General features: G+C 58.8%; 7 protein-coding genes across 21 annotated transcripts; 2 read left to right on the plus strand and 5 right to left on the minus strand.

Moving 5' to 3' along the window:
- The first annotated feature begins 3,706 nt into the window (after nt 1-3,706).
- On the plus strand, nt 3,707-16,579 carry WDR87 (WD repeat domain 87). Its single transcript, XM_053267670.1, has 8 exons — nt 3,707-3,878; nt 4,153-4,425; nt 4,587-6,571; nt 7,119-7,932; nt 9,583-9,794; nt 10,454-10,770; nt 11,646-15,493; nt 15,843-16,579. Exons 1-8 carry the CDS (start codon nt 3,798-3,800, stop codon nt 15,912-15,914), a joined length of 7,602 nt encoding a protein of 2,533 aa, XP_053123645.1. The 5' UTR covers nt 3,707-3,797; the 3' UTR covers nt 15,915-16,579.
- A 9,739-nt stretch (nt 16,580-26,318) lies between these two features.
- On the plus strand, nt 26,319-38,749 carry MAP3K10 (mitogen-activated protein kinase kinase kinase 10). Of its 3 annotated transcripts, none has more exons than XM_053267009.1 (11): nt 26,319-26,963; nt 27,488-28,476; nt 28,852-29,035; nt 29,404-29,552; nt 31,235-31,410; nt 31,808-32,048; nt 32,643-32,765; nt 34,048-34,186; nt 35,630-35,742; nt 37,032-37,592; nt 38,019-38,749. In XM_053267009.1, exons 2-11 carry the CDS (start codon nt 27,726-27,728, stop codon nt 38,378-38,380), a joined length of 2,799 nt encoding a protein of 932 aa, XP_053122984.1. In that variant the 5' UTR covers nt 26,319-26,963; nt 27,488-27,725; the 3' UTR covers nt 38,381-38,749. The 3 variants fall into 3 exon arrangements, with proteins under 3 accessions (XP_053122984.1, XP_053122986.1, XP_053122985.1); XM_053267011.1 differs by having other exon boundaries at nt 37,323-37,592; XM_053267010.1 differs by having other exon boundaries at nt 26,319-26,945.
- Nucleotides 38,750-41,210: 2,461 nt separating this feature from the next.
- On the minus strand, nt 41,211-46,419 carry TTC9B (tetratricopeptide repeat domain 9B). The gene is made up of 3 exons (XM_053267022.1): nt 45,694-46,419; nt 43,967-44,149; nt 41,211-41,614 (listed from the first exon to the last, which is right to left on the minus strand). The coding sequence occupies exons 1-3, from the start codon at nt 46,184-46,186 to the stop codon at nt 41,532-41,534; spliced, it is 759 nt and encodes a 252-aa protein (XP_053122997.1). The 5' UTR covers nt 46,187-46,419; the 3' UTR covers nt 41,211-41,531.
- A 1,915-nt stretch (nt 46,420-48,334) lies between these two features.
- Nucleotides 48,335-62,150, minus strand: CCNP (cyclin P). 5 transcript variants are annotated; one of them, XM_053267019.1, is made up of 9 exons: nt 61,957-62,150; nt 61,289-61,360; nt 55,291-55,384; nt 54,598-54,704; nt 51,682-51,780; nt 50,075-50,230; nt 49,726-49,884; nt 49,360-49,520; nt 48,335-48,710 (listed from the first exon to the last, which is right to left on the minus strand). In XM_053267019.1, the coding sequence occupies exons 1-9, from the start codon at nt 62,008-62,010 to the stop codon at nt 48,530-48,532; spliced, it is 1,083 nt and encodes a 360-aa protein (XP_053122994.1). In that variant the 5' UTR covers nt 62,011-62,150; the 3' UTR covers nt 48,335-48,529. The 5 variants fall into 5 exon arrangements, with proteins under 5 accessions (XP_053122994.1, XP_053122995.1, XP_053122993.1 ...); XM_053267020.1 differs by having other exon boundaries at nt 49,816-49,884; nt 55,291-55,387; XM_053267018.1 differs by having other exon boundaries at nt 51,682-51,777; nt 55,291-55,387; nt 61,957-62,146.
- Nucleotides 62,151-64,614: 2,464 nt separating this feature from the next.
- AKT2 (AKT serine/threonine kinase 2) lies at nt 64,615-84,386 on the minus strand. 4 transcript variants are annotated; one of them, XM_053267015.1, is made up of 15 exons: nt 84,204-84,382; nt 81,429-81,570; nt 77,333-77,454; nt 75,411-75,539; nt 74,800-74,911; nt 74,295-74,448; nt 73,779-73,910; nt 73,176-73,241; nt 72,771-72,839; nt 72,382-72,504; nt 71,681-71,809; nt 70,831-71,045; nt 68,591-68,678; nt 68,305-68,407; nt 64,615-68,135 (listed from the first exon to the last, which is right to left on the minus strand). In XM_053267015.1, the coding sequence occupies exons 3-15, from the start codon at nt 77,376-77,378 to the stop codon at nt 68,056-68,058; spliced, it is 1,446 nt and encodes a 481-aa protein (XP_053122990.1). In that variant the 5' UTR covers nt 77,379-77,454; nt 81,429-81,570; nt 84,204-84,382; the 3' UTR covers nt 64,615-68,055. The 4 variants fall into 4 exon arrangements, with proteins under 4 accessions (XP_053122990.1, XP_053122991.1, XP_053122989.1 ...); XM_053267016.1 differs by lacking the exon at nt 81,429-81,570 and having other exon boundaries at nt 70,831-70,946; nt 84,204-84,386; XM_053267014.1 differs by lacking the exon at nt 81,429-81,570 and having other exon boundaries at nt 84,132-84,382.
- Nucleotides 84,387-86,601: 2,215 nt separating this feature from the next.
- On the minus strand, nt 86,602-99,398 carry C7H19orf47 (chromosome 7 C19orf47 homolog). 4 transcript variants are annotated; one of them, XM_053268652.1, is made up of 9 exons: nt 99,290-99,398; nt 98,103-98,409; nt 96,425-96,512; nt 94,317-94,431; nt 93,588-93,669; nt 92,693-92,827; nt 90,768-90,914; nt 90,051-90,127; nt 86,602-89,095 (listed from the first exon to the last, which is right to left on the minus strand). In XM_053268652.1, the coding sequence occupies exons 2-9, from the start codon at nt 98,119-98,121 to the stop codon at nt 88,601-88,603; spliced, it is 1,158 nt and encodes a 385-aa protein (XP_053124627.1). In that variant the 5' UTR covers nt 98,122-98,409; nt 99,290-99,398; the 3' UTR covers nt 86,602-88,600. The 4 variants fall into 4 exon arrangements, with proteins under 4 accessions (XP_053124627.1, XP_053124628.1, XP_053124629.1 ...); XM_053268653.1 differs by having other exon boundaries at nt 99,185-99,293; XM_053268654.1 differs by lacking the exon at nt 99,290-99,398 and adding an exon at nt 99,263-99,285.
- A 1,856-nt stretch (nt 99,399-101,254) lies between these two features.
- On the minus strand, nt 101,255-114,830 carry PLD3 (phospholipase D family member 3). 3 transcript variants are annotated; one of them, XM_053268740.1, is made up of 12 exons: nt 114,636-114,830; nt 110,812-110,887; nt 110,073-110,138; nt 109,074-109,225; nt 108,254-108,437; nt 106,398-106,518; nt 106,056-106,183; nt 105,533-105,733; nt 104,767-104,906; nt 103,569-103,734; nt 102,953-103,052; nt 101,255-102,377 (listed from the first exon to the last, which is right to left on the minus strand). In XM_053268740.1, exons 2-12 carry the CDS (start codon nt 110,836-110,838, stop codon nt 102,178-102,180), a joined length of 1,485 nt encoding a protein of 494 aa, XP_053124715.1. In that variant the 5' UTR covers nt 110,839-110,887; nt 114,636-114,830; the 3' UTR covers nt 101,255-102,177. The 3 variants fall into 3 exon arrangements, with proteins under 3 accessions (XP_053124715.1, XP_053124716.1, XP_053124714.1); XM_053268741.1 differs by lacking the exon at nt 114,636-114,830 and adding an exon at nt 114,506-114,612; XM_053268739.1 differs by lacking the exon at nt 114,636-114,830 and adding an exon at nt 113,897-114,450.
- Between the last annotated feature and the right edge of the window lie 449 nt (nt 114,831-115,279).

Genomic DNA, 115,279 nt, shown 5'->3' on the forward strand with positions numbered 1-115,279 from the left:
AAAGTTCTCTGCATGATAATGGGATTAAAATGGAAACTACCTCAATGTCTAGAGAAGGGATGTGCCTAAAACGCACACAAGGCTATTTTCAAAACTGATGGACACAGTTTTCACACTGAAGAACACAGGGCACAGCCCACCGGTGGGAAGTTCTCCTGCGTGTGCCCCGTTGAAATGAAGAGGGAAGTGTGGAAGTGCATGGTGGTGGTGCTTGTGCAGGAGCACTTCCCAGTGGTGGGGGGTGCCTGGAAGGTGCTACAGGGCTCTTAGCTGCCCACAAACTCTCCCAAGAGAGATCAGTTTGCAGGAGCTTCCCTGGAACACCCCTGCCTCCCTTCTTAAGGTCCTTCTTAAGATACGGTGACCAGAACTGTACCCAGTACTCTGAATTTGGCCACACCATAGTTTTGTATAAGGGCATTATAATATTAGCTGTTTTATTTTTCACCCGCTTCCTAATGATTCCTAGCATGGAACTGGCCTTTTTCACAGCTGCTGCGCGTGGAGTTGACACTTTCAATGAGCTGTCCACCACCACCCCAAGATCTGGTCAGTCACTGACAGCTCAGACCCCATCCTATGTGAAGTTGGGTTTTTTTGGGCGGGGGGTGTCCCAACATGTATCACTTTACACTTGCTTACATTGAACTGCATTTGCCATTTTGTCACCCACTCACCCAGTTTGGAGATATCCTTTTGTAGCTTCTCACAATCTGCTTTATTTTTGACTATCCTAAATAGTTTAATGTCACCTGCAAATCTGGCCACTTCGCTACTTACATCAACTTCTAGATCATTTATGAACAAGTTAAAGAGCACTGGTCCCAGTACAGATCCTTGGGGGATCCCACTTCTTACTTACTAAACCTGCAAAGAATTTTGATGTGGTGCTTGTTCCTAAATTTAGACGAGCTCTCACTTTAGCACGATTAAATGTTCTTCCCACAACAGTATTGGAAGGCAGATTAAGGGAGTTCCGCTATCTTTACGACTTTGCCCATGTGGTAAAAGAGTTATAGACTCCACCTTGCATGTTATCCTTCATTGTGATTTTTACAGTGAACCCTGTTTAAGACGTATATCTCCCATGTTAGATCATTTGCCTGACCGGTCTGATGAATTTTATTTAAATTAGCCTTTAACTAATGTGGATAAATGATATTATCTCTGTCATGACCAGATTCTGATATATTATTTGTAAAATGCATATTGTTTTATTGTAAGTGTTTGCTGGTCAATGACCGAATAAAGTGATCTCTCTCTGATTTCATGAGCAACCGGTCTTGCCCATCTTGGCTCAGAGGGAGGCTTCTGGTGTTGGTATGCAAACATCTGGACACCAAGTCTCTTACTTGGCATTGGCCTGTCCTGTCTCCCCTACCGTCCATCTGTTCAACTCCTGGTTCTGCTCTGTCCCCTTCTGGTTTATCTGGAATGTTTGCACCCTTGCACTTTAGGGGATTTTGCATGCCAAACCAGAGACCACCCAGTTCCTGCTGGCAATCCCTCAAGCGTCATTTTAAAAGCTGCTCTGTGACCTTTTTGATCTAAGCACCAGCAGTCTAGTTCCATCTTGGTTCAAGTGGAGCCCGTCCCTTTTGTACAGGCTTTGTTTGCCTCAAAGTGTTTGCCTAAAAACATCTAAGCCCCTCCTCCTGGCAGCACCGTCTCATCCACATATGGAGACCCCTCATTTCCCCGTCTCGCTTGCCCTGTGCATGGAACAGGCAGCCCTTCAGAAAATGCTGCCCTAGGGGTCCTGGGCAATATGCTATCTAGCAGCCTAAACTGGGCTCCCAGAACCTCCCAACTGTATCTGTAGGATGACTTTGAATCCAGAGGACAATCAATCCCAACGGATTCCTGCATTTGTGGCCATGCCTCTTTGCCCATTGGCTAGCAGGCAATGACATCACATTTTTTTCTTCCCTTGGGATTCCGAGGATCTAAACAGGTAATCCCGGCTTCCCTTGTGGCCTAGTGGCCACCCTCACCCAAGTGGATCCTCCGGGCCATGAACAGCCCCAGAATGGTGGCTCAGCCGGGCCATGGACAGCCCCAGCCCCCTTGGGGCATTGCCCCCCAGGCCAGCTGAGGGACCTGCCCTGCACCCCGAGTGACCAGGCAACACCCTTGAGTTTCTACAGCAGAGGCAGGCAGCTCCCACTGTGCCCACAAGCCTTGTTGCTAGGCTGGTTCCAAACCAGGAGATGTCTACTAGCCAGCCTCACAGCAGTCAAAGGAGGAGGCATGACAGAGTTCACACAGCCCCACAAAGGAAGGGATATTTGGGGGCAATCAGACAAGTCTACCCTGCTAGGAGGGTCTGCTCTGCTCCAGCACGGGAGTATCCAAAATCTGTCCCCACAGCTGTGGGTCTCACTTCTCCTGGCGACTCACCCAAGGTGCAGTCATCCAAGCCGTTTCCAGATGCACCTGAGAGGCCATCCACGCCCTGGCAGAATGCGTGCGCTTGAAGAGTCCTGCTCTGAGTGGTCCTCAGTCACCTTCAGAGACTGGGTGGGCTGCAACCAGGTGTCAGGGGTTCTTTTTGGTTCCCATGCATGAGGTCCCAGCTTCAACCCCTGATTACACCTCCAGCTACATCTCCAGGGTGCTTTCCAGATGGCACGCTATCACCACAGGGTCACAAGGGGTCCCTTCGGTGTGCTTCCGTATTGCCTGTCTTTTGACATTGTAGCCCCTGCGTTGTAAGGAAGGTGGCTATTTCCTATTTCCAACACCTTCTTTCTGATTTTATTGCTGTGTCACAGCCCTATAACGTCACATCTGCATTGCGAAGAAGAAGAAAGCAAGCTGTCTTTGCCCATTGGAGGAGGTTTGCCTCCTCACCATGGACCTCTACTTGCCTCCTCACCATGGACCTCTACTGTGGTTTGAACTCGGTGCCACCAAACGTTGCAGTTACACCGCTTTTTGCTGTGTAAGGCTCGCAATCTGGAAAGCGCCCTGGTAGGATTATGGGAAAGGCCACAGCTGCTCTCTATTCAAAAAGTCCCAGGTTCTGTTCATCTCCAGGTGGGGCAGGAAAAGACCCCCTGCTTGACTCCCTGGAGAGCTGCTGCCACTCAGAGTAGGAACCCCTGAGCCAGATCATGGAGCGCTGGTCTGACTTGGCAGCTCCTTACAGCTTGTGCCTTCCTTGGCAGCAGCTTCTCATGGCCAGGGTTAAGCTGTGGTTAGATCATTTTGTTTTGATTGCACATTTTAGAGTTAGTGTATTTATAAAGTGGTTAAAAAAAAAAAGACTGCCACTGTTGTTTTTAAAAAGTGGCTAGTCATGACCTGCACGAACTCCTCAGGTTGGGGCCAGCTAAGGATATAAGCAGCCAGCCCAGAGGGCCGGGGTCCTCCCCGATCTGGGAGGCTGGTGAGGTCTGGCGTACCCAAGGGACTAGCCTGCCCGGAGCTTCCCCAGGGAGCAGGCTTGACGGCCAGTTCTCTGCAAGGGTTTACTGCGAGTAAATGAAGCTGCCCCCCAGCAATGATGCAAACCGTGGATTTCTTTACTCAGGCTACACTTGTGATAAAAAAACCCCAAATTGTGTGTGAAGTGCTCCCCGAGAGCTCGCCGGGACTTTGGGGTAAATCTGGCCGCTATGTGAGCGCACCCCCTCCATCCTGGAGGACTACAAGCCAGGTGTGAAAAGTGTCCTGCCAACTGAGTCTGTCTCTTCAGATCCTCCTTGGCCAGGCGGGCGACCGTGCAGCAGCATCTCTCCTTGATCTGGACTCTGCTTTTGAGAGCGGCGGGGAAACAGACTGGCTCTGCCGCCATGCTGAAGGGCCCAGTTCGCATCGTCCCTCAGTGGAAAGAGCTCAAATGTCAAGTGAAGAAGAAGCTGAAAGAACAAACGGTAGGGGAGTGAGAATGTTCTCTCTGGGACTGGGCAGTCTGTGTGTGTTTGTGTGTGTGTGTGTGTGTGTGTGTGTGTGTGTGTGCGCGTGCACATGCACGCACACCAACACACATGTGCAAAGTAACTGCCTTTGAATCCTTCTGCAGTATGTTCTTCCTCCCTTCCCCTGCCTGTCTGGACATCCGTCTTCCTCCCTCTCTCCCTCTAACATGAGGGAGGGCCTGGCCTCTCAAAGCCTTGGCTCTGCCTCACCTGCACCCCCCCCCCACAGGGCTCACTGGAGGCAAGTGAAGGGAGCCACCTCTTGCTGAGTGACAGGCCCAGCATCATCTTCCGGTCGAGCTGCTTCCCCGGCCTCATGCCGCTCATCTGCTTCTACTCAACGGACAAGTTGGACTATTTTGCATCCTTCACCTGGAGGAGTCCCGTGGGGCACACCAGCAAGGTCAGCGGCTGCCCCACCCTCCTGCCCTTGCTCACAAATGCATGCATCTCTTTCCTTCCCCATGGCCTGCCTCCCCCTGACCCTTCCCCACCCGCTAGAGTAGAGCCAACTCCTTTACAGCGGAGGCAAGATCTCAGGCCTGCTGGGCTCCCACCTCCCTTACTCCCTCCAAGCAACAAGAGCCCGCTTTCCTCCCAAGGAATCCCGCAGCCCTGATGCGAGACCTCCCTCTGCTAAAATCCCCCTCCCTGTCCCTGCAGAGCTTGGGACAGAATACTAGCCTGGCAAAACTCTCTGGTTCCACCTTGGAGAGGCTCCAAGGAGTTCTTTTTCCCTTGCAGGTTCGTCTCTGGATATACAGCCAGGAGGAGGAGGCCCTGGTCTCCGAGATGGACTATGCCATGGAGGAAAACCCCAGGGTGCTCACTGTGGTCCACGTCCCCCTCCGGCACCTCTTTGTGGCCTACTGCGATGACATCTACCTGCGGTTCTTCGGCGACCACCACCAGGACCTCCGGCTTCTCTCGGCCATGAGGTCCCCCCATTCGATCACCAGCATGTGCTACAACCCTGAGACAGACGAGCTGGTGACGGGGGCCATCGGAATCGTGGCCTTCTGGTCCTTCGACACGCAGGAGGTCCCCTTCCTGGTCATCACACAAGAGGCGCACATTGCGAGTGGCGAGTTTGTGCACTCTCTCAGCGTGGAACGAGAGCGTGGCGCACTGGTGGCCTTGTGCGAAAACATCATCCGAGTGTTTGACTACCACACCAAGGTGGAGATCCGCACCTTCCAGGTGATCCAAGGCGTGTCCCTCACCTGCTGCTCCGCCAACTGGCTCCAGAGCTTCCTTTATACCGGAGACCTGGCTGGAGATGTCAAAGTGTGGGACTTCGAGACGGGGAGCCAGATCAACCAGTTCAAGGCCCACCTGAGCGCCATCAGCAGCATGGTCAGCCGGGCCTCAGTGCACACCCTCATGACTGCGTCGCTGGACGAGCTGCTGAAGGAGTGGAACTTGACCACCTGTGAGCTCCTCCGGCGGGTGGACATCGGAGAGCCCCTCTTCCAGCTGCTCTTCATCAATGAACAGACCTTCTTCCTCCGGACCCAGCACACAATCTCCATCCGCACCATCAACAACTTCTACCAGCTCTTCAACAGGGCCAAATCCATCCTGAAGAGGCTGCTGCGGGTGCAGTGTGGCCCAGACAAGGCCCGCATCCTGGCGGCGACTGAAGACGGGGTAATCCGCTTCTTGTCTCCCGTCACGGGGGAGATGCTCTTTGTCACCTGGCCCTTCCAGCTGTTGGAAAAGGCCCTTGACTACGTCTACGACCCAGACCGGGAGGAGCTGTTGCTGACCATGGGCACCAACGACATCTACGTGCTGGACACCACCAAGAACCCCTGCCCAGCCAAGTACGTCTTGCACACCACCGACAACCAGGAGGACAAGGTCCTGTGCTTGGCCTACAGCCGCCTGGATGTGGGTGGGCGCACCGTCAGCTTCATCTTCAGCGGCTACAAGAGTGGGAAGGTGCGCTCTGTCACCCAGCACCTCTACCGGATGGGGGGCCGCAAGCTGCACGACGGCAAAGTGGTGGCGCTCAGCAGCCTCTCCGCTGCGGGGAACCTGGCGTACCACTCCCGGGAGTCCTCCTACATTTGTTCCTACGGCTCCGATGAATATATCATCCTCTCCGATGTGATCGTAAAGAAGAGAAACCTCTTGGAGGTGCAGCCGTTGGTGGTCATTCCCAGCACCAACTGCCGGATCAATCACCTTCTGCTCATCCCCGGCTACATCTGCGTCCTGACGGAGCAGAACCGGGTCCGGCTCTGGCGCCAGGCAACCCTGATCCCTGGCAAGAAGAACCCCTTCTGGAAGGAGTCCGGGGCCCTGCACTCTGCCTCCATCACCTCCTTCGACTACTGCCACACCCTCAACATGCTGGTGACTGGGGGTGCCGACGGCTCCGTCCGCCTCTGGGACATCCTGGGGCAGATGCTGGTGGAATTTGACACCAGCCTCAAGTTCAGCCGGGTCTGCTTCGCCAACCAGCGCGGGGATCTGATCGTGGGCTGCAGCATGAACCTCTACTTCGTCCCGTGCGTCACCTACCTGCCCAGCAAGCAGCTCAGCCTGCTGGCAGCCAGGCACGTGGAGGACGACCTGGTGGAGCGCCCACTGCCCTTCCTGCCCCACTTCCTGCTCTCCTTTGATATCGTGTTTGTGCCCAAGTAAGTGTGGGGTGGGCGTGGGGGTGGGGTGCCTGGGTGCCACTGTAGTCCAGCAACGTCTGTGGGCCCACGTGTGAGAACCCCTGAGATTGGGGGCAGGTGGGGGGAGGAGCAGGCAATCCTGAGGCTGACCTAGAGGCAGGAGAACCAGGCTGAGCCCTGTGGGGAGGGGAGGAGAACCAGCGAGCGCTTGCCCACCATTCCAGAGGCCTCCCTGCAGAGCTCCTTTCTCTAACCAAAATGCCCTCCTCCCTGGCACCACTCAAGGTTTCTTTAACAGGAGTGGCCATTTCGGCTTCCTTCCAATCCGCTCCGTGCCACTGACATGGGCTGCTGCAGCTGCCCCCTCACATGGGGGTGAGTGATGCCTGGCTGTGTGGTGCTCAGCGGCCAGCGGAGGCCCACGGGACCTTTGCTGCCGCTGACTGGAAGGTCAATGCTGCTCCCCCCCCCGAAACAGCCTGGGTGTGGATGAGCCAGGGGGGGGCTTCTGGGGCGTGGCTGCCGCTCCGCCTCCCCTCGCTGGACCCCTTTCTGCTCCTGCCAGGTACCGTCAGGTGGGCAAGCAGGCCAAGAAGTTTGAGCACCTGGAGCCCATCACCAACCACAAGGAGGTCGTGGTCGAGCAGGGCGTGGCCCAAGTGCTGGAGTTCTCCGGCAAGCCAGCAAGCTGTCTTCCTGACCCCGACTTCTACAGGCCTGGCGCAGCCATCAAGGAGAAGCACCCGATGTTTGCCGTGGGCTATGAGCTCATCAAGCAGCCCGACTTCAAGCCCGAGAGCATGCTGGCCTCCGTGGACGCCCTGCCACCCCTCCCTCAGCGGGACTTCCTGCAGGGGGGCGAGGGCGCCCCCTTCTTCCACAGGGTCCTCTTTCAGGGGGGGCACCCGTGGCCCATTGCCCCCGATGGCTATGTCCCCAATTCCGTGATCCGAGCCCGGCTGTTCCCGAAGGGGACGCCTCTGGCCCTCCAGTGCTCCGTGGAGACCACCAGGCAGGCCCTGCCCCGGCGGAAGGTGATCAGGATCCAGCTGCCAGATTGGGAGACGCCGGAGGGGGGGGAGAAATTCTGGCGGAAGCGGGGCCAGAAGTCCAAGCGCAGTTCGTCCGTCTACGAGGGCCACCACCGGCGGGACCTGCTGGCGGAGATCGTGACCAAGCCCTGGCTGCGGCACAAGCCCAGCGACTCCAGCCTGCCCTCCGTCATGAAGGCCATCCTGGAGCTGATGGACGACGTCCCCTACTCCACCTACTTGCTATGCACGGCCGCCCTCGTCCAGCTCTCGGAGGCCTACCCGCTGCCACAGGCTGTCCAGGAACTGGCCTTTGACCGGCTCATGAAGGACGTGGATCACAAGGAGGTCAGGAAGGTGCTGGGGGGGGGGTCAGGGTGAGGCGCCCTCGCACCTTGGTGGCTCCAGGTCTCTCCCCCCACCCCGTGAAGGCCTGCCCCTTCCCTTGCCCCATTTCCTTCCTGCACAACGGCAGCTCCTCCCGAGGAGATGTGTGTGGGGCCAGGCGATGAGCAGGATGCCCATGGGCCTGGCTGGGGCAAGAAGAGAGCCCAGGGTGGGGGCGGGAAGAGGAACCGAAATCACACACCCCAGACCCAAAGGGCCGGGATACAACAGCACCCATCTAAGATAGAGCAGAATACAAAAACCACAATTACAATAGGTAAATCATTTGTAAATAGACACCTAATGGCGCAGTGAGGAAATGCTTGACTAACAAGCAGAAGGTTGCCGGTTCGAATCCCCGCTGGGACTATATCAGGCAGCAGCGATCTAGGAAGGTGCTGAAAGGCCTCATCTCACACTGCGCAGGAGGAGGCAATGATGGTCAACCCCTCCCGTCTTCTACCAAAGACAACTGCAGGGCTCTGTGGGCGCCAGGAGTGGAAATCGACTTGATGGCAGACTTTACTTTAAATGCTAACCATAGATTAATGGGTGAGACGAAAAATACACATCGTATCCAGTGGTGGATTCATGGAGAGGCAGAGGAGGCATTTGCCTAGGGCGGCCAAATTGGAAGAGCAGACATTTTGCCCCTCAAATTCTGCCGCCCCTCTCAGTGGGCAGCGGTAGCTGCTACAAGGGTGGAGTGGGCGAGGAGAAAGTCCCCCCTTATACTTTTTTTTTTTAAAGGCAAACCTTTTTTGTTTAAGGTAAAAGGGCACCAAAAGCCATTTTGCCTATGGGCGGCAAAAAGCTTAATCCCTAACCGCTCCTGATCGTATCCTATACTGGTCCGAGGGACAGTATAAACCTGACCTGTAATGCGTGACACCCAGCATCCGGAGGAACCGCTCCACAGCTTCATGGGGAAGACAGGAAAGGGAGACGTTTGCTTCCAACGTGCCCCTTGGAATTCTCCTTGGGAAACTTCCATCTTCCCATCTTTGCCACCAATGCCCACAGGGCCCATCGGGGGACTGGGAGGGTCTCCATATGTGGATGAGGACGGGCTGCTATGACAGAGTATTCTCCCAAACCTACCGTCACATACCAGAAAAGGAGCCCAGTGTGAGAGCTGGGTTCTCTACTCACTGGGATACATCTCTGGAGGGTCCCTGTGGTCCTGTGGGTGACTCGGGCAGCTGGGTTCTGGGGCCCAGGTGGAGGGTGGCTGGCTGCCCAGCTACGTGAGGCAGAAGTGGGCCTATGGTCCAGTTCCAGCCGGAGCTGCGTCTACAAACTGCAGCCGGCAATCAGAGGGGCTCGAAGCAGGAGGGCAGCAGAAGGCTCCCCACAGAACTGCTTGTCCAGCACCTCTTAATCTGCAAAATGCTGCATATGCTTCATTTGCTCTGTGCCGGCAAGAACTCCCTTAGGTGGACAGTTGTTTTAATGTCTTGCAGAGGGGAAACTGAGGCCAGGGCGGGGGGGACTTGCCCAGCCATCGGGCACAACAAGCGTGCCTGGCCAGGTCTGATGCTCCAGCCACCGACTTCACCTGCCAATGAACTTTGGCTCAGCCTCACTGCTTCTTCTTCTTCCTCCCCACAGGTGAGGATGAGGCTGGCTGCTTGGGAGGCCCTGGGGAAGATGGACTTGCTGTCTGAAAAAGAGGTGGTCCCGCTGGCCCGAGCCCTGCTGGATGAGAACAAGAGAGTGCGTGACCTCGCTCGCTCCCTGCTGGACTCAGTGGCTGGCATCACGGACAAGTTCGTCCTCAAGAAGGAGATGCAGCGGTTGGCGGAATCCAGCCTGGAAGACCTGTAGGCACCTCCCTGGGCGCGGGGCGGGGGTGGGTGGGTGGAGCCTTCAGGGGCGCAGGCTGCTGCGGGGCTGCAAAGGCCTCTCCAGCCAGGACCAGCTAGCCGCCTCCTGCAAAGCCCCCCACCCCAGTGGGCACAGACCTCTTGCCTGTGGGCTGCTCCCCAGAGGCATGATCTGGTGGGCCACTGTGTGAAACAGGATGCTGGACTAGGTGGGCCTCCTGAAGGGGCCTCATCCGGCTGGGCTCTTCTTAGGTCCTGATGTTCTTATGTCCCAAGCCCAGATTCACCACCACCCCCCGGGGCTGCTCCTTTCCCAGCACTGGCTTGTGTTGGGTCCAGACTTGGGACTCAGGGTAGATGGAGGGGCTTACGGGGGGGGCTACTTGCACCCCAACAGCACCACACTCTCTGAGACACCTCACCTCCCGGGTGACCCGCTGTGGAGGGCCCTGCGTGGGTCCGTCCCTCAGCCTGTCACGATAGCCCCAGTCCACACCACTTCTGCTGTCCAGCAGCCCATCACTTGGGAGGAGAAGGAGGAGGAGGAGGAGGGCAGCAGCCCCAGCGAGCAGGCCTCCCCGTTGGGAAGGGGGGCTTTAGGGCGGGCGGGAGGGGCCTGGCCCGTCTCCAGGGCTCCTCTTTGTCGTCCCCCCCAGGACTGAACTGAGCCGTGGCCCGGAAAGCGCTTTCCCTCGCAGGGTGCGAGCTGCCGGCATCATAGCGGAGACGCCGGATGAAGCGATGTATGCCCTGACGGAGGGGACGGAGTGGCTGATGGACCTGGTGGAGAACCAGCTGACAGCCAACCTGGTCCTGATGCCCGGCCTGCCAGTCAGCCGGCACGGCCAGCCCTTCCCTACCCGGCGCAGGCTGTGGCCCGCAGGACCCTTCGCCGACTACACCGAAGAGGTGGCCCCAGCGCCCCGCAAGCAGAGGCTCCTGAGCAAGCAAGAGGCCGCCCCCGGGAGCCGAGGTACCTCCCGCTGCTCCGCTGGGCCTGGGGTGGGGCCAGCCGCTCCCGGGAGCCCCCCTTTGACAACCGGCCCCAGGTCCCGGGCGGGCGCTTCCCTTCTTGGCCTGCGCTTCGCTCCCGCAGTGGCCGGCTGAGTCCAGATTCCTCGGCCATCCGCCCTGCCTCTTGCTCGGCTTCCACTTCTCCTCCACATGGCAGCTTGGTGGAGAATCTGACTCCCCGCCGCAGCAGGGGTCTTGGGGGCCTGCAGGAGCTGAGCCCTCCTCAGAGAAGGGGCCGGGCTCCACTGGGGGCAGGGCGGGCTGCCTGCTCAGTCCTGGGAATTTCCCCAGGGAAAGCGTTGGCCCCCCCAGCAGGAATTCTTGGGGGGCCTTGGAACTCATCTCTTGCTGGGAATGGGCGTCTGGAGGGGGGGAGGCAGCCCCCCCCTGCATTGAGCCAGTCTTGCCAGCCTGCTTGCTGTTTTCATTTCCATTTGCAGGCTTGGTAGGCATGCGTTTTGCTCCCCCCCCGCCCCCCGCAGCACTAGAAGTCCCGCAGATGGGCGCCCCTGATGATGATGATGATGATGATGATGATGATGCAGGGGACCGTTCACTTCTCCAGCAGCAGGCTGGTCTTCCTGCCCCCCCCCCCCCGGAGTAACAGCAAAATGCTTATGGTCTCCCTGCCACCCCCTCTGTGGAAGTGCCGGGAAGTTTAGGGGGTGCAGTGACTCCCTTCTCCCCCACGGCTTGGCCCCCTTTTGTGGAGGGGGGGGCTGGAGCGGAGGAGGCTGCCTCAGCCCTTGGGCCAGTCCGCACTGGGTGCCCACGGCCCGGGGCCTCCCCGCCCCCAGCCCGCTAACCTCGCCTCCTCTCCCCGGTCCATGGCAGGTGCTGCTGCTGGGCCTGCCAAGCGGCTGCCTCGGATCGTGCCGGCGCGAGGGAAGGGCGTGGTGGAGGCCCTGCCCAGCGGGGAGCTGGCGCCGGAGAGCCCCCCCCTCCCCAGCAACACCAGCAGCATCAGCATCGGCTCCATGTGGCGGGACGTGCGGCAGGCCAAGAAGCTGCTGCGGGAGAAGGAGAAGCAGAGGGAGAAGCCCCCGCCCCAGGCGGCCCGGCCCCTCCCTCGCCCGGAGGCCCCGCAGGCCCACAAGCCGCCCAAGCCGCCCAAGCCGCGCAAGCCGGTCCTCTTGCAGCGGCGCGACACCCGCACCCAGCTGTACACCGAGATGCTGAAGCGGAAGGCGCCGGCCGCCCCCGCGCTGGCCCAGAAGCCCAGCAGCCGGGAGCAGCAGCCGGCCCCCAGCAGGGCTGGCCCTCCGCTGCAGCTGCCCCCGGTGAGCCCCAAGGGCAGCCTCATCGACCCCAAGGAGCAGCACCCCGCCGACCGCCCCCGGTGGCGCAGCGACCTCCTCAAGCTGCTGACCCTCCGCATCGCTCCGCCGCCGGTCGAGGGCCGCCTGGTGGCGGCGGACTTGCTGGCCTCGGCCCGCCTGGCCCTGGGCGGCCGGGCCCTGTCCTGGGAGGCCTTCAGCGCCCTCAGCCAGGCGCTGCTCGCTCCGCGGGAGCAACTCCTCCTCAGCCCGGAGGCAGCGGGCTGGAAGAAGCGGATGGAGCCGCTGGTCAGGCCTTCTCTGGCGGACCTGTGGGCCGAGGAGAGCAGGGAGAGGGTGCTGGCGGTGAGGACCAGAGAAGCCCCCGGCCCAGCCGAGAGCCAGTCGGAGATGAGCAGCCTGGAGGACCTGCAGTGGGAGATGAGGGGGGAGGAGGAGGAGGAGGAGGAGGAGGAGGGGAGGGAGGCCGCCCCGGCCGAGGAGGCAGCGGAGGCCGCCGTGCAGAAGAAGAAATCCATCGGGAAGAAGCGGTGGAAGATGCTGAAGAAGCTGGAGAAGGTGGCGGCTGCCTCAGCCCGGGAGGGAAAGGAGCAGGGGCCCGAGCAGGAGGCGTTGCCCCCCACCAAAGAGGAGGAGGCATTCCTGGCCAAGATCAGGGGCCAGGTGCCTTCCGAGGAGAAAGAGCTCCTGGCTTTCCTGAGAGAACAGCAGGCAGCAGCCAAAGCCAAAGCCAAGGCCGAGGAGGAGGAGGAAGAGCCCTTGGAGCAGGGCAGGAGGGTCAGCAAGAGGAAGGAGCAAGGGGTCGCCTGGCGGAGGGCGTGGGAGGCCAGCAGCACGAAGTCCATGGCAGGGGCCATGCGGGGAGTGGTGGAGCTGGCCCGGAGGCGAGCCGAGGAGCTGTCCGCCCTGAGAAGAGAAGCCCTCCTCGAGCCGGAAGAGGCGGCCCTGGCTGAGAAGAGAGAGGGTGAGCCGGCCCAGGAGGAGAAGGAGGAGGAGGAGGAGGAGGAGAGGGTGCTGGCCCAGGAGAGGGAGAAGGTGCTGGCCCAGGAGAGGGAGAGGGCGCTGGCCCAGACCTCCCAGAGGCTGGTGGCCAAGGTGCTGAAGAGGGCCACGGCTGAGGCCAGGAAGATGGCCCAGGCCGATGCGGAAGAGCTGGCCCTGGCCGTGGTGCTGCAGAGAGCCCTGGAGGAAGCTCAAGCCCTGGCCCTGGCCGAGGCCCGAGAGGCGGCCCTGGCCGAGCTGAAGGAGAATGCCCTGGCCGAAGTCAGGGCCCAGGTGCTGGAAGAAGCACACAAGAAAGCCCTGGCCGAGGCGCAGGAGAAGCTTCTGGCCACCGAGCGGAAGGCCACCATGGGCCAAGTGAGGGAGGAGGCGCTGGCCGAGGCCCGGGCACTAGCCCTGGCCGAGGGGAAAGAGGGGCTGCTGGCTCTGGCCCGCATCCGGGAGCTGGCGGAGAGGCGGGCCATGGAGCTGGCGGAGGCCAGAGCTGTGGAGCTGGCCGTGGCGCAGGAGGCCCACGTGGACCAGGGCAGAGTCCTGCAGCTTGCCTCAGCGGAGATGCAGGAGGCCGAAGTGAGAGCGCTGGGCCTGGCGGAGGCCCGAGCAGCGGAACTGGCGGAGGCCAGAATATGGGAGCTGGCCAAGCCCAAAATCAAGATGCTCATGAAGCAAAGGGCCAAGGAGCTGGCCAAGGAGAAAGTCAGGGAGCTGCTGCTGGAGAAGGAGGAGAGGGGAAGCAGCACCAGGCCCGTCTCAGAGGGAGAAGAGCCCAGGCTGCGGGGGGAGGCCGGTTTGTGGGAGGAGGCCAGCCTGAGGGGGGAGGCTGGCCTGTGGGAAGAGGCTGGCCTGTGGGAAGAGGCTGGCTTGTGGGAAGAGGCCGGCGTGGGGGAGGAGGCCGGCGTGGAGGGGGAGGCTGGCCTGTGGGAGGAGGCCGGCCTGCGGGAGGATTTAGAAGAGCAGGGCATTTGGTTTTTATCTGAGGAGGAAAGGGAGGCATTAGTTGCCATATTGTCAGAGGAGCATGCCCTGGGTGCAGGGGAGGAGTTTGGCGAGCTGGACCTGATCGAGCGTGCTCAGTGGCTTCTGGACATCCTGACTAAGCCAGCAATGCTGGAGGCCAAAGATCCCATGTCATATCAGAAGCTCTTCCAAGCGGTGTCCCTCCTCCAGATCCCCTCCAAAGTCAGTGCTGAGGAACTGGTGGAAATTTTGCTACAGAAAGCTGAGGAGCTCTTGGAGGAAGCCAAGGAGAAGAAAGAGTTCCTAGCCAAACAGCCGGCGTCTCTTCTGAAGACGCTGAAGGAAGCCGTTGAGGCCTGTCAGCCCTGGAACGCCGACCCCAAGGAGTTTGTGGCCAAGGTGTTGCCCCTGCTGAAGGTGGCCGGGACCCTGCTGCGGGCGAAGGCCTTGAAGGAGCACCTGAGGAGGAAGGTCGAGCGGAAGCCCTGGTGGAAGGGCATCGAGAAGGAGTGGGCGGAGGAGGGAGTCAAGGGCATGAGCAGGAGGGCCTGGCTGGACCTGAAGCTCAAGCAGGCCTTCGGGAACTGGGTGTCCAGAAAGGCCCAGGTGGAGAAGGACCGGCTGAGCCTGCAGCGCAGGGAGAAGCAGCTGCAGTTGAGGCGGCAGCCCGTCCTGTTAGGGGTGGAGGAGGACAGAGAGAAGGCGCGGAAGAAAGCGGGGGAGAAGCGGAGGGCGGGGGTGCAGGCGCCCCCGCTGGCCTCCAAGCTGACGTGGGCTCTGGGCTTGCGGCGGGAGAGAGCCCGCAAGGCCATCCTCACGATGGAGGAGCCCATGCTCAGCCAGGGCTCGAGGCCCAGGAAGTACCGGCTCCCAAAGGACGCTCTGTACATGACCACAAAGCCCTCGACGCGCCGACGTCACCGCATGCTCAGGAGGGGGGCCCGGCAGCACATTTTCCGCGCCAATGATAAAGGGGTTGACTGGGAGAACTTTTCAAAGCTCTACCAGTCACTGGTGGAGCTGAAGGAGAAGGACGGGGGCATCGAGTCAGCAGCCTGGCAGGAAAAGGCCTCCACTTTGCTAGACCTCTACGGCGTGAGCAATCCGCTTGTCCGGGCCATGACCCAGCAGCTGCTGATGGGCGGCTGCCACCAGCAAACATACCTCCCGGGCAGTGTGGTGAGGATGAGCAAGGCGAAGGCGGATCTGGGCCAGCGGGTCCTCTATGAGCTGGTCCATCATTCGGTCCGTGCTCCCCCCAGACTCCCTACCTTGCACAGAGTCATCCCACTCAGCTACCAGAACAACGTCCAGCCCCTCAAGTTCCGGGGCGTGACCCGCTTTGGCACCATGTCCCTCAAGTGGAAGACCTTCTCCAGGAGGAAACCACCCAAGCTGCAGCTGCATGTACAGGCGTCTGGGCACTCCAAAGAGCCTTTGCTCTTCGCCTAACTCAGAGGGGTGTTTATGTTTGTATTTGTGTTTGTGTGCAACTGCATATATTTGTCTTTCCTAGAGTGCTGTCCCTTCTCAGAGTTTTGGGGTCGTTTTGGCTTCCAGAAGCCACATGGACACAGGGCTGTGAGGGGTCTGCCAGCAATGAATGCTCTTTGCAAATGTTTGCAGAATAAAGTAGAGGTTGAAGCAAGCTGGAAGGCTGTTGCATCCCCCCCCTTCCTTTCCAAGGAGCCCCGTACAATGCACATGGTGGTGTCAAGACAAGCGACTAGCAGTGGGTCGGGCTGGGCATTTGCCCTGATGCGGATGGTTTTAAAAGGGGATCAGACAAAAAGAAGAAGAAGAAGAAGAAGAAGAAGAAGAAGAAGAAGAAGAAGAAGAAGAAGAAGAAGAGACAGACAGAGTCTAGCAGGGCTATTACTTCATGATGGCTTTATGGAACTTCCCTGTTCAGAGGCAGTATACCACTGAAAGCCAGTCACTGTGGGGGGATGTTATAGAGTAGGCTGCTGCCTTCTTGCCCTGCCTGGCTTCCTAGAGACATCTGGGTGGTCCCTCTGGGAAACGGGGGGCTGGCCTAGATGGAGCAACTTTGCTCTGAGCCAGCAGGGATGTTTGTAGGGTCTTACGAGGGAGCCTGCCATCAACCGCCCTCCCCGCCACCCACCAGTTGCCCTGCAGGAGCACCCAAGGGAGTTGTGGTCTCTGGCCTCTTTGCAGCAGGCATCTTTGGCATGTTCCACAGGTACAGATTTAATGGCTCAAATGCTGCGCAAGAGGATATCAGCCTAGCCCTCTCCACCCCCGGCACAGCATCCCTCCAGTGACTGTTGCTGGTGTCTAATGTTTCTTTTAGATTGTGAGCCCTTTGGGGACAGGGAGCCATCTTATTTATTTATTATTTCTCTGTGTAAACCGCCCTGAGCCATTTTTGGAAGGGCGGTAAAGAAATCAAATACCAAATAAATAAACAAACAAACAAACAAACAAACAAATAAATAAATAAATAAATAAATAAAAGTAATAGTAATGTTGTGTTTGTGCAAGTTGTGCAAATGTGAAATTTGCGCAAATTGTGTTACTCAAGAGCAGGGTCATAATTTCACATTGGTACAAGTCACACAGCTTATGCAAATTACACATGAGTGAGGTTACTAGGCTGATGCCTCCTTGTGCAGAATGTGAGCCAATAAATACTGTTGTGCCTGTCATTTCTTATTCTTCCCAAGTGTGGAAGATTTCACGTTTATTTTACGATCAAGGATCAGATACATCAGATACTAACATTTAAAAAAATACAGTCAATAACCAGACAATAACAGCAATAGATGCCAAACAATCATCTAAAACTTTAAGAAACCTTAAAATAACGACAATCCCGCTAAGTCAGGCTGTAGCTTGCAGACAGTAAAACAATATTTGCAACATTTAAAGAAATGGCATCATTATTATCAGGCAATAAAATCTGCAAACAGAATGCATCCAAGTGCCCTGGACATCTTGACAGCAATGGTAAGATTAATTGATCCCGAGCATCTCTGAAATATGGGCAGTACAATAGAACATGAGCAGAAGATTCAACCGCCCAGCATCACACAGGCAAACCCCTGGCCCCATAAGGAACCTTCTTGAATTTGCCTTCAAGAATGGCTGTAGGTAAAATATTAAATCTAACTAATGTCAAGGATCTTCTTAGCTTGGGGACCATAATGGAATATAAATATCTAGCAGGTCTCAGCAGAGGAGAACCACTGCTAAGAAAAACATCTGTTCGTCAACGGGCTGTCTCCTCTTGGAGGTCTAAATCGATCAAACGTTGCACTAATATTCTCCTGGCCTTTTCACAGCCCATTGACAATAAAACTATGCTTGAAAACCCAATCAAGGCCCGCTTAAGCGCCAATGCTTTTTTCCAACTTGACTTAAAATTATCAATTAATATCAGTGGAGCTAGGCCATCTGAAGAAAAGTGCAATTCAAACCAATACACAAATTCGTATTTCCAAATCTTTGTCTCCCAATTGTGGAAATTACAGGCACATTTTTCTACGCTGGGAAAGGGAACAGTTTCATCTTGGATGGATAACATGTCCTCACTTCTTTTTGATTAAGTAAAAACGCCTTTCTACTGCACTCTTCAATGTGTGCAAATGGTTAAGAGGACAAGCAGCAGCCATCAACCTTTCAACAGCAGCAAACGTTTCTCCAGTGACTAGATCTGAAGGAACTGCAGCGTATGGCAACACCCAGGTTTCTAGGCTGGCAGTCATGATCTAGTGTGTGGCACCTGAGGCCTCTCATCTTCCTGAAGAGGCCTCCTCAGGTGTGCTGGTCTTGAGAAGCCTTTCCTCTCTGGCTTGTAATGCTTACAGCAGGCACAGGCAGACTTAAGACTTCTGGGAGCTTCCTTCATAGCAGCATAGGAAGCTGCCACATACTGAGTCAGACCATTGGTCTATCTAGCTCAGTATTGTCTTCACAGACTGGCAGCAGCTTCTCCAAGGTTGCAGGCAGGAAAGTAAGCTTCCAAGATTACTAGCAGTCATAAGAACATAAGAGCAGCCCCGCTGGATCAGGCCCAAGGAAGTCCATCTAGCCCAGCATCCTGTTTCGCACAGTGGCCCACCAGATGCCGCTGGAAGCCACAGGCAGGAGTTGAGGGCATGCCATCCTCTCTCCTGCTGTTGCTCCCCTGCAACTGGTACTCCTGCCTCTGAGGCTGGAGGTGGTCTATAGCCCTCTGACGAGTAGCCATTGATAGACCTCTCCAGACAGACAGTCTCTGTGTGTCCCCCTATCAACTTGGCAATGCCTGGACCAATATGAACCAAATTGCAGGGATACATATGGACACCACAATGGCATAGTTTGTGATGGTGTCATCCACCCCAGTTCAAGATGGCGGATGTGTGGATGTTTGAGGTGCAAGTGGGCGAACTTGTGGGGACCAAATGGAGTCCCGCGGTAGGGCTCGTGAAGGGAAAGGAGGCAGATGAGTTCTTACCAGAACTTCTTGGGGGTTTTGGCCAGAGCTTTGGGAGCAACCACCAAAGAGTAGTGGCCGTGGGGGGGGGCTCAGTGGGGGGCAGACAGAGACAGCCCCAAAACAGCAGCTTGGGGAGCTGCCAACAGGAACCAACAGGGTGCAGTGGGGTGGGAAGGGGGAGCTGCTCAGAAAACAGCAGCTTGCACAGAAATGTGCACTGACCCGGTGGGGGGGGGCGGTGCGGTGCATGATCACAACTTCCAAGAGAATTTGGCTGCAGGACAGGAGAGGAGCAAGAGCAGCTGCTTGGCGCAGGAAGGAAGTGGAGCAAAAGAATCCCCTCGCATTTGGAGAGCGAGCCTTGAGGAATGGCGCGAGCAGGGCCCTGCTCAGCCAGCCAGACCGGCAGTCCTGGCTGGCGGGGGTGGGTGGGGGGGGAGAAGCAGGCCCCCAAGCCTGGGGATCTGCTAGAGAGGGGCCTGGTGGGGGTGGGGCTCCATCCTGCGGAGGCCCATCTGTTCCCTCACAGCACTGCACCCGCTTCCTGCTGCACAGCACAGGCTGGAGCTTTAAGCACCCACAGTAGGGCCCTGCACCTTGGAGTTCCCGCCGTGTCCTCATCCTTAAGCTGTGGCTTCAGGGACTGACTGCCCCTCCAGCTCAGTTGGGCCACCACCACGTGGGGGGGGGCCTTCTGGAGGGGCCTCAAGAGAAAGAGCTGCTCCCGGAGAGGAAGACACTGCCCGCCTGCCCAAATGGTGCCCCCCCCCGGCAAACAGCCTTTCCCTTTAAGCCTCGCTTGTTCCCCAGATGTCACTGGATTTTCACGCCTTTGGCCACGGTGGCGGGGGGGGGGCAATGATGGGAGCTGCAGTCCAACAAGCTCTGGGGACCTGTGGCTGGGAGCATGCAGAGTCGGTCCATCCCTTTATGAAAGGCAAAGTCGATGTCGGCTCCTGGCAACCCCAGAGCCCTGTGGCTGCCTTTGGTAGACTATAGGAGGGGTTTCTGGATTACCCCCCCCCCGCCCCACAGGTAGGATTGCTCAGCATCCTGCTTGAAGAAGAATGCTGCAGAAGAGTCAAGCTTGCTCACTGACAAAGGCATTGCCCTTCTTGGGGTTTTATTCTCAAGCAGAAGAAGCTGAATCCTGGAGCGAGAACCACCCTTCCTGCTTCCCAAGCACTGAAAAGGCAGCCGGGTGGGACTGTTTCCTTGGGAGGCAGCACTGGAGGCGGAAGTGGAGCCTCCATGGGGGCAAAGAGGCCCTCCTACAAGCTGGCTGGTCTGCTAACCCACATCAGACCCCCAGCATGAGGCACCTTGCAAACCCCCCTCCCATGCTTCAGCTTTTGCCAAGGACCACCTGCACACTGGAGTTCTGTGAAAGGACAATGCCTCTGAGCATGTATAAAGCGCTTTCCTCCCATGTCATTGTGCAATAGCTCCAAGCAGCTCTCAGACACAGCTGGGAGTTTAGGGGAATGGGCCTTTGAGGAAGATAGGAGGACACTCCGGGAAGAAATTCAGCACTGCCATCTCCTTCACTCTTTTACTACTGAAGATGTTAGATTCACATGAACACCAGGATGGCGCACCGGCAGCCTTCCACAGCTGCACAAGGGAGAACGGCAAGCACAAATTGGGCGGGAGGAGAGCCTTAGACCACCTTGAAGAGCTGCATGGAAGGCAGAAGTGCAACAGGTCCTGGATTTTCCTTACAACATTGCAGAGATGGAAGCAGCCAGAATTCTTGATGGAACACTCTCTACAGATTAGAGCAGTCACCGGAGAAAGAAAATATTGACTAATTGTAAGTCTTTTAATAAATTAACCCCTGCTAAACTGGGTTAAAAAGAGGCACTTTTGAAGTGGCACTTTTCTTCTACTTAGCAGGCGGGGAGCAACTGTCCCTGTCCATCCCAGCATGGCATCTTTCCCAGCGACTGTTTGCCTGGTATTGCTTTGCTTTCTTTTGTTCTTTTGTTTATTTAAAGCCTGTGAGCCTTTCCAAACAAAACATTTTGCCATCTTCATTCCTTTATGTAAACTGCTTTGAGAACTTTTGTTTGTTGAAAAGTGGTTTCTAAGTATTTTAAATAATAAGCAAATCAATGAGCATAAGAGAAAAACAATTCTTCTAGGACAGGGGTTGGCAGCCTTGCAGAATGGGCGTGCCGAATCTTCGGGGCGGGGGGGGCCCACAGCCATTCCAAGCAAAGCTGGCAGCATCCCCGGCTGCCTTACCTGCCCAGCGTCAACCAGACCCCGCTGCTGCCCTTCCCCGTCACTGGCCATGGCCCCCCCACCCACCACCCACCAGCAGGCTGGAAGTCTTCATGGATGGCCACCCCTCTACTCCCTGCTGCTCTCCAGTACGCATTAAGCCTCACCGGCTGGTCGGTCTGTCTGTCCTTCAGCAAACCTTGGTGCTTTGTTCATTTCAGGAGCAGACAAAAGAGAGAAGTTAGTTGCTCGAGGGGCGAGAACACACACAGAGACGACCGGCCACTATGATGCCCACTGCCTGCCCCTGACTGGTGTGTCAGCACTCAGGATAACCGGCAGCAGACATCCAGGATGGGGGGCCATGGAGCTGGAGGTCTCAGGGCCAGTTAGCGCTCTCTCTCGCTCTCTCTCACACACACACACACACACTCCTTTTTTTCAGAGCACACATGTCCCAGAAAGAGAGAGCCAGCTGGCACAGCCAGAGAGAACTCCACTCCAGAGGTCTCTCTGGCTGTCTGCTCTGCACCCCATCGTGGCTCTCCACGGCCTGCTCCAGCAAGTGGTGACACACCAGCAGGACGCAGGTAGCGGGCATCATCCTGGCTGCTCTTCCTAGCAGTGCTGCTCAAAATAATCCTGCATGCCACTTTTGGCAAGTGTGCCAAAGGCTGCTGACCCCTGTTCTAGAACATCCGAAACGGCGTCCTCCCTTTGTTTCCAGACGATGCACCCAAGTGGCATAAGAGGCATTCCTTCCTGCATGAGAGAGGAAAGAGGACGTGTCTCTTCTAAACTGGCAGCTGCCATCTGCCTTTTTTACATGTAGTTGTAATTCTAAAAAAAATAATTGACATTTGAGTCATTTATTTAGTTAGTTATTAGATTTATATACCGCCCTTCCAAAATGGCTCAGGGTGGTTTACAGCACAATAAAAACAATTAAAACAAATTAACAGTTAAAATCAAACTACAGAAACAGAATAAAACCAATTAAACAATTCAAACAGCTAAAACCCCCTGGAAATCAGGGCAGCAATTTAAAACAGTTTGTCAATCATTTAAAAACCCTGGAAGGCCAGGCCAAACAGATAGGTTTTAAGGGCTCTCCTGAAGGACAGTAATGATCTCAAATTACGAATTTCTGCTGGGAGTGAATTAATCTAAACAATTAGCTCTTCAAATGCTGTGTCACTAATGCATGGGATTTTTCACTCCTAAAAGATATAAACTCATTCTCTTAAGGAGTGAATATGCTGTAGAGACATTATATGAAATGAGAAACCTGCTTCCCACCTTGGCCCATGAGAGGGCAGAGTGGCACTTTTGTTTTCCTTGGGTCCTGCTTGCACAGAGGTTGTAGGAGGCTGTTCACCGGCTGTGTCACAATTCCTTGCTACTTCCGGACAGCTTGAGGAAGGCTCAAGAAACCTGTTGGTCTGCTTTTGAACTTCCTGGTTTTGCACACCCAGAAGCCGCTTTGAAAGGAGGTTGGTTTGTTAGTCACACCTTTATTGCATGACCATTAGTCACTACAAAAAACATTGCAAGAACTAAAGACAGAGCAAGCTGCATCATTAAATAGAAAACAGAGTTAAAATAACTACAAGTAAGAGTTTTCTTCAACTTTTCAGCAGCATGAACAAATTAAGCTACATGAGTGACTTTAAAAATATCATCATCCTGCAACAGAGATGATAATCTTCTAAGACGGTCAGGGAACACATTGGCATTGTGATGAAACACAGACCTCCATCCTCTTGAAGCGAAACTGACTCAGGAAGTAGGGCCACTTTGCATCTCACCCCACAGAGGGGAGGTAATGAGAATATTTATTTAACATATGTATATACTGCCCCAAACACGTCTCTGGGCAGTTTACAATACTACAATGAAAACAACAATGAAAAAGGTTAAAACATTACAACAATTTGAAATGAGAATGCTCTTTGAACTATGGACAGGTGGAAGACCCACAGTTGGCCTCGACCCAGCGAGGTTCCTCACCCTCTCCCTAAGGGCTATACATCTAGAGGGCAAAAGGCCTGGCCAGCATATGCACCATTTTCTCATCTGCTGGTGGGTGTTCCAGACTAAGGTAAAACTCAGCACTGGTTGAGTTAGTGTGAATGTTTTTGTGTTTTCTTTTCAATTCCTGCGTACCTTTCTTTATTTCCAGTTTCCCCTGTTTTCCCCAGTTCCTTGTTCTGTGTGCAACCCTTGTTTCTTGATAAAGTTCATATCCTTAGAAGTGGCTTCAGTCTGGTTTAAACGGTTCTGGAGGGTTCCTTGCAAAACTCTTCCATGTGCCTCGCAAGGTCATTCGCTACTGCTGAGTTGTTTCCCCAATAACGTATTGTTGTCTAGAGCTGGGTTGTGTGCAGGGGCGTAACTACCATTAGGCAAGGGGAGGCAGTCGTCTTGGGGCCCCACTGCCTGGAGGGGCCCCCCAGAGGCACATCACATGACTCCCCACCCGCCCATGTTGCACCCTCTATGAATTATGTGAGTCTCTTGGAGATCGGCAGCAGCAGAGAGTAAAAAAACTAGATTCAATGTGAACTAGATATTCACCGTATTCATAATGGGGATGTGAGTGTGAGTGCACGATCTATTGTGAAATTTAATTTTATTAATTTTAACAATAATCATAACATCCATAATAAACACATCGATCTATTGTGAAGTGTGTTTGTGTGTGTATATCCGCGAGGGGCCCATTTTAAAATCTTGTCTCTGGGCCCCCTCCAACCTTGCTACGCCCCTGGTTGTGTGGACTCTGGCTCTACAGTTCCAAGCCAAGCGGCTGCTGCAAAAAGACACCAATTCAGGAACAGATCCCAATATGGCCACTTGCGCTTCAAGGCACTGCCTTTGAACACATCAAGTCTGCTGCCAAAACAAAGGAAACCAGCTTTGTGCACCTGAAGGGAAACTCACAGCTGGTGGCCATCCAAAGACTAATTTGACAACGTTAACCTCGATGACTGGTTTTATAGTTCAGTACTACTAGTTTTGCTGATTATATGAGAGGACCATGAAGTTATTTCTTGGAAAGGGTAGGGGTTCAGAAAGTATGACCATGGCTATGAATATACCACTTTTCAACAGAAATGCCCCAAAGAGTTCACATAGAAATATTAATCATGGTCCCCTCTCCCAAAAGGGCTTACAGTCTAAAATGAAACAAAGTACACACCAGCAACAGCCACGGGAGGGATGCTGTGCTTGGGTTGGAGAGGCCCAGTCGCTCTCCTCCTAATACATGTAAGAGAATCACCACTGAAAGAGAACCACTCACTTAGCGGGGTGGGAGGGTGGGGTGTAAGTAGCCATGAAAAGTCCCAGATCCTGGGCTGTGGTAGATCTCTGATGACATTCACTGATGACATTCATATCCGGCTGCCCTTTCTCCAAGGAGCTCAGGGCTCCACACGTGGTTCTTCTCCTACCCCCATGTTATGCTCACCACATCCCTGCAAGGTAAGTAGGTTAGGCTGAAAGAAAGTGACTGGGCCAAGGTCAGCCAGTGAGCATCCGGGCCGAGTGGGGATTTGGATGCACGGCTCTCCCCAGAGCTGGTCTGTCACTGTAACCCCAACAGGGCCGTGCCCTTCACCAACTGGACCTTGCTGGTGGGCTCCCCGTCAGGGCACCTGGTTGCCCACCTGGGGAAGCTGGAGCAGAGGGGGCTTCCGTCTGATCCCCCCCCAGGGCTCTTCGGACATCCCTGTGTCCGAGGAAGCTGTCCGCTGAAGGAGGGCAGTTTGTGCTCCGACACAGAAGCTGCCCTCCCTCCCCAGTCCTAGCCAGCAGAACGAGGAGGAGGCTCTCTTGTTCTGCTGGGAACAGCTGCCTGTTAGCGTCAAGGGAACTGGTTTGATCTGAAGGCTCTCTCTGGCTTCCTCCTTGGTCTGATTAAGCAGGGCAGAAGCACTACAAGCCACCCGACGGCTCATATAGGCCAACTCGCCTAGCCCAACCCCAGGCATGAGTGCTCAGAACCAAATCCCAGGGCAACTCAGTCCCAAACTAAGTGCACTGGACTGCAGCCACAAATGTTCAAAGCTGAACCAGCTCTTTCTTTCAAATACGTATGCCTAAAAAAACAGATTTTCCATTCATATTGGTTTCTGCGCAGACTCCATGAATTGGACATTAGTGAATCCAATAACTGCCTGAGGTGTGGGGATGGAGGGGCGGGTTTATTATAATTTTACAATTTAGAAACAAATATATTTCCAGTTTGGCAGGAGATAATTGACCATGTTAATATAGTTCTGCCAAGAAAACATCCCCTTGACCCTATTTAGATATTCCTATACTCCTGACAGAGAAGGAATAACCCTTGAATAGTGGAACCAGTTAACCAAGGCCTTTCATGGGCCGAAATGTCTTATTCTGGGTCTCGGACTCGATCCCACTAGCAGGGCAGGACATCCCTTTTCCCAGATCTGAGTTTCTGAGCCTATTTCCGTGTAAGAGCAGACTGACCCTTGCTTTCTCTTTCTTCTTTGGGGGTGGGGGAGGGAGGGATGGGTGAACTAGTACTAGTTCACCTACTAGTACTGATTATGGGTGGGGTTATTTTTAGTGCATTATTGATGAACCTCAGAAGATGATTGTACAAAAAAAAACAACAACCCCAAAATGTGTGTTGCAAAAGTGTATACAGGTCTTTATTCTGTACTTCAAGAAGTCCACTATATTTATATATCGGGTATGGCGCATATATGTCTATATCGCACACATGTTGTCTGGACACTCTCTCTGTGTGTGGAAGGCCTTACCTGGCAGCCGCAGCTTCTCCAGCGGGCTGGAGAGAGGGTCTCTCTTCCCAAGAAGCCCCTCTCCTCCCTTTGCCGGGAGTGTTAATGGGGTTCGGGGGAGGTCCAGAAAGTTCGGGTCCAGCAACCGAGCAGGCATCGCGGGCCAGTGTCGGCGTCCTCTCCTCCTCCTCCTCCTCCTCCCCCCCACCTGCTGCAGATGATCTCCAAGGGCGGGGGAAAGCGCCTTGCTTCCCAGCGGAGCCCCTCGCAGGAAGAGCGACCCTCTTGGGGTCAGCTGCAAGCCGCCTTCTTCGCTGGCCCACTTTCTGGGCGACCACCGGCACAGGCCCCTCCCAGGTGCCAACAAGAAGCGCTCCCCTCCTGCCCAGTCGCCGCCGCCGCCGCCGCCGGGCTCGGGCACAGCTCCTGGGTCCCGCTGGGCACGGAAGCCGCGCCGCCCAAGCAGGCTCCGTTCCCCGGCGGCGGCGGCGGCGGCTCCTCCGGGACGGCGCTGTTGCTTGCTTGCCCTCCTTCGTGTCCGAGGCTCCTTCCGAACCCGTTCGCGACAAGGGGTTTGCAACGCCACCCACCTCGGAGGCGATGCCAGCAACGGGAGCGGGGAAGAAGCCGCCGGTGCGCCTTGTAAGCGAGACAAAGCCGCACCAGCCCGCCCGGCGGAGGGTGATGATGCCCCGAAGCAGGCCGGCCGGCCCGGCGGCTTCCAGCCCGGCGCGGAGAGGCTCAGGGCGCGGGCCGGTGGGCCGGGGTGGCGCCATTGCGCAGGAGGCGGGGGCTCGTCCCCGCGGACCGTGCAAAGCCGCCGGAGAGGAGCCCTCAGAAGGCGGCAGCAGGAGTCTGCACATGCTCAGAGGCCCAGGCCTGCTCCCGCCTCCCCGGATTCTCTCCGGGCTGTTGCAGGTGCTGAGCGGGCCTGGGCCAACCCCCTCCCCACCGCTCCGCGCACGCCTCGGCGCCCCCCTGGCTGCCTTTCCCGGAGGAAGGCCGAGAACTACAGGGCCCAGCATGCACCAGCCCCGGCGCGCGCCGGCCCCCCCGGCCCCCCTCGCACCAGCTGACAGCTCCAGCCGCGGCTGCTCCGGCAATGGATGGAGCCCATTGGCATAAGCCGAGGAGCCCGGTCCGCAGCGGGGCGGGGGCGCTGAGCGGCAGCGGCAGCGGGGGTGGGCAATCCGTCCGCGCGCCCCTCTGCAGGATGCGGCTGGAGCGAGAGGGGGGCGGCGGCGGAGGCGATCGTCGCGGCCAGGCGGGCGCCCCCTCGGCGATGATCCCTGCTAGGCACGCCGGCGGCAAGGAGGGCAGCAGTCGGGGAGCCCCGAGCAGGGGAGGCGGCGGCGGCGGCTGCTGAGCCGGCACTGGAGGCATCCGCTGCAGGGCTGGGCGCCTCCTCCTTCCGGGGGGCTCTGGAGGAACTGCCGCTGCTGCTGAAAGAGGACAGGTGAGCGGCGCGGGGCAGGTAAGCCGGGATCCTGGCTCCTTGGCATGCCGCGGGGGTGGGGGGGGGGGGTGCGCGCCCCGGCAGGTGGCACCGGCAGTCCGCGGGCATCGGGCTTCCTGCCAACGGTGCCCCCCTCGCCCCGCCCCGCCCCGCCCCTGCCATTGTGGACGGAGCCGTCGGGGAGGGAGCGGGGTCTCCGCACGCTGCTGCCAGCCCTGCCACACCTGCGTGGGTCTCCTCCCCGGGGCTGCTGCTGGGCCCGGCTGTGGAGCGTGGCGGCGGCGTGTGCTGCGAAATGGCCCTCACTTCTTCTTTCTTTCGTTCTCCGCCACCCTCCGCAGCGGGGCGGGGGGGGGGACATAATGGCCCCTTTCTTCGGAGCCAGGGCACGGCTGTCACTAGGAGGAGGAGGAGGAGGAGGCCGGCCGGCCGGCCGGCCACCAGCTGGGCTGCGCCCGGGGCCAGGAGGGGTGAGCTTTAAAGGGCAAGAGGCCTCTTCCGAAGCCGGGCAGCCGTCAAGGGAGGCAGCATTTCTGTTGCAGGGTGTTTTCGGCACCGCCAGCAGGCAGCTGACAGGCTCTGCGAGAGTCCAGGCGGCGGAAGAGACCCCAGAGACGCGCTCGTCCGCCAGCGGGGCGCTTGGCCAAAGAGCCTGGCCCAGCCGGGATGGCAGGAACCCAGGAGGTGGCAGCTGCCACCCGCGTGCTGCACAGTGGAGGGCCTGGAGACTGGGCCCGCTTGGCCGGCCCGCTTGGGGTCGGCCAGGTGGCCCCGTGAGGCATGCAGGGCCGTGACCAGCGGCAGGGATCGGGGCCCACGGCGGCCGCTGTGGACTCCATGGAGCAGGCCAGCAAAGAGCAAGGAGGCGGCGGGGGGCTCTGGGACGCCTGCCTGCCGACCCCCCACCCGTTCTGGACGGCCGTCTTCGACTACGAGGCGGCCACCGAGGAGGAACTGACCTTGCGCCGGGGAGACCTGGTGGAAGTGCTGTCCAAGGACTCCACGGTCTCTGGGGACGAGGGCTGGTGGACAGGCCAGCTGCAGGAGAAGGTGGGCATCTTCCCCAGCAACTACGTGGCCAGCAACCCGGCCTACAGCCCCCTGACCTGCCCTCCCCCGCTGGAGATCTCCTTCCAGGAGCTGCAGCTGGACGAGATCATCGGCGTGGGGGGCTTTGGGAAGGTCTACAAGGGGGTCTGGCGCAGGGAGGAGGTGGCCGTGAAGGCCGCACGCCAAGACCCCGACGAGGACATCGCCGTGACGGCAGAGAACGTGCGGCAGGAAGCCCGCCTCTTCGCCATGCTGCGCCACCCCAACATCATTGCCCTGAAGGCCATGTGCCTCAGCCCCCCCCACCTGTGCCTGGTGATGGAGTACGCCCGCGGGGGGGCGCTCAACCGGGCCCTGGCGGGCAAGAAGGTCCCCCCCCACGTGCTGGTGAACTGGGCCGTCCAGATTGCCCGGGGCATGAACTACCTCCACAACGAGGCCATCGTGCCAATTATCCACCGGGACCTCAAGTCCATCAACAGTAAGTCCATCCACAGGCGAGTGGAGGGATCGGGCGGGGGGGGCACGGAAAATGTCCCCTAGCACACACACACATATCAGGGCCTGCTCCAGGCCAGGCCTTCCTGGACTGGGAAGGAAGTCCTCTTCTTGGAGGCGCCCTCTTGGAGCAGCAGTGGCCATGGGTGTGGGCCTTGCTCTGCAAGCCAGAAGGGCTCGGTGAGGAGAGGCCGCTGCGTGCGGCTGCACTGGGAGGTGGCCAAGCAAGACACCTTGGAGTCCTGGCCAAGGGGGTGCGGGGGTCTTTGCCCACCGCTGACTGGCCGGAGTGCCCGAGGCAGGTTGCTGGGGAGACGACTGCCACCCCTTCCCTCCTCTGTGGGCTTCTCCTGCGCAGTTCTCATCCTGGAGCGCATCGAGAACAACGAGGACTTGAGTGGGCGGACCCTCAAGATCACGGACTTCGGCCTGGCGCGCGAGTGGCACAAGACCACCAAGATGAGCGCAGCGGGGACCTACGCCTGGATGGCTCCCGAGGTGATCAAGCTCTCCCTCTTCTCCAAGAGCAGCGACGTTTGGAGGTAAGGCGAGGGGGTGGGGGGAGAGGAGGCAGGGGCCCCTCCCTGGGCCGGTGGGTGGATGCCTTTCCCCAGCAGAGCATCACAGGCAGAGAGGCAGGCCAGGCAGCTGTTCCTCTCCTGGGGAGCCAGGGATGTGGAAAGCTTTGCCGGTTGAACTTCCGGCTCTTGTGCAGCTGCTATAGGCATGGGGGGCCTTCCCTGCTCAGAGGCCAGGCACCTGTTGATGGGGGGCCAGCCGGGTAGGAGGGAGGGCTGCCCAGGAGCTGGGCCGATGTCTTCAACAAGCCTTCCGGGGCAGGGAGATCTTCCGCCTTGTATTGCTGTGGGCCCCCCACTGCCTGAACAGCTCTGCCCACTGGTCCTTCCAGCTTTGGGGTGCTGCTGTGGGAGCTGCTGACTGGCGAGGTCCCCTACCGTGAGATCGATGTCCTTGCGGTGGCCTATGGCGTGGCCATGAACAAGCTGACGCTGCCGATCCCCTCCACCTGCCCTGAGCCCTTCGCCCGGCTGCTGGAGGGTGAGTGAGAGCCACCAGGGCATGGGGGGGGGGCAGAGGCTCTCTCTGGGACCCCATTTCTGCAGGCACACTGGCATTCCTCGGCTGGTGCCTTTGCTCTGTACTGTCTTTGGCCTTGGGTGTGACACGGCCTGGATCACAAGGGCTTCATTCAGAGCACAGGACCCATCCTCTCCCCAATGGGAAACAATTGGGGGGGGAGGCAAAAAGCACATCCCACCTTCACCCACCCCCCAGTCACTCACCTGACCCCAGAGGAACCGGCACCGTTGGCTGTCTCCAGGGCAGGCAAGGGAGCAGCAGGCAGGAGGTGCCTTCAAGAGGAGCTGTTGATCCAGCAAAAGTCTGGCTGGCTGGCTGGCTCCCACCGAAGGGGTCCTACCAAGAGTCAGAGACCTGCCCCTTCCTGGATCTGCAGGCCAGCTGGCCTCCCCCTCCTCCCAAGTAGGCCCATGGGAAGGGGCAGCGGCCAGGCCCTCCACCTATGGGGCAGGAGCTTGGCTGAGGCACAGCATAAGCTCTGTTCCTGGGGAGCGATGGCCCCCCTCCCCCCCCAGCGTCTTCTCCTAGTCAGAGTGGAGGGTGGACCCCAACATCCCCCAAGACCTCCTTTCCCCTCTTCCACCCCACCCCTGCTTTATAGTGACTCTTGCAGCCTCCCCCTCCCCTGCTCCTGGCAGTTTCCTCTGGGTCCTAAGATCTACCTGGTTTCTACAAGCCCCACCCCCACCCCCCAGTTCAGTCCTCTTCTGCTCCTGATCCCTACATCAGATGGTGGCTGTAAGTTTCCCCCTCTGCAGCTAACAGCGACCTCAGGGTGTGTGTGTGTGAGTTAAATCAGGGAGTCGCACAGGAGGAAAGTCCCCGTCCTCCATGTCAGGTCTTCAATTCAAATCTCTCCCCCCCCCCACTTTTTGAAGAGGGCAACACACTGGGTGCTTGGAGTCCTTTGCTTTCTTTTTATTTGCTTAGATTTGTTTTACATTTCTGCCCCACTCTTCTGCTGGGGAGCCCAGAGCGGTGTGCATGGTTATGTTTATGCCCACAACAACTCTGTGAGGTAGGTTAGGCTGAGAGAGAAGCGACTGGCCCAGAGTCAGCCGGTGAGTTTCCTGGCTGAACAGGGATCGGAACTCGGGTCTCCCCAGTCCTGGTTCTGCAGTCTGAGCAGCATGGATGTTGGTCCTCATGGTCCCACATGTCCCAGGGCAAAGCCTTGGCATGCAGCACCGGGTCCGGGGCCTGGATACTGGCAAGGGTTGGAATGGGCCGCTTTGCTTGCAGGGAAGTGGGAGGAAGGAACTCTGGGAGGGGGTGGGGGTCGCTGGCTGTTCCTTTTCTAAGTGTGTGGGGGGGGCGGGGGGGTGTTCCTGGTTATCAGCCAGGATGCCCAGTGGAAGTTCCGGCTGCAGCAGCTGCAGGCTGCTGTGCGGGGAGAGACTGAACCAGAGCGGCTGAGCTGGGAGCCAGCTGGGCAGGCTGCTTGCCTCTCCCCAGGCTAGGCTGGCATCTTTGCCAAGATGGCAAGGCCGCCGGAAGCCTCTCCCCAGGGCAGCCGGGCCCACGGAGGAGCAGCAGCGTCCATGCTGGGGGAGGTGGGGGGCAGGGCTCCATCGGCCAGGCTTGTGCGGGCAGGCAGAGCGCTTTGCCCCAGGGGCCCCCCCTCTGCTTCCTGCCTGCAGGGTGCTGGAGCCCGGACCCCCACGCCCGCCCAGGCTTCGGCTCCATCCTGCAGCAGCTGGTGGCCATTGAGCAGTCGGCCATGTTCCAGATGCCCCTGGAGTCCTTCCACTCCTTGCAGCAGGACTGGAGAGTGGAGATTGCCGGGATGTTTCAGGAGCTGCGCACCAAGGAGAAAGTGAGTTCTCTCCGTGCTCTCTCCACCACCCCCCGCCCCCCTGGCTGTGCTGCCTCCCCTCCCTCTTCCAGATTTGGGGTTGGCGCTGGGGTGGCTGCAGCTTCTCGGGGGGGGGCAGAGGGGCACATGGCCCCATTTTCAGAGGCAGCTTGGGTGGGGGGCTCCAATCTCTCCCGCTCTGCCCCAGAGCTGCGCTGGCCAGTTGTCGCGGGTAGAACTGCCTAGTTACCCGCAGAGCTCTACCTGACGAATGGCCAGCCTGCAGGCAGCACAGCTCTTGGGCGGGAGAGTGAGGAGGAGCCATCTGGGAAGCAGGGGCAGCTGTGCCTCCCCTCTAGGCTCTGGGGCCCAGCAGGCCCTCTGAAGCCAGAGCCCCGCTGCCCTCCTGCCTCCCCAGGAGCTGCGGAGCCGGGAGCAGGAGCTGCTGCGGGCCGCCCAGGAGCAGAAGACGCAGGAGGCGGAGCTGCGCCGGCGGGAGCAGGAGCTGGCCGAGCGGGAGATCGACATGGTGGAGCGGGAGCTCCACCTCATCATGCTGCAGATGGGCCAGGAGAAGCCCCGGGTCAAGAAGCGGAAGGGGCACTTCCGGTCCTCCCGCCTCAAGCTCCGGGACAGCCACCGGATCAGCCTCCCGTCTGGTACGGGCAGGGCCGGGGGGGGCGGGAGGGGCGGCTTCATCTCCCCAAATGGGCCAGTGGCCGCTGAGGCCTGCCGGGACGGGACGGGGGCCCTCTGGAGAGGCTCTTAAGGGCCACTCTCAAGCGCAGGTGCGACCCCTCCCCACAAGGAGGAGGAGGAGGAGGAGGAGGACACAAACAGCCTCCCTTGGCCAAGCGGCCAGGCTGCTAAAGGGGGCTGCCCCCCACTGCCACCCTCCACCGCCACCTCCTCCCTCCACCCACACAGATTAGAACCCGGACAGGCTCTCCAGGGCTGCCTCTTCCTCTTCCTCCCGCCACCTCTGGTTGGCCTGCTGTGCTTGTCTGTTGGAAATCATACTGCCTGCTTTCATGTCTCGATGCAAGAAGATTTGGCCTCAGTGGGGGGGGGGGGGCGGGCGGCACTGTGTGCTCCAGGTGGAGAGAATTTAAATTTAAAGGGTCCAGGCTTAGAGTGATCCTCCTCCTCTTCCTCCTCCTCTTCCTCCTCCTCTTCTCCTTCTCCTCCTCCTCTTCCTCCTCTTCCTCCTCCTCCTCCTCCTCTTCCTCCTCCTCCTCCTCCTCTTCCTCCAGGGTTTGAGCACAAGATCACAGTGCAGGCATCACCCACACTCGACCGGCGGAAAGGGCTGGGGGCCAACGGAGCCAGCCCCCCCGGCAGCCCCATCATCATTCCACGGCTGCGTGCCATCCGCTGTGAGTACCAACCCCCCCAAAGCCCCCAACAACTCAGGGGCTCCTGCCACTGGGGAAGAGGAGGAGAGGCCTGCCTGCAGGGTGCCTTCCTCAGTGCCCCAGAGATGGCTGGTTAGGGGGGCCTGGTCAACGGAGTGCCGACACCGCAGCCATGTGTGACCCCAGGCTTGCATCGCTGGGGTCTGTGGCCTCCTGGAGCCTGGGAGTGGGGGCAGAGTTTGGCTGAGGCTGTGCAGGGAGCAGGATGGCCGGGAGGTGCTGTGGCCACCCAGCCCCCGCCTGTGCCTGCAAGAAATCTGGCACCACCTCAGCTTTCATGCAGGAGGAGGAAGTTTCTGGCCTTGAAGACTTGCTTTGCCTACGGAGACCATCCTGGCAGGCAGCTCAGCCATATAACGGGGAGCCCAAGGTCAGGAGAGCCTCCTTCCCGTTCAAGGAGCCTTCGCTGATGGATTGCGGCAGTTAATTACTGCTAGTCCACCTTGGGTTTGGGATGATGCCCATCTGTCCCGGGAACTCTTGGAGACACCTTCCGTCTCTTCTGAGATGACCCCACTTCTCCTCTACAGTTCTCATGAGCTGTCCAATTTGTGGATTAAAAGTTTTAAAACATGGATTTATCTGATTAAACGTTACAGCCCTAATAAGCATAAAACTGTATCTTCAAAACATATTGCAGTAACGCTGACAATGTCGTCATAAAACTGGCAGAGTCCCAAATCAACAACCATGAACGAAGCCAAGCAAGCCCTTTAAATCTTTTGAATAATAATAATAATAATAATAATAAATTGTGCATCTGTGTGGAAGGAGTCATTGCTGACGTCCCCAGTAGTGGCTGATCCTAACGAGCAGGGGTGGGGGGCAGACAAGGCACAGCTTCCTGGCGTTGCTCCTCTCTGTCCTGCCCCACCTGAGGGCCATGCTGCCTGCAGGCTGGCTATTAATCAGGTAGAGATACCTGAAAATTGGCCAGCTTGCAGGCAGCAGGGCTCTTGGACAGGGCAGGAGCGCAACTCGAGCTGCTGTGGGGAACCAGAGGCAGCTCCCCCCCACACACACTCATTAGGCAAGGTGAGCCCCTCCCGAATGCCAGCCTAAGCTCACGAGGGAGGAGATTCTCCTCTCCAGAGGACTGTGTTGGGGAGGAGGAGACCCGCTCCGTCTTCATCAGGGATGAAGGATCTCCTCCTCATGGTGGGGAGCTGGCTGGTGAAGGGGCCGCAAGGGGCTTTGGGTCACACTCTCTTCCTGTTCTCCCCCCCCCCAACCCATCCTGCAGTGACACCCTTGGACGGAAGCCAGACTTGGGGCCGCAGCAGCCTGGCCAAGAAGGAGGAGCTGGTGGGGGCCAAGAAGAAAGGCCGGACATGGGGGCCAAGTTCGACCCTCCATAAGGAGAGACTTGGTGGGGAGGAGAGGTACAGGCCCAGGAGCTATAGGGCAGGGAGTGTTGGGGGGCAGGATGGAGAAGGAGCTGGATCCAAGGAACTGCCAAATCCCAGGAGTGGAGATGGCTGTCTGTGGGGCAGCATTTGAGGACATTTTCCACGGGGGTGGTGAGTAGGAATCCATAATGGGAAATTGTCCACTCCTGTAATTTTCTGAGGATTTTTTCCTGCTTCTAAAAATGCATTGTTTCATACAAATAGTTAATCACCTTGTTTCTGGATACAATACTGGCCAAATTGAGCAGTTTCCAAGTGGTAATTGACTTTTTTCAAGACTATACCTAGGAAATTAGGGGAGAAGCGCTGGTCTGGTGGCAGCAAGCATGCCTTGTCCCCTTAGCTCAACAGGGTCCACCCTGGTTGTATATAAATGGGAGACTAGAAGTGTGAGCAGCACTGTAAGAGATTCCCCTCAGGGGATAATGGGCCACTCTGGGAAGAGCAGAAGGTTCCCAGTTCCCTCCCTGGCAGCATCTCCAGATAGGGCTGAGAGACAGATTCCTGCCTGCAACCTGGGAGAAGCCGCTGCCAATCTGTGTAGACAATACTGAGCTAGATGGACCAATGGCCTGACTCAGTAGAAGGCAGCTTCCTGTGTTCCTAAATATCTTTATATATGAGCAGCTTTTTGGACATGTTAAAAATTAGTATGCTGTTTTCATGGTGCCTTCATCATTTGTCCTTAAAATTTAAACAAGGAAAGTGCAGGCTCTTCAATGGCCAATCTTAAAGTATTTTGCAAGTATTCCGATTTTACAACCTACCCACCCCTGGCACCAGGAAAGGTTTTGGATTTGTCTGGATATGACATTTAGACCCACATGAAATGTGCTCTATTTAATGTTTTCCCTAATCAAATATTGCTGTTCAATTACTTTAGGAACATAGGCAGCTGCCATATACTGAGTCAGATCCTTGATCAATCTAGCTCAGTATTGTCTAACCAGAGTGGCAGCAGCTTCTCCCAGGTTGCAGACAGGAATCTCTCTCAGCCCTGTCTTGGAGATGCTGCCAGAGAGGGAACTTGGGACCTAGATGCTCTTCCCAGAAGGGAGTTCCCCCATCCCCTGAGGGGAATCTCTTAGGGTGCTCATATGTAGTCTCCATTCAAATGCAACCCAGGCAGACCCTGCTTAGCAAAGGGGACAATTCATGATTGTGACCTCAAGACCAGCTCTCCTCTCCTTTTGGATGTCAGGCATTTATACAGCATGTAAAATTAATATGGCACACTTTACAAGTTTTGTTGACTAACTATGTCAAGCAAACATACTAAATCAGATCCCAAACAGACTTTGGGCAATCAAAAGTTTGTAGGCTGGGATCTAAGTTGGGGGTGGGGCACGTGTGCTGGAAGAGGGTGCACCCCTCAGGATGGCGGTGAGGAAGATCAACCTCATCTCACCTCTGCAGGCTGAAGTCCCTGGCTGAGGGAAGCAAGCAGTGGTCATCTAGTGCCCCCAACCTGGGCAAGTCGCCTAAGCACTTTCCCCTGGCGGTGGGCTTCGCCAGCCTCACGGAGATGGGTAAGGCCTTGGAGCATCTCGAGACCGAGGGTGGGTGGGTGGGAGCAGTGCTGGGACTGGGCCGCCGGAGGCAGGCAGGGCCCCAGGCTCATCCAGGGGGCCCAGCCCCCAATTTTGTGTGTGTGGGGTTGGTGTAGGTTATCATCCATCAATGTGCATGGCCCTTTAAAAAGGTGAGAGGTCCCTGCCCCAAGGGACTTACAGTCAGAAATCCAACCACAAAGGAAGTGGAGGGAAACCGAGGCAGTGGCAAATCAGCCCAGGTTCAGTCCTTGGGAGCATCTCCAGCTAGACTGGGAGGAGCCAGGCCTGCCTCTGACCAAAGCCCTGGAGAGTGGCTGAGAGCAGCTCTGCTGCTCTCCTTGCCCGGCCCTACTGGAGGGGCTGAACCTGGGGCCCTTCCCCGAGTGGGTTAAGGAGTCAGGGTGAAGGCAGAGGGGAAATGCCCTTTCTAGAGGTGCTGCAAGACAATAGCCCCATTCAGACATGATGCTCTGTCCACGTGCATAGCTCTCTGTACACTCCTGCACGTGGATGTCTGAATGACCCTCCCCGTGTTGGTTTTAGAAGTTAACCTGGATTCAGGCCCTTCGAACGCACGGTACAGATAGGAAGTGTACTTCTCTTCCTACCTTCAGCGTAACACGCGAATGACTGTACCTGGGTGCTCTGTCCACTTGCTGTACAAGTGTTGAACATAATGTGTGTGAATGGGCCTTATACTGTCGGTCCAAATTCTAAGAGTGGGGAAGACTTTTGATGTTCCTATTTCAACAAACGTGTACTTTGTGGGAGGTTTCTTCAAAGTGTCGCTGGTACCTTCCCGTAGCCCTTGGAATGAGGTGGGTTAGAAAACCAAATTAATTTGGCCCAGAGCATCGCAGGCACTTCGGAGGACCCACCGTTCAAAAGCAGAGGGAGCCTTTCTGCAGCTCCCACTGACAGTGCTTTGACTGCTGTTCACGCCCCCCAAGCCCCACTGCTTCTGTGGGTGGAAGGAACTAAGCAGGGGTCATAGGGGAGGGGTGGGACTGAGAGGCAGCAGGGGGCAGGGAGACCTTCTCCACCCGAGGACCTAGCCTTCTATGGGGGGCTGGTCCGTGTTGCTGCTCATCCGCTTTCAGAATGTCCTAAATGGGTGGGTGGGGTCTGCCTTGCTGTGACTCTCTTTTGGTGTCTCTGCCCAAAGGCCGGGAGGGGGGGCTGGGGAGGGGCTGCCCTGCCTGCCCCAGATCCTCAGCAGCAGTTTCCTTCCCTCCTCCCCCCACCCCCACCCCCCCGCCCTGCAGAGGAGTATACCGAGAAGGAAAGCGGCACGCCTCACTCGCCCTACCTCCCCCTCTCGCCACTGGGAGCCGAAGCGGATGCCCAGCTGCACCCACAGCCGCCCAGTTTGGAGGGGCCCAAGCGGGGGGCAGCAGCCCCCTCCCACCGCCGCAGTGAGCTGGTCCTCCTGGGCTGCACTTCCGTCCTGGCCTCCGTCGCACTGGGGGCTGACCTGGCCGAGCTGGCAGGAGAGGGCCTTGGCCGCAGCAGCCCTGCCGGCCTTTCCAGCTCCATCACCCTCCTGTCCCTCTCAGACTGCAACTCCACCAAGTCCCTGCTGCCCTCGGACAGTGACGACGCTCCCCCGTACGACCCCCCCGGCCTCCTGGAGCCCGAGAGCCCCCCTCCGGCTCCCCGCCACAACCCCCTGGTGGATCTCACGGTCGAGAGCTTCAAGAAGGACCCTCGCCAGTCGCTCACCCCCACCCACGTCAGCGCCGCCCAGGCCGTCAGCCGAGGACACCGCCGCACCCCGTCCGAGGGGGCCCTCCGCCCGGGCCCAGAGGGGGCCCCCGAGTGCCAGGGTGAGCTCCGGCTCCTAGAGCCCCAATGCCCCTCTGTCCTGGGCCAAGCTCACTGGCCACACTTGCCGCCGCCGGGCAGTCCTCACAAGCGGGGAGGGGCCGAGCTGTGACTTCCAGACATGCTCACGGCCCAGAGCAATTGCGGCAGAAAGGAGGCCCTTTCGGAGAGCCTGGCGGAGGGAGGGGTCTCTAGGCAGGGTGTGGGGCCGTTCAGCTCTCCATTTGTGTGCCCATCACATGATCAGTGTGGGCCTCTGTTCTGGCCAAAGGCTACTGCCAAGACTTCACTCCCTGTCATAGGTTTGTTGTTCTTTTTGGAGAGGTGGGGGGATTGGGGAGTGGGCCGATCCCTCAGGAAACCGGGGGGGCCCCCGCTGTTGCTGCCCGCGCCCTTCTTCTGCGTGGCTCATTCTTCTTTCTCTCCAGGCTCGCAGGAGGCCCTGCCCTTCCCGCGCCTGCCCGACCCCCCCTCGCTTGCCACTTCTCAGGCCCGCCGCAAGGAGCCGCCTGCTGTGAAGGCCCTGGCGGTGGAGCGGCCACGGACCCTCGCCTTTGCCCCCCGGCCTCGGCCTGCCCCCAGCCGGCGCCGCCTTGACCCTTGGAAGCTCGTCTCGTTTGGGCGGACACAGGGGGCGGCCTCCTCCCCCCGAGAGGCTGCCAGGGGGCAGCTGGGGGTTCGCCAGACACTGCTGGACATGGACATGGAAGGGCAGAACCGGGACAGCACCGTGCCCTTGTGTGGGGGGCAGACCTCCGGCTGCAGCCTGGAAACGGACATTTCGGACTGACACCGCACCTTCCCCAGGCTGGGCTCAGCGCAGGAGCACAGGGCCAAGGGGATGGATTTCTGACTCCCCGGATGCATTGCCAGAGACATCAGGCATGTGCAGGGCTCTGTATTGATTGACTCTGGGGCTCCCCACACACGGACGGATTCCACATGAAGATCCTTTCCCAGCAATGTGGCCACGCAGGCAGCAGCGGGTGCCGGGCCGACAAGGTGTCTGTGCATCTGTCATGTGAGTGCATGTGCCTGGGGGCGTGTGTGCCGCAGGGAGTCCCTGCCAGCTCCTCACGGCACGTGTCTGGTCCAAGCAGCTGTGGTTTCGACTGTTGTTTTATTTTATTTTTAAAAGGTACGTGTGTCAGAAGAGTCAGCTCTGCCTTCCGTTCTTCTCCATCATTTTGGCGGGTTGGGAGGGCGAGGTGCAGCTTTTGCTGCTGCTGCTGCTGCTGCTGCTGCTGCTGCTGCTGCTGCTGCTGCTGCTGCTGCTGCTGCTGCGATCTTGTGGCAGACCTCTGAGGTCCTGCACAGCAGCTGCGGGTGACATCACCCACTGTGCAAGGAAGGAGGCAGGAGGGGGCTCAGCTGCCAGGGAGTTTGCCATGCAGCCTGGTCAGGCCGCCCTGGTGAGACAGAACCCTGGTGCAAGATGCTCCCCTGAAGGCCCAGGTTCCTCTTCTCTTCTGAACGTGACCACACATCCCTAAAGTGAACTACCCGTCACCATGTCTGCTGAGCTCACACCTGGAGACACAGAGCAAAGTCTGTCGGCGGGCCAAATGCAGCAAGCCGGAACCCCCGGCTTCTCTTCCCAGGCAGAGCATCCTTACACCCTCCTGATGCGGTCTCTGCACACAGAGGAAGCACCGCCAGCTTCCAGCTTGCTTCGCACTTCCCAGTTGCCATAGCAACAGCATCATAGTTACAGAAGGTACCCAGGGCAGCAGAGGCAAGGAGGATGCTGCCAGCAGTAGACACACACATCCCCCTCAGTCCTCTGCAATCCTAGGCTGGCTGCCTGAGCAGGTGCTGCTGGGCTCCATAAGCACAGCTTATGGTCCAGGATGAGGACCCCCTCTGGGAGAAGGCTCCACCTTCAGGGAAGGGTCTTGGAGGAGGGGAAGAGTCTGGCTGGCAGCCTTGAGAAGCCAGGCAGGGCCGATCCAAGCTTGGTTAGGACCGCCGAGCACTGCCTCTGACAAACCCCTCCAAGGCGATGGAGCAGTGCTGAGCACCAGGCCCCGATTCTGATCACTAGCCTAAAGCAGCTGCACAAGTTGCCTGCTAGAAGGGCCCTGCCCCTCCTTGACCCATTTCCAGAGTGGGGTTTTTTCTTTTTTTCCCCAAGCTGTGCCTCTTGGAGGTTTTCTGGAGGTTGTGGGCAGACTGCCGGTGGGGCGGGTTGATCCAGCACCACTTGCTTCCAGAAACAGGAGTCACCCAAGGACCTCGCCTCAAGTAGCAATTAGGAGAATTCACTGGGGAGCCACGAAGCCTCCGCTCCCCCCAGAGCCCACTCAGGGTCTCCTCCTGCTGCAAGAGACATGGAAGCAGAGGTGCCCCTCGGTGATTTTGGAGCCTGGACCTAAAGGCTTTTGGAGGCCCCCCATTCACACTCCCCCCCCCAGTATTTTAAGCACATTCTTAATGCGACTAAACCACCCGGGACAGACTGAGGAGGATTTGGGGCCCGCCAGGGGTGTGGAGGCCCCGGACTGCAGCCCCAACCTCCAGGGGTGAGAGCGCCTCTGTGCGGAAGCACTGGCGTCCCTGGCCAAAGCAGCGGCTCTCCCCACTGCCACATTCCAGTCCGTGATGTGGGGAGGGGAAGGCTAGGCCAGGCCAGCTGCTGGAGCCTGTGGAGCCAGCCCTGTGCACAGAAGGGCTCAGCACCGGCTGCTTCCTGCACTGGGGCCTTGGGCCCTCACCAGGTTTCTCGGTCTGTTTGTGGCTGGAGGGGCCCCACGGAGATGTGGCCAAGTGCAGAAGGCTTTGCTCAAGAGGCAGAGGGAGGGCGACTTCTTCCAGGGGGGGCCCCACAAGGCATAGCCCGGGCCCCGACTCCAGTGGCCCTAAACTGGGAGAGAGAGACAGTCCGGGCCGCAGAGGAGGTCTTGTGCCCCCTCCCCAGCAGCTCTTGAGCCCTGGACCCTACAGGGAATCCGCCTGCAAAAGGGAGGCGGCAGGGCTGAGGGCAGCCCCTCCTGGCAGGGGGGCAGTCCCCCCAGGTCCTGAGCTGCTGGGCTTCTGAGAAAACAAGCATTTTCCCAGAGAGCTCCCCAGTGGCCGGGCAGGCTGCGGGCAGGCAGGAGAAGGCCCCGGGGAGCCCCGCTCCAAGCTGAGGAGAAGAGAACACCAGCACTGCCCCAAGAGCAGCCAGCCCCAGGCCTGGCTGGCCCTGCCCGTGGGCCCCCAGAGGCCTCTTCCTGGGCAGGCCTGGTTGGGGAAAGGGCGCTGGGCTCCACGCTGGACCCTTCTTCTTCTTCTTCTGAGCCAGTGGGCCTCTGCTCTCACACCCCCCATGTCAACAAAGCAGAAGGCAAAGCCCCCCCGCCATGGGATGCAAGGACGGTCATTTCGTGGGAGGGAGGACCCGACTCCAAGCTCCAAGAGGCATCTGCCACCCTGGAGAGCTCCAGCCCAAGAAAGGGCACCCAGTCAAGGCCCCCCCCCGGCTCCTTCGGCTCGCCTCCTTGCACCCACCCTTAAGACCTCCCATCTGCTAAAGAGGCTGGGCTCCTCCTCCTCCTCCTCCTCCTCCTCCCTGACTCCCCAGTGAGGTTCTCTCTGCCCCAGGAGGCCCCCACCCCCCACCCCACAGAGGCGACATGGGCAAGTGTTCCAGGTCTCTTTTTAAAAACAAACAGGTGACCCCAACAGTGTTTGGGCAAAGTGCTACATTATCACCCCATTCCTCAGCCCAGAGAAGTCCCAAGGGGGGCAGCCTGTCCTTGGAGAGCCCCGCTCAGGCCTATCCAGCAGTGGCATCTGCCAGGGCATGGCGGGCATCCTGCTGCTGCTGGCACTTCCTGGGATCGCAGCGGGCAGTGGGCGGGTTCTGGGTGCTGCGGACATGCCCAGGGTGTGGAAGGTCCTGCTGTCCGCCCGGGGGGGGGCAGGCAGGGAGCACTCCGGGGGGGGCAGGCCGTATCTGGCTATGCCATCACCTCCTTCTCTCGCTGGCTGCAGCGGCTGATCTTGATCTCCGTCAGCTGGATGTAGCGCAGGACGTTGGTGTCTGTAAAGAGAAGCGGGGAGGCTGCAGCAGGGGGGCATAGCCAGCTTGCCTAGGGGGCACCCCTCCTTGGGCAGGGCGCAGAAACAGTGCCAGAATACAGCTCTGCCCGTTCTCTGCTTGTATGGCCCCCTTGAGGGACTGCACAGTGGTGTGGGCAAGTAAGAGGGCATCCCCCCCAGCTCCCCAAAGGCCTGCAGACCCTGCACCCCAAAATACACAGACTTCTTTGCTGCTTGCACCGCAGCCCCCAATCCACAGCTGCTCTTACGCGCTGCTCTCCCTCTCCTCTGAGAGAGGAATGGTGGCCTTGGCATTCCTTTCCAGCTGCATCTTCAATCAATCAATCAATTTATTTCAGTCATTGACCAAAAACTTTACATTACACAATAGCCAATCGCAATTTACATAAGATGTGACAAAACCTGGCCACTACATTTGTATACTTATAATTAAAATTTGCTAATAAAAAGACTAAATAAAATTCATTTGAATGTCCTAGAAACCTCTCAAGCAAAGGAGCAATAAGATTTAAATGATCATCCTTGTAAAGTGCGCCATGTAGGATAACAGGCTCAGTAGATTCAATAACACCCAGTCCACAAGGGCAAAGGCGAGATGTCTACGGCACTCCTCTAAACCTCCCAAAAAGTACCGCTGAGGGTAGTACATTTAAACATGCTAAAGACAAGGCCTGCCTACACTTAGGGAGAGGGATGTTAATTAAATAAGTAGCCGGTTTACTACTGAAAATCTGATCTCCTAAGTACGAGCCTTTTGGAATTTTAGCTTCAGACTTAACTTCAGGCTGTAAATCAATGTCGGAAATACATTGCTTGATAACTTTCCCCATAGTATCATGTCCCAAACTGATAAGGGTGTCAAGTGAAAGCCCGTAAAATTGGGATTTTGTTTTGACAAGGCATTTCCAAGTGGAATCAAAAGGGTCAGTTAATACGAACTGGGCAAGTCTGGGTTGAAGAAAGACCAGTTTTTACCAGAACGCAAAAATGCACTTCCAATACTCCGCTTCCATCAAGCAAAGGCCCACCTCCCGCCTGATAACAACATTAGGGACAGATCTGGGAAGCTGTAATATAGTCCTAATGAATTTTGTTTGGACAGCTTCCAGAGATACAAAATTATTATAAGGGCCAAGCATCTTTTCATCTGCATCTGAAGTGTTAGAGTTTCGCCCCCATCATAGCCTGGGAACTCTCTCCCACTAGATCCTCAAACCAACGTGTGCTAGTCTGTCGCTAGTCATCCATGCAGGCTGGCCATTCGAGGGAGGTGAGTTGGTCTTGTGGCAGCATGCATGAATTGTCCCCTTTGCTAAGCAGGGACTGCTCTGGTTTGCATTTGAAGGGGAGACTACATGTGTGAGCAGTGTAAGATGTTCCCCTTAGGGGATGATGCGGCTGCTCTGGGAGGAGCACCTGCCTGCTTGCATGCAGAAGGTTCCAAGTTCCCTCCCTGGCAGCATCTCCAGCTAGGGATGGGAGAGATTCCTGCCTGCAGCCTTGGAGAAGCCGCTACCAGTCTGTGTAGGCCAGGGATTCTCAACGTTGGGTCCCCAGATGTTATTGGACTTCAACTCCCATCATCCCCAGCCCCAGTGGCCTTTGGTTGGGGATTATGGGAGCTGAAGTCCATTAACATCTGGAGACCCAGCATTGAGAATCCCTGCTGTAGGCAGTCCTGAGCTAGACGGACCAAGGGTCTGACTCGGTAGAAGGCAGCTTCCGGTATTCCCACGAACTCCCTCCATTTCTAGCTGCGGCTTTGGGGGAGTGCTGGAGAGTTGCACGGCTGAGTGCAGCACCTTGAGCTCGCCAAGCTGCTTCCGAGTCAGGGCCCTCCTTCATCCAGCCAGCTCAGCACTGTCTGCTCTGACTGGCAGTGACTTTCTAGGCTCTCAGGCAGAGAGGGGGAGGGGAGGGGGAGGGGGGGAGACCTTTCCAAGCACTGCTGCTGGAGATCCTTTTTGGGACTGGATTCTGCTGGGACCTCCTGTACACAAAGTGTGTAGAAGGAAGAAGAGCCCTGCCCCCCCCCCGATAAACAGGGGCAGAAGAAGCTCCCAAAGTCCCTCTAGGTCAGAACTGTGTCGTCCCCCCCGAGACCTCTCACAGCCCTCCCTGGAGAAGCTGCCAGGGACTGAATGGGTGTGTGTGTGGGGGGGTCCTTCTTCATGCAAAGCAGGGGCGACGCTAGGGAGATCCAGGTCCCCTCCCAGGGGCCAATCAGACAGAGAGCCCAGCCAGATGCCTCTGGGAAGCTGAGGACCCAGAAGGCATGAAAGCCAGAGGCCCCCCCCCCCGGCAGCAGCAGCAGGCCCGCCATGGCACCCACCTGTGGGCTCACGGTTCTTGGCCTCTCGCAGGTAGAGCAGGGCGTTGCCATAGTCTCCCAGGTGGTAGAAGGCGATGCCTGCCCGGTACATGGCTTTGAAGTTGCTCTTCTCCTTGGCAAGCACCTTGAGGCAGTATTCCCGCACCCGCTCGTAGTTCACCAGCTCTGACTGCAGCAGGCAGGCTAAGGGGGGGGGGGCAGTGGAGGGAAGGAGGGAAGCAGGCAGGCAGGCCTGAAGACGGGCAAGGGGAGGACCCCAGGTGCCCACCCACCCACCCACATGCCAGGCCTCCCCCTTGCCACTCTGCCTGAAGGCCCCCGCCCCCCCGCCAGACCTGGCTGACTCTTTGCCTCCCCAGTACCCCTCCGAGGAGTTGCCACTAGTCCTACCAGAAACAGCAACACACACTCTTCATCCCACCAAAGCATCGGGATGGAGCGGCACACAGAATATTGTCGGGAAGGATACGCAAGTGGCTCCTCTTCCTGGCCTTGCTTGGAGGGAAGGGGCTTTGGACACCTCCCGGCTGTTCTTCACTACCCTCAAGTGATGCAGGTAAAGAACCCAGGAGCTCACTCTCAGCTCCCCGTGGCCAGCTGGCGGGGGGGGGGAGCTCACCCACCCCCAGAATGCCCTTTCTTTGTCTTTTTGTGCCTTCCCAGCCCCCCCCCTTCTTCTTCCAGGCCCAGCACTGCAACTGTGTGGACAGACGGACAGACGGACCACACATTCCCAAGGGACAGGAAGGGAAGCCGAGATCCCAGATCTGCTGGTTTGGGATCAAAAGCTGCTTTTGTTGGGGTTCATTTGAGGTTGAGGAAATCCACAACAGCCCAGTCCCAGTGGTGGTGGTGGAGGGTGAGGACTCCCAGCTCAGTTGGTTCATCGTTTGCTTTTGCTCAGTAAATCAAGGCTGTTGCCTGTTCTGTGATTCTGCACAGAAAAATCTACCAAATACAATTCAGAATGCAGAATCCAGCCTCTTGAGATTCATTTATTTTTCATTTTTAAAAAAGGTGAGTTTAGTACCCTGCATAACTCTTTATCCCTCCTAATGAGTAGTAGGATGCAAAATAAGCAAAAGATGTGCATTTCATCTTACAGTATCACAGTGGTATTTGGAACTGGACATTTGTCACTTGCCAGAGTCACCACCACCACAAAACCAGCTGACATTTCCCCCTGAAAAATCAGATGTCAAGTTTCAAGTTCAGCACTCAAAACATGTTCAGTAGATGGAATTTTGTGGGTCATTTTTGAATATTTGCTGATTTGCTTCTCAGCTCTAACAGGCAGTGCTGCAGAAAGAAGGAGTGAAGGAAGGAGGGAGAAGGGTGTGGATGAGCAGTGGGGCCGGCGGAGGCTAGGAAGCCAGAACCCACCCAAGGGTGGAGGCCAGCACGGCAAAACAGGGGCCTTCCCGCGGGGTGGGGGCTGGGGCTGGGGCTGGGGGCGGGGTTCGGGCTCTGTCCTGCCGGTTTCCCCATCGCTTCCCGGGTGCTTCGAAGTGCTGAGGGTCCAAGCAATTCCCCCCTCTCGCCCGCCAGCCCGCCCCCGCCTCGTCCCACTGCAGCCAGACCCCAGATTTTCCTAGGGAAGGCAGGCAGAGTGAGGCCTCCCCTGCCGCTGCGTGGCTGCCGACCTCGACGCGGCCTGGGCCCAGCACCCCGTCCGCCCGTCCGCCTGCCTGCCTAGCCGGGGCAATTCTCCCCGCAGCCCCGCTTACCGGTCAGGCTGTTGTAGCACTCGATCTCGGTGCTCTCCACCAGCGCCAGCTGCTCCTCGGTGAGGCGGCGGGGCCAGCAGCCCGCTCTGCCCAGCAGGCTCTTCTCCCCGCGCGCCTCCTCGCCCCCCGCCTCCGAGGCGGCCTCCAGCCCCTTGATCTGCAGCAGAGCGCGGTGGTACTTGCCGATGGCTTCGCGGAACTTCTTCTGCTTGTAGCAGCGGCTGCCCTCCGCCTTGAACTCCACGGCCGCCTGGATCTTGGCTCCCAGCCCCAGCTCGGCGGCCCGGTGAGCGCGGTGGTCCCTCGGCGCTGCTGCTGCTGCTGCTGCGGGCGCCGGGATGGCGGCCCCGCTCCCCGCGCCAGCCTCCGAGGGGCAGCTCCTCTTGTACGGGCTCTGCTCCTCCATCTCCCGGCGCCTCACAGGCAGCGGGCCATGCCGGTGGAGGTCGAAGGCTTGTCTCCTCTGGACCAGCTGGGAGAGCGCGCTGTGCATAAAGAGAGCCAGCGGGGCGAGCGGGCGGGCGGGCCTGGCAGCGACCCGGCGCGGCTCCGGAGCGCGGAGGCTTCTTCAGCACCCTGGACAGCTCCCTAGTGCATTGTGGGAAACTCCTCCTGCATCAGCACCGCCAGTCAGCCTGACCTCGGATGGCTCGTCGTCAGGAGCCAAAGGGCAGGCGGGCGGGCGGGCGCTCCTTCTGCCTGGAAAGCGGCGGGGGCGGGTGGGGGGATGGCGCAGCCAGACGGGGGTGGGGCGGAGAGAAGCCTTGCCTCCGCCGAGGAGCCGCGGCGCACTGCAGCGTGCTTGGGGAGGGATACATCCAGAAGAGCGGCAGCGGGGTCATTGCACAAGCGCACAGCCTGCCCTTCCTGCTCCTGGGGGCCAGACGGGCCCCTACCCTGCTTTCCCTGAAAAGGGGGCTGGTTCCAACAAGCACTGAAGGAAGAGGCAACTGAGAGCATCTCCCAGAAGCCGGCTTCAGGCAGTGGCCCTGGAACACACAGGTCCAGGGCAGGGCAAGTAGTCCTTCTCCTCCACGATGGGGCCAGCATGGGCTCTGGGCACGCTTCTTTGTACAGGCCAAGGGAGTGGGCCTCAGCCTGCTGGAAAAGCTACTCTCTCTGCAGGATGGAGACCAAGGGGCCCCTGCCTTTCTCTCCAGCCAGGGCTGCAGCAAGGCTACAGTGGTTGTGGGTCATGAAGATGGGACCCACTCTCCTCCTTCACTGGTGCATGAGGGGCAGAGGGGCAAGCTGCCACCCCACCAGCAGCCACCCCTTCCCTTTCCTCAGGGGCCCAGGGTGAGTTGTCCCTTCACTGCATTGCAACCAGCCACTGCTCTGCCTTCAGTTGAGACAATGGCCAGGAGTGCTTTTTATCAGCTTTGGCTGATATGCCAGCAGCATCCATTTCTTGGGACAAACCACCTTACAGCAGTGGTGCATATGTGGGTCACATCCAGACTTGACTACTGCAATGTGCTCTATGTTGGGCTGCCTTTGTACATAGTCCAGAAACTGCAGTTGCTCTCCAGGGCCACCCACACATTGCTCCTCATTTAAAATAACTACACTGGCTACCAATTCGTTTCTGAGCAATATACAAAGTGCTGGTTGTTACCTATGAAGCCCTGGATGGATTGGGCCCAGGATATTGAAGAAAACATCTTCTTCACTATGAGCCCCATTGCCCAGTGAGATGGGGCGGGGTGTGGTTGCATCTGCCACACGGGCTCCCTTGGTGAAGAACCCAAACCGGGCCTTCTCTAGAGTAGCCCTGAGGCTCAGGAACACACACCCAACTGAAACCAGAGCCTCTGGAGGGGTGTTTTTTAAAAGTGACTTTTGAAAGGACACCTGTTTTGTCAGGCTTTTCATTTATGATGTTTTAAAGTTTTATTTATGGTAATTGGAAACTGTTTATATGATTTTTAAGTTTTGGTTTGACTGGATTGTAAGTGGCCCTGAGATTTTATATAGGATGCTATATAAATGTGATAAATAATGCTTCTTAGCATGTGCAGAGAGAACTCCACATACACAGACACACAGACACAGACACACACACACACACACACACACACCCTTCTTGCCATCCTCCTCCCTCCTCCCAGAGTGGAGTGAGGGCCAGTCCCTGCCTGAAGATGGGTGGGGAACACAACAGCAGCTTGCTGATGGCCAATAAATCTGACATGCAGAAGCTCCAAACCATGATTTCTTTCCAAAGCAAATTTGAAAATATCTTGATTGAAAAGGCAGAATGACTCAATAAACACGAATGGAGGAAGAGTTAATGCTGGAGTTTTCTGGTTCACAGCTCATTCTCTTCACCACCATGCTACCGCAGGATTTCCTTTGACAGGAGGGGCCTAGCTTGCCGCTCCATCCCCAAGGAAGCACACGGCTCTCCCAGACAAGGGAAACCCTGACAGAAGCAGCAGCAGACAACCCAGAGACACGCTGACACTTGCAGAACGGCTCCCCGCCAGCCCTACCTGGAGCTGCTGCTGCTGCCGCCGCCAGGGCTGGAACCTGGGACCTTCTGCCTGCTAAGCAGAGGCTCTGCCCCTGAGCGACAGCCCCATCCAGACAGGAGAGCCGGGAACACACTTTATCGACACAGAGGAGAACGGAACACAAGAGGGGAAGGACAACCCCCACTCACACAGTGTTTACTCGACACACTCTTTCCCAATCAGGCGACATTCTAGGGATTCAACATTTGGCCACCACTTGGAAGTTCTGCTTGCCAGAGTGGGCTCCCATTAGCTCGTCTCAGAGGTCCTTCTCAGAAAGATACTCCCATCATGAAATGGGGTGTGTGGGGCACTCCCTCTCTTCAAAGGGCAGGACTCTGCAGACAGCGGCTCAGGTAGTCGGAGGCAGCTATGGCTGGGCTGGTGCTGATACAGAGCTTCTGAGGCCTGGAGTATTTGCAGAAGATGGCCCGCAGGCTGGAGCTGGCTCCCTGCAACGCGGCCTTCGCCATGGGAGGGTGCACCCTCAACAGCTCAGACTCACTGCAAACGAGAGAGGAGGGGGAGTCGAGGTCCGGTTTTGCCTCCTCCAAATGGGCCCCAGCTCCTCCAGCTGGCCAGCAGCTCTGTGGGAAAGGAGGTCCAGCCACTCCACATCCCAGGCAGGACTGCAAACCAGTATCCTCAGCATCAGCTCTGAAAGCCTGACACCAGAGGAGGCCAGCTTGATTCCCAAGGGGGGCCAAGGCGGAAGGAACAGGAGCTTGTCCGCACCGAGGCAAAACACCAGCAAAGGACACTCCAGTTCCGTCCCAAAGGCCCACATGATGGCCAGACTAGTCCAGGGGCCCACACACACACACACACACACACACACACACACACACACAGCTGTGAGATGCAAGGCCAGAAGCTGGGAGAGTGCAAGGGAGGGGAGGGCGGAGGGCCTTGAGGAGAAGCTGCAAGCGGGGAGGGGCGCAGAGCTGCTGCCAGCCAGTGCAGACTGTTCTGAGCTAGGTGGAGCAAGGGTCTGACTCAGTGGAAGGCAGCCGCTTCCTGTCTGCACATGGCCGGATGATGCTCCCAACGGGAAGCCAGAAACTCAAACCCACCAGAATCAAAACAGCTCAGCAGCCCATTGGGAAGATGCAGCCCCATCCCGAAGCCTCCGGCCTAGAGTCCGGCTGCCTACCTGTATAAGTGGAGCTTGGGGGAGCCCTCCTGGGGCGCCTGCCAGCCCAGGACCCGCTGAGCCAGCCACAGGGCGGCGAGAGCAAGCTGGGCAGGCTCAAAGCACAGGCAGTCCACCTCCATCCAAGAAAGCTCCAGGAAATACATGGCCAGGTGTCGGACCTGAGGGGGCAACAAAGGGGAGCCCGGAGTCTGGCCCAGCCGCCCCCACCGCAGGCACCAAGACCCGCCATGACGCCCCTCCCCTGACCATGCCTCTGGGCATGCGAAGAGTGCCCTGCCCCTACACACCCACAATTCAGGAGCAGGGTGGCAGCAGAGGGCGCGGCTGGGCGGCAGGCTGGAGCCCCCCCCCGCCCCACCTCACCTCCGCGGGGCAGCGGCCCACTTCTGCCAGCAGGCGCAGCAGGTGGAGTGGGCTGGGATAGTGCAGCTCGAACTGCAGGCGGGCCAGGACCTTGCGCTCCATACGCAGCAGCTCCCGCCGGGCAAAGGAGTCCTCCGTCAAGAAGCACAGCTGGGCCGGCTGGAGGCAAGAAGGGCAAGTGGGGGGGGGCTGTTGCCAAGGAGCCCTCCCCCCATGGCGGCGGCACTGGGCCTCCCCGGGGAGGCTCCCCACTGCTCTTCAGCCCCCCAGCCTGGCTGGGACCACACCCTCTCTTGCAGGGGGGGGACACATAGCCCTGGCCTCCCTCTGCCTGCCAGCCCCCACTCACGTCGGGGAAGGTGCTCTCCTCCACTTTGCAGGCCAGGAAGAGGCAGGCGATGCCCAGCAGCTGCAGCCTGGAGACCTGCACCTTGCCGGCTTTCAGGTAGGCATTCATGAGGTAGACCGTCAGGTGCAGCGTGTCATCTGCCAGGTTCAGGTACTCCTGGAGGGGAGGCAAGGGCAGGACCCCTCCAGCCGCCTGGCTGCCGGCAGCACAGAGGGAGGGGGGGCTGTTCCAGCTGTGCTGCACGCAGGCATTCGAGACAGCCCTGTGGAACCGGGACGGGGAGGGCTCCATCGGCTCCGGCATCCCGCTGCCTTCCAGGGAAGCCAACAGGCAGGGCATGAAGCCCAGAGGCTCTCCTGTGCTGCTGCCCAAGAGCAGCTGGTAGTCAGAGGTAGACTGTCTCAGAGCATGGAGGCTCAGGGTGAGGGATCAGGCCTGGCCTCCTCCGTGGGCTGAAAGCCATGTAAGCTTCTGGTTGTCAACACACCTTGCGGCTTGGGAACGTCAGGCATGAGTCAAGGAGGCCTCCGCCCGCCTGCCCATCAGTCTCCCTGGGCGACCTCTTGCTCCAGCATTGGGGGGGGGGCAGCAGGGGACCCACACATGCGGCTCTTACGCCTCCAGCACACGAGTCTGCCTCCCAAGCAGCCGTTTGCCCTCATGAGCCAGGGAGGCCCCAAGGAGGGACAGCTGCCTCTGCTTCCCAGCAACAGATTGGACGGCTCCTCTCCCATCTCATCCTGCCTAGTCTCATGCTACTTGCAGGCTGGCTATTTGTCAGGTAAAGCTGCGCCGTTAACTCAGCAGTGCAGCTCTCGGGCGGGGTGAGAGGACAGGGCACCTGAGCTGCTGCTGGGAAACCTGGGCAGCTGCACCTCTTTGGGTGCCCCCCCACTGCCCCCTTTAGTTGCCTTTTCCCTGCTAGGGAAGGTGCTCCCTCCTGCTCACCCCCAATCAATTGGGTTGCCTTTTTCTGTGTTTCCCCCCACTCCACGCCTTTTCCAAAATGGAGCAAAAGCATTTAACTGTGCAACTCTACCTGATGAATGCCCAGCCTGCAGGCTGTGTGGGAGAGATAAAGCCACCCAGGCGGCTTCCAGGAAGCAGAGGCAGCTGCACCCTCCCCCACCGGGCTCATTAGGCCAAGCTGCTGCTGCCCCACAGAATCCATCCCGAGTTGTCTGTGTGCAGCGAAGAAGAAAGAAGACTAGGTGGGCAACAGATTCCCTAAAGGTAAAGTGGGCTGTCAAGTCGATTTCGACTCCTGGCGCCCACAGAAAAGCCCTGTGGTTGTCTTGGGTAGATACAGGAGGGGCTGGCCATGGCCTCCTCCTGCGCAGTCTGAGAGGATGAGGCCTTTCAGCTCCTTCCTAGATCGCTGCTGCCCAATATGGGTCTACCAGCGGGGATTCGAACCAGCAACCTCTGGCTTGCTAGTCAAGCATTTCCCCACGGAGCCGCTTGAGCTGACAGCCGATTCCCTCGAAGCATCAGAAGCTCACTCCTTGCTGCCCCCCCCGGGGCCTGGCTGCGAGTGAGCAGGGATGCCGCGCCCTCTCACTCTGCCCCCCCTTGCAGGGGGAGGGGGGCCTCTCTCGGGTACTCACGTGCACTTGCACCAGCCAGTCCAGGGTGAGGGCGCGCATTTCAGCCGTCACGGAGCGCGGCAGCTCCGGCCCTCGGAATGTGTACCGCGGCTGCTTCTGCTGGGGGCGGGAGGAAGGGGGGCAGGCGTGACTGAGGTGGCCCCCTTGCTCCCCTTCTCCGGCCACTGGGACCGCGCAGCATTCGCCGGCTTGAGGTGGCCCAGAGGCAGCTCCAGGGGGACCGGCGGAGTCTCCCTCTGCAGGCCGGAGTCTGGACCAAGCCGAGCCCCAAACTGGCCCGGGAGCAGAAGGCGGCCCCACCCCAGCAGCCAGTCCACGCAGCAGGCTGGCCACCCTCTGCCAGTGGAGGCGGCTGGGGCCAGCTGGGCTAGCGCTGGCCGGGCCTCTGGAGTGGCTTCCCCAGAAGAGGGGGCTCGGGAGGCCGAGAGGAGGGCGGGCGGAGGGGCGGGAGGCTGGCTCTGCCCAAGGGTAAGAGGCACCACACCTCCTCCGTAGGACCAGGCCTACCAAGCCACAGTGGGCAGGTCAACCAATGGCTACTAGTCTGGTGGCTCCGGGCCACTTCCAGCCTCACTCAGAGGCCGGGTGATGCCTCTAGATGCCCGTTGCAGGGGAGTCAGAGCGAGAGAGAGGAGATGCCCTCCCCGGGATGGGCCTCCTTGGGCCTGATCCAGCAGGGCTCTTCTCTTCCAAGGAGCGTTGCCCTTCTGGGGGGGCAGCCGGCTAGCAAAGATCCCGCAGCCACAGAACAGCCGGGCCCCCAAGTACTGACTGGGCCAGACTGGAGACTTGGGGCCACAGGAGAGCGGTCAGGGCAGCAGCGCCTCCGGCCGGCTGCAGACCAGCCTCTGGGCCCCCCTGCCAGGCACCCTGCCCAGCCGCCTCTTCCGGGGAGGCTCATGCCTCAGTGGGCGCCACTGGGGAGGAGAGCAGGGAGCCGGGCCGGGGGCTGGGGGGGGGGGCGGTGGGATTAGGGCGGACCAGACGGACCCTTGGCGAGCAACGTTAACTCTCTCCTTGAGGCTCCTGGCTGGAAAGCCATTCACATTATTCAGGGAGTTAATGCTTGCTTGTTCTGTCAGTGGGATCTCATCTGTGTACAGCACCACCCACCACCCACCACCCACCACCCACCACCCAGCCACCAGCCACGACCAGGAGTAAATGCATCGGGGGCAGCTGGGAGGTTGCAGGTGGTCTGGCCGGGCACTGGGGGTGGGGAGGGGAGCCCAGTCACCAGTGCTCTGGGAGGCAGGCGTGGTGGTCTCTCAACCGCTGCTTGTTAGGGAGCCGGAGGTGGAGCCCCCATGCCTGGGAATCGTAGCTGTGGGGCAGCGACAGAAGGGAGGCTTCTTGCACATGGGCCTCTTGGGAGCATGCAGCAGTTGGCCACGGCTGGGCTCCTTGGGCCTGTGACCTAGCAGGGCGGCTCTTGTGGTCAGAGGTGCACCTAGGTAATCCTGGAGCCTGGATCGAAAGGCCTTTGGACTCCCTGCCCCCGGCATGTTGTTAAGCGTCATTCCCCCTACACTAGGACAGCTCAACTTCAACCCTGACACACACACACACCCCGACACCGTGACACACACAGCATTTTTAACAGGTGGGCTCTTGAGGGCACAAGCAGCTACTGAACTCACAAGAATGTAAGAATAGCAAACAGGTATATGTACGCAAATCGGCATGAGCAGAAACCTTTCAAGACGCAACTTAACATATTCTCACCCCACATATTTCTTTCCCCACCCTTGTCTCTAGAGAGGATTTGGGGGCCCCCAAGGGGGTGGACCTTGGCCCGGAAGTCGGGGGTAAGAGGACCTCTACTTGTGGAGTAGGCCGGGCAAGAGGAGTAGGCTGGGCAAGAGCAGCCTGGCTGGATCAGGCCCCAGGCCCCTCTCCTCCAGCACCCTGGAGAAGCCCCACAACCAGGAGATGGAGGCCACCTGCACGTGGACCTGTGTGTGTCTGTGGGGTGCCGGTGAGGGGCTGAGTGGGGCTGTCCGGCCACCTGCAGCAGGCCCTGCTCCACCGGCACCTCACTGATTGTGCTGAGCAGCGCAGTCACAGCGACGTCTGCAGCAGGCTGGCCGGCATGCCAAGAGGCAGAAGCCCGTACAGAGAGCCCCGCTGGCTCAGACCAGCATGCAGCTCGGCCGGCGTCCTGTCCCCCCCCCCCAAGAACGAGCCAGAAGCCCCTGAAGGTCCCCAAGCGGGACGAGGCAGCCAAAGCTCTCCCTAGCGGCTGCTCCTGAAGCTGGAGTTCCATCCAGCCATTCCAACAAGGCACCAACGGAAATAATCACAGTCTGAAGGAGGAGGCTTCGTCTTTAACCATCACAACTAACAGCCACCAATGGCCGTTCATTTTTTTTATGTGCTTCCTTTGAAGAGCCACATGACAGTCGCATCCCTCACAATCTTCTGTTCTAATGAACATTGCAGGGAACACTTCCTTTTGTCCTGAACTTACTTCTGATCATTTTAATTGGGACAATAGTGTCCCCCACCCCCGCCTATTGATGTTTATGATTCTCTTAAGCCTCTGTTATGTCTCCTCTTTGTGCCCAGAGAGAAGAACTCAACAGTCTTCTAACTCACACAAAGAACTTCCATCAACTGCCTTTCCAGACTCTTGGTTATGCAAAGTAGCTTGGATCACCAGCAGAACCTGGAACACACCACAGTTATCCATGGGGAGTACCAACTACCCCAAATCCCAGTCTCAGTAATCAATGTTTTTTTAAAAAATCTCAAAGTCTGGGGAAAGGTTCTTGCACCCACAAGACCAGCAGAAGCAGTCTACGGCTCACTCACAGAGACCTCTCTAGGGAGGACATTCCAAAGCGGATTTCCAGAGGGAGGCCCAAGAAGATGCAAGGCTCAGCTCAAGAGACACGCCCCCCCCCCCCCACTCACCATCATGCTGCTGAAAATGTCATAGGCATATTCCTGCTCCAGACCCATGTCCATCCGCAGCAGGGCTTGGGACAGCTCCTTCACCAGGGACTCCGAGACAGGCATTGCTGAGGCACGAAAGAGAAGAGGATCGCCACAGTTTGGGTGGCAGGGCTCACTCACTCGAGCGAGCTGCAGAGCTGAGGCCGGGCAGCCAGCTAGCCGGGAAGTGGCACTCCCAAGAAGAGGGTCTTGGGAATGCACTCCTCCCCCCCCCCCGGACGGTCTGCCTGGCACTCGCTCTAGCAGAGCACGATGGCATTTCCTGGGCCTTTTCAGATCTTGGCTTTATGCTGTTGCTGTTTTATCTGGCTGGGTCTTGTTGCTAATATTTGGTTGCTCTTACATTCTGGGAGCAGAAATACTGGCGGGCTGGGTAAATCCTCCAGCGGGGGTGGACGATTTTCTCCGGAGACCATAACAGTTCTTTCCCTGGCTGTTGTGGACATGTGAGTGAGGGGCAATATTTAAATTCTCAGTATTTTGGGGAGCGGGTGGGTGGGTGGAGACAGAACTGCTCTCCTTGTGTCTCCCAGACAGAAGCAGGCGGCCCACCTGCCTGCCCTGCCTCCTTCGCTCCGCCTTTTCTTCAGGCTTCTGACCCTCCTCTGAATCCACCCTGCAAACCCCTGCAGAGGTCCAGGCGCCCCTCACCTCTCTGCACAGGGGGCTCTGCTGGGGTTCTGGGACAGATGGCTCCTGGCTTCTCAGACCCGGCTTCTTTTTCATGGCTGCTGCCCTGGACCTTCTTCTGGAAAACAGATTGCGGGGGGGGGGATTTTGGCAGCAGGAGCCTTCAAACAGCCTCTCCACCCCCCCCCATGCTCCATTTCCCCCCATCCACGTGCAGAGTGAGTTTCCTTCCGGACAGCAGCAGCAAGGCAGGATGCGCCCCCAGGCTCACCCAGAGTGGGCCCGTTCCAGTGAATAGCTCAGTCTCTTAGCTGCTACACAGCTGTGTACTGCGATTTAAACATATTTAATTGTTCAAAGTAACTTTTAAAAGCAGCTCTTGAAAGCTATATTTCAAAAGATTGCTGTCACAGGGACTCTCTAGAAGTAAGTCTCACATTTCATTTGCTTTATCTTGATCCGATATTTTGAATTAATCTCTGTCTAGGAATCCTGCAGAGGGTATGATATTCATGCACTTGGTCTAAGTTTTTGTTACGTTTATTCCTCAAATACAACCTACATAAAATAAGGGACCAACATTATGATAGTTGCAGAGCTCACACTTAGCATGCTGAAGAACTCTTAAATTCTGCAAGAGCTTATTTTCCTTTTAGGGCATTTCCCCCTTAAAAAGCACAGACCACTCCAGTCCCTGTTGCCTAATGGAACTGTGCTTTGTGAGTTGGAAAGGCAGAAAGCCACCTTATTAGGCACAACTACAGTCAGTGCGTGTGCGTGTAAAATAATGAGGTTGATCATATAAGTGATGAATTCAACTGATGACCATGGACAATACAGAGTTAAGGAAGGGAGGAGCGAGCAACTATGTTATAGGGCGAACACCTACACTCTATCGGGCAACTTCCCTGCCAAGTGTCCCTACAGGGAAGGAGGGAGAAGTCTCGGGGCAAACACCACTGCGCTTTCACTGAAACGTACACCCCACCTCTGGGAAGATCAGCACACATTCCACTTCCCCTCCGTTCGGGAGGAGCCTCGTCCTCCTCAGAGGATCATCCTCTCCCTCCACAATGCCTGGGCAGGTCTCTGGCCTCAACAGAGACTGGAATGCCAAAGTTGGAAAAGGTAAGGAGGAAAATACAGTCGGACTGTATGGCCTAGGAAACAGAAATGAAGCAGGAGAACGACTTATTCGTTTCTGCCAAGCCAATGATCTCCTCATCGCTAACACATTCTTCAAACAACCAAAGCAGCGCCTATACACATGACATCACCAGATGGAGTACCCAGAAATTGATTGCATTATTGGTGCAAGGAGTTTACTGAAAATCTGTACAGCAGGGACAACAACATCTGAGATACTCTAGAAGATATTCCCTACTTGCAAGAACCTCTAGTACAGGAAGGTGAAGTTAGATTAGCACTCTGGTCACTACCAAGTCAGAAGGTCACAGGAATTGATGGAGTAGCTACAGAAATATGGCAGACAACAGAAGAATAATCAGTCAAGGCTCTAACCAAACTATGCCAGCAAATTTGGGGAATGACACAATGGCTAACAGATTGGAAGAGGTCAGTCTACATACCCATACCAAAGAAAGGAGACTTCAACAGATTGTACAAACCATCTCACAATATCCTTAATTTCACATGCTAGCAAAATAATGCTCACTGCAGATTAGAGCCCTACGTGGAAAGGGAAATGCCGGATGTTCAAGCTGGTTGCAGATAAGGCTGAGGAGCAAGAGACATAATTGCCGATGCACACTGGATGACTGAGAAAGCCAAAGACACCAAAATTAAGTCAACATGTGCTTTATTGACTACAGAAAAGCCTTCAATTGCGTTGACCATGTCAAGTTGTGGAATACTCTTAGGAAAATGGGCATCCCAGAACATCTAATTGTTCTAATGAGAAACCTATACACAGGACAGAAAGCCACAGTCCAGACAGAACATGGTGGAACAGACTGGTTCCAGATCACCAAAGGAATAAGACAAGGCTGTATACTTTCTCCTTATTCATTCAACTTATATGCTGAACACATACTGAGAGAAGCTGGATTGGAAGAAGATGAATGTGGTTTTAAAGTTGGAGGAAGAAACATCAACAACCTGCACTATGCTGATGACACCACTCTGATAGCTGAGAATATGGATGATCTGCAAGATCTAGAAATGGAAGTCAAGGAGCACTGTGAAAAAATGGGACGACGACAACAGGTACAGCAACCAGCCTCAGAATTGACAAGGAAGACATTGAAGTGGTGGGTAGCTTCCGCCTTTTAGGATCAACCATGAACCGTAAAGGATCCAGCAGTCAAGAAATACGTTGCAGACTAGCACTTGGTAGGGTTGCAATGAAGGCCTCGGGAAGGATATTTAGATGCCGTGACGTGTCTATACCTACAAAGATTAGAATCGTTCGGACCATGGGTTTCCCCGTGATGTTGCGAAAGCTGGACTTTGAAGAAGCAAGATAGAAAAAGCATTGACACTTTTGAACTTTGGTGCTGGAGAAGACTTTTGAGGATAAAATTTTCCGTTTTTAGCTTTTAAATTAACTTTTAATTTGAACCTAATAATGATTGTGGTTTCTAATCTGACTTTTAACCTGTTTGTTTAATTTGGTTAAGTTTATTATTTTTATTGTATCTTGTATCTATTTTATTGTTGTGAGCCGCCCTGAGCAGTAGTGCACTGGAGGGACGGAGTGTAAATATTTTAAATAAATCATAAATAAATACCATGGACAGCCAGGAAAACAAACCAATGGATCATAGAACAAATCAGAATTTTTACTCGAGGCACAAATGACCAGGCTCAAACTCTCATATTCTGAACACATGATGCGAAGACCCAGCTCCCTTGAGAAGTCCATAATGCTGGGAAAAGTGGAAGGAGAGAGAAGGGCGGCGGCCAGCAGCAAGGTGGATGGACTCAGTTACGATAGCAATGAATGCACCACTGAGAGACCTGAAAGGCCAAGTTGAAGACAGATCATCCTGGAGAGAATCTATCTATGGTGTTGCTAAGAGTTGACACCGACATGATGACAATCAATCAATCAATCAATCAATCAATCAATATGAAGCTTCCTCGTACCAAGTCAGACCATAATGATGAGCTCCTGCCTTGAGCCAAATCCTGTACTGTGCTTGGTAGGTAGCCCTTCTCCAGGATCTCAAGCAGAAACAAGTCTTGAGGAAGATTAATCACCGTCTGACTCCAGCCCGGCTACCTGGGCTGAGAATCCAGTAGTGGAGATGTTGAGAAGGAATCTAGCCCTTTCTGCTTGCAAAGCAGGGGCTCTATCACATAAGCGTTCCTTGAACACAGAAAACTGCCTTACACTGAGTCAGGGGACAGTATTGCCTACTCTGACTGGCAGCAGCTCTCCAACTCATGCCCATAATTAGTGAGCACATGGCAACCCAGAATCAGAAAGAAAACAGCAGCAGCAAAAGCAAAAAAATAAACAATGCAGAAACAACAGTATATGGATATGCAGGTAGCATTTTGTATACACTCAATCATCTATTCCCCACTGAATTTAGATTTGAATTTACCAACGGCAACATATGAAAAAAGAACATAGCAGTTCTGGAAATTCCACTATTTAATAAACTAAGGCTGCAACTATGCCCATTCAATATGATTTATTTCTGCGTGCACATGTGCAGGATTGGGCTTCCAACTGGCAAGACTGCTATATCATTCCTTTTTGCAGGAATCTTTCAGCTCTGCCTTGAGAGGGGCTTGCAAATGCAAAATGGGACAATACATGCCAGCAAAAAGACCCACTCATCAACCAAAAAAAGCTCCCATTTTCTCAATAGTGAAAGCATGCAGCAATCTGCATCAATGAGCAATCAATGAATGAATTCTACAGTGATAACACTTTTTTTTCTGCTGCCTGAGCGGAAGGCTGTAACATGATCTGCATTTCTTGCTTTCTAGGAAAATGTTCAGCCAAGCAGAAGCACTGAAAACAGCTAGGGTTGGGGGAGGGAAAATAATTTTTGTGGGGGGTGTCCAGTACAACCCATGCCCACTCCTGGCTTAGGGGCCCAGCACAGGAATAAAGTTGCTGAAATCAAGTTAGGGAAGATGCACTGTTGAACGTCTGCCTGCCATGCCACTGTTGAACCCGTGTCTGCATCACTGGACATCTACTGGATCTGAGAACACCCAAAGGTTTCCTGGTCCTCCTCTCTGGAGTCACCAAGGGGGCTTCCTGCACATGGTGCTCCGTCCACAGTGGCTGGGGGGCCTCTTGGATTGCTGATGAATTAACTTCCATTCCCAAACCTTATCTTATAAAGAAGCCCTTGTACTATGGCATTGATATTCCTAGAACTCTCCTTATTGTAAATAGATTGTAAATGCTGATTTTAAAATGCTTGCAAATGTGTTAAGAGAAGAGCCAGCAAGGTCAAAAGTTGATGGCTTTTGCTCAAGCAAGATTCACTCAAAGATGACACAATGTACGGAATTAATCTTGGCGGGAAAGGGAGTTTTGATTTAATTGGTTGCATTTTACAAAACGGAGGAAAATTAAGTTGTATGGTTGGGTTGTTTAAAAAATGGTTAGAGAAAAAGTGTAGACAGACAGACAGGAGGCTGCTTTAGCAGAGAGGAAGAGTCTGAAGAGTGACGAAGTTGAGTTTTGGAAGTCAGCAGTGAGAGTTCAGTTTTGGAACTCGGAGAGTCCTGGAAGAAGTCCGAAGAAGTGTGCAGTTGGAGATCAGAAGTCAAAGCCGAAGGAGCTGAGGCCAGTCAAGGCTGAGGAGTGGCTAATCAATGCTGTGGCTGTAGCAAGAGCTGAAGCCACAGAAGAACCCCAATGGGAGTGATTGATGGGGTTGATGGACTGAACCTCAGGCTTAGGTTGTGACCAGGACAAGAGAAGGGACCAGGCAGCCGGAGTTGCTAAAGGACTCTCAGTTAGGGCTCAGCGAGTGACAGGATAGTGAGTGTATTTTGGGCCACATTTTGTTTAGTTCACTCCTTATGCTCTTTTGGTTAATGGTTTTTAATGCAAAACTTGTGAAGCAACTTTTGATTTAAAACTGAACTATTTGCAAAGTAAAATTACTTGTTTATCTTTAAAAGAAAAATTGTAGCTTCTGTTCACCCCCCCCCCCCGCCATGCCTCAATGGCTACTAGTCTGGTGACTGTGGGCCACCTCCAGCCTCAGAGACGCAATGCCTTCAATACCAGTTGCATGGGAGCAACCTCAGCAGGAGAGGGGGCATGCACAGACCTCTTGCCTGTGGGCTTCCCGGAGGCATCTGGTGGGCCACTGTGGGAAAAAGGATGCTGGACTAAATGGGCCTTCTTGGGCCTGATCCAGCAGGGCTGTTCTTATGCCTATAGGCTTTACCACTCTACCAAACCAAAGTTTGTTTTTGCAACAGAAGTTCGCAAGGCTATCATAGTAGCCTCGAGCAAAGTTTCTTAACCTTGGGCCCCCAGATGTTGTTGGACTACAACTCCCAGAATCCTCAGCCATAAAGGCCATGTCTAGGGATTCTGGGAGTTGTAGTCCAACAACATCTGGGGCCCCAAGGTTAAGAAACCCTGGCCTAGAGCGCAAAAACCTACTTGGTGGCAGTGATTAAACTGGTAATTGTCAGGGGAGATGCACATCTCATGTTATCAGCAGAGTGGCTCCTTCACATATGGTGGCAAAGTAGTGGGACAGGCGGCTATTCCTCCACAGACTTACTTTGCCCCCAAATTCCCCTCTGCAATGCCTCTAAGTTCTCATTCAAGTCTGGAAGATCCCTGGAAGCAATTTGAAAGAAAGCCTCTGAGCATGAGCAAAGTGCTCCCCCCCCCCAGCTGTGATTAGGTACAGTTTTGCATGCCATATCAGACAGGGTACAAGCATGCCATCGCCCAACTCAGGGTGTGGCTTCAGCAGGCTCCAGGGCCTCCTACGGCATGGCCGTGGCTACCACCAACCGCACGGCCCTCTGCCAGCCCCACCGCACCCAGCCCGGAGCTCACCTTCCTGGCTCTTGTATCGCTGCCCAGTCCCTCGTTGTTCTTGCTCTTCAGTGGCTCCCTTTTCTCACCCGCCTGCAGTCGAGACGGGGCGGCACCAGAAAAAACAGGGAGGGCACAGATGGGGCGAAGTGAAGGAACCCAAGGGACCTTCCCTCCAACTCAGCCCTTTGCTTTGGAGGCACTGCACAGCTTTCCAACAGGTAGAGGGTGGGTGCCACGGCGGCAGCAAGGGGCACAGGTGCGTTGGGTCAGGCCAGGGCAGCGGGTTGGGACGCCCCCCTTCCCCTCCCTGAGCGCGAGCCAAGCCAGGGAGGCACCTGCCCCCCCCCACCCCCCGCTTTCAGTGCCGGGCTCGGTCGGGGTTGTACAAGGCAGCGATAAGGAGGCACTCCTGAGCACGTGCAGAGCAGAAATCTCCCCGCTCCCACACCCTAGGCTGGCAGGGGGGCAGCCCGCCCCGCCGGACGGTCAGTGGGTCGCAGCTGCTGCCGGCAGCAACAGGCAGAGCTCGCCCCACGCACGCCCCCCCGTCGGGCTCTCCAGGGTGGGTAACCCGGGGGAGGGAGAGACGGCCCAGCTCCGCTCCGGAGGAGAGCGCAGGACCCTCCCCAGTCCTGCCCGCGAGCAGGGCCCAGCCGCCGCCGCCCTCCCCGCGCGCGACCCCCTACCCTCTCCAAGGGGGCTGGCCGGGCCCCGCCGTGCTTCCCCGGCCCGCTCCACATGGCTCCGAGCGGTGGGGGAGCGCAGCAGCCTGCTGGGCCGAGGTGGGGCTGCGGCCGGCTTGGCTAATGAGGCTCGTTAGCGACAGGCGCAGCTGCCTCTGCTTCCTGGCTGGAACGAGCCGCGCGCCCTGCAGGCTCAGGCGGGCAGACGTCAGGTAGAGCTCTGCAGTGGAAGACGTGAGTGACTCGCGTTAAGGGCGAGCTGCTACTGCCCACGAGCAAACACCACTCACTTTGGGGGGGGGAGCGGCGGTTGGAAGCAAGAAGGGCTCAGCCGCCACCTGGGCCTTTGCTATTGCGAGGACTGGCGATGAGGGGCTGCTGACGCCAGACTCTGCTGGCAGCCCCCCCCCTCAGGTTTCTTCCTCCCCCGGCCCGAACGGGCCAAGCAGCTGGCCGCCAGCCCGGGCACTGGGGCAAGCCCGGAGGCCCACCAGCCTCTTCCCAACACTGTCCACACCTCTTCCGTGAAGCCCCCAAGCAGGGCATGAGCAGCCCCCTCCCCGGGCCATGCACGTTTGCAGGTGCTGAGAAAAGCCACCCCCGCCGCTGCTGCTGCTGCTGCGCTGCCTGTGGGAAGCAGCCCAGTTGCGGGGATCGGGCCCTCCCGGCCCGCCACGGCTGGGCTTCCTCGTGCTTCCAGAAGGATGGGGGGGCGCTGTCACGGGACGGTCAGCCCAAAGCCGCCTTCAAGCTGCATCCCCGAACTTTCCTCCCTTGTAAAAACCGCTTCGTCCTGGCCTGTGTGAATCGGTGAACCTCCGCCGGTCTTCCTGGAAATGTACTCGAGTACCCAAAATGCAAGCGGGGCCCCCGCTGGGCCAGAAATCTGCTGCTACGGAGGTGGGGGTCGATACTAACCCTTTGAAATAAGCGTGGAGCAGCCCTCAGATGCTGCCAGGATGTTTGCCTGCCTCCAAGGGGAGGCTGCAATTCCCACCTGGGTGTCTCTCTCTGTGCTGGACGCGAAGTTTGCGAACCTCTTCCCTAGCAAGGAAACAGCCCGCTTGTGTGAACAGTCGAGTTCGGTGGGGTGGTAGTCAGTCATGGTGTTGCGCTTGTGCCCTTTGTGTGAGTTGAGCTTCCTTGGCGGAGACCAGGCTGCAGGGCTCCCAGGAGCGTGCAGAGTTCTCCGGGATGCCAGCTTGTATTTGCCAAACTGCCGCTTCAGACCGAAGATCTACTGAGCCTCCTGCCCAACGCCAGACAGGCCGAAAGGTCCCTCCTTGCCTGTGCTTTTTAGCCAGTAAATCTACTTAAACTAGATTTGAATTGAATGGTTTTAGATTATTATTATTATTAATTCAATTTCCCAAAAATGGCTCAGGGCGGTTTACACAGAGAAATACTAAATAAGGTAAGATGGATCCCTGTCCCTGAAGGGCTCACAGCCTAGAAAGAAACATGAGGGACACCAGCAACAGTCACTGGAGGGATGCTGTGCTGGGGACGGAGAAGGCCAGTTACTCTCCCCCTGCTCAATACAGAGAATCACCACGTTGAAAGGTGCCTCTTTGCCCAGTTAGATGATCTGGGTCTGGCTCGCTTTGTGCCTACATGTGCTTTAAAGCGGTTTCAAGGCATTCTGGCTGCATTTCAAGTTACAGGGAAGTCTTTAAAGTTAGTTTTGCCTCCTCGGAGACCATTTTAAAATGAACTGGGGCAGATCCAGGCCAGGAAACCCCCTCCGGGTTTGCCACAAGCCTGCAAAGATGCTGGGGAGAAGACCCCGCCTGCTGCCCCTTCCCTTCTCTGCCCTCCAAAGCAGAGCCTTTCTCTCCCCAGCCCCAGCAGAGGCGGACTGAATCAGGCTTGGAAACAGCCAAGAGTCGTGGGGGTGTGTGTGTGTGTGTGAGGAAGCTCCCCTCCAGCCAAGCCGTCTTCCTCCCGGGCCACTGAGGGGCCACCAGCGAGCCTCACCAGCTTGCAGGATGTAGGCAGGGGCAAGTTTGCAATGCCAGGGTGTCGCATGCCAAGAAATGCCAACTTGCTTTCAGCCGCGTAGAACGCCCCGAGTGGGATCGCGCTTCCTTGGGCACAGGGAGTGCTGTGACCCCCGGCTCAGGCCGAGGGGAAGAGACCCTTCTGCCTGGCCCAGGGCTGCCCCCCTCCAGCCCTAGAGAGGAGGCAGTGAGCAACAGGCAGCTTCCTGCGCAGGGGCAGTGCCTCCCTGGCGAGCTCCCTCCACTGGGCAATGGGTCCTGTGCCGGGCTTGCCTCGCCTCAGGCGGACAGTGGCGTGAACTGGACCCTGGTGAGGAGCCGAGGAGGAAGTGGGGCTGGCTGCAGAGGGGCCCCTGGACCGCTCCGGCCTCGGGGCCTGGCCAAGACCCGGCCAGCGCCTGCAGTGACCGGACCCAAGACACTGCCTTGGTGCCCCGGGTGGCCTCTTCCCAGCGGAGGGGGCAGGGCTGAACACCAGCCGGGCCCCGGGCCACAACCCACCCCAGGCTGGCCATTGCCCAGCCACGCGGAGGAGGAGGAGGAGGAGGCGGCGGCCCAGCGCCGGGCCAGAGGCCCTCCCGTCCCAGGATCGCTGGGGAGACCAGGCTCCTGCCTCCCCCCGCCCGCCCCGGGGCAGGGGCGGCAGCAGCAGACGACTTCCTAGAAACAAACCAAAACACGTTTATTGCTTGTACCGTACAAATCCAAGGGGGGGGGGAGAGGAAGGCCCCTCCGAGGTTTACAGAAGCCAAGCACCGCAGCAGCGCCTCTCAGCGGCCCCCCCCCCCCGGCACACGTGGCCCTCTGAAGCGCCCGCCTCTCCAGGAAGCCAGATTCACACTCGAGGGGGGCAAGACCCCGCCCAAGGCCGGCCCAGGCAGAAAGGCTGCTCTGGGGGCTCCCCGCACGGGAGGGGGGGCGGGGAAGAGGGCTCCCCTCCAAAGCTGCTAACGAGGGTCAGGCTTAAGTTAATCAACCTCACCTATCACAACTACAGAAACTAAGTGAGAAAAGATCGCTTTTATTAGCTCCCGCCCCACCCCGCCCCACTGCAAAGTGTAAAAAAACTGGCTCGCGGCTTCCCCTCAATTCATACACGTGTGGATCTGGGACCAGGCCGTTCCGAGACACCATCGCTCAGTTTCCTGAAGGGCAAAAGGGGCTTCCGTTTCTGCTTTGGGAGAGTTGTCAAAACTGCAAGCACCGCACCGCTCGGAGGAGGGTCTAAGGCCGCTGGCACTTTGGCGCTAAGAGCAGCCCCCGGGGGTTGCACTGAAATGAAAGGCCGGAGCTGGGGGGGGGGGCGGCAGGGGACAGAGCTAACCCTGCCCCCACCTCCACCATTTTGGGCCGTCTCCCCAAGCAATTGGGAGCTGCCGAGCCAGTCCCGGCCGGTGCTGCCCTGAGTGAGGAGCTGCAAGGCAAGGCAGCAGGGCCAGCAGGGGTGTTGCACCGGGGGGGGGGGCAGCTCCAGGAGCCACGCTGGGCTCTGCCGCGGCAGCAGCAGGTCAGGCAGCCTGCTGCCTGTCCCTCCAGCGAGGAGAGAGGCCCAAACCAGAGCAAGGCTCCCTCTTCCTCCCCCCCAGCCCGGTCCCGCTTCGGCTTAGAAAGGGGAGGGAACGGGCCTCACTCTCTGCAGAGGCTGTCACAGGAAGGCAGGCCCAGCTGCGGAGGAGGCCAGCCCTGCGAGGGAGACCCGCCCCTGCACTCCCGAAGCCCAGAGGGGGCGGAAGGCAGGCCGTGGGGCGGGGGAGGATCTGTCTGCCCAGAGTCTCAGACCAGAAAGGGGTTGGGGGCAGGGCGGGGCAGAGCGAGGGAGGCAGGATGGGACCCTCTGGGCACAGGAAGGGGCAGTGGCGGGCGAGTGGGTGGGCGGGCACTGGGGCTGCGGAGGGAAGGGCCAACTTGCAATGCCCAGAGATCGCCCAGGGAGGTGAGGGGGTGGTCCCCGTGGCCCCCCAGAGAGCAGCTGGCCCCCAGCGCAGCCCTGGCACCTCCGAGCCGCCCCACCCCCTGCCAGCTGGGGCGTGTGTGTGTGTGTGTGTGTGTGCGCGCACTAGGCCTAGCATCCAGCCAGGCGAGGCTCTTCTCCCATCACAGGCCAACTCCCGGGGGGGCCCCAAGCGCCTTCCCAACCCCACCGGGGAGGAGGAGGAGGCCAGTGCCACCCTCTGGGGGTTGCCAAGCAGGGCCATGAGCTGGCCCCGGAAACCCCTCGAAGGCATCTTTGTTTCCCAAAGGACTCAAGCAAGGAGCTCCCAGAGTCCCTGCTGCACCCAGGACCAAACAAGCGGGGTTCCTGAAAGCCACATCTGCTTCCAGGAGACACTGAGCAGAGGGGTGGCACCACCCCCCCGGCCGCAAGCCACCGCCACCCTCTCTCCCCCCTGGCCGTCTTCTGCAGGCCTGTTCCCCGGCCTAGAGCACCCGTCGGATGTTCGTGCTCCGCCACGGAAGAGACACGGCGCTGAGACGCCGGGTGTGGCTGACGGGGCTCAGCTTGAAGACAAACACAAGCCCAGAAGGTTCACCAGCCGAGCCAGGGGGGGAGCGCGGGGGCCGCCTCTGCCCACGGCCAAGATGTGGCTGCAGGCGGGGGGCAGCCCCATCCCGGCCCAGGGGAGTCCGTGGGCTGCAGTGACCGTGGCTGTCGTGGCAGACGCCAAGGTGCTGCCAGGGGGAAGGGGCCTCTCTGCTCCGGGGGGGGGGCAAGGGGCTGCTTCTCTTCTCTGCCCCTCCTCCCCAGGCAGCGGGGTCCAGCCCATGAGGAATAAGCCCCCCCCGGACTCCATGGGGGGTCCTTCCACACCCACATGCCAGAGAGAAAGCTGGGTGGAGACAGCCGGGAGGGAGGGAGGCAGAGAGGGGCTCCCGCTGGGCCCCAGCCCCCAAGGCCCCCCCCGCACCCAGAGGCTGGGGCTAGCCTGGGGGGAGAGGCACAGGGAAGCCTGCCCTTGGAGATGCCCCAGGGGAAAGGGCTGCCGGGGTGGGGGGGGCTGCCCCCTCCCCCCCCGCAGCTCTCCATAGCCAAAGCAGCACAACTACGCAGCAGGGGCAGGAAGGGGCAGCAGGGCTAAGCCTTGGGCTGCGACTGGCTGGGGCGGTGCTGGACGGCGGGACCCCACGCTGCTGGGAGCCTGAGCCGGAAAGCGGCTCCCCAGAACCAGGGAGAGCCCCGGCAGCCCTTGGAGCAGGCAGACGCTGCCGCCTGGAGCCCAGCAGAGAGAGGCCAGTCTTGCCTTCAGCTGACCTGCCCCCCCGCCCCCCCTTGCTGGTGGGTTGCGTGGCCAGCGCCAGCAAGCTGGCCCTCTGGTGAGGGGGCATAAGGCGGAGGCTGCAGGAGCGGGGCAACGGGAAGCAGGCTGCACACCCCTGCTGCCGCAGCACGAGTGAGGTACCTGTTGGATGGCCGCCGCCCACAGACACTGGAGGCCCAGGCCTGCTGGCCAACTGTTCTGCAGACAAGGGATCCTGGCGAGTGGCCAAGGCCGCGTGGGCGGGAAGGCAGTCACAAAAGAAGCCGGACGCAGGCTTGCGAGAGGAACCAAGCCCAAGCAGGCCAGGAAGGCACACGGCCCGGCCTGTCCGTCCCGGCTGCAAGCTTGAAGCTGCTGGCGAGCGGCTTGGGCTCCTCCTCCTGATGGCGGGCAGAGGGCGCTCCACACACAATGCCCGCTTCAAGCAGAGGTGCCTGGGCAGGCCATGGCCAGCGGGCTGATCCAAGAGGTGGTCCTTGGCTTTCCACAGGTGTGTGCCCCTCGGTGGCGCGGGCCCCGTCTGCAAGCAAGCCTCCGAGAACGGCCTCCGTGGCAGGCACAGCATCCTTGCCAAGTGAGCAGAACAGCCCTGTGTCCGTCCTCGGGGCGTGAAGGCAGGCTGGGGCAAGGCACCCCTCTGCTGTCCCAGCTGCGTCCTGGCAGGGGCCGGACCTCACCCGCTGCCGCCCAGCTGCAAGAGGCTGCTCAGTGCCCCGGGAGGGAGGGAGGCACTGCCGGAGCAGCCAGGCGCAAAGACCACCTGCGAGCACGCTGCTGCCCGCCCCCCCCGCCGTCCAGCCAGCCCCGCCGTCTCTCTTGGGCTGCACCGCCCGACTGCTGCCACCCTATTCTCGTATGCTTGCAGAGTAGGAGAACTGGGGGAAGTGGGTCCTCTGGTCAGAGTCTGGAGAGCCCATGCAGTCATCTGCGGAGAGAAAAAGACCCAGGTGGAACCAGAATGGCCCGAGCCGAGGGCCGGGCAGGAGCCTGGCAACCCCAAATCCGGCAGAGGCTGCCCGGGCTTAAGGGCGGTGGGGGATGGCCCGGCAGCACCACCCACCAGCTCTTGTGGGGACAGCAGGGGCCCTACTCACATCGGTCAGGCGGGGTAATGGTGATGGACTGGGCCGTGAACTCATCATCAAAGTACCGAGTGTCAATTTCAGACGTCACCTGGGGCTTGAAGGGCGGGACGAGCTGCAAAGGAAGAGGCCGATTGGTCCTGCTGGCACCCAGCTGGTCTGCCCTGCCGCCCCGCCTGCTGCCGCTCGAAGGGTTGGGGAGAGCTGCCAAGGCCCAGCAGAGGCGCTGCTTCCCCAACCGGGTGCGGCCTCCGGAGGCAGAGCTGCAGGCGCCCACCAAGAGCCACGCCCCGCTTACCTTTTTCTGAACGACGTCTTGCCAGTTAATGGCAGCAAAGAACCGGTGCTCCATCACCTCCTTGGCATCATTGGGGCCGCCCCCCAGCCTGAGGGGACACAAAGGACTCTGATCTCTTTCCCGAGACACCCTGGGAATGATCCAGGGGGGCTAGGCCAGCCACAGACAGACAGACAGACAGCCGCCTAGCTGGGAAGCCTCCTCCTGTCCTCCCTGGGCACCAATGGGCAAGACGCAATTCCCCACTGCAAACCTGCTGCTCCCCTCTGCCTTGGCATCCCTCTCAGCCCGCCGTGGGATTATGACCGAAGGCCCCTCAATGCAACAATGCCACAGCACGGTGGGCCTGCAGAGAGAGCCGTCTCTCCCATGAGGGGTGTGTGGCTGGAAGGGGGCTGCCCATCACCCAAAGTGCACGGCTCATCCCTGGGGAGCCTGGGGCTGAATCCTCCTCAGGCGGCCTGATTCTGGGCCAGGGTCTCGCCCCGGCAGAGCAGCTCCCTCACTGCAATCGACTGGGAGCCACATTCAAGCCCTCTTGGACTCTCTCTTCAAAGCTCTTTTCGGCTTTCCCTGTCGGTATCGTTGACTATTGGTCTCATGCCAGTACTTAGTCTTAGATGAAGCCTACCACCCACTTTAAAAAAATAAAATATTGAGGACTGTGGGATATTTTGTGGCCACTCTTCCTGGGGAAGGGAAAGGTTTTGAGATACTTTTCATTTGTTTTATTTCTCCCCGGAGTGGAGATTTATTAAGAGTTTAAGATGATTGCTTGGGCTTTTCCGGGCTCAGACTCCGTACTAGCTGCCACATTTTTTTCCTCCTGGGCACAGGCACTGGGATGAGTGAAGCATTCGTGTTTAAGCAGGGAAGGAATGCCCAAGTTAGCGTGAATGTAAGGCGCTTGGCTGGGCAGGTGGGCATGGCCATTTGGGAACTGGGCAAGAACTCAACTGTCTGTGTGTGTGCAGAGAGGGGCGGGGAGAGAGAGTGAGTGTGAATGAAAGTGCTAAACTGGCACATTGGCACTGAGGCGAGTGAGGGGAGGTGTTTGGGATTAGCAAAGACCAAACACTAGCCCAAGTGTTCAATCTGGGCAAGCCAGGACACAGAGGCGAGTGAGTGGGGAATACAAGTACTTGGTAAATGAATGGAGAATGTATCAGGAGTAATTGGCAAAGTGTGAGAACTACCGACTGTGTAAATATCTGCAAAGAATAAGTTAATCATGGCAACATCGGTTGAAATTTAAAAAGGGGGAAACAGAAGTAGTTCATAGCTCAGGCAGTCTTGAACAGGCCACCCTTTCTCACACATCTCAGAGCTAAGGGTGCACTTCTAAGCCCACATGCTTTACAGACTTTTGAATTACCATTTGGGAATTCTTGTAAAGACTGCAAAGTCCACTTTGACCAGAAACAGGTGATCCCAGATTGTTTGTGGGATCAATTTCAAGTTTTCCAGGCTCTGACAAAGTTAATAATTAGGAAAAAGGAATTGGAAGATTGTCGTGTCAAAATCCAAAAACTGGAAACGCAGAGCCAACCTCCCTGTTCTCTGAGCTTAGTGATCACCTAAAACTACTTTTCTCATCAATTCTCAAGGCCCCAATATAGTTTTGTAACCATGGCATCATCCACCAAAACATAAAAGACATTCAAAATGGCGTCTTTGAAAAGTGGATGGGTGCTGAGTTCCAGTTTGTAACAGCCTACCACAAAGTAACAAGTACATGGAAACCTTTCCCTGAGAAATCAAGACCTCCCTTTGAGAAAAGGACTAGTCTGAGCTATCATGGAGGGGTGTGTGTGTGTGTGTGTGTGTGTGTGTGTGTGTGTGTGTGTGTGTGTGTGTGTGTGTGTGTGTGTGTGTGTGTCTTTCAAGTTAGCTCTTTTCACCAAAACAAAACTTTATTTTTTTTATCTTTAAGCGTGTGCTTCGTTTTCTAAGCAGTGAGCAAAGCCTAACACGAACCTGAGCCCCATAGCTAAGCTCTGGCCAGGCAAGGCTAACAAGGGATCTCGGGGATAAGTAATCCCAACACTCTTCTTCCCCAGAAGGGGACAGAAGCAAAGCCAAACTTGAAGCCAGCGAGGGACTCTGCATCCCACCCCCGCCACACTCTGCACAACTGCAGAATCTGGGTGGCCAGCCTGGGGCGAGCGGGGCCCATGTGCTCGAGCCGCCTCCTGAACGCAGGCTGGGGCAAGCAGCCGCCACCCCTGGCTCCCTCTCACCTCTGCTTGGGGTCTTTCTTGAGCAGCCCGGCCAGCAGGGCCTTGGCCTCTGGACTGAGGGTGCGGGGAAAGCGGATCTCCTCCATCAGGATCAGCTCAAAGAGGCGCTCGTGGTCCTGGTTGTAGAAGGGGAGGCGCCCACACATCATCTCGTACATGACCACGCCCAGGCCCCACCAGTCCACAGCCCGCCCATAATCATTATCCTCCAGCACCTGCCGGGTGGGGGGGGGGGAGAGAAGGAAAGAAAAGAGGCCGGTTGGCCATGTGGCAAAGACCCACCACGCACAAGGATGAGCACGGGAGGCTGCATCGGACTAGACGGGAGGAGATGCTCTCTGGGGCTTTCTCCGGAGAAGACAAGGGTCTGGACCCCAACTTCCTCGCTCTTCTGTCCTGCCCCACGGAAAGCCCTCACTGCCACTGCAACCAGGTGCAGAAGACCCAATGCATGGCTGCTCTACTGAAATGCCTTCTGGCGGGGGGAGATCTCAGAGGCCTTTCGTTTGCCAAGTATTGCCAGGGCTCACTGGTCACCAAACAAGCTGGCCAATGCCGCCCTTGGTTTTAGAGATCTGCAGCGACCGTCCCAGTCCCAAAGCTCTTCCAGGGAGCCTCGGTCTACAGGCCAGGGCGGGTATGTGCCGCCTCTTCCTCCCCCGCCCCATCTCATGGAAACGGGACTGGAGCTCTGACCGCCACCGTGGGCAACTGGGCAGAGCTCCTGGTCTGGCCCACCCCCCACCCCAAGACCACAGTGGCCAGAGGCGGGCCCTTCGCTGGGCCTCCTCCCTTCGCTTGCTTGTTTGGGGTGAAGCCCGCCTGGACAAGCCATGGGATCCCCCAGTACCTCGGGGGCCAAGTACTCTGGTGTCCCACAGAAGGTCTTCATGGTGGCCCCATCCGTGATGCCTTCCTTACACAGCCCAAAGTCGGTGATCTTGATGTGTCCGTCCTTATCCAGCATGAGGTTCTCCAGCTGGAAGGCACAGAGGGGTGTCGGGACAGGGCAAAGAGACACAGGGAGGGAGGAAGGAGGGTCCCACTGCCTCTCCCTCCCTCCCCTTCCAAGGCTGGGCGACTGTGCTGTCAGTGGCAACGCTGGTCCCAAAGGGCAGAAGATGCCCAGCAGGCAGCGTGACATTTGACCTGCCCAGCTTAGGGGGACAGTTGTAGGTTTCTTGGAATATTCTCGGGCCAAATCAAGCTTCCGCTGGTCATGGCAGGATCCCCCACAAAATGACCATCAAGCTAGATGTGGGAAGCAAACCGGCCCCATGAAAGGGGCACAACCCCAGAAGGGGCTTCTGCAGCCGAGATGCGCAGAAGAGCTGCTGGCAGCAAGAAGGGGCCGGGAGGAGGCGGCTCCTGGTCTGCTCTGCTTCCCCTGCTCCCAGCTCACATCCCTCGGAAGACGGCCAGCCCCAGTGGCGCCCCACACAACAGTTCAGCAAGAACGGCAGCTACAGAAAGGGAGACGAGTGAGCAGTGCGGGTAGAGCAAGGTGCCAGCCGGGCACTGGGCCAGCTCCCCTGCACACAGCAGCTGTACCTTGATGTCGCGATACACCACGTCCCGAGAGTGGAGGTACTCCAAAGCAGACACAATCTCTGCCCCATAGAAACGGGCACGGTCCTCCGTGAAGACCCGCTCCCTCGAAAGGTGGAAAAACAGCTGCAGGGAAAGAAGGCGGCCACAGCGGGCGCCATGAGCAGCCAGAACGGAAGCCAGGGCCCTGTGGCCAGCAGGTCGCAAGGCTCGGCGGCCCACACTGCACATCTAGTGGCCCTTCTTACCAAGCCACTCCGCCCGCCCGCCCCCACCCACCCGGCAGGCGAGTGAGGAGCTTGTGGGATGCCTCCTCGCTTAGGCTTGGGGCGAGAATTTCCTCCCGGGGGTTGCCTGCCCCCAGGCGGCTCTCTCTCGCAGCCAGGACTCACCTCCCCTCCATTGGCATACTCCATGACGAAGCAGAGGCGGTCGTTGGTCTGGAAGGCGTATTTCAGGGCCTGGGAGGGAGAGTGGAGGCGCTCAGCAGCAGCGGGGGGCGGGGGGAGAAGAGGTTTCCCAGAGGACAAGCACCACAGCACTGCGGGCTCTCTGCAGGCCGGGTGCCGCCTACCCTGCGCACGGCAGGAAGCAGGGAGGGGGCAGTGCTGGCTCGGCCCTCCAGGGAGCCCCCCAACCCAGGCCCCACTATGCCCCCACCCCCAACGAGGGCCCCTCTCCGCCCAGGCCCCTGATCTTGCAGCTAGGCTGGCCGGGAAGCTGCCGGCCTGGGGTGGCCCCCAGCAGATGCTGGGCCTGCAGTCCAAGGGCCCCGCACTCCCCTGCTGCACACGCACCGTGAGGAAGGGATGCCGCGTGTTCTGCAGGACTCGGCTCTCGGTGACGGTGTGGGCCACTTCGTCCTGGGAGAGAGAAGAGCCCCCTCGCTTGAACTGCACCAGCGTAACCGCCGCCACCAGCTTCTGGCTCAACTGGGCAGACAGTCACCTGGTCAGCGCCCCCCAACTGTGGGGTGGGTTCCCTTGGGAGGTCAGAGCTCCTCAGCCGAGCGGGATCTGGTCAGGGTGGGGGCTCAGCAGCCTCTTAAGGGAAAGGACAAGGAGCCCGGCCTGCCCCAAAGCTCTCCCTGGCAGCTCAGAGAGCAGATCCCCAGAGGGCCAGGAGAGCCGGGGGAGCCCTTGGCACACACCAGGACTACTGCAGCAGCTTTCTCTATCCTGCCCTATACGAAAAGAAGGACGACTCCCAGCAGGGCCCTCCCCACCAGTTCAAAATGGCGGCCTCTGGGGGTCATGCCGCAGCAAGTCTTCTCCCCGGCTCCTCTCCCTTGCAGCAACAGCATCCATGCCCGGAAGCCAGGCTGGAGAGGGCCTGTGTGAATCCCGCCCAGCTCCGAGCAAGCCCCCTCCCCGCCCCCAGAGCCTGCCTCAGCCCCACACCTTGGCAATGATGACTTCTTTGCGCAGGATCTTCATGGCATAGTAGCGGCCGGTGGCCTTCTCACGCACCAGGATGACCTTCCCAAAGGTGCCTTTCCCAAGCAGCTTCAGGTAGTCAAAGTCATTCATGGTCTAATAATGGGAGAGAAGACAGAGGACGGTCACGGCACGGCTCCGGCACATTCGCGTCTGCCGGCTGGGGTGGCTCCAGCCCTCCTGCCTGCACAAGCACCTGCCTTCTGAGCCCAGGGAGAGAGGGCTCCGCGGCCTGCGGGCAGCCTGGCCGGCCCCAGAGAGGCCAGCACCCTCCCGCAGGAGGAAGGTCAGCCAGCTTCAGGCGAGGGCAGGCGGCAGCCATCACTGGGAGCCAGCCAGGATGGCTAGAAGGATGCTCCGCATTCAGAGACCGCCCACCCTCCACACACGGCAGCCTGCCTGGCCCCTGGCGGAGGGAGGAGGGTGGAGCAGAGGGCCCCTCCCCAGCTCTCCTGCGGCCCCCCCTCCCCAGGGGCTCACCGCCTTGGCCCGGGCCTTGCTCACGGCCACCTCCATCTCCTCGGCCCCTGTGCTGTCGCTGGGGGAGCCACACTTATAGTCCATCCGATCCTCTTCGGGCTCCTGGTTCTTTAAGCTGTTGGCAACCATCTGAATGGCCTGGATCCACTCCTCGCTGGGAACAACACAGGCCATTAGGGACACAGGCCCAGGCGCGAGGGGGGGCGGGCAGAACACGAGGAAGGAGGCGTCCTCCCTCAGGAAGCTCCTGGTCTTCTTGACACACACACCGCCCCCCACCGCCCCCCCGGGCAAGTGTGCGAGGGCCACTGGCTTAGACGGCTGGGGGGTGGGGGCTCAGAGGAACGCCTGGCTCAAGCAGCAGACAGCTGGTCCCAGATCCTGGGGACCCACAAGGGCGGAGCCAAAAGGCCACCCGAGAGGAGCAGGGCCGCCCCCGCCTCTTCCGGGGAGGGTCTCTGGCCAGCACGCCCCTCCACCCCCGCGCAGCCAAAGCCCAGCTCACCGCTCATCGGGGGAGTCCACATGAAACGTCCTTTCAATGACCGTGGTCCACTGCAAGCAGCGAATGATGAAGGTGTTGGGCCGAGGGCGCTCAACTTTCATCAGCTGGCATTCTGGGGAGGGGGGCAGAGGAAAGGGTGCGGTTGGGGGGGGGCCTTCTCCGTTCAGAGGGAGCCCCCAACCCAGCAGCTCCGCTTTGTCCTCAGGCTCCTAAGGACACCCCTCCCCTCTGAAGCAAGCACCCCAAACCACCTCCTTTCCTGGCCCCAAGGATCCAGGATCCAAGCGACCTAGATACACATGCAGGGTGGGTTCCAGAGAGCCTGCTGCTGCTGCCGCCTTCTTCCAGCAAGCGGAAGACGCAGCCAGCACGCACATGTGCACACACGCCCAAATGACAAGCCCCTTGCCTTGCTCTGGCATTTGCCAGCAAGGAGAGGGCAGCAGAGATAGTGTCAGCCTCTGGGGCATTTGCCAGCACGGCAAATGTCTCCTTCCACCCCAGTCCCTGGTTTCCAGTTCAGAAAGTGCAAGGGGGCAGCCACGCCCCTCTGAGCCAGACTGCCAGGAGATCCAATGCCCCAAGGCTGGGGCCATGTGCCCCACACGTACCCGCTACGGAGAAATCGTTCAGTGGGGGCAGGCTGTGGTCTGACGTTTCTGGTTTCTCCTTGTACCCAATGAAAGACCCATCGCTCTTCAGGAGGAAGTACCTGGGCCTCCAGGTTTTGATATATTCACCTGGCAAGCAGAAGAGTCAAGCAAGACGTTACTCTGACAGGGGGGGGGTTCCCTCTAGGAGGCCAGGCGCCCACCACAAGGCTGTCTGTGAAGCAGGCCTTTGCCATGGCCACGGAGTGCACAGCCTGCCTGCCCCCAGCATGGCCCTCTTCCTTCCACCCTCCTTCCCTGGCTGGCAAGCCACTTTGGCTCTGTCCTCAGCAAATGCAAGGGACCCCAATCCAATGCCACCCCCAAGGGAGCTGGGGTCGGCCAACCCTTCCTCCCTTGCCAGGAAAGGGGTGGGGGAGCAGTGTTGGGAGCAGTCCGCCTGCCACCCCCACGAGGATTCAAACAGCCACGTGCTGTTTCAATTCAGTCCACACGCAAAATTCTTCCGTGGGAACAGAGGGAACTTTCTTCCCAAAGGGCTCGTGGTCACTGCTCTGCTTTGCAACTTGCACGGCCTCATCCTGGCAACCCTTGGGGTGAGTTACCACAGGAGCCGGATGCACCTCGCGGCTGCGGAGCCTCTGAGAGGCCCTGAAGGAAGAAACAGTTTAGAAGCCTGGCAGGTGCTGCATGTCTGCAGGGGAATCTGAAGATCTGTACCCTCACAGCGGCGCCACAGATGTGGGCCTCAGGATCTTCTCGGGTATTCCGTCTGCTGCCCAAAGATACACGTGGAGCTGCCTCAGCAGGCCCTGCTCAACCCCACAGGAGAGGATCTGGGTGGGATTTCCTTCCCCAGGAGCCACAACCCTCCTCGGCTTTAGGGAGCGGCATTCCCAAAGAGGCCTCGGCCCTTCCCCCAGCAGACGAATGCTCAGGGCCTCTGGACCCCCGTGACCCCCGTGTGGCCATTCAGAACACACCCAGCACGGGGGTCCTTCCTCAGCACGCCGGCAGTTCCAAAATAGCCGGCAGGCAGGCCTGGCCACCAGCAGCAGCTGCCATCTATATTTGTCTGCAGGGAGGAGGAATGTGTTCGAGCCACAGCCCAGGCAGGGCCAGCAGCCTGGGGGCCAGCTGAGACTGTGGCGGGGGGGGAGCAGCAGGGGGAGGTCCTCCCCTGCGGGGGAAACAAAGGCATCAGAGACCCCAAGGACTCCTGCTAGAAGCCTGCCTAGCGACATGCAGGGAGGCTCGCCCCTGTGCAGCCTCCTCCCCGGCCGCCCATCTAGGGGGCTCCCACTGGGTGACCTCCTCGCCTGTAGACCTTGGAGTCCTCCTGGCGGGCCTGGCCTACGCTGGGCAGCTCCTTTCTGGTACTGAACCAACCCCACCTGCTCAGAGGACCGCAGATTCCTTCCAGGGCCCAAGTGGCCCCCAGGGCTGAACCGGGGCCAGGCCAGGCCAGGCCAGGCCTGCTACCCATGGAGACATGGCAGCTGGTGTGGGGAGGGAAACGGCTGGGAAGGTGGCAAGAGGCAAAGGCACCACAGTGGGGCCAGCCCACATTTGGAGGCCTAGACTTCTCCCACCAGGCTGCCATTGGGCCAGCTGGAGCCTGGGCTGGGCTCTGATGGGCCTCCAGAGGCAAGTCCAGGCAGTGAGGCCCCAAGGAGGGCCCACCTTGACAGACCTGCTCTGGAGCGCCTTCTCGCCTAGCCCGGTGGGAGGTGGCGGTGACCGTGGCAATGGGCCGGGGGGGGCACTTCTCAGGACCTTCAGCAGGGGGGCTTGGGCACCCAACAGCCCCCGGCATTCTGCCCCAGCTGAAGCGCCCAGAAAGAGAGGCCTCAGCGTTCCAGCCTCCGGGAGGGGAGAAGCACCCCATACACTTTGCTGGGAGGGGGGGTGTCACTGCTCACCTCTCTTGTGTAGCCAGCCCTCCTTAATGACCGACACCTCGTTCATGCTGGCACTAGGCTGCTCCCCTAGGGCAGGGTGACGGAAGGGGCCCGATTCTGCCAGCTAGGCTGTGGGTGGCGACCTGCCGGAGAAAAGGAGGATGTGACTGGCCAGTGGCTGAAGCAGCAGAGCCGCCTCTGCCACCCCCCACCAGAAGCAGCCTGCGGCCGCCTGGCCCCCATGGCCCAAGAATGCCACCCCCCCACACACCATCTACCCTGCAAGTGTAGGCAGGGGCAGGTGGCCAGCAGCCCCCGGCTGGAGCCCAAACTCCATCAGCAGCTGCCGGAGAAGCCTTAGCAGGCTCAGCCCAGGACGGAACAGGGGGCAAAACAGCACATGACCCCCGCCCCCCCCCAGAATTCAAACCCCCCAGTCGCCCAGCATGGAGAGAAAGGGGCAACCTGTTTGCAGGGGTTTCTGGGCCTCTGCCAAACAGATCCCCCCCCCAACCCTTCCCCTCTTGGTGTTGACATCTCTGTTTTCAATTTCCCTTTTGGGCCCTATCTCCCCCCCCCCCCCAAGCCTTGCCCTGCTATCAGCAGCGATAAGCAGCCCAGGGAGATAAGGGGCCTTCCAGGAGGCCTGAAGAAAAACATCCACCCTTGCCGCAAAAACAAACAGCTAGAGAAAGATTAATCCCTGAGGGCACCTGATGGGATTAGGGGCGGGGGGGGGGGGGGGGCGGCCTGGGAGCGAAAGACCCGCCCAAAGACGCGGCCAGCTCCTCCGGAGGCTGGACAGGAGCTGCCCACAAGCCTCCCTGGCAAGTTGGGGGTGCACCACGGAAGGCTGGGGCTGGGGAGGGAGAGCCCAAGGGGAGCTGCAAGCACCCCGCCCTCTTTCTGCTGAGGGGAGAGGAGCCCCACGGCTTGCAGCAGCAGCAGGCAGGCAGGCACATGCAAAACCGCTCCTGGCCCACAGACTGTCCAGGCAGAGGGGCTCAGACGTGCTGTGAGTGATGCAACACGCGTGGGGAGAACCCGTCCCACACAGCAGGGGTGTGTGTGTGTGTGTGTGTGTGCTGGGGGGGGGTCCACAAGCTTATCTGCTCAGCCTTGCTGAAAGAGCCACCGTTCCTTCCTAGAGGACCCAGAGACCTTCCCTGCCAGGCTAGCCTTCCACAGGCCGGCAGATGCCAAGAGGGGAAGAAAGCCAGCCACTCGGCAAACCCCAGCGCCATCCTGAATCAGGCCGCTGGGAGGCAGCTTTCCCATGGCTAGATGCTGGGGGCACTTGGAGAGCAGCCCTCGCCGCCCCCCCCCCGCAGCTGGAGAGAGTCAGAGGGCGGGGGGGGCCGGGAGCCACCTCACTGGCCTACAGCACAGCAGCCCCAGCGACATGCAGAAGAGCAGCGCCAGGGTGACAAGAGCCTCGGAAGTCAGGCAGAGCCACCTGCCCCCCCCCCGGCCGGAGCCACGGGCCAGAACCTGGCAGCTCGGGGGGCAGACCAGCATGCTCAGCAGCAGCAGCCACCTTTGCCCCCAGAGGGCCCTGCAGCCTCCGTGAGGCGGCGGCGGCGGCGGCGGCGGCTGCTCTGCATCCAGAGCTAAGTTCACCTCCCATGCTTGCTGTTGACAGGGGGGTGGGCCGTTCACACAGGGAAGCCCTCCCCCCCCCCGGCCGCCCCTTCCCAGCGCATCTTCCGGCAGACAGTGGTGGGGCTGCCCCAGGCCGAAGCTGCAGCCAGCTGCGCTGGGCAAAGGGGCAGAGTCCTGCAAGGCCGAGCCAGCCTCCCCGCTCTCCTGCTTGGCTCCCTCAGCAAGAAGCAGCATGGAGGGGGGGAGCCCTCACGGCCCCGGATGCCTGACGAGAGGATGGCACCATGCTCCGAGAGAGGGGCAGGGGGAGGGGGAGGAGGCAGTGCTGAGCCGAGGAAGGGCCAGGGGAGGCCGGGGGGGGGGGGGCACGGCCCAGGAGAACAGCCCCGCGGCGGGATCAGGCCCAAGGAAGCCCATCCAGTCCGGCAGCCTGCCCCACACAGTGGCCCACCAGATGCCTCCGGGGAGCCCACAGGCAAGAGGCTACTGGTAGATAGAGGGGCCGTGCCTCTGAGGCTGGAGGGGGCCCACAGCCCCCAGGCCAGTACCCACGACTAGTGACTTGGACTGTCCTCCGTGGATTTGTCTAGGCCCCTTTTAAGGCCATCCGGGCCAGAGGCCATCACCACATTCCACGGCAGAGAACTCCAGAGCGCAAGCCCTGCATGAATGAAGCCCTCTCGTGCCCTCGAAGGGACACCGTCCGTGTCACTGCTGCCACAGAACCACCACTGAAAAGTCACGTGGGCCATTGCTATGCACACTCCCCCCACCCACACACACAGTGAAGGAGGTGCAGGGACCTAGGCCACGTGGGGCCTTTGGGTAGAGTAGAGACGCGATGGGGCTGTAGGCTCAGGCTTGATACAGACGCTGCTCTGGAAACCTAATGGAGTTATTGAACTCAAGTTTGAAAACAAAAAACAGTTTGAAGCATATGCATGCAGCCCGAAAATGGGCGATTTGCGAAACTCACTGCCACTTGATAGGATGGTGCTGGAAACTGAACAGCTGGCAGTTAAAAGGGCTGGTGCCCAAGTACCCAGTTTCCCAGTGTGAAGGAGGAAACAAGGCGTGCTTGGGAAGCCCACCCTGCTCAGCTCTGAGGGGCAGCCGGCATTCCCAGGTCTCCAGGAAGGCCTGAGCACCCAAGCTCCAGGGCAGAAGAAGATTCCAGAGATCAGCCGTGGCCGCCCACTGGCCAGGACCGCCACTTCTGGTGCCCAAAGGAGGCGGGAGGTGGTCTGACTCCGTCGAAGGACATCTTCCCCAGCAAGGCTCCCCATGCTCCCCGGATGTCTAGAAGCCACAAGGAGGGCAGGAAGGCATATGGGGGACATTGCAAGGAGCTGCCACTTCCCTGGACGTGGCTTTACAAGTGGCGGGTCGGAGGGCAGCCTCACAGCAATGGGAGAGAGGCCCAGGAAGTCCCCAGACCAGTGGAAGGGCCATCAGAGGCATGCAAAGTTCCAAAAAACCCCAACCCAACCCCGCCCCCCTCCCAGCCTCTGGAGAAAGACCCACATGAGGGCAACAGCCACACGAGGGGGGCAGAGCCCAAGGAGGGCTCTCCAGGCAGGTCTGGAGGGCCTCTCCTTTGGGGCCTCTGGGGAGGCACTGGCCCGACCCCACCCCTCGTGGTGGTGGTGGTGGTGCTGGGCTGCATTCCCACCTGGGAAGTTGCTGGCTGGCGAGAACCCAGCGCAGCCCCTGGCCCTGGCGGAGGGAGGGAGGAAGGGAGGGAGGACTTGTTGACTTGTGGCACGTGTGTGACTCAACTATGGCAAGCACCAAGCTTGTTTACGCGCTCCAGGATGTGACTCTGTCGAACCGGGGAGCGACGGGGGGGGGGGGGCCTTGTGGCCGAGAGGGAAAACACCCAGAGAAGGGCTGCCACTGCCACGGCTGAAGCGAAGGGAAGGAGGCCAGCCCTCCCACACAAAGCCTGGACCCCGGGAATCACAAAGGGGCAGGGCCAGATCCTCCTCAACGGGCAACTCGGTCCTTCCCTGCATCACAGGGCAGCAAGCAGAGCTAGAGGCGCAAAATAAAACCCGAACTGCGCCTGCTCGCCCGCTTCCCCAATGTGGCCACATCGGACTGCGTGCCAGCAGGGTCAGGTGCACCCCGGCCATAAATCACACCACGTGAGCGCAGGGCTTAATCTGAGACAGGGCTCTGCCTGGGGGGGGAGGGAGGGAGGGAGGGAGCAGGCCAGGCGCACCTCTCCACCCCCTGGCAAGGAAGGCCAAGCACCTTCCTGGCCCAGCCAGGATCTTGCCCAGACCCCGCTGGACGGACAGGCCGAAACACAGGCCCCCCCCCCGCCCCCGAAAGGAGCCTGTCTCCTCCAGCAGGTTAGTCCCACTGCTGGCACCAGCAGAGAGAGGCCCCCTTCCCTCCACCCTAACCGGTCTGGTGTCAGGCCCTGGCACCAGAGCCCCCAGCCCGCCCTCACCTGCAGGGTCCTGCCAAGCCCCGCCCCACTCCACGCACTGCCTGGGGGGCTGCTCACCAGCCACGCAGCACCGCAGCAGCAGCCGCCGCTGGGCCTCTCCAGCTCCCAGGAGCAGCACGGAGGGGTCCAGAGCGCCACAGCAGCGCCAGGGGCTCTGCGGGAGGTGACAAGAACTTCGCCAGGCTCCTTCCCGCCGGGTCTTTGGAAAACAACCAAACACACATCTTTTTAAAGAGGCTTTCTCAATGTTCCACCTGTGGTTATATCTGGTAGGTTCTTTAGTTGTTATAATTCTCCGTTTTAGCTTTTAAAATAGCGTTTATCTGAAACTTCTCAAAGAGCAACTGCAATTTTGATTGTCGCTTCAGCCTGGACTTTTAACTTGTTCAGGAAAAGCGGGATAGAATTTTTTTAAACCCGCAAACAGGCTCAGAGGAGAGGGGAAGAGTGTGAGAGCCCATCGGGACTCACGGCCAGGAGCTCCTCCGTGCCACTCAGGTCGGTGGAACCTTTCCCAGGCCTCTGATGAGGATGGGCAGCAAGGAGGTGCCGAGGGAGGCCCCACTTCTCCCGTGGGGAGAGGAGGCCGGGGCTTTTGCTCTGGAGAGGCACTGCGCCTCCAGGCCCGACACCCTCTTGGGGGAAACGAAGCCCTGGAGGAAGGAGAGATGCTCCGGGAAAGCAGCCGCAGGCCCACACGCTGACCTCTGAGCCGCCAAGGAAGACAGGCCAGCCGGCCGGGGGTTGCAAGCCACAGCACACTGGGCTTGAGCAGCACCAGCGACCCTGCAGGAGTGAGAAATGGCCTTGGGCCCATCCCGGAGGAAAGGCCTCCTCGCCTTCTTCTGGAGCCTTTCTGTCCTCAGCGCACCGAGAGCGGCTCAGTGCTAAGCAGAACACAGACTTGCCTTGGGCTGGCCAGAAAGCGGGCCTTGCGTGAGAGGGAAGCGAGGCCGGAGCTGCCAAGTCCCCCGCCAGGCTTCACGGCAGTCCAGGCAAGGCACACGGCTGGGCTCTGACAACGGACCAGGCGGCCCTGGGCCCTGCTGGAACCCCACCGGCAAAAGAGACAGCAGCAAGACCCTCCCCACAGGTGAGGGCTGCAGCCCAAAGGCAGGCCGCCGGTAGCAGGGACACGCGCCAGCTGTGGGGCAAGGAATGGCCCAGGGCCCTCTGCAGCCACCTGTCTTCACTCCTCCTAAAGCTTTGTCCGGCTTCTCTGCGAGGGAAGGGAAGCCAAGCAGCTTGCCCTGCCCGCCCCCCCGCCCCCCGTTTCCCCAGACAGGCACCTGGCCTCTCCAAGCGCCCCCCCCCAGTCTCGCCATTGCAACGCCCCGTCCAAACCCCAGAGGCAGCCCTCGAGGAGGAAGTGAGCGCACAGCATCCCAGAGTCAGGACCCTGCCTGCCAGCCGGCCCACTTCCTACATGCTGGAGAGCCATTTTCAGCAGCCTGCCTTGGCCAGCAGAAGGCGGCTGGACTCCTTCACACGACCCCGCAAGCCACAGAAGCCCAGGAGCGGCAGGCTTGGGGCGCTTGGCCCCAGACACGGACGCTTCCTAGGGGCCCACGGAGGCATGCCACTCAGCTGCCAGCACGGATGGGCACCTGCGCAGGAGGAGCAGGAGGGAGCCCAACACCGCTTTGGGGAAGGGGTGGCGCTGAAGCCCAGAGAGGTGCTCCTGCAGAGCCGAGGGCCCCGCAGCTCCTGGCCTTTGGGAGGCTGCACACCAGCAAACCGGAGAGCCTGTCCACCAGCCCCACTGCGGCCCTCCCAAGGGAGCCCGAGGCTGCACAGGCTGGCCAAAGCCCAGCACACCCAAGCACTGCCCCCCTTCCACACGCGGTTGCTGCCCCCCACTTGCTGGGCCGGAGTGTGGCCTTCGGCCGGGGGGGCAGCAGGGCCCTGGCGGCGGCTGAGCGGCCTGCACTTCCACGACTGCCAGTCTTTACTAGCTGCTTTTCAACCGAAGCGCTCCTGGCAGCGCACACAGAAAAAGCAGCAACCAGAGAGCTCCCCCGTCCCCACAGGGCTCCTCCTCGAAAGGGAACATCAGGCAGGCACGAGCAGCGACAGCCGCTGGAGGGATGTGGTGCTGGGGCTGGACAGGGCCAGGCACTCTCCCCCTGCGGAACACAAGGGCCCCACCTCTTTAAAAGGCGCCTCTTTGCTCAGTTAGGAGAGGAGGAGGCTGCCGCCGCCCTCGTGGCAGGGGGTTCCGGGGGTCTTGTCCGGCAGGGACGCGCCTTAAGGGCAGGAGCTCCGTGCCCCAGTCCCGAGAAGGGGCTCGCTCTCCGCGGCCCCGGGCAGGCAGCAAGGCGGAGGGCGTCCCAGGCAGCTGCCGCTGCGGGCGAGGCGAGGCGGGGCGCCCCGAGCCCGGCCAGGGGGCCTCACGAGCCAGGGCTGCTGCGCCCAGGAGGCAGGTCCCCCTCCGCGCGCTGCCTGCAGGCGGGCCACTCGTCAGGTAGAGGTGCGCGAATGGCCCGCCTGCAGGCAGCAGCGCGGAGCTCGGGCGGGGCGGAGAAAGGAGGAGCCACCGTCCCGAGTCGCCGCCTCCTCCTGCTGCTGCTTGGGCGCCCCCCCCGGCCGGCCCGACGCCCCCTGCCTCCGCCTGGCCCACCTTGCAGGGCTGTCGTGGTGGGGCTGGCGCCGGACACGCCCCCCGCTTTTGCCGCGCGGTGGTTCTTCCCCCACCGCCCCTCCCCCACTCCGGCGGCCTCCCCCACCGCCCCGCGCGTGCGCGCCTCTGGCAGGCGATACCATTGTCTGCCCGCGGGGGGAGGAGAGAGGGGCGCCTCCTTCGCTTTCGCTCCCCCGGTCGCCGCCGCTGACCTGTTACCGGCGGCCCCCGGGCAGGGCCTCCGCCGTCCTGTTCCCCCTCCTCATCCTCGTCCCCGCGGCCGCGTCAGGCCCGACGGCGCCCGCGCTCCCGGAAGCCCCGCCCCCGCCAGGCCCACGCAGGCAGGAGGGGAGGGGCGCGCTCCTGCGTCTGAGGGAAACCGCCCGCAGCAGCCCAGGCGCCGCTCAGCACGCAGGCGCCAGCGCTCCCGCCCTCTCTCCGGGAAGCCGGCACGGCGCCTGCGCAGAGAGAGGGACGCAGGACTCGTGCGCCGCAGGCATAGAGCAAGGCCGAGACTAGAATGACACGCAGCAGCCTGGGAAGAACACGCTCGGCGCGTCTTGCTGGGCATCAGAGTGCTCTACCAGCGGCTTCTTTCCAGGGTTTCTCCTCTGCTAGAAGGGTCTTTCTCAGCCCTGCCTGGAGAGGCTGCCAAGGATTGCACGTGCAGGCCGAGATGCTGCCCGGAACCTGGCTACGTGCAAAGCGGGGGCTGTAGGACCCACCTCGGGGCACACTCCCTTTAGATGGGAGCAGCGGCTCCTCCTAAGTAGCCAGTGGGGCGCCCAAGGAGGCGCAGATGCCACCCGAGCGGCTGCCCGGAACCAGAGGCTTCTCTCCCACGCTGCCTGCAGGCTAGTCATTCCTCAGGTAGAGAGAGAGGCGTCACCCGAGCTGCCTCCTTGCCGCTACACAAACTCGGGCACTTCTGGGAGCAACTGGAAGCCTCTTTGGCCATTCTCTGCCGGAAGCGTAGACTGTTCTGTAGCTAGGAGAAGCACCCACTGCCCCATCGCAGCACCTCCAGTGGGGGCTGTGTGAACCCGGAAGTTTCCCATCCATGGGGGGCGTCGCTCTAGCGATGCCGTTCCTCTAGGTGTCCCAAGGACAGCCTTCCACGTCCGCAGCCGGGGCGGGGGCGGGGAGCAGGCAGGCAATCAACAGGGCAGCGGCCGCAGCCCTGCCCGCCTTGTCGCAAGGTGCTGCTGCGAGGCGGGTCTCCAGCGTCTGCTGGGAGTTGTTTCCGGAGAGGCACCCCCGTGCTTTTCCAAACGGGCTTGACAATGGAGCACATCCTGCAGAAGACGCCTCACGCCAGGGGCTCTCGAACTGGGTGCCCAGCTGCTGCTGCACTACAACTCCCATCATCCCCAGCCGCAGTGACCCGAGGGTGGGGGTGGGAGTGGGAGTGGAGCAGCATCTGAGCAGCCTCGGCGGGCAGAGACTCTAAAGGGGGCATGAAGTTTAAAGGGAAAAAAGATCTGGCGTGTGCGTGGGAGAGAACCACAGGCCTGGGTCACGGGGGGGGGATGCGACCCCCAGGCACCATCCAGTGGGTAGAACGGGCTGGGCGGAGCAGAAGAGGGGCCGTCCCGAAGGAAGCCCAAGACGCGAGGGGCCGGGATGCTCTGTTGTAGGCCTGCTTAATCAAACAGCTTCGGGGGGCGGTTGGGCTCGGCTTCTTACTTCCCTCCAGAGTGAGCTGGCCTGCCCCCTCGCACCTAACTGCCTCCCCCAGGAGGTGTTTCTCCTCATATGATGAGGCTGAAGCTGTGTGCTGGGAGTTTGGAGGGGTTGCAACAGGAGGAGGAGGAGGAGGGTGGCTCTGTGTGTGGGGTGGGGAGTGTCCCAGTCAATTGGGCAATTTCCTGGGCAAACAGCCCAGAACACACCACGGAAAAGAAGTCCTGGGCTTGACACTTAGTTTGAGTGCCAGCCCAGCCCTAGGGCAGGATCCAGGCTGAAGGGCCTTGTGCTCGGCCGGGATCCACAGAGCGTTGCTCTCTTTAACACTGGAGCTGCAGCCAGGATGCTCGCCCACTGAGGAGCAGTCCATGCCCAATTTATACATCAATCTTTGTAACTCCAGTGACATCACATCTATTTTTCTGTCCTCCAGGGAGCCTAGGGGTCCTCATCCAGCCACTGAGCAGACCCAGGACCGTTGCTGTATCGGGTGCCTGCATGCTCTTTCCTGGGCCCACCCCAAGCTTTTAACAGTGCTTTATCACTTTTCTCTTTTAAATGTGTTTGCACCATAATCTGACCTGAGGGCCAAGGACAAGGTAGGCTAGGAATCTAAAATAATATGCTTTTGCAAGAAATAAGCAAAGCACAGAGACTCTGCCACCAATTCCGTGTGTGTGTTTACCCTCCCAAAGTTACCTTGAATGTCAGAACTGCCAGCAGTTCCTCTCCTCTCTTCCTGCTGATACCTGGAAATACTGCCTCATCCTCCTACAGTAGCCCAAGCTTTGATTTTGCCGGCATGTGGGTGCCTGTCTTCAGATGTTTGCTCCACATCACATGCAGCCATTATCCCAGCCCACGCCCAGCAGAACTGCCCCGTTCAGAGAGGACGCTAAAGGGATTCTTGAGCAGAAACACAGGTGACCACGGACACTTTTATTGCAAGAGAACGCTCCCCCCCTTTCTACGTTCAGGAGGGTCACAGAGCAGCTCAGACACAGCACTGCAAACCTCAACCTCTCTGGGGCACAGCTGGCTACATCTGCAAGGCTGCATCCAAATTACACTCACATTTACAAAAGGGCTGCTTCTTCAAAAACACTAGATAATTTTATTAACTCTTCCCACTCTCCCTAAATTTTGTCAACCAAACTTAAGTCAAACAGGACCGTTTTTCTATTTTCAAAGGGAAAAACATGTCCCCTTAACCATTTTATCACATCATTCTCTCTACTGCAGCAAATGTCCAGGTTGGAACACTAAATTAAGTGCAAAGGCACCAAAGGGCATGGAAAGGATGTCCCCCCCCCGCCTCCCCAATTGAGGCCAATCAGAAACCAACTGTGGGGAGATGGCTCCAGCAGTGCATGCTGGGATGTGGAGTGGCACATACCCAGTGACCACTAATTGTGGCGGCCCACTTCCCAGGTAACCTTAGGGCCACTCTGTCCCCAAATCTGTTTGCCCTGCACCCAGGAAGACTGGTCAGTGTCTTGTTCCTGCACATGGGTGGCCACCTCTCTCCCCTTGCCTGCACCAGGGGAAAAGTTGCTGCTAAGCCCTCACATGGCTGCCCCTCCACACACCTCACACAGGCCCACTGAGGGGAGCACACACCCATGGACCACCGCAAGGGTCCTTTGGAGATTAAGCTGCCATGATGCACAAAGGCATGTGCAGAAGGGTGGGGATCCAACTCCTCCACCCACCCGCCACCCAGAGTGCCAGACAGCCCCAGGCAAGAGGGTCCCGCTCCACTGTGGCGCACAAAGGGATCTCTCGGGGCAGGGGTGGGCTGGAGGCCAGACTCATAGGAGCAGACCCCTGTTCTTCCATGCTGTCCCTCACCCCCCCCCCTCTAGTCCCACATCCAGCAGGAGCAACTTGAGCTGCTGGCGGTAAGCAGAAGCGGTTCCCCCACCGTGGGGGTCCCCAGCCGCCTTGCCAGGCCCACTGCAGCAGGGCACTTGGGCAACAAGAGCTGCCCGCCAGGCTCTGGCTCTGCCCTCCGTCCAAATAACCAGTTGAATAAATACTTGGTGCACGGCTGGGCAGAATCCACCCACCCATTCTGTTCGTGGTGCAAGCTTCAGTATGGCAAATATGTGACCCATCGGGGGGTGGGGGGTCTCTCCAGGAGCAGCCACCCACCTGCCAGTCCCTTTGCACGTTTGGTTTGTTCACAGGAGGGGCAATGAACTGAAAACCCCTGGGGAGAGAAGAAGGAAGGAGGGGAGAAGCAGGGCAGTGCAGCTCTGGGCGTTTCGGCAGGAAGGACGGACCCAGCCCAGTCAGGAATCCCGACGCTGCAGCACCCTCCGAGCCCCGTCCCTCTTACAACACACAAGAGCCCAGGGCAGACAAGAAAGGCGCTCCTCTCTGGCCTAAAGGAAAGCGAAGCCAGGCCGAACAAGGAGCCGGCACAGGCACCCAGCAAAAGGCTTTGCCAAGAACTGTTCAGCTGCCGTTCCTGGAAGGGGCAGGCGAGAGCTCAGGAAACGGGGGGGGGGGCATCTCCTGCACCCCACAAGGCCGTGTCTCTTGCCAGAAGCCCCTCAAGACTCTAGCGCCTAGGAAAGAGCAAGGGGGGGGAGGAGGATCACCACAGGAAGGAAGGGGTCTTGGGCGGACTCTCGAGAGACGCTCCCCCCACCCCCCCCCAGAGGCGGCTCTAGGCAGGGCCGGCCCAGGCCGCCTCCCTCTCCTGCTGCTGCCCAGCTGGGTGTCCAGCCAATGCCACTGGGAGGGTCACCATTGTGGGGCTCAGGGAGGGAGGGAGGGAGGGAGGGAGGGGCTGAGCTCCCTCACCCCCCACAGAGCTGGGAGGACTGACTAGGTGCAAGCAGCCCAGCGGTCACGGCCATCAGCCTGGGCTAAGAAGACAGCCTCCCCACTCCGGCTGCGGCCGCTCCGGGCAGCCTCACAGGGCCTTTCTGCCCAGCCTCTTGAAAACGCTGACTGTCCCCGTGTTGTCCATCTGAGCGCTGGGGGCGGCCTCTGTGGTGCTGCTTACCTTGGCACTCCCTAAAGTTCTCTTGATGGTGACCCAGAAGTCGGACTCCGCTTTGCTCCTGGAGCTGGTGATGCTGCTGTCCTGGGCTTCAGCCGGCGGGGGGCGCTGGCCTAGTCTCTTAGCAGCGCGGCCCGGGGGCCCCAACGCGGGCGTCTTCTCCGTGCTGGGGCTGCCAAGGCGCTGGCGGGGGGGGGCCTCGGAGCTGGTGGCCCTGGCCTTGACCGTCACCCCGGGCGGGCCACTCTCTGGGGCCCTGGCGGGCTTGCAGGCCCTCTTCAGCACCCCGGCATACTGCAGGATGGAGCTCTCGTCGGGGTCGTCGTCGTCGGGGTCGTCGCTCTCGCTCACCTTGTCCTCCTCAGCCTCCCGCACGCCGCCCAGCCGGCTGAACACTCCCGTGGGCTGCCAAGACACCAGAGAGAGTCAGGGGGGGCCGGGGAAGGCCTCCGGCAGGGCTGACCCAAGGCCCCTCCCCACCCACGCGGCCACTTCTCATCCCCAGGCCTCCAGAGGCAGCTGAAGCAGACTTTTCCAAGGCTGCACAAGAGGGTGGTTGTGGTTCTTTGCAGGTTTCTATACTGCTTTGTATAAACCCTTCCAATTAAAAACCAATGCAAAAAAAGAAAGAAAAGAATGCCCAAATAGCAGCAAGCTGAGTCAATCTCAAAGACTCATTGGAAAATAAAGGGCTCGACCCGCCGCCTTGGGGAGAAAGCAGGGAAGGGGACCCCCGGCACATCCCTGGCGAGGGCATTCCAAAGCACGGGGGCTGCAGCAGAAAAGGCCCTGCTCGTTGCGGAGGCCAGGTGGGACTCAAAGCCTGGCCCAGCTTAACTGCCGGGAGGATGCCACAGACATGGGCAGCAAGTGATCTGGAGCGGGATGTGGGGGGCTGGAGCAGGGGGCTTTGGCTCCCTTTTGGCTGGTGCCAAGTGCGACAGCCTCCAAGCCACAGCTGTTCTTAGCAGAAGCAGCAGCTAGGCGGCCCACATCCACCTCTTTCTGGCAGAATCTGGCTTGAAGTCGGGGAGAGAGAGAGAGAGAGGCTGCCCTACAGAAGCGCCAAGAGGGAAGGCCAAGGAAAGAGCGGCCACACCCTCCCTCCAAAGACCACCAGCCACTGCAAGGAGATGAGGAGCAGCCCAGGAGATCCAGAGGAAGGCTGCCTCTGTGGTGGTCACGGCGGCCCCACTTGGCAGGGGAGCCCCAGGAGAGGCAGCCAGAAGGCCCTTTCCCTCTTGTTCTGCCTTTCCAAGTGGAGGGACCCACCGACGGGGCCCTCTTCCGAGAGGAGCCCTGAGGGCAGACAGCCCCACTCCCCATGTGCATGCGGCCGGGGATGCCTTCCCTCACCCACCTTATTTCCTGTGGTCGTGTCCGCATTGGTCTCTGCGCCCAGCCGGTCAAAGACAGAGGTTCTCTGTAAACCTGTAACTGATACAGGCAGCAACACACGTGCGTGGATGAGACACCACACAAAAGGAAGGGCATCCCAAGAAGCAACCGGGCGGGGTGGGGCGGGCGAGTTCCAAGCACAGCCGCCGCCGGCGGAACCCACTGCAGTGGCCCCACCTGCCCACCCCATCTCGATGCCCTTCTTTTGCTGGCACCCTCGGTCTGAGGAGCAGAGCGACTAGCCTCAGGATACCTTCGGCAGCGCTCAGTACCCCAGACGTATATCCCTGCAAGGGCACTATCGCCCAGCAGCCAGATTTTACTGATGGCCAAAAAGCGGTACATCAATCTTGTAAAAGAAGACTGCTTCAGTGGATGGGCAAGATGGGCGAGGAGGAGGAGGAGGAGGCGGCCTTTGAGTCTCCTGGTCCCCAGCCATCCCAGCCACTGAGGGGCTCATGGCTGAAAGGACACGAGCAGCGCTCTGAGCGGAGCTCAACAAAAGAGCAGAGTCACATGCTTCCGGAGGCGGCCTCCAGTCACATGGGATTTCCTTGACTCCAGAGCTGGGTTCTTCCACAGCCTTGACTGGGATGCCCGATTTCCACTACCAGGCAGCCACCCACAAGCAGGTTTTCCATCCCACCCCCTACCTGCCAGAGGGCTGCAGCTCTGGTACCTTTTGCCGCCTGCTGCTCCAGAATCTTCTTGGTCCGGGGCGTCGTGCCCTTTGGCATGTGGACAATGTACTTCCCTTCCATTTCTGCTGTGACGCGGCGGCGTTTCACGGGGACGGCAGGGTTTTCCGGATCTGGACCACAGAGAGCTGGGGCAGCAAGAGAGCAGAAAGGAGAAGATTCAGCTGAGGGCAAGCTCTCCTGTCAGGCTTGTGCCACAGAAGGAACCTCCACATCAAGCAGGCTGCCAAGGACAAAAGACCACTGATCTGGTGGCCTGCCCCCAATCTCAAAAAGGAGATCATCACGCTGGAAAAGATGCAGAAAAGGGTAACCCAGTTGACGGGGGGCGGGTTAGAGGTTGCTGACTACAACTCCCATCATCCCACTTCTTTGCCGCACGTATTGTCTGAGCACAGGTCTTCAAATGCGCGCTATGTTGTAATCTGTCGGGTTCATGAGCAAGAATGCAAGATGGTGTCTGTGAGGCAGCAGTGTTTTTCCTGTCCTCCGTTTTAATCTTAGAAACTTCCTATTGTGGATTTTTGCAGTCTCTTTAACCCGGTTAATAACCCTGAAAATTATTCAGGGAGCTATTTAAGACTTGATCAAGTTGAGTCTTTCTCTACTTGTGCTCTAGTTGTCTACCTTGCCACTTCAGCTCCCACAATTCTTCCAAATACCAAGGGGCCAATTTTGCAGCGGGTTGGAGAGGACTCTTAGGAGCAACCACGTCTACTGCCCTGGTGAGTTTGCTGTTCCAATTCTCCACGAGGGTATCAACAGGGTCACCAAAAGAGCCAACACTAAATCCCTCCAAAGCTTCTTGGAATCCTATTGGATCCAATAACCTTCTCGGGCAGACCATCTTAATAGGCCCCTCACCCCTGCAGAGGTGAGACATGACTGTACACCTTAACCAGATGGAGGTCCATCCATGACAATGGGGAAATCACAGGCATCCCCACCCACGGAACACCACCCTGTAGAGAGTGAAAGACAAGGTCAAGCGTGTAACCTGCGATGTGTGTCAGTCCCGAGACAACCTGGGACAGGCCCATAGATGTCATGGCCGCTATGAACTCCCGAGCCACTCTAGACAAATTGGTCCCAAAGTGAACAGTGAACTCGTCCCCACTCCCACAAGTCTGGGAGACTCCAACACCCAGCCTGAGCGCATCCTTGATACTCTCTGTGTCAAAGCATCCATTAACATGATCATGAGCAAGTTCGATTCCCCTTGTGTGCTACGAAGTGCCACACAATCAGTGGCTCAATGATCTTCCCAACAGCCCCGCAAAGTAGTCCACTTGTATCCCCATTTTACAGGTGGAAGACTGAGGCTGACAAACGGCCTCAGTCCCTTTGCTCAAGGCCAGCTTCCTGCTCCACAGGGCCTTGAACCCAGTCTGCTGAGCAAGGGCCCCATCCTCTTCATACCAACCATTTGGCTCCTTGGGGCTGCCCTCCCCATCACCACCTTGCTTGCAGGAGCGGGCAGGAAGCTCCGTGCCTCCGAAGCAGAGCAAAGGGAAGCCCCAGGCTCCAAACCCGAGCTGCTCACGCCCTTGATTTATCCACGCACTCTGGTGGAGACAGGGTAGCAGCCATTACATGCAAGATTGAAAGCGGTTTGCTGGGGAAGGGCTCCCCAGTTTTTGGTGGAGGGAGGGGGGAATCCAACACCCCTTTGCTCCCTTTCGGCCAGCCCAACCAGAAGGCACAGCAACCTTCTCTGCTCTGCCTGAATAACTCCCAAGAGCTACAGCTGGGAGCCAGTGCACGCCTCCAAGGAACAAGCTAAGGAGGGTCCAGGGCCCAGCCTCGGCCAAGTCCCAGCTGGAGCAGAAAGTAAAGCCTGACAGTGGCAACTATAAGCCAAGCCGCAGGGCAGGCGGCCGCTGCTCTCCCCCCACCTCCCAGTCACCTGATTTGGCATTCTTGGCCGCCATTTTGTTGGACACAGTGATGGAGATTTTGGAGGTGCTGGTGTCAGGTCTCCGAATGGGGGTGGACGGTGGAGAGTCCCGGCTCAGACTGTTTGCGATCATCCGGGCGGCAGCTGCAGGGACAGCAAGGAAGAGGCCATGGGGCAGAAGCAGCAAAGGGGCACACGAGAGCTTTTCAGCTACCGCCAGCAATCCCCAGCCTCACAAGACGGAAGCGGAGGGAGGCTCTGCCCTGTCCTCAGCCGCCGCCGCCACCACGTCTCTCTTGCTGGGGCGACTCTTGTGCCACTGGGCCCAGGTCAGGCCTGGATCTTGCCTGTCTCCATGGCTCCAGATGGAACAGGACCCGGGGAGGCCTGACAAGGCCTGGAAGGAGGACACTGCAGCAGGGAGGCTGGCTGCCAGGGGCGGATTCCAGGCGCATGCATTTCTCCCATGGCAGCGGCACCCGCTTTCCAGCCACCACTGGCTTCCAAGGAAGCCTGCAGTTAAAATCCACACCAAGGTACAACGGGGTGGGGGAGCAGCCTCTGCTGGGTCCCAGGCAGTGGCAATACAGGCCAGATTTGAGGCCCTTGAGGGAGGGGGCAGAAAAGTGGACTCAGGGCTGGCTGATGGTCAAGATGCAAATGCCTTTTCAAATAGGAAGGAAGAGATGGTTGCCCAGCTTATTAGCAACACAGGATTTTTCCAGCATTAATAATAATAATAATAATAATAATAATAATAATAATAAATAATGATTGAACAACTGCAGTAAGGAATGCTTGGCGAGAGTGAGGCGGGTGCGGGGAAAGGAGGAGGAAAGGCCTCGCTCCGCATGTCAGCCTCAGCTCTGCAGCCAGCCACGGGCGCTGCTGCCCCTCTACTCACGGCTATTGGCATTCCTGCGGAGCTCAGACTGCATGGTGGTTTGGCTGGAGGCCACCGACTCGGTTGCTGCCTTGCACATTTCCTGGAGAGGAAGACGACAAGAATGCAGTGGTGAGTGGCAGAAGGGAATAAGGCCCTGGTTTGGCACTTGCCTTCCCAATTAATCCAAAATCCTCATGCAGAAGTGGCAGAAATGCAAAAGCTCCCCGGGCAGGAGAAATGCACCAGACTACATTACACCGATGAGCCCTGGTGCAAGTCCGTCCTGGGGAGCTGCAGCTCCTTGACTGCCAGTCTAGCCTGAGAACACGAGGCATCCAGAAGGCTTCGCTGGGAATCCCCATCCTGCAAATGCCCTCCTGCACAATTCAGTCCAGCTCCACTGCTTCCAGTTTAGGGCTGGGTTAGGGAAGGGCACTGAAATCCTTGGAGAGAACCGCCCACTAGAATACTGCCCATGGGTCCCTCTCTCCAAGCCCTCAGCACTGTCCTGGGGATGCTCCCTTGCTCACGGAAGCACCAAGTGCCATTATGAGCCAAATACGGTCAGGAATGCCCTACAGAGTTTAAGTTTCCCCAGCTCCCCAAGCCAGAAGGATCCATTTGCCTTGTGCAGACCCAAAGAGCTGGGAATGCCAGGAGCTCAGCAGCAACCTCAAAGCCATGGGTCGGTCACACCATTTCCATTTAAAGTATGGAAGAGAGTGAGAAGTTCTCCCAGGAACCCACCTGCCTGTACACCACTTTGGCGTGTTTGAGGATCGCAATGATGTCCCCAACGATGGTGATGCCCAGCTCGTTCATGATCTCCTTGTTCAGATCCATCAGCATGTTCTTCTGGATCCTGCAGGGGAAACCAGCAGTGATGGAGAGATGCTGGAGCACACCCCTTACATGCCACAAGCACTCAGCACAGAAAGAATCCTGGACATTTTAATTTTAGTAGACTTGTCCACATTCTCCTGTGGAGCAAGCTCTTCCAGTATGGGGATGTAAAATATCAGTTCAAAAAAATACAAAATGTTGAAAACGACCTTAAACAAACAAGGAAAGAAATAGGACTGAAGAGACACTCATTCCCAGGATCCCCCCGACCCCCAAATACAAATTATGATAGTCCAAATCATCTTCCTCTCTTGTCCTTGGTTGCGAGAAGAACCTCTTAGGTGAGCAAGACCTCCTCCATCCCTTGCAGAACATAAACTGATCCCATTATTCCAACTTTCTTTGTTCTACAGCAGAGGAGGTTATCCCCAAGTAGGCTGTCCAGGAGCAGCTCCATCCCAAGCAGGCCTGACTCACACCCCCTTCACTAGTTACCTAGAGCTACCTGATGAAGCTCCCACCTCCCCAAAGCCGCTTCCCCGTAGGCCAAGGGGTCAGAAGTGGTGCACGAAGAGGCCAAACACAACAAGACAAGGCAGACGTCTGCTCTGCATGGCCCTGCCAACTGGAGCAAGTGGGACAGTAATGTGCTCGAGGAAAATGCCCATGTAGGGCTGCCCAGCTCAAGGAAGCATAAAAGGACATGGCATCTGTGGGGAAAGAAATAGCTTCCAGGGAGCTAGGAGCTCCCCGCCACAACAGGCCTGCAGGTCTTCACAGGACCTGCTGAACCAGGAAGGCTCTTGCAGAGAAAAAGATTCCAACACTCTCTTTGCCCAATGCCATTAACATAAATTGAGGTTTATTCTCTAAGCAGGTACTTTAAAAAAGTTATTTAAAACATATTCTGTGTTCATGCCAAGAAACAAAGGAGATGCTGTTTTCTCACAGAAAACATTTGAAGAAGCAAAAAAGAGGGGTTATATATAATATATACCACTAGCTGACCCCGCAAAAAGCATCTATGCAGCGCTGTGGGGCCGGTAGTTTCCCCCTCCCTCTTCCTCCTGCCTCGCTCTCTCCTCTCTTCCCCTTCCCTCCAGCCCCGGGCCCCGTTCCCTCCCCACACAGAGCCTCACCGGTCGGGCGGCTAAGCAGGGGTTTTTTCAGGCCACCGTTTTTTCTCCCCCGCCCTGCTGCCGCTGCTTTTCTCTCCCCTCACTCTGCATGCCATCACTTTTCTCGCCCGCCCACCACTGCCTTTCTCTCCTGCCCGCCCGCCACTGCTTTTCTCGCCTGCCCGCCTGCCGCTGCTGCTTTTCTCTCCCCACCAGCCGGCCGGCCAGCACCAGCACTTTCTCCCCCCCCCCACAACTCCACCGGTCTCTCGCAGCGTGTCACGAGAGTTTCGCCGCCAAATCCTGGACACGCATGCCGGCTAAGAGAATTAATTATATAGATTTTATACTTTAAAGTTCAAATAAGCAATAGCTTTGTTAGATATCGTTTAGTTTAGATATTATTTAGTTCCACATAGTTTAGCAGAACTAAGCTGTGTGGAAATGCAAGATAATAATGAATTTAATATATGAAGATACTTCATAATGTCTAAGACTTTTTCTATTTTTAAGTAAGGCACCTGATGTAATTGCTATTTTTAGAATTGCTTTTCTTGTTCAAAGAGCTAGCTTCTCCATCTTATTTTAATCTATAGATTGATAAATAAACGATTCATTAAAAAGCATTAAACAAATTAATGTTTTGTATCTGAGTGTGGAAAGGCTGCCAATGGCTCCAGAGTTTGTTGCTGAGACTGCCCCCTGCCCCCGATCTGGAAAGAGGGACTTGGGCTTCTTCTCTGTAGTGGGACCCACAAGTCCCAGGTGGTTTCAGGGGGTCACACATGTCATGGCATGCGAGACCCAGAAGCCCCAAGCTCCACACTGCAGTAGACGAAGGGAAAGAGGAAGGGCGAATAGTTCCACTGCAGCTGCCTCTCTCAAGCGTCTCACCTGTTATCCACAAACATGACAGCATAGTTGACGGCGGGTCCTGGGGGAATCCCAGCTTCTTTGAAAAACTGAATCCATTCAGAAGTTGCTGAAAAACAAAGAATGGGATTAAATTAGCAGCACCCATCACTGGAACAAAGGCCAGAGGCATACTCAGATCATCAATCCTCTTCATATGGGACTCCGCAGAGAAATGGTGCAGACTCAGGACAGGCAGGAAGAACTAAGCAATGTCATTAGGTGGCCGGGAGACCAAGACGGCACTGATCAGCTGCTGCCGCCGCCTGCCAATTGCCCTCTGGAAAGCCAAGTTCATCGATGCCAGAGGAAAGAAGATTCTCACACATTTCTCTTTATTACAGAGAGTACGCTCACCTGACAGCAACAAGAACCCTAGCAAATCAGGCATATGAGTGTTTGCAAGACAGACACGGTCGGTGACAGAGGCCAACAGTTCAGGGGAAACATGCAAGACAAAAGGCCCAAACCCCTGCCTTCAAGAAAATAAATTAAGATGGTTCCCTATCCCAAAAGGGCTCACAATCTAAAAATAAACACAAGTCAGGCAGACACCAGTAACAATCACTGGAATGATCCTTTAATAGGGGATTAGAGAAATTCAGGGAGGAGGAAGTGAGAAAACCAGCCCCTTCCAGTGTTCTCTCGAATTCTTTTCATCTTTGTGCGGAATGAGTTTTGTTCTGGGCGGGAGTATCAAGGCAGTGTGTGGGGCCTTCCTGACTCAACCTGAGTGGGATCTAAAATTAACTGAGCCGACATCAAAAACCTTGTGAGCGCAGACACATGTGCACACCTTAGAGGGAACACTGGTGCCGTCTAGTTCTGTTTGTGGGCTTCTCCCTGGGGCAAGCTGTTGTGGGCTCAATGGATCCACTTTGGTCTGACCCAGCCAGGCTCTTCTTATAAGAAAGACTTCTGCCAGCAGGAGTGGAGATCTTAAACTAAAGTGTGCCGTCGAGTCGGTGTCGACTCCTAGCAACCACAGAGCCCTGTGGTTGTCTTTGGTGGAATACAGGAGGGGTTGATCATTGCCTTCTCCCACACAGTATGAGATGATGATGCCTTTCAGGATCTTCCTATATCACTACTGCCCAACATAGGTGTTTCCTATAGTCTGGGAAGCATACCAGCGGGGATTCAAACCAGCAACCTCTGGCTTGCTAATCAAGTCATTTCCCCACTGTGCCATTAGGTGGCTTGTGGACTTCTTACTTGGCATAAATCAGGCCAGTATAGACTCCAACACAGTAGAGACCACCTTACAGTTTATAGACTTCTTCAGCAGGCTCTAGGACTAATGCAGAAAAACAGTTGTTTCCTCGAATAACGTGGTCTCTATCCTTACACTGCACCTGGGGGTGGCAGGGGGCGGGGAGTGGTACAAAGGACAGCATATTCACTCCTGCTCTTCCTGGCTCCCACTTCTTTGCCCCACTCCCACTGACAGTCCAGCCATGCGGGTTTCAGCAGGCTTCCCAGCCCACATTCCGTCCCTAGACAGCTGTTGTTGTTTGTCCAGAGCTCAGCCCTCAACCCTAACTAGCCGGCTGCCGCGACGATAGCTGCTCCTAAACTTTGGAATGCTGTAACGCACGCCTTGGAAGCCCTGCTGCATTTCATTTTGCTAGGATTCCCTTTGAAACACACACAGACTTACCCATTGTGACGGACACCATTGTGGCAAACCCAGAAGGACCCAGGCAGGCAGAGGCAGCAGCGTCAGGCCCACAGGACGCCTGGGCTGAAGTAAGACCCAAATAAGACAGCTGCAGTCATACAGCCAGCATTCCGATCATGGGACTCATGGAACCAAAATAACCAGCTACACACACTCAGCCTCGGGAGCAAAAGAGCTGCTTTCCTGCTTTGCGTTGTTTCCACCCAGAAAGGAGATCTTGCTCCGTTTTCTGACTTTGTTGTCTTGATCAAGATCTTCTCATAGCTTTGGAACAAAAGGTTAATTCCTGAAAAGAAAAGAGTGGACCAGAGAGGTTACTCGCCAAGGCACAGACATCTCTGCTCGTGTCTCGCTCTGAATCACTACGGCCATTTCTTGGAATGGCAATGATGACCAAGGGGAGGCAAGAACCACAGACTCCCAGGAAGAAGGGCTCAGTCTTCCGGGACGCTCCTCGGGACACTGCTTTGCCAGGGTGGGAAAGACCCCCAAGCCCAGCAGCATGTCACAGGGAAACCCCACCCACCCACCAGGGTTTGCTCAGAGGCACGCTGGGCTTTTATGTCCAACTGTGCACGCTGCCTGAGGTCTCCCCGGGAGCCACAGAGTAGCCATGTCTGCAAAAGGGCATTTCGAAATGAAATAATGGAGCGAAACAGGAGGGGCCTCCTATCCTATCAGGAAGAGAAGCAGACCCCCCCCCCGCCGCCTGCCCTCGATGCCCCCACGCAAAGGAGAAGGACCAGAGCCCTGGGCACTGACGGGGGGGGCAGGATAAGACACAGATGGGGGGGGCAGGATAAGAGCAAAGCAGCGCCTCCCGAGGAAGAGGAGGAGCCTGCCCCCCCCCGCCTCGTTCCCGCCTGCCAAGGGGAGCCCGCTGCCTGCCTGCCTGCCCGCCCGCCCTTGTCTCTTTCTCTCTAGGGGGGCGGCGGGTGCTGAGCGCTGACTCAGGAGCCACGAGTCCTAAGGAGCCAGGAGGGCGCCAAAGGAGGCAGCTCCGGTGGCTCCCCGAGAGCAGCGCTGCCTGCAGGCCGGCCATTCGTCAGGTAGAGCTCTACCTGACGAATGGCCCGCCTGCAAGGGGCGGGAAGGGAGGGGACCGCCCCCGTCCAAGACCGAGCTGCCGCCACAGCCACACCTCCCGGCCCTCACGACCCCCTCACCGGCCTCGGAGGCTGGAGCAGGCTAGGCCGGAAGTCACCCACAAGGGGAGCGGGCGTCCGCCCCCGAGTTCCTTCCCCTTCCGGTACGGCAAGGGCACCTCTAGGCGGCTGCGACCATCGAGTGCGGAGACCGCGCCCACAGCCTTCCTCTCCATAGAGACAGGCAAAGACTAGAGTGACACGCGCTGAGGGGTCTTCCCTCGCTCCCAAAGGGGCGCCCTGGAAACCAATGGCAGCCCCCGCCGCCACCCAACCCCCCCGGGTGCCCCCCAGCCAGGCCTGGACTTCACCAGAGTGTCCCGTCGGAAAGAAAAGCCGGCAGCGGCCAAGATGGGCTTCCAAGTCGGGTCTTGCGTTGTGTGAAAAATGTGATGGAAAGGAAATCCTGAGACCATTTAAAAAAAAGGGGGGGGGGTCTGCGGAGCGGGGTACATAGGAACCGAGGAAGCTGCCACAGACTGAGTCAGACCCCTGGTCCCTCTCGCTCAGCATTGTCTGCACGGACCGGCAGCGCCTTCTCCAAAGGCGGCGGGCGGGCGTCTCTCTCAGCCCCCTCTTGGGGAGGCTGCCGGGGAGGGAACTGGGAGCCTAGAAGCTCTTCCCGGAGCGCCGAGCGGCTGCCTCCCCCACGAAGTGGAATATCTCCCAGCGCTCACATGTGGTCTCCCATCCAAATGCAAACAGGGGTAGACCCTGCTTAGCTACGCTTGCTCCCACGAGACCAGCTCTCGGGCTGTGGTGCTTGCAACTGAGGGCCAGGTGTGAGCTGGGGGGGGGGGCGGCGGCGGGGAGCAGCCCCAGGACACGGATGGCTGGGAATCCATCCAAACCAGCCACAGCCGCCCTACCCTGCAGGGCCGTCGCAACAAGCCCTCTGTGCCGCCGCCACCGCCGCTGCAACAAGCTCGAATCTCTCCAGAGCACACAGCAATTGTTTAAAACATGACTGCCCTCAAAGTTCAGCTGGAAGAATGTAGGCCCCAGAGGGGAAGGCACCACCACCGCCAAGTCCATGAGGATGCCAGCAGCATGGCTCATGAAGAAGAGAGTCAAGGAAGCGCTCAAAAAATGGGAGTCTTGGCTAAATGCGGGGAACCAAAGCGTTTCTAAAATCCTCAGACAGAACTAGTCTGCAGTATTTGAATACAAGTTTTTTAATTTGTTCTTTACCCTTTTTCTAGCCTCCAGGGGTGGTTATTGACCCAGCAGGAGGGGGAATTTCTCTGGTGCAAAATGCATCTCAACGAGAGCTTGGCCAAATTAACAATTAGCTCCAGCTGCAGGCAAAATGCACGGGAGGGCAAGGGTTCTTCTTTAGTCTTGCCTGTTAGCAAAAAGGGGGAGCCGATTTTTGCAGTTGCCCAGTACGCAGCTGCAGAGGGCCCTTGGACCAAAGCACTCGATCCAATAGTCCAGTTCTAGGCAAGGCTTAGAGCGCTTGTTGGCAGCAGGAACCTACCAGAGCTTCTGGATTGCCCCAGAACCTTTTCCTTAACTTTCAGGTCTTGAAAGTTACAGAGTTTTAAACCAGCCAGTCTGCGTCTCAGAGCACAGGGCAGGGATGACGCAGCAGCAACCTAGGAAGATGCTGAAAGGCATCCTCTCATACTGCGTGGGAGGAGGCAATGGCCAACCCCTCCTGTATTCTACCAAAGACAGCCACAGGGCTCTGTGGGCGCCACAAGTTGACACCGGCTCGATGGCACAACTTTACCTTTATGTGTCCCTATAGCTGTAGCAAATTTGGTTCAAATGGGTTAGGCGGGTCACAAGTTGGCCCACTTGCGCCTCAAAGGTTTATGCATCTGCCATCTTAGATTGGGGGGGGGATGACAACATCACAAACGAGGCCGCTGAAGTGTCCCTTTGTGTCCCTACAACTATACCCAATTTGGTTCATATTGGTCCAGGTGTTGCGAAGTTGATAAGGCAGGGACACACACACGGAGGGACACACACACAGAATGCTGGGTAATTTCATAAGCCTCCTGGAAAGTAGGCTAAAAAAAGTGATAAGTTTTATTAAAAGAGGAAAACACAATGCACCGTGCGGGTGCAGAGGACAATGTTCCACAAGATCACCAAGCAAATGTTTCATTAAAAAAAAATTTTTTTAAACCGCATCTAGGAAGGGAAAGGGCAAGAGCAGTCACCCCGGCATCCGGTGACCCCACGGGACCCATCTCAGCCCTTTCTGCTCTCCAGTCTTGAACTGCCCACACTTCTGTGACCTCCGCCCTGGCTGTTCCGGGAATAAAAGCCAAATGGCCGCCGGTCAAGTGCAGAGGGAGGGAGATGGGCACTCCGTGGCACGTGGTCTGTGGAAGCCCCTTTCCCTCTAAAGCCATATTCTGGCCAAGCAGGGCCCCCCCCCCATCCTCCGTCCATGGAAGGCGACTTAATTCAACCAGCTTCTAAGATACACTTTTGTTTAAAAATCAACTCAACCCTGAGGACTGCAGCCCCTCAGAGATTCCCCTGGGAACTTCCTCGGTTCCTCCAGGATGGTTTGCAGGGATGCTTCTGTGTCCCTTTTCTCTGCTCTCAAGCCAAAAGAGAGAAGCGATGCCTCTCTTCTCATGACCGCTGCTTTGAACCAATCCTCTGCGCAATTGGTAGACAAAGAGAAACCCAGCTGGCACCCGCTGCCTCTAAAGCCTGCTTTTGTGCCAATGCTCTTCTGCGAGGAGGAGGAGGAGGAGTCCGGTCTAGCAGAGCCTGGTTGATGACCCTCCCCCTCCCGCCCCCCCATCCGGTCAGCAAGGCACGTGGTCGGCCTGGTCTGTTCCACAGAAGAGCTGCTGCTGCTGCAGGGCCAGCAAGACGCAGCCCCACGCAGGGGAGGCTGTGGGTGAGTCGCAGCCCCCTCCACCTGGCGTTGCCCATGGCTAGTGGGCCCCACAGAGACCCTCCCACTGGCCCAGTGAGCTCAGCTCCTGGCTGTACTGGGAGTCCCAGTCTCGCTCAAACACAGCCTGCAGCTGCTCCCGGAGCGTGGCCCGGCCCCCAGGCTCCACGAGGCTCTGATTCACGACCAGAGCGGAGCCGGCTGTGTGGAGGAAGTAGTCCCCGGACCAGTTGGATGTTCCTGTGGGGAGAAGGGAGAAGCACACCCGTCAGGGGCCGGCAGCTGGGCGCCAGTCAAGGAGTGGCTGGAGCTGTGGGAACGGCTGGCCCTGGCCAGGCCCTCCAACTCCGCCCCACGCCTGGGAAGGGGCTGCGGCAAGGACACCCCTCGGCCCCAGGCCCTGCCAGGCTGTCCAGGGTCCTTGTTCAGGACACCGCCAACTCTCCCCACACCGCCGCTGCAGGCTGCTGCAAGGTCTGGCTGAACCCCCGTCCTGCCCCAGCGTCGATCTGGTGCACAGGCCCAGTCTGCCTCTCGAGGGTCGGGGCCTCCCCACTGCTCCCTTCCAAGGGGGGCTCATCCAGCCTCCTCCCCGCCTCCCCCTGAGGCTGAGGCTGCTCACTCCAGGTTCTGCTTTGCTCTGCTAGAAGCTGCTGCCGCCGCCGCTGCCCGTTGCGTTAGGGTTGTAGCATGCCTTTGACTTCACCCCACCACGGCCTGTTTACGGGTGGCTGCCTGTCACTCTTCCAAGCCAGTCACCAAGGGAGAGGCTCCATGGGGGGCTCCATGGGGGGCTGGACCCACCGGCCACTCACCAATATAAGCCACTTTGTCTGTCACCATGAACTTGTTGTGGTTGACTCTGGCGTAGGGGATCTTGGCTTGCGTCTCATTGGCTGGGACCACGAAGAGCCTCTGGAAGAGGAGAGGAAAAGCAGGCTGGGGGGGGAGTGCGGGGGGGGAAGACATGCCCCGTCTGCCAAGAAGCTGCAGCCTCCAGCCGTGGGGAGACCAACTTCAAGGAAGGGCCGGGGGGGGCGGCTCCTCTGCTCAGGAGTGGCTGCAGAGTCTCCTGGGCCAGGCGGCCTCATCTGGACTCTGGTCCCCTGAAGCTTCTGCTGCCACCGGGGGGGGAGACACGTTCAGGTGCCCCACGACTCGCTGTGGGTTCCGCTGCTCCCCTTTGGAAACGCCTTCTGCAGTGGCACCCCTGTGCCTGGGGCCCGAGGAGGGGGCCCCTCCCCAGCTCCCTTCATTCGGTGGTTCTCCACATCTTGGGCTAGCCTGGCAGCCACAGGTGGGAGGGCAGCAGTGGGAGACCCCCCTCCCCTCCCCTCCCCCAAGGGCCATCTTGAAGAGGCACAGCCAAGGAGGAGGAGGAGGAGGACCCCCTGGGGAGAGAGCCCACCGGCGGCCCCAGGGGGCCCTCACCACTTCCACACTGTAGTGGGTGCGGTTGTCCCTCAAGGCAGCCAGGGACTGCAGGAATGGAAACATCTCCGACTTCGAGTGTCTCCAGCAGCCGACCAGCAGGCGGACGCGGACTCTCCTCTCGTAGGCCGCCTTCCGCAAGTGGTCATCAATGACTGGCCAGAACCTGAAGACGGGTTGTGGGGGGAAGAGGGAGAGAGGAGAGCCCTGAGCGGTGCCAGGCATGCCCACCTCCTAGGCAGCCAACCGGGGCCCCCAACTCTGATGGGGGTGGCCTGGGCTGGACTTCAGGCGACAGCTGGGCGCTTCCCAGACAGCACACTGACCGCAGGGTCACGGCGGCCGCGAGTCCTCCATCTCAGTCCCTGCGCTGTCAGCAAGGGTTCGGGTTTAAACCCTGCCGCTTTAGTCCTACAACATTTGTTTATTTGATTCATAGACCGCCCTTCCAAAAATGGCTCAGGGCGGCAGCCGCAGGTAGCAGGGCAACCCTCTCAGGGGCTGTTGCATGAGCGTCGCAGAAAAAGAGCAGCGTCTTCCTGCGGTGGGAGGGCTGCACAGGCTGCTGACGTTTTCCAAACGACCCTGCCAAGCCGAAGCATTTTACTGCTGGCCAGAGCGCAATAATCTGGAAAGCGCCCAGGAAGACATTTCTTGGGTGCAGCCCCTGTTCTTCTATACTTCATACGGGTCGCAGAAAATGCAAATCTCCACCAGTTAGTTAAAAGAGCAACAGGCAACACCCCTTTCCAGCTCCAGACTACAGAACTAGCAGCATGAGAAGGGCAACCACTTCAGCACAAGGCTGCTGCCGCTGGTCAAAGCTTCAGGGCCCCCCCACGGCCCCCCACCCAGGGGTGCAGCTAGAATTGAGCGGAGGGGTCCAGAGAGCCCAGGCCCCCCAGAGCCTGAGGGCCCCCAGCTCCACCCTTCTCTCTTTCCCTCAGGCTCTCCGCCACTCCGGGGGCCGCCTGGAGAAGGGGGGTACGGGCCCCCTCCCCACTAGCTAGGCCTCTGCACCCCGCAGAAGGCCCCGCCTCTCGTATCCCTAGAGGTGATGGGACACAGGCCATTCTGCGGTCGGCGTGTGTCTGTCGCAAAGGCAGCGGGAGAGGGCTGCGGACCCGGAATGAAAGCCCCCAGGGAGGGAGGGAGGGAGGGAGGGAGGCTTCGGGTCTGCCCCCCAGCCCCAAGTTACCTCCTGGGATGCGAGAACTCCATGGTGGGCAAGTAGCTCATCACAGCGACAAAGACAAACGCCCGGGCCCCATCGATGACGCTCAGGAGGGACTGGAGGTCCTCGGTCCGGCCGGAGGCACAGAGGGCCGGCGGAGCACTCTGGAGGAGAGGAGCCACAGGGCGTTTCGGACGGGGCTGTTTCCCAGCCAGTGAGTGGGGCCCCCTTTCAGCCCCAGCCAGTGAGTGGGGCCCCCTTTCAGCCCCAGCCAGCGGCGGCTGGTCCTCAGGAGCCGGGGCGGGGGGCAAGGAGGACGCAGCTGCCTCTGCTTCCTGGCAGCCGCGCGGTCGGGGGGGCTCCTCTCTCCCATGCAGCCTGCAGGCTGGCCATTCACCAGGGCGAGCTGCACAGCTTGGCCAGCCTGCAGGCGGCGCAGCTGTCGGGCAGCCTGGGAAGCAAGAGAGGAGCCCCCAAGCTGCTGCCAGGAGGCAGAGGCAGCTGCGCCTCCTCTGGGCCCGTTGCTGCTGGCCCCTCCCCACAGCCAGGCCCACGGCACACTGCCCCAGAGCGGAGCCAAGCGCTGGCAGCAACCCAGGGCACACCACGGGCAGAGTTGCCTCTTGAGCCACCCATGCCAAGGCGTCTGCTGCAATGCTTCTCTGGGGCAGGCCTGCCACCCTTGCGAGAGGTGTGGGGCGCGGCTCTTCCTTGGAGAGGACCTCCCCCCGTGAGACTGGGTCAGTGGTTCCCGGGAGCCCGGCCCCAGCTGGGCCACACGCCGACTCACCGAAATGTACACGCCAGCATCGGTGCCGTTCAGCTGGAGCGCCAGGGGGGTCTGCTTGTTGTAGGGGGTGGCGTACTTGTCTGGCCAGGGCGACGGGATGGTGGCGTTGGGCAGCCCCAGAGCCCAGTACGCCTCAAACATCTTCCCCAGGTCCTGGGCCAGGCAGCTGCAGTTGTAGACGGCCACCCCCAGCTCCTTCACCTGGAAGCAGCAGAGCGAGGGGCTGGAGAGGGCGGCCGGGCTGGGCTGGGCCGGGCTGGGCTGGGCCGGGCCATCTTGCCCCCTGCCCCCTCCCCCCCCGCAAGGAGAAGCCGGACACAATCCCTGCAGCAGGGGAGCGTCGGATGGGCCATCCTGCTCAGACCACACGTGGCTACGTCATCAGTGTCCCCAAAGAGCAACACGCGGCCGCCGCCCCCCCCAGCTGAGGAGCCCCCCCTCTCCCGGCCTGGCCCCGGAGGGGGCTCCGAGCAGGCCGGCGGCTGGAAGGAGAGGCCCCTCGGGAAAGGCGCCTGGGTGTCACCTGGGTCAGGGCCCGCCAGTCCATGTTGGCGCTCCCCAGGTAAAGGTGCGTCCGGTCCACAATCCAGAACTTGGTGTGCAGGACCCCAGTGGTCAGCCGGTGCATGTCGACTTTGCGGATCTGGACTCCTGGAGCCGTTTGGAAACACAGAGGCCGGTTTGGTCCTCCACCGCAGTCTCCAAAACGTGACACCCCCCCGCACCCCTTTTGGCTAGGTGTGGCCTGGTTGGGAGCTCCAGCCGTCTCCAGCTTGGCCCCCCCCATGGCGAAAGGAGAGGCCCCCCCCCACGGCGGCTTTGGGAAGCGAAGCCTGGCCACCAGCCGCCCCTCGCAGGCACTCACCGCTTTCCTCCAGCGCCTGGAGGTCTGAGCTGGGCTGTCGGGAGGAAGGCGGGTTGACAGCAATCCGCGTGGCGATGCCTCTGCCGGTCAGCTGCAGCAGCTCCGCCAGGATCTCTTCGCCCTTGTTCAAAGCCAGAGCTCAGCGGGAGGTTCCAGCCTCTCCTCACACGGCTGCTCCAGTGGCTGGCGGCCCAGAGGCTGAGCCCCCCGCCTTCGCCATGGCACAAGCCACGGGGGTCCAAGGCTGCCTCCTGCACCAGAACAAGCTGGGCATCCGGGAGAAGCCACTTTCTAGGCTGAAGCAGCACATCTCAAAGGTGCTTTAAGTGTCACTCTCAAGATCATCTACCAGGACTCTGTTTTCGAGAGACCAGGTCAGACTTGCTAGGTTTGGACTGTCAAAAGCTGCCTTCAGCACTTGACTACTGGAACTCCACATCTCCCAAAGGAAGAACATTCCCAGGTGGGGCGTTTTGCTTGCTTCTCCACCGGAATGGAGGGTGTACCTTCACACAGTGGCCGGATTTGTGCCAAGGTCCATGTGAGATATTGGAGAGCACTCCACACACGATTCGGCTTTTTCACTGCATGTTAGAGCCTAGCCTGATTTATATCTGGGGTAAAAAAAATCCCCTTTTTGTGTCATTTTGGGGGGGAAATCTGAACTCGCCGTAAACCTGCAATAAAGCCTGCTGTCTGGGAAAGCTCCTGGCAAGTTTTGGGTGTGGTTTACAGTTTTCCACATGAAAACTGTGAAATCAGCACATGGCCGCTGTGACAGGGCTTCTGAAGCATTTCCTGCTGGAAGGAGCCCCCGTAACCAACACCCGAACAAATGGATGTTCCGCTCTCCATCAAAGGGGCCTTTGACAGACTCAGAGGCTGGACTCCGGCACTTCCCACCCGGGCAGTTAGGTGCTTGTCTGGAAGGGAGGCTTGGCAGGGCCTACCCGGCACTCGGGGCAGGCCCATGACCCAAGGAGCCTGCCTGCCCGCCCGCCTGCCCGCCTGCCCACCCACCTCAGGGCCACCAGGCACTCTGGCAAAGCTCCAGATTCACCCCTGTTTTGCTTCCAAACAGCAGGGCATTTCCCCGACTATGAGATTTGCACTGGTTAAAGTGCTGCAAAGTGCGACGGTATGAGGCAGCGGCTTGAAACCACGAGTATCGCATTTCTCGATGTGTTTTTCAATGCATTGTGACAGGGTTTTGGCCGTTCATATTGCCCACCACTGCAGCGGGTTTTCCAGGCAGGGGGTGTCCATATTCCACCTGAATTGCATTCACTACTCCCTCCTCCTCCTCCATTTTGGGCCAATGGGGTTGCGCAGGGGGCAGGGAACCGCTGATATGACGGACTCTTTTTTAAAAAAAATTCTCGGTGCCTTTGTGCAAAGCCGCCAGCAGGGGTGCAGCTCCATCGCTCTGCTTTGTGCTAGCAGGAGCAATGGGGACACATATGTGGCATGGTGACAGATGGATCAATGGCCTGAAAGCTACTTTCCTGCAATGCATATACAGCGTTATAGGGCTACAAAGCATCAATGAAGTCCGAAACAAGGCATCGGGAATATGAACGGCACACGATGTCGAAACACAGGCACATACGGAGGGGCACTTTGCGAAACTGTTGCAGGGAGTGATCTGGAAAATGCCCAGGAGAGACCTTTCCTCCCTGCCACCCAGAAAGCTGTCACAGTAGGACAGGGTTCCCTGGCTTTGCCCATCAGGGGGTCCCCGTTGCCAAAGGAGACGGAGTTCCCGAGGAAAGCCATTTCCAGCACGCTGCTCTGGGGCAGAGATGGCAGCCCCCACCCGGGCGGGCATCCCTTGAGAGGAAGCTCCGGCTGGTCACCTGGCTGGCCGAGGGATCCTGGGTGTGGGTGTCCGCATTCGTGAGGGTCCAGTAGAAAGCGGCGATGTCCACGGTGCTCCTCGCGCCCCTCAGAAGATTCCGCCAGGCCTCAGAAGTGGAGGGGCTGAGGGTGCTGTTGGCCTCATAGGCCAGTCCCTCTGGGATGCTCTCGACCAGCACAATCCTGAGGAGAGGAAGTCCCAAGCCCTGAGAGGCCTGCTGAGAGGGAGAAGGGCCAGCGAGGCAGTCCGGAGACCGAGCCAGGCTCCTTCTGGCCCCAAGAAGCCCCAGGACTGCCTCTCCCCCCCCCCCGCCCCCGCCTGCCCCCAGCGGCTCAATCCAGCCCAGTCCCAGCATTTTCTCCACTCGCCTTGGAGCTCAGCCGCTCCTTCCTCCCTGGGGGGAGAGGAAGCGCTCCCAGCCCATGGGCTCCCTGGAGGCAACAAAGAAGTGCCCACTGATGTGCTGGGGGAGCGTGTGGAGGAGGGCCCGCCAGAGGCAGCCGATGCCACCAAATTCTGGGGGTGGTCCAGGCAACATACCCAGAATCCTGACTCCCCCGGCTCCATCGCCTCCCCACTGCCAAGCCTCCTTCTTCAGTCCAGTCGATCAGGACAGGTTTTATCCCGCAAGCAGTTTGCACACACCCCGCGCCGTGGAGGGGCAGATTGGAAGTGCTGCCTCTGCAGTCCTGACGGAGGGTTTCCAGAGGAGCCACCAGCAGCCCCCTCCGGTGCCCCCCTAATCTGGACCCAGAAGTCACATGCTGGAGGGCAGGATCTGAAAGCCAGAGGGGAGAAGCAGAAGGCACAGCCCTCACCTGCAAGGGTCGCTGCAGGTGTTGTCCAGGGACGGGGCGGCCACACCCCCCACAGAGCCCAGGCGATGGACGGGGAGGACGAGGCTGTGGATCAGGAGGGCGGCTCCCAGCATCGTGGCCAGGATGGCCACCACCAAGATGCAGCGGAAGTCCTGGCGGAGAAAGGCAGGTCAGGTGGTGGCTGGCCGGCTGGCCACTCCGGTCCGGCGGCATGTGGCCAAGCCCCTTTGCGGAGTCCAGAGGCTCCTGGCCGCCCTCTCCAACCCTAGACATGGTTATCCTGCCCACCGCCGAGGGGCTCGGGGCACATGGTGGTCCCCACACATTATGAACACTAGCATCAGTTTTTGGGGTGGGGGATCCCTCATCGTGTTCATTGCCTCACATTCCAGATGGGAGAACGTTGTTTGTGGCAGGTTTTTTTAAAAAACAATTTTTGTTGTTCAAAACACAAAACATTGCAAGGGATCAGTGAGAGAAGTAAAATAGTTGAACACTTTAAAAAAGCAAAAACAAAAAACCCCTCAACCACACAAGACGACAAGGGGACCGCCCCCCCCTTCCCAAAAACCCCACTGACAAGGGATCCCCCCACCCTCTGGGATGCTCCTCCTTTCTGGCCAGCTGGCTGCAGCATCATTCACGCTGCCGAGCAATGCAGGAGGACCAGCCCTTCCTGCCCCTGCTCTTGTCTAACGCCACCCATGTACATGATACTTCAGAGAGGACGGGAGGAGAGGTCCCTGCCCCGAGGGGCTCACAATCTAGAAAGGCACCACAAGGGAGACCACAGAGGAAGGGGTGGAGATGGCGGCCAGAGCAGGGTGGTGCCAATCGCTTGCACAAAGTGAGAGGGCAGCGGCGGCGGCAGCAGCAGCAGGGCAGAGGCCCTCCGTCCCGCCTTCCGTGCGGGGAGCATGCTGAGCGCCCTGCATGGCTGACCCAGCAAGGCTGCCAAGGCCAGCTCAGCAGCGGAGGGGCCCGACTCTGCACACCCACCTTGGGCTGGGCCGGGCTGGGCCGTTCAGGCAGCCGCGGCTCTTCAGGGCTGCACAGGGTCTTCAGCTGCAAGGAAGGAGCAGAGAGACTGCAAGACACTGGAAATGAAATTAGGCAAGGAACCGCCCCCCCCCCCCCCGTGTTGCAGGCAGGACGCCCTGCAGAGGATGTGGCCGAGAATTCCGCCACGCCAGGATCTCCTCCAGGAGGGTTCACCAGATCCAGACGATGCCCCCTGCCCACCCATCTCCATGCCACCTCCCCCCTCCCCCACACCCAGGAAACGAAGAAAAAATAAAGAAAATGACAAATATGTCTATATCGCTTTTCAACAAAAGTTCCCCAAACTGTTTACAAAGAAAGAAAGAAAGAAAGAAAGAAAGAAAGAAAGAAAGAAAGAAAATGCCTCCTTGTCCCCAAAGGGCTCACCATCTAAAATATCACCAGCAACGGCCACTGGAGGGATGCTGTGCAGGGGGCGGACAGGGCCAGTTGCTCTCCCCCCGCTAAACAGAGAGACTCACCACTTTGAAAGGGGCCTCTTTGCAGGGGGTTGGGGTCGGGTATCCTGTTTACTGAAGGTATCCTGCACAAGCCCCACTGGAACAAATGGTGCCCCCGTTTGGAGGACTTCTCTGAAACAGGATCCCAGCGGGATGGGATGGCGGTGCCCCATCCACAGCTCCCCCCGCCCCACCAGCCAACACCCACACTGCTCCTTACGGGTTGCAGAACGTACCTGCTGGTAGGTGACGTGGGGCTTCATTTGTGCCACGGAGTGGAGGCCCAAAGGGCTGGACGCACCACCAGAGAGCCTGCAGGGAGGAAGAGGAGGAAGAGGAGGAAGAGGCTGCTTCTGGGCTCCACAGCTGCCCTGCCAGCACGACTGGCAAGTAGCCGCAGGGACAGGCAGAGCCTGCAGACGGTCTTCTGCCTGAAAGGGGACTTGTTGCAACAGAGGGGCGGCGGCAGCAGCTGCCCAACTAGGCACCGCAGGATCCGTGCCGCTCTGTGTCAGAAAAGCGTCTCGTGCGCAGAGGCCTCCAGAGGCTGGGCCACAAGGAGGGCGAGGCAGGTAGCCAGAGAGGTTGTTGGGCTTGGAAGGAAGGACGCTAGACCACTAAATGCCTGCAGTTAAAAGGAGGCACCCTCTGGATGAAACTGGTGGAACTTGCTCCTTTCTGGGTGCTGAGTGAGGCCAGAGTTACAGCACAGCCTCCCCCCTCGTGACTGGAGACTCCTCCTCCTCCCCCCTCCCTCCCCCCCCCGTGGCTTGAAATCCAAACTTTCAAGCCCAGCCTCCATGGCCAGGATGGTCCCCCCCCCCCGCCCCGCAAGCCTTCCTAAGCAAGATTCACTTCCCTTTGCCAAACCAACAAAGCGATGGGGGGGTGGGGGGGTGGTTCAGTTCCCCACACTGCCCCTTTCCTCTCCCCTCCCTGCATTTTCTGCTCCTCCAACCCTCCTCCCCACTCCGTTCTTTGCCCTCTGTGCCCGATCAGAAAACCCAAAGCTGCCTTTCCCGGTCAAGGAGCTCAAGGGTGCTTTCAGCCTGCTGAGGGGCTGCTTCTCCTCATCCTTCCTGGGCACAGGATGACCCCTGGAAAGCAATGACTCTCTTTCCAAAGGGTGGGGAGCCCTCCTCCTCCTCCGACCCCAAAGCAGCCGCAGCAGCAGCAGCCTTACTCTCTCCAGGAGCCATTGGCAACTCGTGGGCTCCCAGAAGGAAAAGCCCCAGCAGGATGAGAACCACGGCGGGGGGGGGGGGGCTTCAAGAGCTGCTGCCCGTCAAGGCAGGCAGGACGGGGCTAAAGGGACCACCAAGGGCCGGACTCCACAGCAGGCAGCTCCCTGCAAACTGGAGTCTGGTGGCAACTCTTCTCAAGAGCCAGTTTTAATCCGTTCCAAAGAAACCCAAAGTGTCTTAAGAGCCTAAGGACAGCCCTGCTGGATCAGGCCCGAGGAGGCCCCTCTAGTCCAGCATCCTGTTCCCCACAGTGGCCCACCAGGTGCCTCTGGGGAGCCCACAGGCAGGAGTTGAAAGGGGCATGCCCTCTCCCCCCCCCCCCCACTGTGGCTCCCCTGCACCTGGGATTGAGCAGCATCTTGCCTCTGGGGCTGGAGGGGGCCCACAGCCGCCAGACTAGCAGCCATTGATAGGCCTGTCCTCTGTGAATTTATCTAAGTCCTCCTTAAAGCCATCCAGGCTGGTGGCTGTCACCACACCTTGTGGCAGAGAATTCCACAGATTAACAAGGGGGTGGTGTGGGAAAGTACTTCCTCTTGTCGGTCCCAAATTGCCCAGCCTCCCGTTTAGTAGTTCTTCTGTGGAGAGGGAGGGAGAAGGATTCCTCTCTGCCCAACTCCCTCCACTCCACTCCAGGCTTCTGCACCCTCAGCGGCCTGCCTGGGCTCAGCCCTGGACCACTGTGTGGCCCAGCGGGGCAGGAGTGGGGGCAGAAGGCATCCCCTTGCCTCACGCATTGACTCGCGACCCACACAGCTGGGTCTCCATGTGGAGTGTGGGCCTGGCCGGCAGGCCTGAAACAGCACCTGGCATGAGTCCTGCTGAGTCCCCAGCAGACACACACAGGCAGGGCCAGCTCGTCCTCAGAGCAACCTCTTTCCCTCTGCGAAGGGGGCAGCTTACAAGCCAGAGCTCAAGCGCCGCTGGCGATCCGCAGCACAGGATTGGTGCCACAGATGCACGCAGGGCAGGCTGGGAAATCTCGGGCACCTGGACACGTGCAGTCAGAGGGGGCACCTAGCACAGAACAACCGACAGGATCCAGCGTGCCAAGGTCTGCAGCCCCCGCCATAGTGTCTGTGGGCAGCCCCACCCCCCATGGCTCACAAGATGCCTACACATGAGTCAGGCCCTTGCACCACAAGCAAGCTTCCCTGCAGCAGGGCGGCACTCCCAGAGAGTCACAGCAGCAGCGCCACAAACATGGTGCTAGGGAGGGATCCAATCCTGCTCTGGCCTTGCCCAGACGGCGCTTCAAAGCGTGTGCAAAGTTACTGCCTGGGTCAACTCGTGGGCAGGGATGCCCCTGTCCACAAAGGGGGCAAGAAAAGGTTTCTCCCAGCTGGAGGGGAGCTCTCTCTGGCAAAATCTGCCTTGGTGGGCCAGATCCACAAAGACCTCAGACTCTCCCAAGGAGTCCCAGCACCCTCTGCTCCATCCTCCTCTTGGGCTCCACTCTGATCTAAGCTACGGTCGGGACCCAGGAGTCCTGGGGCCTCCGAGGGCTGCCTCCACCTGCTCCCACTTGCGAGAGGAGGCCAGAGCTGTCAGCCCCCACCCTGGCCCTGAGGGGAAGAAGGCAGCTCTCCCCCAGGGCCACCCCACCGGACCCAGCAGCCCTGCTGCTGCCAGCATTCTCTGGGCCAATCGCCGGCCCACATCCTGCCTGGGGAAGAGAACCCAGGCTGCCAGGCGCCTCCGGGCTGGAAAGGTCCCGAGCTCCGTCTCCCGGCGCTTGCCAAGGCGAGGGCGGCACGAAAGGGGGGCCGGGCCAGGCCAACAGCCCCCGCTCTCCGATCGATGCTGACTCAGCCCGAAGCGCGAACTCGAGGGAGGCCGAGGCCCGAACGCCCCGCGAGAGAGCAGGTCCGGGGGGCAGCCAGCCGGACCTTGGCCTGGCGAGGCCCCCAGGCAGAAGGAGGGCTGCTGCCACTCCGAAGCCTCGCCCGCCCCCGGGCCTGCGCAGGCCAAGGAGCTGCGCGAGCGAAGCGGGGTAACTGCCACGCTCCGCGACCCCAAGCCTGTGCCCCGGCGGGCAGCTGCCTCTGCCTCCGCCTCCTCCGGCCCCGCCACGTACCTGGGCCGGCGAGAGGGGCAGCACAGGCAGGGCCGCTCCGCTGCTAAACGGCCCCGGCTCCCGAGTCCTGCGCAGCAGCTGCCGCGGCCAGGGAGGGCTTCCTACGGGCGGGGGCTGCTGCGAACCGGCTCAGGGCTGCTCGGAGGCGGGACTAACCCCAGCCGGGCTCGCTGCGCCCCTGAACCTCTCCGGCACGCCTTCTTCCCCGGCAGCCTGGCTGGAATTCCACCAGCTGCCTAGTAGTGCCTCTGAGCACGTGCAGAGCGCCCGCTCCAGCTTGGGGGGGTCTGTCCTGGGCTCAGCGGTCGGTCCCAGCGTCCCGCATCTGGCGCTGCCTTCAGGAACCTCCAGGAGGAGGCTTGCTCGGCAGAGAAGGGGTTAAGGGAGAGCCCGGGGAGCCCCGAGGCCGTCCTTAGCCGATACCAAGTGGCTGGCGGGGGTGGGGAGACCGGCGCAGATTCCGCGCAGGAAGCCAAGCTGCTTCTCTGGCTGCTCAGAGCACGGCTGACCCTCCCCCGGGGGTGCTCCTCCCACCGCCTGTGCAAATGGTTCCTCCCGATCTGGAGGAGGCCACAGAGACAAAGGGAGCCTCGGCCGCTCGGAACGAACCATATTAACGCCGGTGAAGGGAGACGAGGGGAGCGGGGCTGGGCGCCCTGAAACGCCTTCAGGCCTAGCAGCCAAAAAGTGGGGAATGGCGAGCCCCTGATTTCCGCCTCCCCCCGCCCCGCGATGGTACCTTTCCGCGTCCTCCTGTTAACTCTTGAGTGGCCGCCGCGGGGGAGTTGCTGCTGGGCCAGGGTCTTCCTGCGTCCGGACTGAGCAGGGAGCGCTGCAGGGGCGGGGTTTGCGCCTGGTGGGGCGGGGTCCCAAGGAGCTCCGCAGACCTCACCCAGGTTGGGTCTCTGGATCTTGCTTTGCTCCGCACAGACTTCAGCCCTGCAAATAGCCCTCCTTGGTGTGCAAGGAGGAGGAGCGAGCAACTGGCCGTGGGATTGGGCCCCTTCCTGGGGGGCGGCCACGGCCAAGGAGGCAGCTCGGGTGGCTGCTCCCTCCGCCCCGCCCCACCCGAGAGCCGCGCTGCCTGCCCTGCAGGCTGGCCATTCGTCAGGTAGAGTTAACCCCTGGGGTGCTCAAAGAAGAAAGTTGGCGGAGGACAGAACCAGGAGTGGATGTTTGCATGAAAGGACCCCTCCCAGCTCAGTTCTGGGCTGGGCCACCTCCTCTCCAGGGGCGGCGGCTGCTGCACAGGGCTGGCCAGCCTGCTGGGGCTCCATACAAAAACCAAGGAGAGCCCACAAGCCTGGAGAGTGGGCCAGGGGTGCCTCTGAGAGGGACTGCAGATGCCCTGGCTGCCGCCGTCCTGCTGTCCGTGCACCTCTC

This window comes from Hemicordylus capensis, chromosome 7 (genome assembly GCF_027244095.1).
Source record: "Hemicordylus capensis ecotype Gifberg chromosome 7, rHemCap1.1.pri, whole genome shotgun sequence".
NCBI lineage: Eukaryota > Metazoa > Chordata > Lepidosauria > Squamata > Cordylidae > Hemicordylus > Hemicordylus capensis.

Coding starts and splice junctions, on each gene's coding strand:
- PLD3 (XM_053268740.1), bottom strand. CDS start 110,838: ATGAAGCCCCACGTCACCTACCAGCAG. Junction 104,907..105,532: donor ATGCTGGCGTGTACATTTCG/GTGAGTCGGCGT, acceptor CCTCTCCTCCAG/AGTGCTCCGCCGGCCCTCTG. Junction 102,378..102,952: donor AGACAAAGTGGCTTATATTG/GTGAGTGGCCGG, acceptor TTCTCCCCACAG/GAACATCCAACTGGTCCGGG.
- C7H19orf47 (XM_053268652.1), bottom strand. Junction 90,128..90,767: donor GGAGCAGCAGGCGGCAAAAG/GTACCAGAGCTG, acceptor TGCCTGTATCAG/TTACAGGTTTACAGAGAACC. Junction 89,096..90,050: donor ACACGACCACAGGAAATAAG/GTGGGTGAGGGA, acceptor GTGTCTTGGCAG/CCCACGGGAGTGTTCAGCCG.
- TTC9B (XM_053267022.1), bottom strand. CDS start 46,186: ATGCACAGCGCGCTCTCCCAGCTGGTCCAGAGGAGACAAGCCTTCGAC. Junction 44,150..45,693: donor GTGCTACAACAGCCTGACCG/GTAAGCGGGGCT, acceptor CCCCCCCCTTAG/CCTGCCTGCTGCAGTCAGAG. Junction 41,615..43,966: donor CAAGAACCGTGAGCCCACAG/GTGGGTGCCATG, acceptor TTCTCTTTACAG/ACACCAACGTCCTGCGCTAC.
- CCNP (XM_053267017.1), bottom strand. CDS start 62,010: ATGTGGAGCGGGCCGGGGAAGCACGGCGGGGCCCGGCCAGCCCCCTTG. Junction 50,231..51,681: donor ACTGGCTGGTGCAAGTGCAC/GTGAGTACCCGA, acceptor CCTCCCCTCCAG/GAGTACCTGAACCTGGCAGA. Junction 49,521..49,725: donor TGGGCCGCTGCCCCGCGGAG/GTGAGGTGGGGC, acceptor TTGCCCCCTCAG/GTCCGACACCTGGCCATGTA.
- AKT2 (XM_053267015.1), bottom strand. CDS start 77,378: ATGAACGAGGTGTCGGTCATTAAGGAGGGCTGGCTACACAAGAGAG. Junction 74,449..74,799: donor GTGGACTCCCCCGATGAGCG/GTGAGCTGGGCT, acceptor TGTTGTTCCCAG/CGAGGAGTGGATCCAGGCCA. Junction 72,840..73,175: donor CGCGGCATCCCTTCCTCACG/GTGCGTGTGCAG, acceptor TCTCCCTCCCAG/GCCCTGAAATACGCCTTCCA.
- WDR87 (XM_053267670.1), top strand. CDS start 3,798: ATGCTGAAGGGCCCAGTTCGCATCGTCCCTCAGTGGAAAGAGCTCAAA. Junction 4,426..4,586: donor ACCCTTCCCCACCCGCTAGA/GTAGAGCCAACT, acceptor CTGTCCCTGCAG/AGCTTGGGACAGAATACTAG. Junction 7,933..9,582: donor AGGACGTGGATCACAAGGAG/GTCAGGAAGGTG, acceptor TCCTCCCCACAG/GTGAGGATGAGGCTGGCTGC.
- MAP3K10 (XM_053267009.1), top strand. CDS start 27,726: ATGCAGGGCCGTGACCAGCGGCAGGGATCGGGGCCCACGGCGGCCGCT. Junction 31,411..31,807: donor AGCTGCGCACCAAGGAGAAA/GTGAGTTCTCTC, acceptor CTGCCTCCCCAG/GAGCTGCGGAGCCGGGAGCA. Junction 34,187..35,629: donor AGACTTGGTGGGGAGGAGAG/GTACAGGCCCAG, acceptor TCACCTCTGCAG/GCTGAAGTCCCTGGCTGAGG.